The sequence below is a fragment of the Malus domestica genome, chromosome 03, assembly GCF_042453785.1.
Source record: "Malus domestica chromosome 03, GDT2T_hap1".
Lineage (NCBI taxonomy): Eukaryota > Viridiplantae > Streptophyta > Magnoliopsida > Rosales > Rosaceae > Malus > Malus domestica.
This window is the reverse complement of record NC_091663.1, coordinates 15,921,062-16,065,240: the sequence shown is the minus strand read 5'-3', so window position 1 is coordinate 16,065,240 and position 144,179 is coordinate 15,921,062. Positions and strand designations below refer to the sequence as shown.

The following is a 144,179-nucleotide window of genomic DNA, read 5'->3' as shown; positions in this document are numbered from 1 at the left end:
TCCAATTGTAGAGATCAAGTCGGAAGAACCTATCTTGAACTCCTTGTAGGACTACAAATTTCTGAAACAACTGCATTGCATGCCATGCCCTGTTGCTTAACAGAAAACTAAACTAACTCACTCCAAGAAATAGTACTGTAAATTGTCCATGAGACATCTCAACGCACAAAACGATCGAACGAAAAACAAGCTTGAGACAGACAATCCATATTCCATATATCCCATCAAGCGGGTTTTTCTAAGACAATACAAATCAGAAGATTCGAATCAAAATTCGTAAAAAATCCAAATTTTGATTTCTGGGTTTTCAATCTCCACTCAAAATTAAAAAAACCCCAGAGTTGAGTATTAACACTACAATGTGAATACCTTTCAATTCCCCATACAAAGGCTAAGCCGAAAAAAGTGATTAACCAGAGAAGAATTATACAGGAACTGCCTTCTATTTATACACCCGAAAGCTTAACAGAGACTCCAATGTATAAGGAAAACAAATATATCATCATCATGAGACCTGCTCCGTGTTCCTACCTCCATGATTATCTGCACTCGCCATAGAAAATTTGTAAATGGAAGAAATTATCAAAGCCCTTCCTACAGATAATGACCATTTTAGAGTGCAGCGACAAACCGATGAGTCAAAAGTAGTCCAAACAGATTCCAAAGATTCAAACCCATGAACAAAACGCATGAACAAAACCCATGAACAAAGAAATCAATACTCTGTACAAAACCCATGAACAAAACGCAAAACCCATTATCCAAAACACAACCAAAAATCTAATCTGCAGAAACGAAAAGTAATCGAAATGAAAGAAGAGGTGGAAGGAAATCGCAGCTTACCAGAGAGAGAGTGGTGGAGTTCAGTAAAGTTTTTGAGGGAAGAAGATGAGGGAGATAACCGGAGCTAGAAGGAAGGAGCACAGGCTGCACAGCGATCTCAGTCTCAGAGAGCAATGGCGTGTGAGGCAGCGAGAGAGGTGAGGAACGTGAGGGCTGACGGCTGAGGTCTTGAGGTTTTGAATTAGGGCTATTGAAATTACACAAAAATCCTTACAAACGGGTCTTAACGGGTGGCTAATGGGTTTCGCGGGTTCACCCAAATTGACCCGTTATGTAACGGGTGACTAACGGGTTGACCCGTTAACTACCCGACCCGTTAACCACCCACCCGAATACTAATTTTAACGGGTCGGGTCGGGTCGGGTTAACGGGTTGGGTTAAAAATGACAGGCCTAGCCCGTATACATCAGCCGCGTTTTTTATATTGGCTTGGCTCGACCTTCATCTCGCGTGTGACGCATGCAGCTAACAGAAAAGATATAAATGTGCGCCACGTGAAGCTAATGTCAGTGTGACGTCACCCTACCTTTGGGGTAGGCTTGTACCTGCGTTTAAAAAAGGAAAATAATATACGTGCTCTCTGTGAATGTAAATTTTTTCCTCCTTGATTTTGGACAAAATTGCACCTACAAAACATATAACACCTTAGGTCAAGGCCAAGAGCCTCACGTGCCCATGATGAATTGGGGAGGGGGGCGCTTTGGCCGAAGAACCTCTGATACCAAAGTTAGAATTTTGAGAGAAAAATATTTGGAGATTTAGAGAGTTTAGCAAGAGAATTGGAACTGAGTTTTGGAGAGAATGAGGTAGTATTTATAGGGGTGTGGCCAGCCCCTTTAGGAGGAGGAAGACCGGCAACTTGGTTGGTATTTTGGGTGAGGTTCATGATTTGTAGCTAATTAGGAATAATTGAATTATAAACCAATTAATTAGCTAATTAATATAATAAAAGATGAATGATTTGGGAGTTATCTTGTGGAGAGTAGGGGTGGGCACGGGCCGGGCCGGGCCCAAATTTGGAGGAACCGGACCTACCCATTTTAAAATGTAACGGGTCGGGGCGGGCCGGGTAGAGAGATTTTGAATTTAGGAACCATACCTAACCCGGCCTGTTTTAAACGGGCCGATTCGGGACGGGTCTACGGGTCCAATTACTTTTTTTTTTTTCTAGGTCTGACATTGGGCTGCTTTTTTTTGACATTGGGCTGCTTTTTTTTATTACCAACAACACATTCACATTTACAAGGCCAAATACAATAGGACAACGAAACCAAGCCCAGCATAAAAAACCCTAACACCTTCATCCTCCGCCACTGCTGCCATCAGAAGGACAACCAAACTCGAACCAGTGGCCTGAAATAAAGCCAAATCGAGCTCCCAAAGCGGATAAAAAGACGACTTCAACAAGTCCTGCAAGATCCTTCACAGCATGATTTTCCAAAATTCAGTAAAGCAAGTAAATTCTTATTCTTTCATTAAAAAAAAAACTCTTGACAAATCAAACCCACAAAGAATTGATACTTGGATGCTCAAAACCCTAACTGAGAATCAACAATTAGATAGCTAACTGAACAAAGCTGTTGCACACATAGCAATTCAAAGAAGAACCTCTACACACGTATTATACTTGATCCCCATCTAAAATCATTAAACCCAGATAGTAAAATAATCAGAATTCGCTAGAAAAACCCTAACCATTATCATATATGAGAAAAAGCAATAAAATTGAAATCCCAAATTAAAAAAATCGAAAAATAGTAGCTCGAAAATTCAATTTTTCATCTGGATACATGCAATTCAAATAAAAATTAAAACTCTCCATCTGGGTTCCTTTCAATTCTACCCAACAATACTGAAATGCGAAATTAGGCATACCTATTAGCTACTGTAGCTGCTGAACCGCTTCGATTATGGTGGTGTTTTCGACGGCGATGATGGGTGGTCACGATTGGGAGAAGAGTCAGGAGACGATGGCGATGGTGGTGTTGTGGGAGAGGAGATTGAGAATCTAGAGGGAGGACTCTAGGAGAGAGAGATCGAGAGGGAAGACTCTAGGAGAAAGAGATCGAGAGGGAAGACTCTCGGAGATAGAGATAGAAAGGGAGGACTCGGGAGAATCAACGAATCGAGAAGGAGGACTCTGGGAGAGAGAGATCGATAGGGAAGGCTCTGGGAGAGAAAGATCGAGAGGGATGACTTGGGAGAATCGACGAATGGAGAGGGAGGACTATGGGAGAGAGAGATTGATAGGGAAGACTGAAATAGAGAGAGAGATTGGCGGGGAGGGACTCGGGAGGACTCGGGAGAATCTTCCAGAAAGCTGAGATGTGTGTGCGTTTGTGAGATTTGAGTGTGTGTGAGAGAGAGATTTGAGAGTGTGTGAGGTTTGCAAACGGTTCGGGCCGGGGGCCCGCGACTTCAGAAAATTGGAATCGGCCCGCCCCTTTGTTTACTTGGACCCGCCCCGCCCCACCCTGTTTTGTATCTAAAAGAATACGGACCCGCCCCGTACCCACCCCGAACCGCCAATACTCGCCCCTACCCGTGGGTCCAGGGCCCGTTTGCCCACCCCTAGTGGAGAGGATTTGATGAGGATGAATGAAATAGGTTTTGGAATTGTTACCTATTTTGGGCACTTTTGACTTGGTTGATGGATGATTGCTCATTGTTCGCGCGTAGGAACCCGATGTGCCTCGAGGGTAATTTTGTCCTTTTTACCAAAAAATTCACATGTCGCCTTGTGATTATTTTTGGCTCCACAAATGCCCCCACACCTGTTGAGCTGCTCACAGAAAAGGGCAACAAGTGTAGAGATTTTCTTGCTTTAGGAAACTTAAGACTGCTTCCTATTTTGATGTAGATTCCCTCTTTAATAAGAAATTAGATCCTTCTAGGAAAGAGAAATAAATTTTTCTCAAAGCCTATTTAAATCCACCTCAAGTGGATTATTAAATCAACTTTGGAAAGCGATTTATTCTACCCTACCAGAGAGAGAAAGTTTAGAGGATATTTGTTCCCTCTCCTCTAACAATCTTCTACATCTTGCTTGTGCAAATGATCGTCTTTCGTTGTTTGCTTCGTCTTCTCCATGCCGCATCGAGGTAAGAAAAATTTAATTTTTCTCATATTCTTCTTGGATAGTTCTGTCGCGGGGCAGCTGTCGAGGTGGTGCAACATGTCAGCTAGCAAGGGCCAGGAGTCGGCTCGGCATGGACCGATGAGGTGTTGTGGCAGGGACCACTGCTTAGGCTGCATGGCTTGGCTAGAGCTAAGGGCAGCGGATTGAGGCATTAAGGCGCAGTGCTAGGCGAGCTGCATGGCTTATGTCCTTTGGGCTCTTGGGCCTGACACAAGCCAGGCCGGCGATTGAGAGAAATGGGGAGGTTGCGGGCCTCATGGGCTACTAGAATGCTGGGCATGCAAGCCTCTGCCTACTGGTCTGAGAGAAAAAATGAAGGAAAAGCCAGTATGGGTTGAGCTCCCATACTGAGTATCGTGAATAGAGTTGGTTACTTAGTTCTCTTTACCGGGACAAAGATGGGCTGCTCCCAAGAGATGAGGTAAAGAGGATCAAGGCGGATGCATTGGCTAGTTTGATCGCTATCATGGAGCTTATTATGAATGAAGGTGGAAAGAAGAGATCTTCCCCACCTGCTCAAGAGATGCCGGTTGAGAAAAAACTGAATACTTCATCCGCTGCTCGTGAGGGTCCACCTGCTGCCGAGAGGCCTATGATTGACATGACTTCTTTTAATAGGAAGGAAAATGAGGTTGCTTGATCTGAGCCTGTGGCGCCTGCCATGTCGGGAATGGCTAGTACTATTGTTGATAACATTGCTCAGAGTAAAGGTTCTGTCATGCCCCTAGTGCCGAAGTTGTACCAAGATGTCTGTTGGGAGCTAAGTCCGGTTTACCTTTGGAGAGGCTTACTATTATGAAGAGCGATAAGATGGACTATGCTGCTAAAGTGGAGCTAAGGCCAAGTCATTCTGCTACTGAGATTGATTCGCCTACTAGGAAAGATGAGACTGCTTGCGTGGACAGCTGTGAGAAATTCACTAAGCCTGCTTCTGGAGAGGCTGCTGAGATCTGTGCACTTTTGAAACCATATCATCTTGAAGACATGGATGCTTGTTTCTTTATTTCTCTGGAAAGCTTGCTTGTCTTTACTTTTAAGGCTTCTATTGGTGAAGTAGTAAGAAAAATTGGTGCCCAAGCTATAGTAGCCAAGGGTGAAGTGCCAGATGATGCCGCTGCTTAGAATGTCGCGGCTGTTGAAGGTGTGGCGACTGAGTAGTCATGGAGTGTCCAAGTTGCTGAAGAGTAGTCTTCTAGGTAGTCTTTAGGATTTTCTTTATGTTCCTTGTTGCTTTTTCTTTACTTGAACTCCTTCGGTCTTTGCTAGTCGCTTATCAATTTTGCTAGAAAATTTAATAAACTTGTTTAATTTGCTTTTCTCCATCTTCTCTTCTTTTGTTCATGCCCTAACCTTTAGACTTTATAGACCAGTGGCAGGCGTGCTACTTTTCTATAAGTACATAGGCCCGCGTAGCCTATGCAGCCGTAAGTGTTGGTGTAGAACTTTGCAAAGTTTTTAGCCATAGGGTTGGTAGCCAGATGCCTTACTTACAGAAGCAGACAAGTTCGCGTAACCACTAGGTTGTTAACCTTGGCTTTCTTCAATTCCGTAGGTTGCGTAGTAAGTATCACAACACTTTAGGACTTGGTGTAGGTTGTTCCGTGCTTGGCAGATGTGAAGCTTATCGACTACGTAGCATGTCGGTAGTGGATAAAGCTTCGTATATGCACGCTAGCTTATTTAACCTTTCACAAGAATGTGCGGTTATATAAGTCTAACGTGACTTTACTGCTCGAAGGGCAAGCTGTAGGCAGTCTTCCGAAAATCGTAGGCTACCTTAGTGCACTAGGTAGCAACTTTAGGGTTCCAAGGCAGTCGTCTGTAGGGCGTACTGCGTAATGTGCCCCTCTGTCTCTAAGGCCTAGTTCCGTGCAGATTAGGCCAAAAGACCCAAAATCCTTCAGCTAGCTAAGCCTTGAAAAAGGCCATTATGGCTACTTCTAGGAATCCTGGCGTAAGCCATCGTGCACCTAGTTATACCAGGGCAGCCCGACTCATCCACGTCTAGATATTCGGAGTGTAAGTTTATCCTCCCACCTTGGAGAGCAGACCCATGTAGGTTTCGGGGAATTGGTTTACCCTATCGCACTGGAAAGTAATTAGTTTATGCTCTGGCACTGGAAAACAGACACATGTGGGTGTCGAGGAATTAGTTTACCCTCTCGCATTGGAGAGCATGGTTGGTCCCTCGGGGGGTGCAATTCCTACGATGAGTCCCTAAGAAGGGCACAGTTTTCTTTTGAAGTGTAGGAGTGATCAGTTGTCATAAACATGCAACAAAGACAAGTTGCAGATTACTTCTGAATTCCTCATTGAAAAACTAGTGAAACGAATGAAAACTTAGCTATAAGGTAGGAACTGTATAACAACATGATTGTCCTCAGCTTGTGAGGTGGTGCCCGTCGAGCTGCTTGAGTCTTCGGGCTTTGATGTAGCGGGAGGTCACACATGGTACTTCCTTAGATTGTAGGCATTCCACTGCTCTTTGATCTTTTTGTCGTTTCATGGTGGCAAGGGTGTAATTACTCTTGCCGACTACTCTGCTGATCTTGAACGGACATTCCCAGATGAGATTCATCTTTTTGGAGCCTTCTCTGCAGGCAGTGGTGATGGCTTTTCTTAGGACTAGATCTTCAGGCTAAAACTGCAGGATCTTGGCCATTTTGTTGTAGCTGGAGAAGAGCTGCTACTTGTAGGCTACGATGCGGGTGATGGTCTGCTCGCGCTTCTCCTTTGCCAGAGCTAAGCTTGTGGCCATCTCCTTACTGTTTTGCTCAATGCTTGGTAGTAAAGTGGTGATACTTGGCTTGATGACATTGGGATGAATGATTGCTTCTGAGCCAAATGCCAAAGAGAAATGAGTCTCACCGGTTGCTTGTCTTTTGGTGGTGCGATATGCCTATAGATATCCGGGGAGTTCGTTTGGCCATTTTCCTTTTTTGTTGGTGAAGGGTTTCTTGAGGTAGTTGAGAATCATCTTGTTGGATGCTTTGGCCCGCTCATTGCCTTAAGGACATCTTGGCATGGACGTGTGCTGCTTGATGCTATATTTTTGGAAGAATTTCGCCAAATCTTTGCCCATGAATTACGGGCCACTATCGATGACGATGGATTGAGGGATGCCAAATTGGCAAATGATGTTCCTCTATATAAAGCACTCTATGTTCGTCTGAGTCGTGGTTGTCATGGGCTTTGCTTCTATCCATTTGGTGAAGTAATCGGTTGCCATAATCATCAAGCTTTTGCCCCCAATAGTGGGCGACATTGGCTTTACCAAATTGATTGCCCACTGCATGAACGGCTAATGACTCATTTGTGGGTGTAGCTCGTAGGCAGGTAGTGCTGGTACCGGCTTGTAACGTTGGCAGCGGTCACACTTTTGCACTAACTCCTTAGCGTCCTGGTGCATGGTAGGCCAGTAGCAGCCTACGTTTAAAACCTTCTGTGCTAAGGATTTACCTCTGAAGTGATTTCCACAAACGCCTTCGTGGATTGAGCTTAGAAATTTTAGGTCATCAAGAAGCGCTAGGCAGCAGAGATGTGGTCCAGTGTAGGATCTTTGGACGAGAATACCGTTCCACATGTAGTAGCATGCTGCCTTTATTTTGAGCTTTCTAGACTTCAACCTTTTTGTGGGGAATGTGTCATTGACCAGGTAGTCTATAATATAACTTTGCTAGTTTGGAGTTGTACTAAGCTGTGACACTTTGGCTGCTGGCTTCGTCTCTATGCTTGACTTGTCTAGATACTCCATCGGAATAGAGCGTGTAAGTTGGTGGTCGAGAACGGAGCCTAGGCCGGCTAATGTGTCCACGTGAGCATTGTCTGCCTGCAGAACTTGAGTGAGGGTGTAAGTATGAAACGCCTCAAGTATTTTGCCATCCAGGGCATTGTGAATACATGGTAGGGAGCTGTAGAGCTAGGGCCATGCTACACGCAGTAGGAGATGGTGTTTGACTACCGATATATGTTGCTTCTATGCAGAATCTTTTGGGGCAACGAGGATAAAACTTGATTCCGAGTGTGTCCTTCTAGTGTTTGTCTGTCCTTGGCACGCCTTTCGGCCAAGTTGTTACATTTGTCAGAAAATTTTTCATCCACCAGTGTCTGCGCTTTTATCGTCACGTGTCTGGATTAGGCGGAATAGTGCTTCATGAGGATAACTGCGTGCGTCTGAAGGTAAAACTTAAGCTTCCGAGTTGCAACAACTATCGCCAAAGTTAGCTTTTGAATTTCTAGTAGCATCGAGGAGAGCGTTTGAACTGTAGAATATAGATAATCGGGCCCCCAACTTTTCTCGTGTGATGGTAGAGCTTATTGTTGCTTCAGATATCGTCAAACATGCGAATAGGTCCTCCATTACTTCTGGTTTGGATAGTAGGAATGTGATGTCGGGTACTTCTTCAAGTCCTTGAATGTGCATCGGCGAGCCTTATCCCAAAGTGCATGCTTTTCTACCAAAGTGAAAGAGTCTACCTGAGTTAGATCTTCTTTCATGATTAATTTTTCGAACAGCGGGTGATCTGTTAGAAGTCTTTTTTGGAAGGCTACTCTAGCTATTGAGTTGTTGCATTTGACTTGAAGGAAATATTTGTGAAAACAAGTTCATTTGAGCAACATCTATAACATGCAATTAACAATTAAAGGCGGAATCATGCTTGTATGCACTACCCATGAAATTCAAGGCTTAGTGAGTGTGGTGAACCAAGACTCAACTCAAGAACAAAGTAAGTTGAGAAATATTATACCTTTGTTGATTCATCTTTGCATAAGCAAAAGCTAATCACCCAAGAGATAGGGCCTTCATTCCTTACTTCTTAGCTCCATGGATTTCTTGGATGAGGATGGTAGAATGGATTCTCCAAGTTCCCAAAATAAAGAACCTCTAAGTCTCCACACCAAGGAGAGACTAGAAGAAGAGATGAGTAACCTTGGAGGAGGGAAGATTGCTAGCTAATCTCCTCCATGGGGCCGGCATCGTAGAGAGGAAGGGAGAGACTTGTTTTATCCAATTTCCTCTAAAAGAACCCTTAATGAATTTTGGCTATAAGGTTCTTTATATAGTCACTTCACTCAAGTGACAAAAAGAACCAAAACCCTATTTCATCAATATGGCCGGCCTTCTATGGTCTTTGGGCTATTTGGGTTTTCTTGAATCTTTATTCATTAAGTTGTCATACAACTTAAGTCAATGGACTTGACATTCGAAGCCCATTGGGCCTTGAGGCCCAAAACTAAACCGAGGTCTAAAACGAACTTATTTGTTTGATTAATTAACATATTAATTAATCCTAGCCATAAGCAATTAAACCATTTAATTGTGCTTACTCAACTCCGTTGTTTCTTCAATCTCTACTTTACACGGTGTATGATCCTTTAGGTTCCTTTTAGCGAGGCAGTGGAAGATTGTTACTTTTAATGATCGATTGTGAATTGAAACAACATTTCAATTCTCCCTTTGATGAAGATTACCAGGGCTTCCACAAACCATGAGTGACACCTAGCAGTATGTCATGGCTACCCAAGCTAATAAGAGGAGGTGGAGAACCTATTCAATTTAGGATTACAAAGCAATATGGTCTTTCTCTAATACAATATTCTTGATCACATTGTTTGGTTTGATAGTTTATTCTTGTCTACTATCTAATGTGATTCTTTTACTTATATGATTACCTTGAATGTGATTTGGAATGACTTCTTAAATCTCATTCATACTCTGGCCAGAGATTCTTAATCATATCATAGAGTATTCTCCCTCAAATGGTTTGAAGGTTAGAGATCCCTTGTTGTGCATTCACTTGCCTCTATGGCCAAGTGGCTTAACCCCAACTATGTCGTGGACACCTTCTGACGGAGTGACTTTGATATAGTCAAAGATCAAGGACCTAACTATAAGACAACTATAATGCCTAAGGCCAAAAGACTACTTTGCATTACCCCAACCATGAGTTCTCATGTGACATAAGTATGAGAACTCCTTGTTGATCATGTTCAGTGGATTCATTCTCTATTGAGCACCTACATGCTTGTCTTGGTGTTAGTTACACCAATGACTCGAGACTAGTCACTCTCCCTAAGAGAAGACATAGCACGTACTGATCTTAGGATATGTATACGAAAGAGAATGGTCTCATGAATCTAACTTCTTTAGATCACATTCTCTGAATTGTATATTCCTTGGACTTATTGTTTAAGCATATAGCATTTATATGAGACGGCTTAAAACAATAATCTTTGCCCTTTATATTAAACTAGATTAGTTTAACATGTCAATTATCTGTAAAGTATCATCATATGATTGGTTTTAGGGCACATTTCCAACACGACTATCCTTGCCTTCTCTGCTTTAAACCTCTTTTCATAGTCACGAAGCGACTCCTTTAGGTTCTTTTTAACGTTGAATAAGTGGTTGGACTTTTTCTTGATCGAGTGATAGGATGAATATTCTTTGGTGAAAACCAAAGAAAGATCGTCGAAACTTTGAATGGATTATGGCAGCAGGGTGTAGAACCAATCTTGCGCCTCGTCTTGTAGAGTGGTGGCTAATATCTTACACATGATCATCGTTGTTTCGATAGAGGATCATTATGCCTCGGTAGTGCTTTAGGTGTCTCTTCGGGTCTTCATCTTCTTTGAAGGATATGAAATGTGGCATGCTGAACTTGCGTGCAGGCTATGCTTGCTCGATCTCGTCCGTGATGGGTGACCTACTTATGTTGGTCATGTCCTGTTGGTGACCTCGTTGCGTTGGAAATTGCGTAATCGCTTGGTCAACTATACTTCTTCCTGAATTTTCCTTTGTTAGGGTAGCGGAGCTCTCGGCTACCCCCAGTCGTGACCTGCTGGTTTTGGCTACTCTTCCATGTATTTGGCTCATTTATGTCGCGGTTGCGGTGCATGTGGTACCTTCTTAGCAAATGAGTGAATTTCTCATAGGCTGCTAATTGAACTTGAGCCGGATTGAGTGACTGCTTCTCTCCGTCCGTCGTGCTGCCTACTCTGACGTGAGGTGGAGAATGTTTCTTGCATGCTTAGCCACGAATGAACACTTTGCTTGGAAGGTTTCTCATGTTGACTATTAGAATGTGACCCTAATCGTGAATGTATGCTCATCTGTTGGCCTAGTCGAGAGTGCACGCTCATCCGCGTACTAAGACGGGAGTATACGCTATCTTGAGGGCCCAGTTGGGAGTGTACACTGCCCAAACGCTCGATTTGTGGCTGATCGAGTGGCTATTTACCGGGACACTGCTAAAAAGGTTCTTTATCTACCCTTGTTCTACTTCGAGACACCTCGTCTGGGGCATGTTGCATCTCAGTGTGCTGCAAGAGCTGGTTCACGAACGTCGTCTATTCTGCGAGGGCGCTCGTTAACTCTATGACTTGTTGAGACAAGTGTTGTTCTCCATTTGGGTTGGAAGAGCTTGGAATGAATGTATCTCCTTGAGCAGTGGAAGTGTGGTAGACTCTGGGCGTGAGATTTAAGTTGGGAAATGTTAAATCCGAAGAAAATATGGTGAAAATGCTCCCGGTTCGATCATCGGTCCGAAAATTTAGAGCTGGGACGATTGAACTAATCTTGGACCGATTTGGGCTGCTTGGAAGGCCACGAGAACAGGCTAGGCCGTAGGAGCAGTCTAGGCCACGAGAATGGGCTACTCGGCGTGTGGCGCACATAGGTGCGAGGCTAGGGCTCGGCTCGGCAACGCATTGGGCTCGCGAGCAGGCTGGGCCACAGGAGTGGGCTACTCGGCATGTAGCGCACGTGGATGTGAGGCTAGGGCTCAGCTTAGCAATGCGTTGGATTTGGACGGCATGGGCTAGTTTGCCTTGGGCTTAGAGTGACACAGCTTGGGCCGTGGCATTGGTGCCGTTGGCTTTGGATGGCACGACAAGCTTGGATGACACGGCTTGGGCCGTTGTGGTGGCGCCATGGACCCCACCGTGGGTGGCTGCCGTGGTGGCCACCGCTGTGGTTGCCATGGTTGAGGCTTGTGGTGGTGGTGCTTACTCAACTTATTGTCACGTTTAGCCTCGTGGATTGTCGTGGTCCCATCTCTTGAACATTGGAATTTTTGTTCGTTGAAGTTTCCAAATTTCTTGCCATTGTACTTTTCTTTTACGTTTTACCAAAGAATTTTCGCAAATAAAAAATTCTAAAAATAAGAACGTACGAAAAATCTACAAATGGACAAGAAAATAGAAAACCTTGGATGCGAGAGTCTTCTATGAGTGTGTGACTCAACTCTCAATGAAAGCACCAATATGTGGATGCAAATTTCATCCTCCTTGATCTTGGACAAAATTGCGCCTACAAAACAAATAACACCTTAGGTCAAGGCAAAGAGCCTCATGCCATTATTATGAATGGGGGGGACTTTGGCCTAAGAACCTCCGATGCCAAAGTTAGAATTTTGAGGGAAAAGTGTTTGGAAAATTTAGAGAGTTTAGCAAGAGAATTGGAATTGAATTTTGGAGAAAATGAGGTAGTATTTATAGAGGTGTGGCCGTCCCCTTAGGAGGAGGAGGACCGGCCACTTGGTTGGTATTTTGGGTGAGGTTCATGATTTGTAGCTAATTAGGAATAATTGAATAATAAATCAATTAATTAGCTAATTAATAGAATAATTTCCTAATTGATTAGCTAATTAATACAATAAAAGAGAAATGATTTGGGAGTTACCTTGTGGAGAGGATTTGATGAGGATGGATGAAATAGGTTTTGAATTGTTACCTATTTTAGGCACTTTTGAATTGGTTGATGTATGATTGCCCATTGCTTGCGCATAGGAATCCCGATGTGCCTCAAGGGTAATTTTGTCATTTTTACCAAAAAATTCACATGTCGCATTGTGATTATTTTTGGCTCCACTCTCTTTTAGCCTTTGACACACTCCTATCTAAGGGAAGCCTTTTTCTTTTTTTTTTCTTTTTTTTTTTGTAAAAATCACCTTTCTACAAAAATTGTTTAAAATGCTCATACTATTCAACTCTCTCTTTTAGCCTTTGACACATTCTTATCTGGAATTGGATCCGCTCCAGACCTTAGTGTTCGGAGCCTAGGGATCAATTCATCTGGGCCTCACAAATTCAATCCAACAGTCCCTGTTAACTCATTTTCCTTGTTCACCATACACACCAATCAACGGTCCAGATGATTAGATACCTAGGCTCTGGACACTAAGGCCCGAAGCGGATCCAATTCCCTTATATCTAAGGATGTGCAAGAAACTAATTTTTTTTTTGGTGGTAAAATCACCTTCCTACAAAAATTATTAAAATGCTCATACTATTCAACTTTCTTTTTCCTCAACCTCTTTATACATAGATTTTTTTTAAACTGTTGACCCTAAATACTACCAAACCTACGTGGCGAGTAGGCCAAGTAATTAATAAGCTAACTACGTCTTTCGGTTGTGTGCGGGGTGTGCCAACTCGTTGGCCGAGTTCGGCCAGGCAGTAAAATATGTTGATGTAGCGTCGGGCACGCTGCTGACTTCTTGTTCTTGCGAGTGCGGCCGAGGAAGGAACACATGTTGGCAATTGGGTTCTAGAGCCTGAAGACAAGGCTACTCATCTCTTCGAAGTTCACAAATCGTCGACGTCGAGTTCAATCTCGGTAATTATATTCATGAGAGTATAAGTACGCCGAACTGGCACCAAACTGTACAGACGCAAATACTCGAAAAAGATAAATGTCTTGATTGTAAAAGTGGTTTGGTTGTCGGAATGCCAAACTTTAAAATGTACTTGTGAATATCCAATAAAAAATATAACTCGACTTTCAATGTACCGAGCCTAGTAATCTAGTAACACCTTACTTCGCCGAGAAGGCTGATGAGATGACCTCTACCAACAAGGACTTGAAAATCCTTGTTGACCGAGACTTGGACAATAACTAGTCGATCTCGAAGCAGTGCTGTTTATCCAAACTGAAGGTGTTCCTCGGTCGGTTGATTCTACGGCTCCAATGTTGTTTATCCAAACTGAAGATGTCACTGGTTGCCTTCACAATGTTGTTTATCCAAAATGAAAATGTGTTGGTCAGAAGAAAAGGGGCGCAGGGCAATTTGTGTGTTGATTTGAAGGGGCTTTTCGCATTGCTGATGTTTCTGTATTTATAGAACATATTTACCTCGGCATGGCCTGATAATTTAATAGAGTTCATCTGCAACTCAAACTAGGGAAGCTGATCCGTGCCATAGTCTAAAGCCTATCCCCATATCCGAAACTTATCATGTCACTATAAATAAACAAGTTTATCTCCATGAACTCACTTCACCAATTGAATCCATCATGTATATTTCCCCTGATGAAGACCACGTGCATGCATGATGATTCCTTCACCAAATTAAACTCTAAAAAGTAATTCTAAATGATGAAATATAATCACCATATCTCAAGATAAAGCCAAATGCTACAACTCCATTCACTCCAACACGTCCATGAATTCCAAGCCAATTTGAATTGCACCACCCACTTCCATAATAGAGATAGGACTTAGGTTTTGATAATAACCAGCCACGTAAGAGATTGCATGCACCTGGGGCTTGATATGATGAGCCTATTCGAATGTCTTCATGCAATCTTTTGAAGACGGATCAGATCACCTTTTTCAAAACAACCAGCTGGATATACCTAATATTAGGTTTAGATATCCTAATATATATTAAGAGATATTTTTTTTTTGGTTAAACTGGAATTACACCAGGGCAAAGCCAAAATACACTAGAAAAACCCACACCAAGGACAAACAACGCTACAAACCATATAAACAACATACAACAGAGTGAATTAGGGCTAAAGACTGACACAGTCAACAACTACATGTCACCCTAATTCACTCCCACATCGACTCTAATTAATGTGGGCAAGGTAGACCATCTTTGTTTAGAGTATGTACAATCGAAGATGGGGGTCTTTCGACCCAAGTATAATTGCTCATCTCCGAGTTCTTCGCAGAAGCTAATCTGTGAGCCACCATATTGGCGGATCGAGGAACCAAGACCATCTACATTGTTGGAAAACCCCTTCAGCTGCATAGCTTTCCAAAGCACCAGAATTGCCTCCCACCTTCCCTGATAAATGGAATTGCATAAACTAGAAAGAACTTCCTTTGAATCTGATTCAATTATAACCTTCCCTAACTCCAAATGATTAGCAAGCTTGCACCCTTCCAAAATAGCTTTTACCTCAACTTCTTGCACTCCAATCTGCCGAAATACTTTGCTTTCTAGCAGCGATAAATCTGCCATTAGAGTCTCTAATCACTGTGGCCACATATCCCTTTTTCGTTGTCGAGATCTAACTTGCATAAACATTTACTTTGTACCATGAAAGGTTGGGTGGAGACCAAACCGAGATTGGTTAAGGATCTCTAATCAAATTTGCTTGATTACCTGAAGAAGTTCCCGATCCTACTGCAGCCATGTTCGACCTTTTGTTAGCCTCCATGAAAGCAATTAATTTTATGAATTACTTGCAAAGGCAACACAGTTTTCTGATTGAAAATAGCATTACATCTTTCCTTCCAAATATTCCAACAAGTGAAAGACATTTATGATAAAATTTGGTTCTTATCTAGCTTACTTCCCATATTACCATTAATTAAAGAATATAACCAAATTTCAAAAGTATCAATTTCATTTCGATTCACCTTGTAATTAAGTTGACTTCCAAACCAGACATGTTGAACCCATGGACACAACAAAAACAAATGCTCCACCGATTCCTCATCCTCATTACATACAGGACAAGTAGGAGAGACAGCAACATGTCTTTTAAAGAGATCCATCCTGGTTTCCAAAGCTCTATGAAGGATTCACCACATGAAAATTCTAATCTTTGGAGGGACCTCTAGCTTCCAAATACTCTTCCAAACTTGTTTGTTTATTAAAGCAAGTAAGATGATCTCCTATGCTGAATAGGAAGCTCCCTACTATGAATCTAATGATAACCAGACTTAATCGTATACTTACCCCTCTTCTCTAAAGGCTAAATGAATCTATCATCACAGGAAAGATCTCCAATTTGTACCTCTTTTATCTGTTCCATCTCCCATTGAGACACACAAGAACTAATGGGTTAGAGGTCCCATTCATGAGAAGATGGCCTATTTATGGAAGCAACATTCTGACTCTAGTTTATATTAGAAGACTCCGAAGGATAAGGATGTCCATTCGGTAAAGAAGGAGCCTAACAATCCACCCAAAGCCTTATATTTCTACCATTCATCACCTGTCACTAGCCTCATCTCAAAAGAATCTCTCCCTTCCAATAAACTTGCCAAAGCCCACAAGGCTCTACTCCTTTTTCTAGCCTCGAGAAATGAAGAATGGGGAAAATATCTTGCTTTCATAAATCTGACCCATAAAGAATCAGGCTCCATCAACATTCTCCAACACTGTTTTGCCAACAAAGCAACATTAAACTCTTGTAAGTTTCTGAATCCAAGCCTTCCATCTTGCTTCGGCAAGCCAATGACATCCCAACTAACCCAATGAATCCGCTTATCTACATTATTTTGTCCCACCAAAAACCCGCAATCAGAGAATCTAGTTCCTTAGAAAAATGTGTAAGAAATTTGAAAATATTCATTGGATAAATTGGAATAGCTTGAGCAACAACTTTAATTAGCACTTCTTTACCCGCGTGCAACAACAATTTTTGTTTCCATCCCTGAATCTTTCTCAATAATCGATCTTTAATATATCCCAAAGCTTGACATTTAGACCTACCCTAAATTGTTGGCAGACCCAGATAAGTACCAGGGTTATCAACAATGGGCATCCCAAGTATCCCACCCATCTCATCCATAACTGTCCTTATGGTATTTGAACTAAAATAAACACTTGATTTGTTAAGACTAATCTGCTGACCTGAGGCAGCACAATAAGATTTTAGGATCTGCACAATATTCCTGCAATTTTGTTGATTGGCCTGGAGAAAAGTCAAGGTATCATCCGCAAAGAACATATGCGAAATGCATGGACTATTTGAATTAATTTTAATTCCGCTAAGATAATTCAAATCCACCGCTCTTTGAATAAGCGAAGAAAGAACATCACTTACAAACAAAAATAGATAGGGTGAGAGAGGATCCCCTTGATAAAGTCCCTGAGATGTTAGAAGTTTCCTGCTAGTTTTGCCATTAATTAAAATAGAAAAGTCAACAGTCACCACACACTTCATGATTAAATTCACCCATCTCCGATCAAACCCCATTTTAATCATAACCTCCTCCAGGAAGTCCCACTCCACCAAATCATAAGCCTTATTCATATCCAACTTAATACCCAACTTAAATTTTCTTTTTGTTCTCCTAAGTTTCATGGAGTGGAAGATCTCATGGGCAATCAATATATTATCTTGAATTTGCTTGCCTGCTACAAAAGCATTCTGCATAGGAGAGATTAAATTTGGTAAGAGAGGTTTAAGACGATTAGCAAGGATTTTTTAGAGTACATTGTAAGAGAAGTTACACAAGCTAATAGGCCTAAATTGCATCACAGTCTCCGGGTTCGGCACCTTAGGGATGAGAACAATCTACGTAGAGTTTAACTTTTTAGGGCTAATCTCCCCATTCATAAAATCATTGGCAATTCCTCTAACCTCTTGCGATATCACATCCCAATAGCATTAATAAAATATCCCTTGAAAACCATCCGGCCTTGTTGCTTTCAAACTCCCCATTTGAAATATAGCATCTTCCACTTCACTATCACATATCAGCCTGGTAATGATATTATTCATCTCCGGAGTTACTTTTCGCTTAATGCAATCTAGAAGAGTTCCCCATTCCCTTGGACTGTCAGACATAAACAGAGCCTTATATTGCTCCTCAACAATTCTTCTTATTAGCTTGTCATTTTCTACCCACTGCCCATTTGCATCCATGAGCTTCATAATCTTTTTCTGCCTTCTTCGTAACAACATGGATTGGTGAAAGAAAGTTGTATTAGCATCCCCCTGCTGCAACCATTTGACCTTTGACCTTTGCTACCAATAAGCCTCATCCTACTCCCACAAACTATCAAGTTGTATGGAAACCTCCTGAATTTGTTCAACATTCTCCTTCCAGTTGACTTACAGCTCTTCCAATTGTCTCGTTAAGCTCTCTATATGCTCATTCCGTTGTCTAAACTTCCACTTACTTCATTCATTCAACTTGACCCTGCATAGATTAAGTTTCTTCCGCCATCTCAGTAACGAGTCACCCATACACTCTTCATCCCAACACTTTTTTATAATCTCTCTGCAACCCTCATCTTTCTTCCAAAATGCTTCAAATCTAAACAAACATTTACCCCGAACAACCGCAGGCTCATTGTTAACAATAAGTGGGCAATGATCAGATCCCATAACTAACCCATGTATAACTGAAGTGTTCGGCCATGACTCCTGCCATTTCACGTTGATGAGACATCAATCAATTCTTTCTTCCACCAATTGTCTAGCCTTTGTACCTTTCCATGTAAATTTTGGCCCCTTAAAGCCCAAATCAATCAATTTCGTTATGTTCATAAAACTTTGTAAATATGTAGGCCAATCAAGCCTAACTTCTTAGCCTCCCGATTTTTCATCCTCCCATAAGAATTCATTAAAGTCTCTACCACACATCCATGGTATATCACAAGGCCCAAAAATAGTTACCATCCACCTCCAAAAATCCTCATTTTCATCTCTATAAGGGGTTCCATAAATCCATGTAACTCTAAATTGACGTTGAGAGCCATCCATTCTGATATGTGAATCAATTACAGAGTTTGAAGAAAAAGGAATTTTAACCTCCATACCATTGTCCCACCAAAGGCTAATTCCGCCAATAGTACCGGCGGAACGTCAAAACTATTAGCATAGCTAAACCTCCGACACAATGCTGCAATTTTATGGTTGTTCAATTTGGTTTCAGAAAGAAAAACCATATTGTGTCAATGTCTACCAATAAGCCCTTGAAGAGCTCGAATTTCCGTGTCTGACCCTAGACCACGACAGTTCCACAGTAGATAAATCATGGCCCCTTGGCAGCTGATTGGGGCCAGCCGCCACAACCCGATTGTGAATTTGCCTCAGTCACCCTACCCGTATAATAAGCTTCATGAGCCAACTGAACCACTGGAACATCATGCAGTTTTCCTTCTTCCCATAACAACCTTTCTTGCTCCAATTGACGTCCCCTAGTTTTATACCTTCGAATTTTATGCCCTTCACTACACAGAAGACGAATTGCCTTCTCTTTTTTTTCCCTCATTCTCTTATAATTCGAGGCTCCTTCCAACTTGCCATCCGCACACCTTTTAAGTCCCATCAAGCAAAATAAATTTGCAGAAACATCTTGTTGACTTCTATCATGCATTTGAGGCCTAATAGCATTTGTACTAGTCACCATTTTAGGCTAAAAATTCAATGTTAAGTGAATAACATCCCCAACTTGCTCCCGGGTCCCACCATGCAGTTCATCAGTTGACAAAGAGTTGTTTCCCTTAACACCACCTAAAATGGTAAGCCTATTATTATTAGGTATCTCTTCAGGCACATCTTCAACAACCACATTACCCAATTGGTTAGGCTTTTGTCTAAGCCCAAAGAAAAACATAGTCAACCCAAATATATTCTCATCTCCTCCTAACACCTGGTGGGCTATGTGAGATGGGGTCTCGCCCATTATCTATTGCAACCTCTCCCTGTCACCGCCTCACCTCCTACTCCCCATCAAGACAGTGTTCTGCGTGCATCACCATCATTGCTGGGACCCACCGTTTAACTACTCTGGACTCCACCTCCTTCCTCCCGAGTGACATTCCATTACCTTTGCTGATCAACATACGAAGCCTCCTACTCATTCCATCGTGTCTTCTTTCCCCCTAAGAAAACACCAATTGTCTTGGACTTTCCTGAACGTCCTTGATAGCAGTAGTTCGTGCCCACTCCCTATAACTTGTAGCACCCCCTCTATTATATCCAAAAGAACACTCTGTATTGACATGTCTGATTCTACCACACCTGTAGCAGAAATCTTGCAACCTTTCATACCTGAATTCGACCCATGTCTCCTTGTTATTAGGCATGGGAAGCCAACAACCTGTTGCTAAAGGATTTCTAGTAGAAAACCTTTAGCATGAGATAAATCCTCCATCTCAATAAAATCTCCAATTTCCTAAGCCAGTCTTTTAACATTATTCTCCGTATGAAGGTATAATGGATCTCCTCTAATTTGTACCCAAAATGGCACAATCTCCAGCTAGACCTCCTCAAAAGCAAGTTTAGGTGGCCATCTTTTAACCACAAAGTGCTGCTTCATTACCGCCCATGGCACCTGCTCCAGAATCCTTCCTACAACTTCCTCCTCTTTGACAGTAATAATAAATGTATTATCTCTAACCCACTTGATTTGGATATCACCAAACTCCCTCCAGGATGACCTCAAAACATTCCTTATTCCCCACTTATTCAATGTTTTATCTGCCAAAACAGCCCTAATGAGGCGGATCCCACTTTCCATAGACATTAACTCCATAGACTCCTCTAAATGAATCACCATATCTTCAACCTCCCCTTGCACCATGCTATGGGAGATCCCTTTCAGCCAACTTACAGATTCCACACCCCCCAACAAAGTACCAGACGCTAACAACAGAGCACAGATCACACTGTAAATCTCCATCACCGAACCCCAGAATTACCTTGACTTGAGGATGAAGCAAATACACAGTAACTAGAGAAAACAAGATTGATTTAAAAACAAAGAGTCTTTCTATGCAGGTTTGTAAATACTCCTGATTTGTGAAAGCTCTTCCAACAGTACTATGGGTTGTTGGGTTCATTAATTCCCCACAGAAACCCCGGAAAGGGAAGGAGTCCGGATGACCCATATCTCCCATCAAGTACTCTCAAAAAGGGAAAAGCACCCAAAAGTAGATGGGACATAAGATAAAAGCAAGAAAGACCTTTAGAGATAAGACAAAAGAAAAAACTCAAGAAGGAAAAATGACAACCAGATGTACAAGAGACCAAAAGTAATGTAAAAACTAGTTGAAACTAGATCGGTATACAGTAAGAAAGTAGTTAAGAACTCTCACACCGGAGAGAAACACACTCACACCAGAGGACTCTCACACCGAAGATAAAGTTAAGAGATAATTTCATGATTAACATCACAATATTATTTCTCAATAATAATTGAAAATCATTTCAACCATTTTGTCATTCAACGATCTAAAGTTCTTCTCATTCAACGGCCTCGATTACTTGGGCTGATAATGTAAAATCAGGTCCAAACATTGCCCCCCCAGTTTTCTTGAGCATCGACCCATAAGCCGAATGATTAAGGAAATTAATTGATACAACGAGTTTCTCCAGTCAATCATAAGTACTGTTGATAATGTAAAATCGGGTCCAAACATTCCCCAAGTTTCTCCAGTCGATCATAAGTATATCGGCTCCAAGAAATATATCGAACCAGAATCACTGTCGAATGGGTTGATACCGTTGAGCTCGACTCATAATGCAACCAAATTAAAAAATGAATTAATATATAGAGTAACAGATGCTAGCCCATTGGCGGAGAATATCGCTTAGTTGAGTTCTCGGCTCGACAATGTGCATTCTCAGTATGGCGAGCACATCTTTTTTTCCTTTTGCTGCGAATCAGAATAATTTCAGAAGCTTCATCTACGATTAGAGCTTCAAACTACTGACTGTCATAACGAAACCTTCCTCACTGCCGAGCTTGACTCATAAAAATCATATGCAGACATTTTCTTCTTCTTGAAAGCTCAACATAGACTAAAACCTTATAATCCATTCCATGTTGTCGAAACTTAAGAAGAAATGAAACCGAGTCAAGAAGTTGAGAAAAATAGTTGCTTCTCTGTTCTCACTTGATTGATAACTTTTTACTTTTGTCCTTTCTAGGCCAAAGAAAAGAAAAAGTTGACAACCCCAAAAATTAATAAGGGGAGATGACTACCACCGAATAAAGAGTAATGTAATTATTTGTTCATAGGACCAAATAGTTGCAGAAAATATCCATATGCATGTCGGCAACCGAAATGGAACTAAAATGTTAGAAATGTGCCTTAAAACCAATCATATGATGATACTTTATGGACATTTCACATGCTAAACTAATCTAGTTTAATATAAAAGGCAAAGATTATTGTTTTAAGCCGTCTCATATAAATGTTATATGCTTAAACGATAAGTCCAAGGAATATGTAATTGGGAGAATGTGATCTAAAGAAGTTAGATTCATGAGACCATTCTCTATCGTATACATATCCTAAACGTTCCTAATCATAGGATTGCCAATTGGGCATTGACGGTCCGTTAAGATCAGTACGTGCTATGTTTTCTCTTAAGGAGAGTGATTGGTCTCGAGTCATTAGTGTGACTGACACCAAGACAAGCATGTAGGTGCTCAATAGAGAATGAGTCCACTGAACACGATCAACAAGGAGTTCTCATATTCATGTCATATGAGAACTCATGGTTGGGATAATGCAAAGTAGCCCTTTGACCTAAGGTATTATAGTTGTCTTATGGTTAGGTCCTTGATCTTTGACTATGTCAAAGTCACTCCGTCAGAGGGTGTCCACAACATAGTTAGGGTTAAGCCACTTAGCCATGAAGGCAAGTGAATGCGCAACAAGGGATCTCTAACCTTCAAACTGTTTAAGGGAAAATACTCTATGATATGATTAAGAATCTCTGGCCAGAGTATGAATGAGATTTAGAAAGTCGTTCCAAATCACATTCAAGGTAATCATATAAGTAAGATAATTACATTGGATAGTAGACATGAATAAACTATCAAACCAAACAATATGGTCAAGAGTATTGTATTAGAAAAAGACCATATTGCATTGTAATCCTAAATTGAATAGGTTCTCCACCTCTTCTGATTAGCTTGGGCAGCCATGATATACTGTTAGGTGTCACTCATGGTTTGTGGAAGCTCTAAAGATGAGTAATCACTAAAGGGAGAATTGAAAGTATGTTTCAATTCACATTCGATTTGAAGAGTTCTAATCACCCACTGCCTCGCTAAAATGAACCTAATGGATTGTACACCGAGTAAGGTAGAGATTAAAGAAACAATGGAGATGAGTAAGGATAATTAAATGGTTTAATTATTTATGGCTATGATTAATTAATATGTTAATTAATCAAACGAATATGTTCGTTATAGACCTCAAGTTAGTTTTGGGCCGCAAGGGATTTGAATGTCAAGCCTATTAACTCAAGTTGTATGCCAACTTGAAAACACAAAGGGCTTGAAAGCCCAATGAACCCTTAATGGCCGGCCATATAGAGAGGGATAGTGAACTTACCTTAATTGCAAGATTGCCACTCCATAGTGAGGTGTATAAAGGCAACTTTATAGCCATTTCATCCTTAGGGTTTCTTTTAGAGAAAAGATGAGAACACAAGCACCCTTGTCTCTCTAAGAGGCCGGCCACCCTAGGAACGTTTTACAAGCTTCTAAATCTTCCTAGGTCACTCATCTCCTCATTAATGCTCTCCTAGGTGTAGGGACTTAGAGGTTCCCTTCTTGGGAACTTGAAGAATCCATTCCACCATCCTCCTCCAAGAAATCCATGGAGCAAAGAAGTAAGGAATGAAGGCCCTATCTCTTGGGTGATTAGCCTTTGCTTATGCAAAGAGGAATCAACAAAGGTATAAGATTTCTCAACTCACTTTGTTTTGAGTTGAGTCTTGGTTCACCATAACTACTAGGCTTTGAATTTCATGAGTTAAGTTTTGTTTTTTACTGCATACAAGCATGATTCTGCCTTTTAATTGTTAATAGCATGCATAGATGTTGCTCAAATGAACTTGTTTTTACAAATATTTCCTTCATAAAGAACTTGGATTATCACCACAAAAGCAGCCTTAATGGGCAAAACGACTTCGCTGAATCTTTGGATGCCAAGATTTTGGCCCAAATAGCACCATGGTTCTCTCGGCCAATACAAATACCAAATGAAGCCCATCACTAAATCTTTGCATGCCATGATTTTGGCCGTGATTCCAATTCGGTGGGATTTGTCAAAAAGACTTCGCTGAATCTTTACGTGCCAAGATTTTGGCCCATATAGCATCATGGTTCTCTCGGCCAATACAAATACCAGATGAATTCCATCACTAAATCTTTGCATGCCATGATTTTGGCCAAGATTTCAATTCGGTGGGATTTGTCCTATTGCAAACGATTCTTTAATTGCATTTCTTTTGCCTACCATCGAATTAACCAGAAACCTCTTGAAAACTGAGCCTAGGAAATGTAATAAGATACTTTAAAAGTGAGTGGCCTAAAACTTCATGCCATCCCTTTCTTTTGTCTACCACATTTTGTCCCAAAACACGTGTGATGACAATGGGAGCTCCAATTGGGACTCCAATCCGGAGCAAGCATACTCAAAGAGCATGACTGTTTAAAGCAATGGAATGACGTACGCCATGCATCTCATTGAAGAGAAAATCTCATCGACTCGGTATGAATCGCTTAATTTTTCACCTGAGATGAACTTTCAAAACGACTCATTCGACTGCTGCTTCCTTAAGCTTCTTAGTGGAAATATACAAGACCGAGAAACAAACTATCGTCGAGCTCGACCAATAACCCTCGTTTATTGAGATCATGTCCCTGATATCTATCGAACCGTCATGACTTCCTGCTGTCCAAATAAAGTTTCTTGAGACTTAGAGACCAAAGCAAAAGAAACATTTGGAATAATCTTCTATAGCCAACTGAACATCACAAATTGTCCTCCTAACTTGGTGTAATGCAAAATTCCTCAAACCAAGTGTTAGTATGTAGTTACTAGTCTGAAACAAGCCTTCATGTTGACAATTCCACTAAAATGAATGAAATGTGACCTGAACCAAAACCAACCAATAAAATAAAATCCACCGAATGGCAACCCTCGCTGATTGCCAAGATTAGGCACGTGATGGCCTACCACAAATAGGTGGCCTATCACCTAATACCTCATGTTTTTCTTTTCTCCCTCTTTTGGTGTAGCTTAGCATATGGGGGACCACCATCACAAGAATTGACCATAACCTACCAAATGCCATTGCCTAGCTCCCACAGAGTGTTCTCCCTTCTCTTTGCTGCTATCCTTCACTGAGCAATAGGAGAAAGACTTCTTTTCCTTCAGTACTACATCAAGCATCAAGCCTCCACCGCTTAAATTTCACCGAGGAGCTTATTGAGAGAAAGCCTATAATGTCTACCCCGTATTTTCTTTACATTGGCTTGCATAGCCTTATGTTTAAGAAAATAATTTATTCATTATATGTATATTTTAGCAAAAGAAAAGAAAAATGGCTAAACCATAATTAGGAGGAGGCCAACCATGCTTTATTCCGAGCCGAGATCTTTTTATATCAAAATTCTCAAATTGATTTCGCTTTAGGCTGAATAAAGAATCATTTCCAAATATTTTTGACTTGGCAATTTTTTTTTATTCTCAACCGCCGAATGTGTTGAACAATTATTAAGCTCCCCAGGCAAAATAATTTCGCCAATTTCGGCTTTTAACTCGAACAACTTAGCCGAACGGGATTTCTCCATATCGGCTTTATCGCCAATAATCATATCGGTTGGCGTAGTTTCGACGTCTAAGACCATGTCTCCAATTACCATATCAATTGATGTGGTTTTATGGTCTAAAGTCGTGTATCAATCTTGTTCGTCATTGGAACACTCCTCTGACGAATCATTTTCTGAGTCGATTTTTGACGTAGAAACTTGAACTTTTTCTTCTAGACCTACCACACTTTTAGTCTCTACCGAAAAAACAAGTGGCCTAGGTTTTTCTTCGGCCGTCTTGACAATTTTCTTAGGCCGAATTTTGAATGTGGCCGGAGCGGCCTAACCTTTTGAACCAACCATTCTTCAAAAGGAATTGATTTGAACCTAAGACCAAAAGGCATTTTTTTATCGAGTCACTCATAAAATCGAGCTCTATCTTCATTTAACCATTGGTCTTGTAGGCTGTGATGAACTTTCACCTTTATCATTTGGCAGAAAGAATTTTGCCTTTCTTCATATGCTTTAAGGATCTGTTCCGTATCAAGTTGAATTAGGAATGCATCCAATCAGCTGAACGAAGCTGTATTTACATCTTGATATATCATGTGAACTTCGTAGTTTTAGCACTGGGTCCCACTGGGCGTGGCAAAATGTTGATCCTAAAAACTACCAAGCCTATGTCGCGCGCAGGCCGAGTAACTAATAAGCTAACTACGTCATTCAGTTGTGTGCGGGGTGTGCCAACTCGTCGGCTGAGCAGTAAAATATGTTGATGTAACGTCGGGCATGCTGTTGACTTCTTGATCTTATGACTGCTGCCAAGGAGACTTTTGGGTTCTAGAGCATAAAGACAAGGCTGCTAATCTCTTCGAAGTTCACAAATCGTCAGCACCAGGTTCAATCTCGGTAATTATATTTGTGAGAGTATAAGTACGTCAAACTAACACCAAATTGTACGGACACGAATACTCGAAAGAAATAAATGTCTTGATTGTAAAAGTGGTTTGGCCGTCAAAATGCCGAACTCTAAAATGTACTTGTGAATATTCAATCATAAAATAAAACTCAGTTTTCAATGTGCTGAGCCTAGTAACCTGGTAACACCTCACTTCGCCATGAAGGCTGATAAAATGACCTCTACCAACAAGGACTCAGACTGAGACTTGGATAATAACCAATCAGTCTCGAAGCAGTTTTGTTTATCCAAACTGAAGGTGCTCCTCGGTCGGCTGATTCTACGGCTCCAGTGATGTTTATCCAATTTGAAGATGTCACTGGTTGTTTATCTAAATTGAAGATGTGTTGGCGGGAAGAAAAGGGGAGAGGAAAAAATCTCAAGCTTGTTGAGAAGCTTTGCATAAGGCAATTTGTGTGTTGATTTGAAGGGGCTCTTCGCGTTGCTAATGTTTATATATTTATAGAACATATTTACCTCGGCACAGCCTAATAATTTTATAGAGTTCATCTGCAACTCAAACTAGCGAAGTTGATTCGTGCCATAGGCTAAGGCCTATCCCCCTATCCGAAACTTATCACATCACCATAAATAAACAAGTTTATCTCCATGAAATCACTTCACCAATCGAATCCATCGTGTATATTTCCCCTGACGAAGACCACGTGCATGCATGATGATTCCTTCACCAAATTAAACTCTAAAAAGTAATTCTAATTGATGAAATATAATCACCATATCTCAAGATAAAGCCTTGTGCTACAACCCCATTCACTCCAACACGTCCATGAATTCCAAGCCAATTTGAATTGCACCACCCACTTCCATATCAGAGATAGGACTTAGGTTTTGATAATAATTAGCCACATAGGAGATTGCATGCACCTGGTGCTTGATATGATGAGCCTATTTGAATGTCTTCATGCAATCCTTTGAAGACGGATCATATCATCTCTTTTCAAAACAACCAGCTAGATATACCTAATATTAGGTTTAGAGATCCTAATATATATTAAGAGATAATATCATGATTAAAATCACAATATTATTTCTCAATAATAATTGAAAATCATTTCAACCACTTTGTCATTCAATGGTCTAAAATTTTGCTCATTCAACGGCTTCGATTACTCGGGCCGATAGTGTAAAATCGGGTCCAAATAGAAATGTAAACATAGATTTATTCATGATAAAATATTCTTATTTCTCTCTCGAGAGATATATGACCTTACTACAAGTCTTATAAAAAGGCATATATATACACGAAATTGTAAATACAAGGGGTGATAGGAATTTTACCACACATGCAAAAGGGTTAAAAACTACTATAATACTTGCAAGAATGACAAGGTTATTGTAGTATAAACGGATCTCGCAAGGTTGTTCTCCACAAATATTATTAAATAAATCGAAGCAAATCAAATTCCAATTAATTGTTGTAAAGGAGAAAATTGAGGTGATTGATATTTATGACCTAATTTAATAAAACGAATTTAACTGATAAAAATAAGACAATCTGCAATATTAAAACTAAAAGGAAAAGAAAACAGTTTTGAAAAAATCAATTTAAGAAAGCACTAGGGATCCGCCATCACCTTAACAATCCTATATAGTTTCTCTTAATTACCTATGACTTGTACATGCATACTTCAAAGGTTAGGTTTTCCTAATATATGCCTACTTGGACCCCCAACATAGAGCGTATATCAAACATGCAATCCGTCTATGGTATTCAGATCAAATCTAAACATGCATAACTTATTAAGTTATGTGAAACCCTTTGAAAAACCGTGCAACCCTTAAGACGTGGTATTCATCCTAAGTGAACTTGCACATATTAATCACAAGAAGCCTTTGTCAATTTCAAGGACCGACCTCCGACCAAAATTGCATCAAATTACTTTTCTAAAAATCCTAATGGTGATCAAGCATCAAGACAATTAGATAGTTTAAATCAGTAATTAATAATTCGAAAACTTGTATACATATAATCATAAGCAAACTGAAGGGAAACTACATAATCTTGCTAAGGCTCGTGGCTTCACCCTAGCAAAAAGAGAATTAGTTACACATATTCATAATAAAAATCATAGGGTTCTTTATTGAAATAATAAAAGATCGAAAACACCTTGAATGGAAAAAGTCTGAAAATCACTACGCTTGGCCAATTTCCTCTCTTCAATAGCACAGGAAGAAGAAGAAAAAAAACCCCAGGAATAGAGCCGCCAAGCTTGTTTAACCTAAAAATTAAATCATCTCAATAAAAAGGTCTTCCAATCAAACTAGGAAACTAAATAACTAAAATAAAATAGGAAACATAACCCTAAATTAAATGGTAAAATTCGCTTAAAATCTGAACAGCCACGTTTTAGACCCTAGAACTACTCCAAAATTGGCCCAATATAGTTGGATTTAAGGTTTGGAATATTTTGAACATTTCTCCAAAAGGCCACGAACCCATCGGAGGTCATCTTGGGCTCAACAAAATGCAATTTAAGCCCAGAAACGTCATTTTCCAACGCTGCACACTGCTCCTTTATTCTGTCGTCAGAAAATACCATTTGGCAGAAAAAATCTCAAAATTTGACACGAACACGCCAAGAGACACATGAACGTCCTCCAATTTGGAATCACTCCAAAATTCGTCCGTTTAATCATGTTTTACTCCAGAGGAAGTCGGATGTCCTATATTGAAAATATAAATCAAAGTATCAAAATTCTACTAAAATGATTACCATAACATACTAAGAATAGGATAAAATATATATATGAAATTGACTCATCAAGGGGCGCATGGCTTTCCTATGTTTCCAACAACTTGCAAAAGAATGGCTTGAAAAAGTGGTAACCGGAAAAGCTTCGCTTGTACTGACCGAACAAAGATAGATTTTTCCCCCACAAAAGTCTCATCCTTACAACACTTCTTGTATGTTCAGAAAAAAGTTTTGCAGGAAAAAATTCTTGTATTAGCCAATTGTCGAAAATGATTTGCCCTGTAATTCATTACGGAAATGTTCTAGTGTGATACGTTGCTCAAATTTGAAAACTCGCACACCCTGGAGTTTATGCACATCTTCAAGCCTTCTCCGGTGTATGGAAGCCTTCCACTACCAATACGTCTGTTCATGTAATGCTGCAATGTTTCCTTCATACATATAAAGAGAATGGCCTTCCAGAAGAAAATATTGAAACGAAAAAGAAATTAAAAAAGAAATACTAGCATAACCAGTGGCGAAGCTAGGAATTATCGGGGAGGAGCGAAACCAACTACAGATTAAGAAATTCAGGAATTAAGTATACCATCAAATAGCATTTTACACATGCTCTGTGTCCGAGCAGATCATTTGACAAGAGGATCACTTGAAACTAGAGTTGTAATAACATCATTATTCTGTATAAGCTATGGAACAAAAGCCAAACTCTTGTTTCTCACAAATAATTATTTCATGTGTTGCATTATTATGCAGCTTCAAGTGCGAGATTGCCCATCAGTTTAACCAAGGGCACAGGACACTTTGTAACAATATCAAACCTAGATGGGGTGGAGGCTCGGCCAAACAGAGATAAGCTCAACAAAGCGAGCTCTCTTAGAGACAACCTTGACGATAAAAAGCCTTGCCAGTAATAAGGATCCAAGTCAAAGAAAGCGTCAAAGAAGCTTCTACTCCCATTCAGATCAAGCTTCAACAAAGTCTCCATACCAAATGAGTAAAAGTCCCTCGTGCATCTCCTCTCGATTGGCCACAAGCCATTCCACGCTCTATGATAAAGCGGTTGCCCTCGGATCATTCTGGTTGAGCCAAGGCACTCTGCAATGGCTTCAGCCAATACTGGGGCTAGAGCCATGGTCCGAGCCACCATGTACCCAGTCGAAGGGTGAACCACCCCAGAAGTCCCTCCAATTGCCATCACACGTTGGGGGATCCGAGGAAGCGGACCCCCCATTGGGATCAAACACTTCTCCTCTTCAATTACCCTCTTCACTCTAATCCCCAAATGCCTTAGCCTCGCAACCATTCGTTTCTTAATCTCCATATAAGACAACACCGGCCTACTAACAAGCGAAGTTTCTTCCAAAAACACCAAGTTCGAATCAAACGGCATTGCATACAAAAAAGTTGGAAATCTAGAATTACTAGTGCGCAAATAAGGCTCGTTTCCGAGATGGGAATCTCTCCAATCCATTAGAAGCATCTTATCCAAATCAAAGGGGTGTTCTTCCACTTCAGCCAAAATACCATGAGCAATCTGATATCCATGGTTCCTAGGCTTCTCATACTCTATGAAACTGCTTGCAAACCCACTAGCATCAACAATCAAGCTTGCCTTGAGCTCATTCCCATCATCACACAAAATCGAAGACTCAAACTCTTCGTGTTCAATTTTCCAAACCTTGGCCCTATGAAATTGAACCCCATTGGAGAGACACCTCTCCAGCAACAAAGTCTTGAGTTTCTTCCTACTGACTCTGCCATAAGGGCGGTCCAAAAACTTAATCTTACTATCATTCACATGAACCGAAGCCATAGGCCATATTTTGTCCAAGCAACTTTCAAGATTCAAGCTTTCAAATTCATCAACCCAAACTCCATAGTTATTTGGCCACATAGAGAGAGGAGAAGGATCAACGCAGCATACCTTAATGCCGTAGCGAGAAAGTTGCTCCGCAAGGCGAAGCCCGGCCGGGCCGGTCCCGATGATGATCACATCTAAGCGAGACCGGGTTGACGGGTCGAATTGATGGAGATCGAAGTGCAAAGACTCGGGTTTTGCCTCTGGTTTTAAGTCGAGAAAGTTGCCGAACTTGCTGCTGTGGATTTTGGAGAGAGATTTATTTGGAGATGGGTAATCGGTTCTGGAGAAATGATGAGGAAGGCTGGAGGAGTGGAAGAATTGGGAAGTTTTGGCGGCGGATGGTGGCGGTGGAAATGGCCGGAGGAGGGTGGCCATTAGAGCGAGGAATGAAGGTCAAAGGAAAGTGGAAAGTAGCGTTGTTATTAATAGAAGCGGAGCAAGAGCGAGAGAGAGAGAGACAGAAGGAATCTAATGTTTTACTGTCAAAACGATACCCTTTTTATTTTTATTTTGAATTTCGGTGGATTACCTAACTTTTTATTTGGAAAGAAAAATTGTAGCAATGATCTCTTAATTTCAATTAAAATAGAGCAATAGTCCGTCAATTAAAAATTTATGATTATTGGTCTCTTAACTCATCAAAACTTGCAGTTATGATCATTTTCATTAACTCCATTAGAATTCGATAAAAATGAGTTATGTTGGAACAACTATTGGTACAACTGGTTAATGTTGAGGGACCATTGTTGCAATTTTTCTCATTTTTTTTCTTCATATTTGCCCCTTGATTCAGCCTCACATGCGTGGCACGTAACTCATTTTGGAGAAAGTTCAAATGGAGCTGACGAAAAGGACCATAGTTGCATGTTTTGATGAGTTAAGGAACCAATAGTCATGGATTTTTAATTTTTAATTGAGAGACCATTACTTCAATTAGGTTAAAGTTCACCTACTATTTCTACAGTTTCCTCTTTTTATTTTGATGATGAAATAATTTCTTTATATTGTATTATTCTAAAACTCTAACACGAATGAAATCGTTGGCATTGAGTTTAGTATTGTAAGGGGAAATGATATACACACGCCATTTTTTAATCTTTAACACATATTTGTTTAATTATGTTTGTAATTTTTATTTGATTCATTCAATCCGATAATTAAAAATTAAAATGTGTATGAAAAGTTAAAAGGAATGTGTGAAAAATCACTTCCTATTGTAAAACAGGTAGGAAGAATAAACTAATCAAGTACATTGTATATACATGTAGGTATTAGAAGGTATAATCAAGTACTGCATCTTTAGCTCCTTTACGTGAGATAACTTATATTTGATTTTCGTAAATGATGACTTCGATTCCTAATTATTATAACTAGCATTTTTGCCCAATGCGACATTGAGTGAGGCACTTCTTATTCGAGGATCCAGAAATATGTCACCATTGTAAATTGGGTTCTTTTTTAAAATTTTTTTTTTTTATTATCACAATTGGTCCTTGACATTGGCTTAACTCATCATTTTGATCTCTCAATTTCAAAATTAATAAATTTATTCCCTGACATTTAATGCTGCACATCAATGTAATCCTTCCAATAATTTGTCAAACTCTTCGTTAAAAACGCACATGACGACCCATATGGCCTTTTGGAGGAGGGCTTTTTCGTCAAATCGCCCCACCCACTACTTAGCAATTGGGGATTTTGGCGAGGGAGATTCAATTATGCTTAGATTAGGATTCAAACTATGAAACTCGTGAAGAGTCATTAAACTTTGGTGGACCATGAGTAAATTTTGGTGAATTGTGAGCATGCAAGAGAAATTTTGCAAATCTAAAAAGCCTCCAAAATATAGTGAGTTTTATCGTCTTTCCATGATTTGCCTATACTTTTGATAGCCCGAACCCAAGCACCAATTTCAGTCACAATCTATACCTAAAATGTTCACGTCACTTGTAAAGAGAGGAATGTCGTGGAAGCCTTGAAGGATTTGGTGAAAATTTGGCAGCTTGGTTGTGTTTTGCACATCTTTGAAAAGTGGCCAAATATTTACGTTTTTTTGTTTTTGCATTCGAAACACATGTGATGTTTGTTGTTTTTGTTTTTGTTTTTTTAATAATATTTTTAACAAGCAATATTGTGATTAAGAGAGAGGAGGTGGACTTAGCCTCATAACGGGCTAGTAATAATATGGTTTAAGGTTCGCTTTTTACGATAATCGAATCTAGAACCTCTTACTTATAAGTGAAGAGGAATACCACTAAACTGTAGCATTAAATGGCGTTCTTATTTAATGCTTTTGGAATTGCATGGGCATGCAGTTGTGACCGATGGGATATTTCTTTTGTTATGGTAATGCTATTACAATGAGATATGCAAGTTAACAGATGTTTTTTTTAGAGAACTTTAACGAAAAACTTCCGGTACTATTTACTTTAACGAAAAACCATATTTTTACACTAAAAAGTCAATCTTGATACTATTCACTACCCTTTATTTTGTTCTTATCGTTAAAACTCAAAGTTTTCAAGCCATTTTCATTAGGTTTTTTTTTTTAATGTATTTGAACATGTGTCATTTTGTCAATTCGGTAGTGGTCAAAGTTATATAATCGGATTTTTTTTTATTTTTAAGGAAAACTAATGAAAATGATTGAAAACTTTGAGTTTTAACGATAAGGACAAAATAAAGGGTAAAGTGAATAGTATTAGGGTTGACTTTTTAGTGTTAAAATGTGATTTTTCGTTGAAGTGAACAGTACCGGGAGCTTTTCATTAAAGTTCCCCTTTTTTATGACTAGGTGTGTGGATAGGACTATAATTAACCAAACTTATTTTATTATTCAGGTTATTTTTCCAGTAAAATTAGCATTATGCAAAAAATCATTTACTAACTTGATTGGGTATTTTTTGTAGAGGAAATTATAACAATAGTTCCTTATGTTTAATCCAAATGAAGTAATGATTACTCAACTAAAAATCTATGACCATTGGTTCCTTAACTCATCAAAATATGTAGCTATGGTCGTTTTCATCAACCCTGCTACGACTTCCGTCAAAATGGTCACATGCAAGGCACATGAGACTTAATCAAGGGGTAAATAGGGAAAACCGATGAGAAAAACTATAGCAGTGGTTCCTCAACTATAATTCAATTGAAGAAATGGTCTCTTAACTTTAACCTAATTGAAGCGATGGTCCCTCAACCTTAACTCAATTGTAGCAATGGTCATTCGAAGATGACTCATTTTGACAGAATTATGACAAAGTTGATGAAAATTACTGTAACTGCACATGTTGATTAGTTAAGGGCAATGATCATGAATTTTTAATTGATGGAGTATTGCTCCAATTAAGTTTTTTTTAAGAACTATTGTTACAATTTTTTTTTTTGTAAGTGGGAAAAGGCCTTGCTTTAGCTTTTAGAAGGGAAACAATCACAAATGTTGTTGCCAAATTCAACAAAAAAGGGAAAAAAGTGGAGAGAAAAGGTGAAGCTAGTGAACTAAGTAGTGGTGGGGTGATTTGACAAAAATTATTTTCCATTAAAAGGTCACTAGGGACACAATGTGCGTTTTTTACGAGAAAAAATGTACTAGAAGAAGCTAGGCGCTAGTCGGGTGGCGGACTGAGCCTTAGCGCCAAGATGGTTAGACGGGGCCTGCTTAGACAGACTAGACGGATTTAAATAAATCTATTATATTTCATGTAAATAAGTGTCTGTTTATATATTTTATATATGATTTCATCATAAACTACAAAATAGAATGACATATACATTATGAAGTTTTGGAATATAATGAAAACATATGGAATAAGCATATAATGTGTGTTCATTTAAATAGGGGTGCTATTTTTTGCCAAATTACCATATCATACCAAAGTTAGGCCAAAAAATTTGTACCATTGGTAATGATACGGTAATGGTATTCAAAACCATTACCAATGGTATACGGTACTGTACCACTACTATTAATATTATATCATTTATTTATTCATTTATATATATATATAATTAGGTATTATTATCATTATATACGCACTTTATATTTTTTTTTCCTAGTCATTTATCCAATCATCTCACCCTCTAACCTCTACTTTCCCAATTAAAAAAACCTAAGCTTTCTTGCGCTGCGACTCTTTATCTTTTCACTCATCTAGCCATTGACTTCATCTATGTTGCTCCTGTTCCGACAACTCTCTCTCTCTCTCTCTTTGCAATCCATCTCATCTTCTCCTTCATCAAATTGGGATGTCTTTCTCCCTGGCTTTGTCTATCATGTTAATTTTTGTACAATTTTAAAGAATGTAGAGATGGAATTTAGAAATCTTTGTAATATTTTTTTTAGGGATGTTGGGTTCTTTCAGCAATTCTTCCATCTATTTACTTCTTGTTTCTTAAATGAATCTCTATAAATTTCTCATAATTAAATAAAAAAGTTTTAGAAACCCAAAGATAATGGTCAAAACACGTTTGGGCCTTGAATTGGGTTGAAAAAAAACAAAATCAAATTTTGGCCCAAAAGAATGACCCAAAACAAAGTGGTAATTACCAATATCATACGATGCCAACCGAACTATTTGGCATAACGAAATTCGGTATACAAAAAGTTTGGCACAGTAATGGTAATAGATTTTGTTATACCCAAAGTTTGGTATGGTAATTGGTGCATGGGTTTTGGTATGGTAATCATACCAATACCACCCCTTTAAGTACTCAGCAAGCATCTTACAATTTATTAAAAAAAAATGTAAAATGAAATTTATCTATTTTTTATTTGAATAAGTTGCAACCTAGACGAACGCCTTAGCAAGTCTAAGCGCATTTTCCTAATTTTCTAACGCCTGGGCATTAATCAAGATGGTGATCAGTCGCCTAACACCTAGATAGGGCCTAGATGGCACTAGACGGAGATTTTTAAAACAGTGCGAAAAATTAACCAATTATTAATGGAAGGACCACATTGACGTATAACATTGAATGTTAGAGACCAAATTTTTTAATTTTAAAACTGAGGGACCAAAATGATGAGTTAAGACAATATCACGGATTATTTGTGATAAAAACCATATAAATTCGTAAGGACCATCACGAAGGCCTATAGCCTCTGCTGCCAATGCGACATTTTTTCATGTACCTAGAATACAAACCGGCACACCACATTTCATAAAGTAGAAAAGAAATACATTTTTCAACATTCTTTTATTTGTATTATGAAACTTAGTGTACCAGTGTGATCAAGCTAACTAGAAAATCACTCGCCACTTTCGACCAAAGGAGAAAAGAATACGTGGGCCTGCTTATAAACAAAGTGCTGCATTGCGCAAGCATTAACAAAAAATGAAAACCGAAAACACCAAACAGCCCTCAGCTAGGTAGGTAGAAGTTTGTATGGCACAGCCACCAGTCATTTAATCCCTTGTAAATAAAATTTGTGCCAAACCAATGACCAAACAAATATTTAGGCATCTCAATGCAAACAACCTCCTACACGACTAACGAATCAGATGCTACATAGATAGGGATTATAATGCGTATTGAGGAAGCTTATCGACAGATATTGGAACCTCGTGGTGGTATATGCATTTTGCTACCATCTACAGCTAGAAATCGTCAAAAAGACCGTAACTAGTAGTAGTTAAGTTTTCACAATCAATGATAATTTACTAACCATAGTAAAAGGTCGTACCCAGTGCACAAGGCTCCCGCTTTACGCAGGGTCTGGGAGAGGTGAATGTCGGCTAGCCTTACCCCCATTTATGGAGAGGCTGCTCCCAAGTCTCGAACCCGAGATCTACCGTTCATGGACGAAGGCACTTGCCATCACACCAAGTGCGACCTCTAATTTACTAACCATAGTGTTTCAAAAAAATACAAAGATGATATGAAGCACTGCAAGAACTTGACAGACTTCCCGAAAAAATCTCAGCAATTCACTGGTACAATGCAAAGTATAATATATTTCACTTCCATATACACACAAAAAATTTGAACCATCAAGCACTGGAATCCCTTTCCGTATACATTGACTTGAATAATCTCAAAGTAATTGTTCCATACCTCAGCAGAAATTTGAGCAAGAATCGAATTAGTCAAGATCTGCATGAAGGTAGTGTGATGCCTCCACAACAAGCAGCTATTATGATGTACAGAAGCACGACAATCAAGCATGTCAACAGGGCCCTGTAAGGATTAGACAACCTTCAATGCACTGAACTGGGAATTGCGATACCAATCTAACAGAGCATGGAAACATGATATAATATCATGTAGTTTTTTGTATCTTTATAACATGGGAAATACAAAGGCTATACAGTTCAGCAAGGCAAAGCAGTTAGTGCTTATCACCCAGGGATTTTGGAGTTGATTATGAAATCAAAATATTAGATCTTGTTAATAAAGTCAATATCTTACTCATTGAAAAAAAAAATCCAGCAGCATTAAAAAACATTTGTAGTAGCGCAAAACTTAATGATTCCCGTGTTTATAAAAATCAAAACGTCATTTCAAGAAGGCAGTGGGCATAACAAACTACAGATTTATAATAAACTTGGAGCATGATATTGTCAACTTCGAAATTAAATTCATATGCATTGGGGGTAGGGATGGGCAAATACCTATTGCTTATGGGTAACCGTGGTTATCCGCCCATTTAAATTAAACAGTTATGGTTATGGGTAACCGTTTAGATAAATAAACGGTTATGGATATGACCGTTTACCCACGAAATTTAAATTGGCGGTTATGGGTATTAACCGCGGTTATAAACGGATAACCGTTTATCCATTTATTTTATATATGTAAAACTAACACAAACCATGTTCTCGATCCAATAATACTTAGCACCCAATAAATTAGCAAGGAATTCATCGGTCATTCTCTCAATAACACTACTACATGAATGATGATTCTCATCATCAAGGAATTCGCCAAATTAATTTAAATTCCTTGTGGGTAACCGTGAAATTGACAAAAATGCTTTGACAAAAATGTCTTCTAAACAATTTTTGTAATCCAATAACACTTAGCAAATATTATATTTACCTTCATTGGTAACAGTTAAAAATATCGTCCGTAAATAATTATTTTAATTATTGGGATGGTATAAGGACTTAAAAAATTAAAATACGAAAATGTATGATTAATGTACCTATAACGATGTTTAATTGTCAAAAAAAAAAAGAAAAATTATGACAATTTTTTTTTAATTTTCAAGTTATTAAAAAACATGTAGAACGGTGAAAAAGGGGTAATGGTAAAAAAAAAAAAAAGATAAACGGGTTAAAAAGGGTAAATGGGAATTAAATGGTTACAGTTAAATGGGTACGCAGTTATGGGTATGGGTATAACCGTTTAGGCAATTACGTAAACGGTTATGCGGGTATGAGCATAAACGGTTATGGGTAAATAACCGTGGTTACCCGCCTGCCATAACCGTTGTCCATACCTAATTGGGTGACAAGGATGAGCTCCCTAACTTTCAAACCCTAGCACTTGTTAAGCTTTCTTGATCATTAATTTATCAACAATGTGGCTTCAACTATTGTAGGAGTTATCTTGCTCTTCAAGGTTTTTGATTTCGGGCTCGTGATTGCAAATTGATACCACTATTACTGGCATACCTGCAATTAGCTTTCCGCTGTTTTGCCCCTGTAAAATTTTGACTTCTGCGTTTTCTTTCTCAATCAAATACTTATAAAAATTATTCAGAAAAGAGAAATTTCATGTTTGATTTTCTTTACTTAGTGTTGAATTCAGAGCTTTTCAAATGATCTTTTTGTTACCTCCTTCTTTCCTTATGGGTGTATGGGCTTTTATGTTTTCAGTGAATTCTTTCCAAAATATAAGTCTACAAGTCCCCATCATATCATATACGCATATCAAAATAACTTACAGGAGCTTGGCATTTTTCATCCACAGAGCTCGACGAAGGCGTTTAGACTGCTTCTTGAAGTGAAATGCACCATCTTGCATAGTTGCAGTTTTGTCAACAAGAAGATCGATACGGTCACCCCTATCCAATATCTTTTCTATGTTGTCCACCATTACAGTTCGTATCTAGATACCAGAAAGTGACCGTTAGAACAAAATAAGCATAAACTAGAATGGCATTGAAGAATGAAACATCAACCTAGCAATGAACAGAGTTTCGTTTAACTTTGAATGCTATAAATTAAATGCTTTGGTATTATATTTTGTGCAATGAGACAGCAAACTATCTGTGAATGTCTCGATAATTATTCGGTTGCAACACCAACTGACTTGCTTTCAAATAACAGATGTGTTCTCTTGAAACGCTCATTTTTCCCGAACCAATGTAACGGGCAAATTGCGAAACAACTAGAGTTAAAATAACCTAATGACCAAACTTCCAGAGAAGCACAACAAAATTACCTCACCAACTTCGCCTCTCACACGGTTGAGAGTATCGGCGCTAGGATTACTGGAGAAAAACTCCATTTGTTGATGCAACACCCTCGAAAATTCGTCGTTCATCGCATAAGCCGGAGCATAAGGGGCAACTCTGCCATAATTTTTCATGAACCTCATATGAATATCCTCCAAGTACGAAAAGGGTATTCTCCCTGGATCAACAGAAATTCACCAACACACTCACAACCCATAAAGCCCACACACACAGAAATGGAATTCCGATAGCGAAATTGAAGAATACAATTGAAGGAAATACGTTACGCACTGCCGAAGGTGTCGTTGGCCATACAGAGGAAAGTGAGGCCATCGGCTCTGAGTATGTGGAAGATGTATCGATCTTGAGAGAAGCAAACCCTAGCATCGGCCTCCGACGGAAGCTTTTCGCAGATCCGCCGAGCCACGGCCCCTGTGTTCCCTGTAACCGCGCTGAACTCAGCCAACACCACCGTGCCTCGAGCCACCACGGCGTAGAGTATCGCCATCGATGGTTCCGATCGTCGAGAGTTAGGGTTTGGGGCTCTGCAAGCTCTCTACTTCGATCGCGATCGAAGTCTCATGGAGCTGTTTGAATTCTGATTTACTAATTATTTTGTACCTTTTTTTATATTTTATTTTTCTGTATTGTAAGGAAAGGGGAAGGTGACGATTTTCGTTGTCACCGGCATAGTCTAAAATATCCATAATATCCTTATATTTTCCTTGAAATTTCTGTGTTTTTGGATTACCGATATTTTTTTGGACTACCGATATTTTCGATATCATTGATATTTTAGACCTTGCTATGTCACTCATGTATCTTACCATGCAATGTATAAAGTGTAAAATATTGTACTAATTCATTATACATAAATGATTATGGTGTGTTTAAATTTCTTTCATTAATTACTACATATTTTCTACACTCACAATATTTGCTAGCTCATTATATAATCAACTTAAATCAGTTATATCTATCATGCAATGCATTTCCTTCCAATTTTTTGTGATAAACTAATAGATATTTGACTAAATAAATATCCTGCAAAGTTTCAATAAAAATTTACAAGTTTTTCTTACAATTTCCGTGGTTTTTATTCAATTTTTATCGATATCGATAATATCCCGATATTTCCATCGAAATTTCCGTGTTTTTGAATTACCGATATTTCCGATATCATAAATATTTTATACCTTGGTCACCGGTGAGTCCAACTAGACATTGGGGTGTGTGATAAAATAACAAGGACATGGGAAAAATAGGAGGTGGATTGTCTGCCCTCTTTTTTTCACTGTTCCATCCCCTTCTATTTTGTGTGGTCACAGTTAAATCACGTCAACATTTTATATTCCTATTACTTTTTATTTTATTATTTTTATAATAAAAATATATAAAATGTTGACGTGAGTTAACCGTGATCACACAAACAGAAGGGGATAGGAAGAATATAGATATGGGAGGGCAAACAATCCACCTCCTACAAAATAATAGACCTTTATAAAAATCTTGGTGGAAATCTCATCCTAGTTGAAAAGAAAAAGGGCATTCCGCACATTTAGTTACAATGATAAACAAATTCCTTTATAAATGAATATCATAATTTGAACTATAAAAAAATACAAGGAATCGTACAAAAACTTGATCCTACGAGTGTTTCGAATTCTTTTCAATGTCCCCACTGGCGGAGCTACACCCACGGCTACAGTGGGCTGTAGCCTAGGGAGGATTTTAACAAACTGCTGGTATAATAGTTTATATATAAGTTTGTTGTTGCTTATTGTATGTATAATAGCCCACCCAAATCCTGCCAAAATTATTAGTTAATGTGTTTCTTAATTTATAAATAATACTTTTATTACCTTATATATTATTTTATTATTTTTAGGCTAAAAGTAAAAATGGTAAATTAATACATAATTAGGTTTCTCCAATTCCCCATGCTTTTTACCCTATTCGTTCAAAACAAAAAAATTAAACCCTCTACCCTAAGAAAAGAAAAACTATGAATCACCATCAAATTATTTTCTAATGAAATTCAACACTAGGTATGCTCTTCATGTCTTCATTTAACTTATTTCTTGATTCAATTGTTAGGTTAATTTTTTTTTAGTCCTTGAATTTGTCTATTATGGTTAAAGATTACGGGAATAGTCCATGTTTCATGGTTCTTGTATTTGTAACTAATAAAAAGGGCTCAACAACAATATCGATTCTAATAATAACAAAAGATTTCAATTTCATTCCATATATCTACGGCACGACTTGAATTGGTATCCCCTAACCTTTTTTTCTTTTGGGTACTTGTTATCAACAAAAGTGATAATATTTGTTCTCTTTCTATTGCTTTTTTGTATGCATGTTTTATTTGTGTAAAAATTAGTTGGAAAGTAATTAATAAACTTGTTTGGATCAGTACTTCATGTTCTTACTTTTATGTAGATTACTATATAATTTTATGTAGGCAAAAAAAAAAATATTCATAAGATTACATGCTAATAATTTTAGTTAGCCCACCCAAGAAAAATTTTCTGGCTCCACTATTGAATGTCCCTAGCAGTGTGTGTTTCTATTAGACTTGTAAATTGATTGAATTCAAAGCAAATTACTCTCAATTCATATTGGGATCCATTGAGAATTGAATTTTTTTATTTGAATTGTAGCTCGGATCACCGGATTCAAATTGTAGCTCGGATCACCGGATTCAACTTATCGATTCATATTTGATACGCATAAGGTCGGATTATTATCGCATTTATGTTTTTTTTTTAAGCTAAATCTCAATTTACTATCCTGATTTTTTTCTTACTTTCAACATTTCATACATGAAATATTTTTCATTCCAGTCTGTTATCTAAAGTCATAATTTTGGGACACTTTCATACATCCGTTAAATGTTCTGTTTGAACTTCCGTTAACTGATAACGTGGAGCCATGTGAACAATGACTGAGCATCAGGTGAACAATGATTGGGCGTCATGTGTCAATATGGGCCCACATGGATATTAAAAAAATTTAAAAATTAAAAAAAAACTTGTTCTTTTCCCCATCCCTCTTTGACTTCTTGATCTCTTCCACTCCTCGCTCTTCACCTCCCTAATCCACCTCATTCGTCTCCTCCACCCTCTTCACCTTCCCGACCCACCTTCTTACTTTCACCCTCCCCTTTATCGCATTCGTCTGTACCATCACAAGCCCTATTTACCTCTTGTGCACAGCTTTCACAACCGCTCGTTCACCGATGCTGACTTGTTCACCCCCAAAATCCCCACAACCTGCGTGGTGGTGTTGTTGGTCGCCATTAACCCAGGACATGAGTGAGAAAAAAAAAATAGGATGAAGTTGGTGGCTGGTTCTCGAGCTGCCAATCTCCTTGTTCACGTTTTTGAGTTCGCAAGGCCGCCAATCTCCTCGTTGGTGGTGAACTTAGCAGCACCGTCAAGGCCATCGATCTTCTCGTCGGGGACGAGAGACATATGGTTAGTGCGGATATAGGTGATGAAGATGAGGGGCTTGGATTTGGACGAGGTGAAATTGAGGGTCTGTATTTGGAGGTTTAGGGTTTGGGCGATGGCAGTGAAAAAGGTAACAAAGGTGGCGTAGTTTGGGTTGGGGTGGGTGCAGGTTGATCTGGGGAGAGAGAATAGAAGAAAGGTGAAGAGGGATGAGTACCTCACCAGACCTCCAAGATTCCTTTCACAAAACTCAACGAGTACCTCTCCAAACCTTCGTTGTTGTCCAAACCTTCGTTGTTGTCCAAACCTGTTGATAGTGATAGAGAAGACCTATACTTGTACTTGGCTATATTAGACTGTGCGATAAGTGCAACCCTCACCCAAGAAGACTCGAGGGAACAAAAGCCAGTATATTACTGTTGACCCTAGAAACTACCAAGCCTACGTGGCGCGCAGGCCGAGTAATCTATAAGCTAACTACGTCATTCGGTGAATGCGGGGCGTGCCAACTTGTCGGCCGAGCTCGGCCGAGGAGTAAATTTGTTGATGTTGCGTTGGGTGCGCGGCTGACTTCTGCGTCTTGCGATTGCAGCCGAGAAAGGAACACGTCTTGGCCTCTTGGGCTCTCGAACCTGAAGACAAGGTTACTATTCTTACAAAGTTCACGAGTCGTCGTCGTCGGATTCAATCACAGTGATGTTATTCGTCAGAGTAAACTCACGTCGAATCGACACCAGAGTGTAAGGGCACAAATACTCAAAGCAAATATAAGTTTTAATGGTGAACGTGGTTCGGCTGTCCGAATGCCGAACTTTAAATCCCACTTGGGAATATCCAATCATAAAATAACTCGGCGAGCAAAGCGCCGAGCTCGATATACCGTAACACCTCACTTTGCCAAGAAGGCTAATAAGATGACCTCAGTCAATAAGGATCCGGAAATCCTCCTCGACCGAGACTTGGGTAGGTAATCAACCGTTCTCGCCGCAGTGCTGTTGATGCCAACGGAAGATACTGCTAGATCGACTGATTCTACGGTGACAGAGCTATCTATGCCGACTTAAGATATCACCGGTTGCTTCCACAGTGCTGTTGATGCCAACGGAAGATGTGTCAGCGAAAAAGAAAGAAAAAATCTCAAGTTGTTGAGAGTTTGCGCAGGGCAGTTTTGTATTGATTTGCAGGGGGCTTGAATGATGCACAGCCTCTTCTATTTATAGCAACGGCTCCCCCCAAGGTTGAGTTAAAACCCTATTCAGACTAGGTCTTCTTCTCCTGATCATCACTAACTCGACCAATCCTATTTTCACTAGGATTGTGAACCTACTCCCTAGCCGAGTCGGATTCGCTTCTGGGTTATTAGTCCTGCTGAAACTCCTCATTGCACTAGGACTTCGACTTCTTGTGTTATGCCTAGCCGACCTAGGTTTGGATGCCCACGTACTGAACGATCCACAACACTCTTGTCGCAAGGCCTTCCGGGCCGAGAATGATTCTATACTCAGCCCAAACTATTATTTTGTGCCCAAACATTGCCCCCTCGCTTCTGAGGTCCTCGGCCTGAATTCGTTGGCTGAGTTTCGGCCTTGAAGAAGCGAATGTAATCCTCAGAACCCTAGTGCTCTATTTCCAAGGCGCATTTATTGAGCACGATTGCACGATCTTGATCCTGCTAACCAACTCGCCACGTGGCGTCTTCTAACACGGCCAATTCCTAATAATGACGTCTAAGGCGTGCGGCTACCTGAACCGTCATGCCATCATGACCTTATGGCTGAACATAGCCACTCTACCTCATTCCGCAAGCCGTTTGTCATCATGCAGACGTCGAAACATCTTTCGCCATTAAACTCACCATCACACGCAATCGTGCGCCCCCAAAACCTGAGACTCTCGGTCTTCTCAACTGCATTTCCTGAATGTTCATCATGATCAGTGATTCCTTTGGTCGATTTTGCCCTTTATTTTGAATTTCGAACGATTGCCCTTCCTTCCAAAATCCTATAAATACTGAAATCCCTCATTCATACTTTACGCTTTCAAAATCTCCCTGAAATTTCTTGCCTTTGTTCTCCAGCGCAGTTCTTTTTTCCCAAGTCTTCGTTCCTCAATCTTTAAACCCAGAAAATTCTTTTCTTGTCAAAACCATTCACCATGGCCTCCTTTATCTCCAAGCTTTCTAAGGAGTGTGACCAATGCCAGAAAATCATCGATCGGAGTTCAATCAAGACCATCCGATTTGAGAGTGACATGAGTACCTCTCACCAAATCTTGGGTCATCTCTTTAAGGCGGCGGTGCCACCAACCATCACCGGGCTCCTCCAGAAGCACTGCCTGTGATCCTTGCTGCAAGGATTTGAATGATCGAAGTAGGAGGTGGCAAGGCCTCAAGGCTCCTGGCCCTCGACCACTACAGCCTGGGCAGCCTGGGTTGTACGAATGGAAAGGCTTTTCGGCGAGCAATGGAAAGCCCTAGGTATTTATGATGCCATTCGCCTCTCGTCCATGGATATCATCCTGGACAAGGAGCTTCTCCTGGCGGCCTCATGTTTCTGGTGTTCGGCCACTAACACCATGGTTCTCCTTCTTGGCCCCATTGGCCCCACCATCCTCGACCTCACTGCCATCTTGGGGACTTCCCCAACTAGAATCCCAGTCGACGCTGCCCTCCCTGGGTACCCGTCGAACCTCAATTTGAAGGTGCTCTTCGACAAGCAGGCCCTTGAGACGCTGAGCGGTGATGGCCAAACACCCTCGAAGGAAGAGGTCCACAAGCTTCACAAGAACTTCTTCAACTACAACACCCTCTACCTCCATTTTGCCGGTCGAGGAGAGGAGGCTCTGCGAGAAGGGGAGCACGAAGCTTTCCTCTTCTATTGGTACAACAAATTTATTTGTTGTAGCAAATCTAACAAGTGTCTGGTCAAGAATATGCCAATGGCCGAAGCTTTAGCCAGTGGTCACACTTTGGCACTCAGCCCAGCCATTCTTGCACATCTCCTACGCTGCTTGGCCGAAGTCACTCTAGACAAGGTCGATCCGCAGCAGAATGGGCCCCTCTGGGTCTTCCAACTCTGGTTGCAGGTCTATTTTGCCCCTCTTCGGCCAACGATGGCCGATTTTTCGCCCAAGGAAGCGTTCGGCCCCCAACTGGCTCTTCGGCCAATCCCCCCACCAAGCTGAAGAAGTGTTCAGATACTTTTTCGCTCTCGACGACCTTTCTGATGATGAATTCTTGATCTGTCGTCGTCGAGAATACCCTTCGTCGATTAGACTTCCTACATCAACATGGGGCGCGGACGAAGAGGCCGACCTTCGTCAATCCTGAGGGTCCTTTGTGCTTGCCTGCGACCTTCCTCTAGGCTGTGAGGGCCGCCGAGCGAGTTGGGAAGTGTATCACCCAAACTTCCTCGCTCGGTAGCTTGGCTACCTCCAAGGTTGCCCGGTCCCCCTTCTCTCATCTCGGCCTTTCCTGAACCGTGGACGCGAAACTGGTTATTCCGAGAAGGAATGTAGCGACGCAAAAAATGAGTTCTAAGAGTGGTGCCAGAAATTCCACTTTCGACCGGCCACTCCAGAAACTCTTTGCACCGATACCTTCGGTGCCTGGTGGGAAGAATATACCCAACAGTTCTTTGGTGTCCCGGTAGAAACCGTTCTCGCCAAACTCTTCGGTGGTCGACCTAAGAAGGTTTCTGCCCCCCAAACCCAAGGTAATGGTTTATTTCTGCCTTTTTTTTTTCAATTTTGAACTACTGATCTGCTTTGCTGACCTGCTTTTGCTTCCTCAAGGAGCCGGTCCTTGAAAAAGGTGGAAGTGGTCGCTGCAGCTGCAGCTGAGAAAAAATCGGTCGCCTCGAAGAAGGCTAAAACCGCTGGGCCTGCCTTGCCGAGCAAACAGCCTTGTCAAGAGGCCGAGCCGACCATCGAACCCCCTCGGCCTGCCAAGCGGGTCAAAAAGTTGGCAAAGAAAGGAGCACGGGAGATCCACATCATTTCCAGTCATACTACGGAGGCGACGACTCCTAGTGTTTCCCCTTCTCTTACCGTCGGCCAGGTCGAGAAACAGCCAACTCCCACCGTAAAAACAGTCCAAGCACGGCCTATTTCTGAGGTCGGTGCACCAGTCGTAGCTCCATCGGTCGGGGATACGCCTGCCCTAGAAAAGGCAGTCTCTACGACCGAGAAGACTTCTCCCGTACCTCCAAAGCCTTCGATCGTCGTTTTGGAAGAGAGCGAAGGGAGCGACGAAGTTCCAGTGGCTAGTCGCCCTCATCCCCGCCGTCAACCTCTTCCTGGGTCTAAGGTGGCTATTTCAGTCGGCCCTTCCACGGTCGACCGTGGCTAACAACTGGCCGAGGAACCAGTAGCGGCGATCGAAACACCGGCTCCTCTACAGGACCAGGATGTCCATCCTGCGTCCGAAGCGGCTGTCCCAGTCGGCCCTTCCACGGTCGACCGTGGCAAACGATTGGCCGAGGAACCAGAGGCAACGGCGGAAACGCCCATTCATCCTCAAGACCAGGACCTTAACATTCCTTCGCAGGAAGTTACTTTGGCCTTCGTAAGTGCCTTCTATCGCCTTTCCTTGATTATTTTCCTGCCATAAAACTCTAAACCAGAAAAATACTGTCAGGTGCCTGCGTCCTCTTTTCATCGAAACTTCTATGCGCCGAAGGGCGTTATCTATATTACTTAGCCACCTCAGTGGCCATCGAACGTAGATAACCTCCATCGGCCGCGTGAACTGAGAAGCAGTCTAAGACACTGGGCTCGGCCATTGAGTTCTTTATGTTCGAGCAACGATCCTGGAGACATGGTTGAGGTCTCCTCTCGGCAGGTTAAAAGAAACGAAACCTTCTTGTTATCTTTTTTATGACTTCTTTTGAGCTTAACCTGATTTGTGTGTGCAGGCTTCGTGGGAGGTCGAATTCAAAGCTCTTTTGTCCAGCACCACCGGGGGGTCTGGTCCTTCGGCCGCCACAACCGATACTGTTGATTCAACTGTTCTGACTCGGCTGCAAGAAGTCTTGTCGCTTTCGGCGTCGCAAATCCTTGAGCGCAAGGGTCTTGATGTGCTGGGTGCGTGTCTGAATGACCTTGGAGCCGACGGTCAGCTGAGCGGCGAGGCTATCGTTCGGGCGTCAACCGCCTTGGAGTGGGTTCGAGAGACTTTCAGTATTTTTGAAAGTGCTCAAAGGGCCGAACAAGACCTGCAGGCTGCCATGGCCGTTCAAGATACTCTCCGTCCGAAGATTGACGCCCTAAAGGCTAAAGGAGAAGCCTTGGCCGACTTTGACCGTCAAATAGCCGAATTGGCGAAACGCCGATCGGCCATCGCTTCCGAGCTTGCCAAGGACTTCGAGTCGGGCGGCAAGGTTTGTTTGACCGAGTATGCGGCGAACACAAAACGGGTCGAGCGGTTGAAGCTGGACAAGAAGAATCGGCAAGCCGAGGTCATCATGGGCGAGGTGCGGTGGTTGGAGCTGAAGGCCCTGCTCGGCACTCTTCTACCTTCTTCACCTTAAATGTATTTGAATGTAAACCGATCGACTTACTCATTTTGTACATGCGTATCAATCTGAATGAACTGGTTTTCTATTCCCGCATTTCCCATGTGACCGGATAGTATTTCTTCAAAAACTTCCCATTGATTGGTAATCTGTGAACTACACCGGTCCGGTCTTTAAGATGATATGCTCCTTTACCGTATACTTTATGCACAACTAACGGGCCCTCCCAATTGGGCAACCATTTGCCGATTTCTAAGGTCTTTTAGTCCTACAGGTAACACCGTTTGCCAAACCAATTCACCCTTTTCAAATGCTTTCTGACGCACCTTTTGATTATAGGCTCGCTCGGCAATCCGTTTTTGTGCCACCAGTAAGTTATAAGCGTCAAGTCGCGCTTCTTCTAAATCTTCTAATTCCTGTCTCATGGACTGATTATATTCGGCGCTAAACAAACTACTTTGTTCAATTAATCGCAACGAATTTATGCTTAACTCGACTGGTAACATTGCATCGTGCCCGTAGGTTAATGCGTACGGGGTTGTCGCAGTCGCCGATCGGGGCGATGTTCGATATGCCCATAATGCCTCGTTCAACTTCAAATGCCACATGCCAGGCCTTTCTTTTATTATCTTTTCGAGGATGCCGATCAACACTTTATTACTTGCCTCGGCCTGCCCATTCGCTTGGGGATAATACGGTGTAGACTGTTCGAGCCGGATTTTCAAATTTGCCGTATACTCTTTAAACCTCTCGGCTGTGAAGATTGTTCCATTGTCAGTTATGTTCGTTTCTGGTACGCCAAATCTGGTCACAATGTGTTCCTCCACGAAGTCGCAAACTTCTTTAAACGTTAGCTCGACATATGATTTTGCTTCGACCCACTTAGTAAAGTAATCGGTTGCGACTATTATCCATGCGTGCTTGGCAGCTCCAGAGGATGGCGTGATTTTGCCGATTACGTCCATGGCCCATCCTCTAAACGGCCATGGTTTAATGACCGAATGCAACGATTCGGTCGGGACCCTTTGTATCGGCCTGTGGATTTGGCACTGTACGCATCCTCGTGCAAACTCAATACAATCCTTTAGTATTCTTGGCCAAAAATAACCGTGTCGTCGAAGTAGCCATCTCATTTTTTGTCCAGATTGATGAGCTCCGCAAACCCCTTCATGGACTTCTGTGATCGCCCGAGCACCCTCTTGGGGGCCGAGGCATAGCAGTAGCAATCCATCCTCCCCTTTTCGGTATAACTCGTTTTGGTACGTAACATAGTTCGTGGCGTGAACTCGTGTCTTGCGACTATGTTTTCCATTGGGATTGTCAAGGTATTGCATAATGGGTTTTCTCCAATCATCTGGTGTTGCCTCGACGGTACAAACCTCTACAGTGTCTTGTCGGTCTAGCAATGAAGGTAAAGACATGACTCGGGTGCGTATTACATCGTCGCGCCGGATGATTTGCTGGTTAACCAAGGCCGGGTATAGTTGTCGTAACACCGGTATTTCTCGGCCTAGCTTGCCCCCCAGGAGTTGTGCACCAGAGGCAATTTGAGCCAACTCGTCCGCGTCGGTATTATGGATCCGGGAAATATGTTCGAACGTAATACCGTCGAAGGACTCGGCCAAATAGTTGGCAACCATGTGGTAGGGTGCCAGGGTACAACTCATGCAGCGGAAAGACCCATTAAGTTGGTTAATCACAAGCTCAGAGTCGCTGAGGACGAGGGCACGAGTGGCCCGCAAGTCATGAAGGAGGCCAAGGCCGATGATAAGGGCTTCATATTCGGCCTGATTATTGGTACAGTCAAAATCCAACTTAAGCGAAAAATACCAACGATCGTGATTAGGAGATTGAATGACAACTCCAACGCCGGCCGAGGATGAAGTACTGAAACCGTCAAAATACATCGTCCAATAGTTGTCGCGTGTTTCAACCATGCCGATTTCGACATCGGTGTCCTCAAAACCATAGGGGGTGGGGTGGTGAGCAAGGAAATCGACCAATGCATGGCCTTTGACAGCTTTATGGGGCACATATTGCAAGCTAAGCTCGGACAACGCCATCGTCCACTTCCCAATTCTCCCTTTTACGATTGGCCGAGTAAGCATGTACCGGATAACGTCGGTCTGGGCAATGTTTACGATTGGCCGGGTAAGCATGTACCGGATAACGTCGGTCTGGGCAATGACTTGTGTAACCGACGGAAGCATGTAATGCCGGAGCTTGGAGGCAGCGAAGAACACGGCAAGACAGAGCTTCTCAATGGTGGAATATTTGATCTCCGGTTGATTAAGATTTCGACTGAGGTAGAAAATAGCCTGCTCTCGCCCGGCATCGTTATCTTGGGCAAGGAGGCAGCCGATGGACTCTTCAGCTGCCGAGATATATAGTTTGAGAGGTTTACCGCGCCGAGGTGGAACAAGGACAGGTGGTGTCGTGAGGGAGACTTTGATTTGTGTAAACGCCGCCTGATGCTCGTCCGTCCACGCAAATGTATCTGAGTCCTTAAGTTTCAAAAGCGTTGAAAACACTTTCATTTTCCCTGCCGAGTTAGCTATAAATCGACGGAGAAAATTTATCTTGCCGAGTAAGGACTGCAGCTGTTTCTTCGTAGTCGGGGGTGGAGCACTGATGATTGCACGTGCTTTATTTTCGTCCACTTCAATCCCACGGTGATGTACCAGGAAACCGAGAAAATTACCGGCCGACACACCTAATGCACATTTGGCAGGATTCATTTTGAGATTGTGTTGGCGCATACGAAGGAAAGCCTGCCGGAGATCATCCACATGAGTCCGCCGTTGCTTGGATTTAATTACAACATCGTCGATATAGACTTCGACGATGGTTCCAATTAAATCATGGAATATGGTGTTCATTGCCCGTTGGTATGTGGCGCCGGTATTTTTGAGGCCGAATGGCATAACAACCCATTCGTAAGTGCCGAGTGCCCCCGGGCAGCGGAAAGCGGTTTTGTGCACATCGGCTTCGGTAATGAAAATTTGGTTGTACCCGGCATGTCCATCCATAAAGGATAAGATCGCATGATTCATCGCAGCATCGATTAACAGATCTGAAATCGGCATTGTATACTCATCTTTGGGAGTTGCCAGATTCAGATTTCTGAAATCGATGCAGATGCGCAGTGCACCATTCTTTTTTAAGACAGGAACGATATTCGCCAACCATTCCACATATCGAGCTGTCCTAATGAACCCGACTTTCAAAAGTCGAACCAGTTCGTCCTTGATGCCGAGTTGCACTTTGGTCGAGAATCGACGAGATGGCTGCCGGAAAGGTTTACATCCGGGCTTAATACGTAATTCATGCTCGACAAGAGTACGATCTAAGCCGGGCATTTCATGGTAGCTCCAAGCAAAACAATCTTTGAACTCCGTAAGCAAGGCACGAAGTTCGTCCTTCATTTGTTGGGGAAGTAAAACACTAATAAACAAAGGTTGTGGGTCGTCGGCCGTCCCAACATTAATCTCTTCCAGGGGATCCTTAACTTGGGGCCGATGATCTTCGAGCTCTGCCGGGGCGGCTCGAACTTTGTCAAGAGATAAGACAGGACCATTATTTCCTTCGGCAAGGAACTCGACGAGGTTAACGCCTGAATTTGGTTGTTGAGATATAGTATACCAATGGGCCAACAGTCGTTCTATAGTAGATGAAACCGCGGCCCTACGTTCCTCCTGATCGGTGTCAAACATCGGCTTCGGGGAGAAAGTTGGCTAATCCGAGTCTCGTCGAATCCTGGTGGACAGTCTCGGCGCCAACCTCGATAGCTTTCTGAACAGAAATTCGAGTCGGCCGTTCTTCATCATTGAAGCCTTGCAAAGTAATGTAGCCGACGTGGTCATCATAATACCGTGCTTGGATCATGTTAGTTTCGAAGGGTTGGCTATCGGCCGGGTGAACAGTGACCGATTTGCCGTCCCAAAAAACGAGCACTTGATACAATGAGGAAGGAATACAACTGGTTTGGTGAATCCAGTCTCTATCGAGTAGTGCATTATACTCGGTCTTGGAATCAACCACGAAAAAGGCGGTCATGTGAGTACGACCGGCAATATTCACTGTTAACGGAAGTACACCTTTGGTTTGGGATTTGTCGCCGACGAAACTACTCATTGTGATCCCTGATGGAATAAGTTCGTCATTAGAGCGACGTAAGGCCTTCATGATGTTCATAGGCATGATATTGACGGTAGCTCCACAGTCGATAAAAACTTTAGAAACTGGATATCCCTCGATATGGGCCGTCACATACAATGGCTTTAAATGATGGAGGTTGGCCGATGGTAAGCGAGGAAACAATTCGGCCAAAGCTGCTTTGATATTGTCATCTTTTGTTGTAGAGTCAACTTCAGCAACAGATACAAAATCAACATGGCTGGCTTCCTCGGCGACTACATCACCATCGAGGAAATTCGGCTGAGCTGTGCTGGATTGAAAAGCAGCGGGTAACACATGGACCATACTGATTTCCATGTTATCCAAAACTGATGGGCCCATCGGGTTAGGATCCTCCTCGCTAGCCTCATCTCTCGTTTGGTCGGCGACTACGGCTTCCGTTGTTGTCAGAGTTGGACAAAGAGACTCTTCTGCTCATTCTTCAATGGTTTGATCCTGCGGTGCTGCTTCGACAGCTTATTGGTTCTGCGTGATTGCCTCAAATGAGGTTGAGGTCGACAATGTGCTTGGGGTCAAGATCCGAGCTTGCTCCTGGTAGTGTATCCGGGCATCCCTGGTGTCGAGATAAGCATCCAATCGCCCAACACGTGCTATTTCATCGGTCGTAAGGCCGAAGAGAGAAACAGCCGAAAATACTTCGAAGTGATATCGTAAATATTGAAGGTCCTCCATTGAGAAAGGAAGGTCGGCTGCATCGATATCAGTGTATGGGTCGACTTCAAATCCAAGGACACGAGCTTCTCGTATGTGCTGGAACCTTGCTTTTAATCTTGGGTCTGAGGTCTTCTGAATGATTCGCTCGGCATCAGGACAAGTCAGGACTAGATCAATTGTATCCTGACATGCCTTCGGCAAACCATACAGATCATTGGCCGAATGTTTTTTGTGGAATTCTCGCATGTATTCCAAAGCCTCCCCGAGGAATGGTGGGTGAAAATTTCGTCGAATTTTGATCAAAGGTTCGTGTATGGCCGGCAGGGCTAATTTGCTTTCGGCCTCTTGCCTGAAATGCTCGAGGCGTGCCTTCATCTCCCCTGGCCGAAGAAGAAGTTTGATCCGTTTATCAGCCTCTTCGAACATGGTTTCGACATCTCGGTTGACCAGCTGTTTCCCTTGAACCAACTCTGTCATAATAGCTGGAGGTGGTTGTTCATCATCAGTAACAATTGTGTCATTCGGCCGCCATTGAGGGACCGAAGTTCCTTGGGCCGCTTGTCGGCGAGCCATGCAATCTATCCTTTGGTGCCGGCGTTTCTGGGATTTGGACAGTGCGGTGTAGACGCCTTTCGAAGAATGATATGTATACCAACGTTAATCGCTAGGTTTGGGAGGTTTGAAAGTTTTTTGGCTCCGCGATGATTCTGAACTGCTAGAATTACGTTTATAGTAGTCCTCTTCATAAAATGAAGTATCAAAATCAAGGCGCCGCCTGACTGAGGGTGCCTCTTCCATCCTCACTTTAGGACCAAGCCTATCAAAAACCCCTTGATATTGGCCTACGTTGGCAACCTTTTGCTGGGTTGCGGCCGTAGGTCATTCCGTTATAAGCGAAAAGGGCTTCTCCTCTGGCTCACTGCCGACCTTTGCTCTACATTTACTGCACAAAACCGCTGTCCCACTGTCTTCATCGGTGGTATAATCCATCATAGGTTTGACAATAACGGGTCCCGTGAAAGCTGTAGGTGGTTTATTTGAACGAAAATCGGCCATGAAACGTGGCCGAGAATTCTGATTCCGAAAGCGTTGCGTCGCAACATCTTCGGCCTTCCCTTTCCCTTTGTCTTTAGGTAGGCACGCATCGACCATATTTACTGTTACCGTGGGGAACGGGTCAGTATCAACACTCATCTTCTTCTATGGAAATTTCAGTTTGCCATTATCAATCCAGCTTTGGACGTTGTCTCGAAACACGACGCAATTATTTGTCGTGTGTTTGCTTGAATTGTGGTATTTGCAATATATCTTTCCTTTAAGCTCTTCAGCCTTGGGAATGTTGTGCCGAGGCCGAAGTTTGATGATCCTTGCTGATAACAATTGATCAAAAATTACATCGGCCTTTGTAATATCAAAAGTATACACTTTCGACGGTTTCAGTGCTCCTTCAGTAGCCGAGCGAATTTTGACTTCCTTAGAGTCAACTTGGGTCAGTGCCTTGCAAACGTATGGCTTATCTATCACTATCTCAGCTGCATCCACACTAACGCATTCATCCTCGGTTGATGCATAATTGACAACAGGATTCTTGTAAATCGTTCCCCGAGATGGAGCTTTCGAAATCTTTTCCTCGCGGAGCAAATAATCATACTGCTCGACATGTTGGGCTAACTCGTACATATCCCGAAAGTTTGCCCCCAAGAACTTCTTTTTGTACTCGACGTCAAGACCGTTCAGAGCAAGTCTGACGAATTCAACTTCGGGGAGAGGTACTCGGCACCAATTCCTGGCTGATTTGAATCTAGTAAGATAATCCATTGGTGACTCGTCGGATGCCTGAGCCATCCTTGCTAGTGAGGACACTGACATTTCCATTCCCGGCCGATAAAACTGCTCATGAAATTTCTCGACCAACTCCTCCCAACTCTGGACGGAGTTCAGTGGGAGGTTAATATACCAAGTGAACGCTGAGCCGGTCAACGAAAAATTGAAAAGTCGTAGCTTGTGAAAGTCACTATTAACGTCTCCGCATTGTGCGGTGAAACGAGCTACATGTTCTAGCGAGGATAAGGATGATTCTCCGGCAAAAAGGCTAAAATCCGGGATCTTGAAACCTCTAGGGTATTCGACCTGTTCTACGTAAGCTGGATACGGGTGTATGAACTTAGGGAACTTCGGCCCTTTCTTCATGGCCGAATCGATCATCCGTTGAACTTCGGTCATATCGACGGGTGTTACTTCCACTCTCTGGTCGGATCCATCTGACCTACTATTCGACCCTCCTCCTCTTTCCAATTGAAGTGGCCTGAGCCGAGCAGGAATTGACTCGGCCGGTGCGCTTGATAACAGATTATTCCTAGGCGGCAAATGCTGGGCAAGATCGAAAGTTCTACCATCGCTGACCTTACTAACCAGTATTTCAAGTAATTTGGTTTGTGCTTCACTGGAGTTGCATATCACGTCATGGAGCTTATCGATTCCTCGACTCAATGTCTGTTCAACCGTCCGAGATTGCTTGTCAAGCCGTTTCCGAAGAAACGACCTTGTGGGTGGATCGAATCCTTCGCCACCATCTTCATCACAATCTTCTATTATTCCTTCATTGAGAACGCAAGTGTTCCTGTCGGGAATTTCAAGACTGCGAACCTGACTGTCGAGATTAACTTCCCTTTCTCGGCGAGTTACGCTCGTGGACTCAGGTGTCACGGCGCTGATGGGATTTTGCGCTTGTGGCACATGGTGCCCTATGTTCTGATTTGGTAGATCGGCTGTCGACTTTCCCATAGCTGTTTTCTTTTTTACCGATTGTGTTTCAATTGGCATGAACTTCGTAGTTTAGCACTGTGTCCCACCGGGCGTGCCAAAATGTTGACCCTAGAAACTACGAAGCCTACGTGGCGCGCAGGCCGAGTAATCTATAAGCTAACTACGTCATTCGGTGAATGCGGGGCGTGCCAACTCGTCGGCCGAGCTCGGCCGATGAGTAAATTTGTTGATGTTGCGTTGGGTGCGCGGCTGACTTCTGCGTCTTGCGATTGCGGCCGAGAAAGGAACACGTCTTGGCCTCTTGGGCTCTCGAACCTGAAGACAAGGTTACTATTCTTACGAAGTTCATGAGTCATCGTCGTCAGAGTAAACTCACGCCGAATCGACACCAGAGTGTAAAGGCACAAATACTCAAAGCAAATATAAGTTTTAATGGTGAACGTGGTTCGGCCGTCCGAATGCCGAACTCTAAATCCCACTTGGGAATATCCAATCATAAAATAACTCGGCGAGCAAAGCGCCGAGCTCGATATACCGTAACACCTCACTTCGCCGATAAGGCTAATGAGATGACCTCAGTCAATAAGGATCCGGAAATCCTCCTCGACCGAGACTTGGATAGGTAATCAACCGTTCTCGCCGCAGTGCTGTTGATGCCAACGAAAGATACTGCGAGATCGACTGATTCTACGGTGACAGAGCTATCTATGCCGACTTAAGATATCACCGGTTGCTTCCACAGTGCTGTTGATGCCAACGGAAGATGTGTCAGCGAAAAAGAAAGAAAAAAATCTCAAGTTGTTGAGAGTTTGCGCAGGGCAGTTTTGTATTGATTTGCAGGGGGCTTGAATGATGCACAGCCTCTTCTATTTCTAGCAACGGCTCCCCTCAAGGTTGAGTTAAAACCCTATTCGGACTAGGTCTTCTTCTCCTGATCAGCACCAACTCGACCAATCCTATTTTCACTAGGATTGTGAACCTAGTCCCTAACCGAGCCGGATTCGCTTCCGGGTTATTAGTCTTGCCGAGACTCCTCATTGCACTAGGACTTCGACTTCTTGCGTTATGCCTAGCCGACCTAGGTTTGGAGGCCCACGTACTGAACGATCCACGGCACTCTTGTCGCAAGGCCTTCCGGGCCGAGAATGATTCTATACTCGGCCCAAACTATTATTTTGGGCCCAAACAATTACATATAAAAAACTCTTCTTGAACCAGAGACAAGATATTAGAAAATGGAAAAACTTATCTTAGCGTTAGTAACGGCAACTACAATGCTTCGTCCATATTTCCAGTCATTCAAAGCAGTCTATAAGATGGAATACCCGCTGAGGTCTATCCTACACAGCCCTGATGCTTCATCCAGAGTCACAAAGTGGGATATTGAACTAGGGCAACATAAAATAATCTACCATCACATGACATCGATTAAAGCCCAAGACTTAGTGGACTTCATGGCAAAATTCACTCTTGCAGCGTAAAGCACCAAGGAGGAAACAAGTTCCCAAAGCCGCCCAAAAAACCCTTGCCTTTGGAAGCTTTATGTGGACGAGTCGTCTAACATCCATGGAGCCATCGTGGGAATAGTGCTGCAAACACCGGATGGGTTTATAATCAAACAAGCTCTGAAACTAGGATTTAAAGTAAGCAACAACGAAACGGACTACAAGGCCCTCATAGATGGACTCAGAGTCACGAAGGAACTCAAGGTAAAAGATTTGGTAATTCATTGTGAGTCGATGCTTATAGTTAATCAGGTCACATGAGACTATGCTGCTTATCACCATATCATGAGACTCTACCTAAACAAGGCTAAGACATTCATCGAGAAGTTCGAAAAGTATAAGATCACACAAATACCAAAATGAGAGAACATTCAAACATACGCACTTGCTAAATCAGCCCAAATGTGGATTACTCCCTTTAGCAAACAATTCCCTTCGAAGACCTAGAAATCCTTAGCGTTCACGAAGTGGAACCTAAGGTAGTCGTTGTCATCGATGCTCAAGAAAATTGGATGGATGAAATCATTGACTACATATAGGACGACAAATTGTTAGAGGATTGCAACCCGGCTAAGAAACTAATTCAGAAGGCATCAAGGTACATGGTAATCCGCAGAAAACTCTACCGTTGCTCATATTCCGGACCTTATAGCTTATGTGTCGTGCCAGAAGTTGACTTGCAAATTCTAAGCGATATCCACTTCGTGTTTTACAAAAATCACGTTGGAGGAAGATCGTTAGCCCAGAAAGTGATAATATTAGGCTACTATTGGCTTACCATGCGACAAGATGAAATCAGCTGTGCCCAAAGCTGTGACAACTGCCAAAGGTACGCTCTTATGAGCCATCAACACGCATAATAACTTAATACTCTAATACGTTCATGGCCCTTCATGTAATAGGGCATCAACTTGGTTTGACCCCTTAGGAAAGCCACAGGGAATAGGCAATACTTGATAGTGGCAACATACTACTTCTCTAAGTGGATATAAGCGAAGCCTCTAACAAAAATCATTGCCACAAGTGTGAAATTCTTTTATTGGAAAAACATTATTTGACGATTTGGAATTCCCTATACTATATTGATAGACAACGGACTATAGTTTACTAGTTCCAAAGTCACAGATACCAATTCGCAACCTTACTTCCACGCTCAGATATCCACAAGGAAACAGACAAACAGAAGCTTCAAACAAAACCATCTTGTAATGCTTGAAGAGTAGACTCGATGAAAAGAAAAGTAAATGGCCAAGAGAGCTATCGGAGTTCTGTGGACTATTGTATGACAGTCTAGAAAGCCACCAGGGAAACATTATTCTTTATGGCTTATGAAACCGAGGCTGTTATCCCAGTTCATGTCACAACTATGCCAAATTTGTATACTGAAAAATGGATAACCTTAGAGAATGTGAAGATCCTAAAGACAAATCTCTGCACTCGAGTTTGACTAGCAACTTACCAGCAACAAATCAGATTATATTACAACGAAGGCATCAAGCCCATGAGTCTGCAAGAAAGAGACTTAGTCCTAAGAAAGTTCTTCGAAAACACTAAAGTCTTAAGAGAAGGTAAACTTGGGGCAAACTGGGAAGGTCCATACAAGGTCGCAAGAGTACGAGGCAACAGAACCTACCACTTGGAGCACATGGATGGAACCCCAATCACTAAGAAGTGGAACATCACCAAGTTGAGGAAATACTATCCATAGATGCACTACACGTAATTTGATTCCCTCCCTAAGGTATGTAGGGGTCTGCTCCAGATTCAATAGCAACATTGTTGTCTGCCTGAAGACAAGTCTGTGGAGAACTCATCTCCCAATGCCCCACCATAGGCTTATTGTCAAAAGTGATCCTTGGTGTAATTTTTTACATCATATCATCTTTTCCTTAAAACAACACTAATGATTTGATTCTCCATCCCAAAGATATGTAAGCAATCATTTTCAGATTCAATCACCCCCATTGTCAATCAATTTTACTTTGATCATGAATAAAGAACATCTACACTGTTCTTTCTTTATTTTCTGATGATGCAATGAGTACCCTACTCGTTCAAAAACAAAGCCTAAACTTTGAAAATTTCGCATGAATGCAAGTCTAAAAAAGTTCAAAGTTACAATGTTAGATGAATCTCTTTTAGCCCAATTCGTTTGGAACTTAGCAACTTAGGAGACTCGAACCATAATAAACGCAGTAACAATTGGTAGGCAATAAGTGCAAGCACATGGCACCATGACCCGGAAGTCCAATGCACCATCCGGCCTCCAGAAAATTTATACAACCAACAATGTTGTGGGTTATTATATTCAAACCAGGGCTCTACGCCATTTGAGTGAATAGTTGAAAGGGTAATCCGAAACTCATTTGAGGATGGCTCTGAAATTCGACCCCGAGTACAACTACTTCTATCCTAAACTAGCATGCTAAGTTAAGCATGTTCTGCGACATCTTACATTTGCAGGTTCAAATGAGGTATCCGGACTAGGCAATCCCCAAGAGGAATTTTATTCCAATGGAGTTGACTCCAATACGCGAAAATGCCTTGGTTAGACTAGCTAGGGTAGTCTGATCGGAAAAATTAAGGTCCGACGCATAGGGTTTGATGAAAGGATTTAGAAACATTTATCGGATTGAGAAATTTTCATGAAGAAGATGTACAAGATCGGAAAGTCTTTACATAAACAGATGTTTCTTATCAAAGTTGCAAAGAAGATCAAACTAGTACAATAGTTTGGGGGAGACAAGCCCTCACCCCTAGCGAAAGGAAAAATCCAGAGTCGAAATGAAATGTTGAACTAGAATCGTTGATTCAAGAGAGAATACCACCTTCAAGACAGTGGCAAGCTACGCTCATATTGCTGCATACCACGCACAACACTACATTGAGGGCGAGTACTCAGATGGAGATCCGCCACCGCCTCCATCCACAAGTAGAGGAAATGGAAAGAAACAGAGATGAAGATTTCACAAGAACATCCCATCGTCCTGAAGAAGCCGGACACCAGTACATCTTCTACACAAGGTGTCTGGCGAGAAAAAGGTTGGTGATGGGGAATTTTCATGAGTGCCGCATGGGTGAGTGTTTGAACAAAGGCCATCCCCACCATCGTCAACAAGCATTAGATGAGGAAGAAAACGGTGACGAAAGACCATTCAAGGGATCTTCACACTTTTTGCATATCCTACCGTTCTAGAAAGCACACATGGTGAGCTTTATAAAGGAATGAATATTATAGGATGAGTTGCAAGAAGTGTGGAAAATTATAGAGCAAGTTGCAGGAAGTAAGGAGACATTTTTTTAGAATGTGTAGGGATTTACAATAGGCAACACAATTTTCTAGGATCGAAGTTTTCGTCAGCGAAGGACTCAAAAGAAGATTAGGATTAAGCAAAGGAAAAGCAGGCATCATAGTGAAACTTGGGAAGGATTGAAAAAAATTGTGATTTGAGAAAGCCATTGAAAGGCAAATTACCAAAAGATCTCATTGTTAAAGATGAAGAGTCGTGCACCTTAGGATCAACACGTACAAAGATAGAAGTTAATTAATAAAACGCGTGGAAGAAGCGGGCGCACAAAACGTAGGCGTTTGTCATCATTGTAGTTGATTTTTTCATGATTTTGAAGATTGCATGATGGAAATCGAAGCGACTCGACTTCCCCACTTTAATGACAACTTACTCGCTCGCAAAGCATTTAAAGATTAAACGGTACGTAATTCAACTTACTTCGAAAGACATGGTCTTTGGGTGACAATCTGTCAAGGGGAATATGTTGCCTCTCAAACGGATAGTTAGGGGTAATTGTGGGACCATGATTTTCTAGAACTAGAGTAAGGCTTATCCAAATGCTCCTACACCCAGCCTCTCCCCTTCTTTCTTTCTCTAAGATTGATTTATTATCTGTGGAATTTGAGCAAACTCCATTATGTGGGTTTGATTTGGGTGCGTCAGACTAATTAATTTCTTTTCTACATATGTTTCATAGGCAACTTTTGAGTTTTAGAGAGGAGAGAGAGAGAGTCCAAAAGTCAAAGTGGATCAAATATTGAATTTTAGGGAGTAAGGTTACGACTTTTCAGCTTTAGGAGGTAAAGTGAGATCAAAATTGAGTTCCAAGGGGCATAGCTAAAAATAAGCATATGATAGTCCAATTTTACCAATCTACATTAGCAATTTTAATAGATATTTGATAGAAGACACGGAAAATGGTAAGGTGGAAGAATTTTGAGTTTTAGGGAATAAATAGGTGACTTTTGAGTTATAGGAGGCAAAATGGAATCAAGATTTAGATCAAAAGAGTGTGGCTAAACATAGGCCATCGAACAATGAGAAGTTGAAAAATGCTAATGTTTTGATCACTGTAATAGACTGTTAATTTAGCCTTCTCAAACAATATATATGTAAACAGCATTCAAAATAGTCATCTCACCATAAATATGTTATATATGTAAATAGTATCATCTTAAACGATTTTAAAATTGGAGCACGGCCGTTTCCAAAAAAATAAAAAATAAAAAATCGGAGCACGGCCAAAATTGACTAGTATAATCTAATGTTAATACCGAAATGTGTTGGAGCGGTGCCAGCGCAACTCTGTTTGATTTGTTTATTGACATTGTTTTCATTTTCTTTCGATTTCAAAGACTTTCTTTTTCTTGGTCAACTGATAATTCATTCATAAAAAAATGAGATTACAATAGAAAAAAGCTTTTTAATTCAATATAACCCAATTTTTAATAAGAACAAAAAACATGTGGTCTTCTCCAAAGTCAAATATCAGCCTTAAAAAATTAACTCCAACACTCTGCTTGTATTATCCATTTTACATCGCCTCAAATTTAACTTTATTTTACATGAATTTGAATGGTTTACTTTCTTCTAATTTTTCACTCTCCTCTCTCTCTTATACTTGACAATGGAGTAGTAAAAGAAAGCTTACATTTTACTGCATCTAAATTAAGATATACTATGCCTTGCTTCCTCTAATAGCTTAGCTTGATGCCTAATCCAACTGCTGCATGTTTAAAATTTGACTGTGGGCTGCTTCTTAGAGGAAATTTAGTTGTTCCCATTCCCATAAAGGTTCTTCAAAACCTTCATTAATCTCCCAATTACTACTATTAATCCCTGCTGACGTCTCCGGGAGATCACCAAGCTCTCCGGAATGTGAATAAGTTTCGTCTGATGAGCTTGCTTTGTCCACCATTGTTGTCTTCAAAGTAGAAGTACTTGCTTCTGTAGAGTTACTAAACTTTTGTTGTGCCTCTACTGGCTCCAATGGCCGTCTGTCAAATGCTCGAGCACTCCCAGATACAACGTACACTCGACACAAACTGAATTCATCCCTCAACTACAGTGAAAAAAGATAAATTTATTAAACGTAATGGCTTCTGATGATAATTTTGAACCGGGACCTCGAGTGCAGAAGTGAATGCTTATAACCAACTGAACTATAGCGGGTTGTCAATACAATTATTATATATACATACCTTGGGTGTACTAGTGCTAGCACTAGCACTAGCACTAGTGTTAGTTGAGTTGTCTACTTCAATGGCTCTATACACATTCATCTTCCATTTGGTTTTTCTTCCAGTTGGAGCTTTGTCTTTATAGAAAACCATGGTTTTCTTCACTCCAATCACCTTGTTATCTGAGGAGTAAACATAGCCAGGTGACCCGGTGGCCTTCCAGTACCCAGAGGCAGTAGTCCTGTTGGGCCTCCCTCCTTGAGCTTCTCGTCGTTGCCTCGGTGTAAAGAAAAACCATTGCTCTCTGTCTCCATTGCACAACTCCCCCGAAAACTCTGCGACATGTATAGAACAACCTTATTTGCACAAGCAGAAGTACATGGTGTAACTGAACTAGCTAACATTATAAGTACGTCATATTGGATTGGATTTCGTATGTTAGAATCTACAGATTAAATGGAAGAGAGAGTGTACTTGGAAGGTCCCATGGCTCTTTGCTGTAAACGTCTATAACCGGGATTACGCGACGAGTATCTACTTGCTTCCCTTCGAGCTTGTTGTGCAGGTAGAAGGAGACCAGTTCTTCTTCTGTTGGGTAGAAGCGATAACCTGGTGGTAGCTCCTCCATGTTTTTTGTGTTGTTTCTGTACGTGTATATTTGAGTTTGGTATCTCTGTGTTTGGTAAGGAAGCTATTTATATAGATGGAGAAGTACAAATAGAAAACTATGGGGAGAAAGAGATTCCGAGTTAAATTGGAAAAATGGGGAGATTTGGGTTTTGGTTGAAACTTCCACGCGTTTGTTTTTTTTTTCCACATGTTTATTCCATTATATATAATGCAGACATGATCACTCGTCTAATTAAACCTCCTTTTGAACAAGTCAGCTAAGCTATTCGCTTTCTTGCCACTCCAATCTCTATCTCTAATGTGAAAAGAAAACACTCGTACAGGTCCAATTCTCTTGTGGGTTTGTGGTCCATATGACATAACGTTTCCAACATGATCCCACCAATTTTAATATCAATTGCAATTTGTAGAATGGAAGTTAATCTTGACATCCGTGGTTTTATGGAAACAAATAGGTGACCTGAGTTTTAGTGGAGTTATTCAAAATTTTCTTTAATATTATGTATCACTGAATGATATGTAGCATTGAACGCACACTTGAATTAATCATCAAATAATATAATCATGGTTCTATTATCTAAGTTTAGATTTACTCTCCTCTTCTATCTTGATGAAAAAGAGAAAATCTAACCTCTAATTGAGACAAGGAGGTAGACAAAATTGAAAATTATTATCGAAATAATTAATTATTAAAAAGTCATTTACAATATTTCTCTCCACTTATTAGTAGACGGTCTTAGGTTTAATTTCTGTAAATGACCAGGTTGATATTAAATTATTATGGCTAACTAATCCTATAATTCAGCTCATATCCCTATTTTTTAATGTATTTATATCGTTATATTAATTTAATATATTGAACTTAAATTTAAAATTGTCTTAACTTATTTACATATAAATAAGAAAACATTAAACTTGTAGTTGATGAGATTCTCTCTCTCTCTCTCTCTCTCTCTCTCTCTCTCTCTCTCTCTCTCTCTCTCTCTCTCTCTCTCTCTCTCTCTCTCTCTCTCTCTCTCTCTCTCTCTCTCTCTCTCTCTCTCTCTCTCTCTCTCTATAACTTTAATTTTCTCCTGCGACTTTCTCTGTTGTATCTCTCTGTCTCTCTACTCTTATTATTTATTCTTAACAAGTTATAGGCACGATGAAACTTTTGATTTCAACATCATAATAAAGCGACAAGATAATGATATGATTACTGCAAAAAAATTTACATGTTATACAAGAGCATGATTGTATATCACTAGTACAAAAAACTACTTGCGCGACAAAGAAAATTCCGTCGCGCAATGTGACCTTGCACAATGATGAATAGACCATCGTCGCACAAGGGTAGTGAACTTTGCGTGACGAAGGACTTAGTTGTGCAAGTCACGCAAAACCTTTTGCATGTCTACATTAAACATGTTCGTCCGTAAAGCCAACAAAAAAAACGCGGTTTTTTTTTTTGCGGGAAAGCAAACGCGCGACGAATATTTTCCTGCTACATCTTTGCACAACAAAGGATTCGTTGTGCAAAGCTTTTTGTGACTTTGCGAGACAAATGCTTCGTCATGCAAAGCTCGTTCATATCTTGGGCAGAACATTCAACACTTTGGAAACCAAGGAACACTTAAGCGACAAAGGCTTCGTCGAGCAAGTTACAATCAGTTTTCAGTCAGAGCATGTGAATCAACAGAAACTGAAACTATTTAGTGAGGCCTTTGTGCGACAAACCCTTCGTCGTGCAAAGGCCCCATCCTTCCTATATATATGGGCTTCTCCTCTCATTTTTTTTTTCACAATTATGTTCTCCTTATTCTTCAGAATCCTGTTCATGCTAAGATGGAGGATAAAAACAAGGATGATAACGTGACTGACGCTGACCCGAATAATTTGATGCATCATTTTCAGTTCGCGCATGCGATTGCTATAGCCATGTGGAACAATTGTCCTACTGCGGAGTGGTGTTCTTGGAAAGATGTGCCGGAGAATGTGAAGAAGGCGGTGATGGATGAATTATTAGTAAGTATACTGTTGATGGATCAATAATTAATTTTGTGTTATATGTTAGAATTAATTATTTGCATATATGTGTAATAGTGTAAGTATATTTTTGATGATGATATGAACAAACAGTTGATGAAGTTGATGGAGGATGCGTTAGAGGGAGGTTACAATAGGTGGCGTTATGAAATCCAACGGAATGGAGGACCATCGAAATAGTAGTTTTAAATTTATGTTTTGTAAATTTAAGGTACTTTTTATAAGTTACGTATTTTGACTTAATTATGTTTTAAATCATGTTTGGTTATTTAAATAATTGAATGGAGTAAAATATCAATTTATTTAAGGTATTAATTGAATGGAATATAATATAATTTATTTAAGGTATTAATGATTTAGTGTATTAAGTGAATGGAATATAATATCAATTTATTTAAGGTATTAATTATTTAATGTATTAATTGAATGAAATATAATATCAATTTATTTAAGGTATTAATCATTTAATGTATTAATTGAATGGAATATAATATCAATTTATTTAAGGTAGTAATTATTTTTAGAATACATATTATAACTTAAAATTTGTTGGTAATTATAAAGTTTACGTAAACATAGATATCTATGTTTACGTAAATTTTATAATTACAATATGTTCGTCACAAAAACCTTTGCGTGACAAATATGTTGCTGTACAAACTCTTGCGCGACAAAGGTTTCATCGCGCAAGGGCAATAGGTTATTGGTCAACGTATTTGGTGCATCTGAATCGGAGAAATAAATACTGTATTTACTGCATGTGTTTGCGCAACAAACTTTTCATCACGCAAAGTCCCTAACCTTCCTATAAATATGTGCTTTTGCTGTCCTTATTCTTCACAATTCGTTCCAAAAACGCTTTGCAATTTTGACGATTATAATTAGTTCGTTCTTTGAGTGTTGGTATGATGGCTGACAAAGATGCACGTTCCCCAAAGGTAACAGATGGAGAAGGTTCTGGAAAAAGTTTGCGTTGAAATTTTTGCATTTTGTATGAAGTTTTTATTTAACTTTAGTATTATGAAATTATTTTTTGTTGATAGACAAGAAGAAAAGAGCTACGGTACGGGTTCGACACAGATATGGGAAGAGCCGTTACTGAATCACTGCAGACGAAATAATAAGGGTTGTGAAGTCAGATAAGCTTGCCAGCTTTTCGTCCGACGTAGGAGCAATGGTGCGTACCAAATGTGCTGCAGATTGAGAGTCTTGGAGAGCCATCCCTAAGGAGCTGAAGATGCACATGATTGATGAGTTGGCTGTATGTGCTAATTTCATTAGTTAAATAATAAGTATGTTTATTAAATATAATATACTAGTGAGATTTTAATTTATTAATTTTTGCATGACAGGCCAATTGGGACATTGACAAAAGTGACCCAAATCTAATGAAGGTTACAGACAATGTGTTCAAGTCAAGATTCCAGTAGTGGAAGTTTGATAATGAACTCACTGAAGCACTACAACAAGAACAAGAAGTACCGGCGGATGGGTAGAATAGGATTTCTTATTTTAATATTATTACTTATTTAATAATTATAAATGAATTTTAAGTTTTTTTAGTATGAATATTTTTTTAAATATGTACTTGATGTTTATTATGAATGAAATTAAATATGCACAAATGGAATTATTAATTAAATATCCACAAATGGAATTATTTATTAAATATGTATGTGGTTTGAAAAAATTTGAAGAGTTAATGGAAAGTCAAAGGCACGTAAAAAGTTGAAGGCCATCCCCCCCCCCCCCCCAAAAAAAGAAATTGTAGTCCAATGGCGCCAAAAATGTTGAAGCCCAAGACTTTGCGCTACGATGGTTGCGTCGCGCAAAAGTTCTTCACTTTACTGAACTTAACCAGATTGCAAGAAGGCAGAAGCTGCAAAACATTTGCAGCAGCTGCCTTCCCCTGGTGCAATTTCCAACAATTTGAGGTATCATTTTTCTTAACTAAGTTATCTAAATTAATTTCCAATCATTTAAATTGTGTTGTATGTAGTTTATAGGTATTGTGAGTTTATGTATTTGTATGCAACCATTTTTGTATGGATGTACAAAAATGGTTTGTAATGTTCAAATGAGCTTAGTTTCTCATTTGAGAATTAGTTGGATTTTGTGAATGGATGCAAAAGCATGACTGTGGTCCAATTAACTCTTGAATTGTCTCAAATTTTTTGACTGTTTGAGATTGCACATTTACATGTCATAGTTTACGTTTCACGCATTAGAATTTGAGCATGGGATATGTGGTAGAATCTCTTTGCGTTCTTCGGGTGCTTTGTATTTTTTGTATCTACGTTGTGCACTTGAAGAACTGCAGGGAGATGTTGCCGAATTTTTCACACGCTCGAACTCTAATGTGTTGGAACTGTAAATTACAGCATGTAATTATGCATTCTCGAATGAGATAGGACCCATACCGGAGGCATAAGGTGGCATGTCATAATTGAAGTTGTTATAACGCTTGTAAATTGTTTTTTGTTCGCAGGTGAAATGGACAAACAGTGGATACATAATACTAACAGATGTGCTGATGAATATTTGGATGGAATAAATCTGTTCATCGATTTTGCAATTGCAAACAACTGCGATTCAACTCATATTCAGTGTCCTTGTAGAAAGTGTAACAACTTAATGATTCATTTTGAAATTGTTCGATACCATTTAGTGAGAAATCGGATGATGGAAGCCTATACTATGTGGAATCATCATGGAGAACAAATACAATAAGCTTCATCCTCCGACACTACCCAAGCAGTGGATACAATTGACGCTGTTGTGGATCCAAATGATCAAATTATGGACATTATCAATGATGCTTTTCCAACCGCTAGTTCGAATACGAATGTGGAAGTAGAAGATGGTGTCCCTCCCACTATGGATAGTGAAGCATTCGAAAAATACGAAAAACTATTAAAAAGTGCCAAGCAAGAATTATACCCCAGTTGCGAAGGATTTTCGATGCTCACAACCATTGTTGAGTTGATGCATGGAAAAACAAAGTTTCGTATGTCGAATCAGTGTTTTGATTACTTTTTGGGGGTTTTCAAGAGGATGCTTCCAAATGACAATTGCCTTCCTAAAGATCATAAAAGTGCAAAGAAGGTGCTTAGTGGTCTTGGATTGGGATATGAAAAAAATTCACGCGTGTAAAAATAATTGCATTTTGTTCTACAAAGAGAATAAAGCGTTGGATAAATGCCCTATATGTAATGAGTTGAGGTTTAAAATGACATCTCAGAATAGAAGACCGAAGATTCCACAAAAAGTTATGCGTTATCTACCATTATAGCCCAGGTTGCAGCGATTGTATATGTCGACGCACACTGCAAGCGGCATGAGGTGGCACAAGGACAGACGGGTGTATGATGATGTTATGAGACATCATGTAGATGGAGAGGCCTGAAAAGAGTTTGATTGGCTGTACCCCGAATTTTCACATGAACCCCCGAACGTTAGATTGAGACTTGCGACAAACGGGTTTAATCCGTTTGGGGTTCTAAACCAATACCACAACACTTGGCCAATTTTTGCAATTCCGTATAATTTGCCACCTTGGAAGTGCATGAAAAAAGAATTTACGATGATGACGTTATTAATAACCGAAGATTCGGGCACGTTTGTTAATGTATATTTACAACTGTTGATCGATGAACTAAAAGAATTATTGGAAACCAATGTTCCCACGTACGATAAATCTACTGGGAAGATGTTCACTTTAAGAGCAGCTGTGATGTCGACTATAAACAATTTTTCTGCGTACGCTATGATGTCTGGGTGGAGCACTAAGAGCTACTATGCATGCTTAGTTTGCAAAGAGGACACGTCGTCTAGTTGGCACTTGAGAAAAGTTTGTTACTTAGGGCATCGTAGGTGGTTGCCGTGGGACCACGAGTGGCGTCAGAATGAGACAGCCTTCTTCAACGGCAAAGAGACCCAGAAAATGGTCCCGTGATGAAATTTTGGCTTAGGTGAATTGGTTGGATTTTGCTCCATTGGGCAAGTCCGTAAATAGGACAAGACCAGACACATATCTAAACTAGACACACAAGATGTGGTTGTTCGAGCTCTCGTACTGGTCCAAATTAAAATTGAGACACAACATCAATGTAATGCATGTTGAGAAAAATGTGTTTGATATACTGGTCGAAACTATACGGGACATCGAGGGAAAAACAAAGGACACAATAAAAGTTTGGATTGATTTGGAAAAAATGGGCATTAAGCCAGGTTTATGGATGACGAGGGACGGAGACATAGCCAAAAAGAAGCTCGCATCGTTTTCAGTGAAGCTGGATAAGAGGAAATAGTTTTTGCAATTTCTATCTTCTGTAAAGTTTCCATATGGGTATGCTTCAAACATCGGCCGTTGCACAAACGTGGATGGAGGCAAATTTTATGGCCTCAAGAGTCATGATTGTCATGTCATACTTCAATGCCTTCTCTTAGTGGGAATTAAACACCTCTTGCCTGAAGACGTGGTGAAGCCGAATATGTTGTTGTCGAGATATTTTTCTCAATTAGCTGCAAAAACTTTGTGGAAGTCTTATGTTAAACAGTTGCGCAACAATATTATTAAAGTGCTATGCAAGTTTGAACAAATATTTCCTCCGGCTTTCTTCACAAGCATGATCCACTTGATGATTCACTTGTCGGATGAGGCATTTCTAGCCAGACTCGTCAACTATCGATGAATGTATCCGATTGAGAGGTATATAATCACCATAAATACTTTAGTTCGTAATGTATGTATAAATACACTAATTTTATACGATAATTTCTATATTGATGCAGACTATTGGGTCAATTTTTTCACTAATTGACGAGACAATTACGTACCTAGATGAGCATGAAGAGTTGATAAAGTGGGAACATCCTTCACATTTATATGCCATAAAGCATCGTGAATTTTTTTCTCTATGGTTTCGTGAAAATGTATGTTGTTCCTGTTTGGGTTTTTTGCATAATTTTAAATGTTAAACTAAAACGACATCTTTTTCTCTTTTATTTAGGTGAAGAAATTGAAGGAAATTAATTCGCCTGCTTACAATGAAGAATTGTACAACTTGGCGATTGGGCCCCTAAGCGTAGAATTGTACTCTGGTTGTCATGTAAATGGCATCAAGTTTTTGGCAGATGATCGCGATGACAAGATTTGTACACAAAATAGTGGGGTACATGTACCGGGTGCGAGCGACATTGCAGATATTGATTTCTATGGAAAACTCACAAGTGTTGTGCAATTGCTTTACAAAGACCGGTGTCAAGTTATCCTCTTTAAGTGTTGCTAGTTTGATACAAATCCATGTCGGGTTGGAGGTGTTAAGCGAGACGATGGTTTGCTATCGGTCAACACTAACAAAAGTTTGTGATGTATATTAATAAAAAATTGTGATGTATATTAATTAAATGTATTGAATGGTATTTAAAAATGTTGTATACAAACAAAAGTTTCCTTTACAATTTGTAACAAAATTAAATTAAAAAAAAATTATTTTTTATTTAAACCAAAAAATAAATTAAATTTACAGTTATGCACGACAACATTTTATAAGTAGTTGTCGCGCAAATATTAAAAAATTCAAATTTTTTTTTAAAAAACTAGTTGCGCGACGAATGTTAAAACATCTTTGTCGTGCAAACATGTAAAAATTTGATTTTTTTTCCCAAAATTGGGTGCGTTTGTAGGTTGGCACCTTCAATTCATTTCGCGCAAATATTTGTCTCAGACTCAAGCTCATCTCTCTTGTTTGTAATTCGAACTCCTCTCAGACCCAACCTCCTATTTCTCTCTCTCCATTCAGTTAACCTCCTCTCTCCCTCTCTCGCACTCCCTCGGTTTCTCTGTCTTTCTGTCACTCTCCAATTCGAAACCACAACACTCTGACACCACACCGCACACAAATTTCCTAGGTAAGGACCCAGTCTCCCTTAATTCATCTCCTTAATTCAATTATTTGTAAGTGCAATTTTCTGAATTTTGATCTTCGGTTGTTTTATATACAACATTTAGGGAAGCTTGGAATTAGGAACCTAGGTTAGGGATTTAGGGTTGGAATTGGGAAGCCTGGGTTAGGAATTTAGGGTTGGAATTAGGAATCCTGGGTTAGGGATTTAGGGTTGGAATTGGGAATCATAGTTGCTCACGGTGTAGTGTTTTGAATTAGGGTTCGAATTATAGATTTACAAGTTGGGGAGTTTTTTTTATTTTTTTTATTTAGGGTTTTGAATTATGAGAAATTAGTAGGGAAGGGAATTTAGATGTCCAATCATTGTTGATATAGCCCTGTGTTGGATTGGTGAATGTTCTTAATTTTTATTTTTATTTTTATAACAAGCTAACAACTAATATTGCTCTTTTTATGTTGGATTGTTGAATTGTACTATATATAGCCCTGTGTTGTCATTGTCCTGCGAAAATTAAACTGAATTTGGTTGTGTTCAATTCCCCAATATAGTTGATAAAAGTCCAGGGAATTTCCTAACGGTTCAAATTATTCCTACCATTCGTTGTATATATACTACTACTGTTTTCACGAAACATTCAACCCTGTGTAAAAGCACAAATGAGGCAGATTTGAATTGTTTAGCTAAGAAGGAAAAAGAAAGTAGTTTAGTTCATAGATGATAACCTCTACAATACCACTTTAGATGTAAGTATTGCTTAACATATACATATGTGTGTGTGTGTGTGTGTGTGTGAGTATTGCTTAACATAGACATATATATATATATATATATATATATATTTCTATGTATAAGTATTGCTTAACATATACATATATATATATATATGTGTGTGTGTGTAAGTATGATTAGGACAATGTAGAAAAACATGAACAAAGCTCTCACTCACTTCCTCACAATGTCAATGCTTGTTTGTCATTTTCCAGTCATATTTAGCAAGGACCTGTAAAAATTGCCTAGATGTAATTTACGTATCAATCATTTTCAGGTAGCAGTTACCTTGATAAAACAATAAAAGGTTTTATCTTCCCCCTCCCACAATCTCCAAGCTAATACATATTATGTAGCTGTCAATAGTGGAAACTTTTCTATTGTCCTACCAACTTCAATGCCATTGTTTTTGTCCATCTGTAACTGCTCATGCTGAATCAGCATATTGTCCCATTGCTTTATGTAATCATTGTCCATGTACAAGTCTCTCAGCTTCTCAGGAGAGCAATTCTTAATAGCATCACACTCAAGTATGTCAAAGGACCATCCTGAATGCAAGAAAAAAGATACATAAAATTGGGTTGGGATTTAGGGATTTAGGGCAACAACGAGGATTCTTTGGTCTTGGGGAAATAAAGCAAGGTCTATGAAACAGGGGCCATTTCTATATTCAGTCATCTAAGCAACTTTTGAGGAGTGCAAGCAAACTTTTCTCTGAATCAAGAATAGAAGAACCTTTAGATAATTCTGTGTTTGATTCTCCATTTGTCTATAGGCTGATTGTGAAATGACATCCCTTTCATGCATGAGTTTTTTGCTTTATTTTTTTATGATATGTGACATGCATTACAAAGTAAGCCTTCATATTGGAACCTATTATGTGAAATGCTTTGGTATTTGTACAAGTCAGAAAATAAAATGGAGCTTCTATCACTCTTTGGATACATAAACCATCTATTGTGATGTTTTTGTGCCTGAAAGATCGAATAACTTATAATTAGTGGCTTCAAGCGTTGAATAAATCATGGTTTGTGGTTTTTTGGGTTTTATTGTGTTGTTTTCATTCACCTTATATATGTGAAATGCAATGCATATAATAATTTGATTATTTAAACAGATTCATGATTATTTTTATAGATGTCAAACTTAATATCAAACAAGCATGCATCTAGTAAGGTCAGTGAGACACCTTCTCAAGCAGGTAATGTTGTTGGCACCTCCACACCCGATTTGGACACGATGGGTGTCCTTCCGGTTGCGCCATTGGGGCCAACAGTGTTTACGGTTGCTGCGTCATCGACTTCTTCGGTGACGCATCCTGTCCTAAGTGCTCGACAGACTCATCGACGGTCTCAGACTTCTGAGGAGGCTCAGCCATCTGGTGACACTTCCTTTGTCCATGGAGAGGCGTCCTAGATAGGTAAGCTTGCTCCTTCCCTCTTTCTCTTATTCTTCTGGTGTATATTACTGTAGATAGCTTATATGCAAACATATTTAAATTCCTCTACACTGTCGTTTTCTGTGGGATTGGACCTGTGTATATAGATGTCCATTAGCTCATATGAGCGATAAAATTAACAGCATCAAGCCCTGACTGAATGCCACAGGTCTCATACACATATTTAATCCCAGACAGGTCGTTTCTACATTTTTTATTACCACAATAAGTCTTTAACTTTATTTCTTTGAGTTACCTTTGTAGTTTGGTGTAATGTTGAGTTTAAATCATCATTGACATAATCTTAAGCTAATATTTGTTTTACACCCTTAAACAACCTTTTTATTCTATTTATTTCTCTTAATCTCACACCTCGAGTTTTGGGGTGTGACAATTTTGCTCTTAGCAACTAGAGGCACAAAGTGCTAATTTATTGCATTATTAATTGCAGATAATCAAACTTCCACTTAAAAGGTGGATATTCAAAATCCCACCATTTCCCTTCAAGTATAGAATGTGAACTTATCTTGTGTAATTAAAATGTGAACCATAATATAATTAAGGAATTTTATCCTCTCTAATAATTGAGCAACAACGTTAAAAATATTTGATGCAAATCGAACTGATTTTTTAATTTATGCAGAGAATAACATGTATGCTAGCTAGTTATTTTGAATTGTGATTTTGACCTATATTATTGATTGTTAAGTAGCACTGAGAAGTCATATCAACAAGTTGTAAATTTTGTTTTAACGTCCCCAGTTGGTATAAACTATTTGAATTGTTGGATTGGTGTGTTGTTTATGTTGTTATATTGTGTGTAGGTTTTAGGAAATGTTATAGTTTTAGGGGAGGTTATGCCGAATTTTCGATAGAAAATAGAAATCGTCTAATGTTTACTTTGTTTATTTGGTAGGTAAAAAAAATTAGGGGCCCTTGCAGACTAAAAATGACGTCTCATACCACTCGCACCACAACCCAGAAGATCACCATTACATGTGATCCTCGACATCGTGCGGTTCCAACAAAGGAGCAGCACAGTCAGTTGGCCACCGACGTTGGGTGTGTTATCATGAACCATTGTCCCCTCAGGTGGGAATCATGGAGAGCTGTGCCATAAGAAACCAAGGACACCGTGCTTTATGAATTATTGGTAAGTATTTTCAATCTCAAATACTACATTTTTATTAAAGTATACAAATATTATAAATTTTAACTACTATTTATTTGTTGAGTTTTGCACCATCACTATGAGCTCTCCAACCTCGATTCCAACCATATGGAGTACATCAACAACCTTTGCTCCAATAGGTTCACTCAATGGAAGAGTGACCTCCACAAGCATTTATGACCTATATGACAGTCCGGAGGTTTCTCTAGAAGTTGGGTGCCCTATGGAGTTGTTGGACTGTCAGGATGAATGGGAGTGGCTCTGCGGCCATTTTCAAGACGAGAAATACTTGGTACGTATAATTTATATTTCAATAATATATTAATTAAAAAATTTACAATTTAAAATAAACATTTCATTTTTTTTCTTCATTCATTTGTTATAAATATCTAAACTAATACGTTTTTTTAATTCAACAGAAAAAAGTGAAGGCAAACTCGATCAATCAGTCGAAGAAGAAACTTTTTCACCGATCCAGGTCACACGCTTCTCTTACAGGTTGGAGGAGCGACGTAAGGTAACTGTATATTTATTTGAAGTTTTCAATCTTTTTACTTTTTATTACACAATTGGTAATCTATGTTAACACTTTCTAAAATTTTTCAAGGGGGTCAAAATTTCCTGAAATTGACATGTTCAAGGAGGTGTACGTTCGGCCCGGGGATGAGCTGACGGAGCAGCTTCATGTAAGTTCTTTCACATTTATAATATTCAATTTGTATTAATATTAATTACATTTACATTCAAATTAATTTTTTTTTTTCATTTTTCTAGTCCACCATGGTGGAGAAGGGCCAGACAATTCTGGAGGAGGTGGCTTCCCAGCTTCCCCTAGAGACCCTAATCGAGGAGGTGTTTCCCCATGAGGATGCTGGGTTTCAGATCATGACCGACACACTTAATCAGACCCTCGGTCGTCAGCGTAGGAAAGTTCATCGGTGGCTTGGGAAAGCCCGCCTTCAGGACCTATCTGCCTCATCCTCCAGGCAGAGAACTGAATGGATCAATACGCTGACATCTGAAGTGGTGGGCTTGAAAGAGCAGATTGCGGCCCAAAACAATTTCATGAACCAAATATGTTATGCATTTCAAATCTTTGGCATTCAATTCCCCGACATTGAACTACCTCCAGAAACGACCTCCCAGCCCCCCGCCGCAGCAACTACATCATCTCAGCCCCCCATCGCAGCAGCTACGACTTCTCAGCCCCTTGACACAACAACAACACCACTAGCCGGCGATTGTGATGTCGAGGACTTCTTTTTTTGGTTTTGTTTTAAATTGTTTTAGAATTTGAAAATACTTTTTTCCATTGTATGTACATTTACAATAATTTTTCAATTCAATATTCTTCTTTACATTTTCTATTTTTATTTTCATTAAATTCACTTTTACATAAACGAAAAAATAAATTATTTATAAATCAAATTTACAAATAATTTTAAAATTTAACTGTGACAGCCTCTATATCTGTTGCACAAAATTTTGAGGGTCGAATGGCAAAGTCCGTTGCGCAATACTTTGAGGGTTGAACTCATGTCATCGTCGTGCAAGAGTTTGTGGGTCGAAACCCAATTTCGTCACTCAGTATGCGCAACGACCACGACTTCCGTCGTGCAATATGCATTTCGCGCGACGATGGAGTTTCCTCCGTCGCGCAATGCTTGACGTAACGAGCTTTGCGCGACGGAGTCTTCGCCGCCCAATGTTTCCGACGACGGTTTTTCATTTTGTGCGATAGTTTTCCCTTCGTCGCCCAAGATGTTATTCCTATTAGTGTATGCTTGAACTACAACAACATTCTTATAAGTTTCTCAAACAGGCTTATCGGATGGGGTACTTTTTTTTTTCTTAACAATAAAGAGTTAATCAACATGTTCTTGAAGTGTTTTTTTTAATAATTCTTTTATCTAAAATATGTAGTTGTAATAGTATTTTTCCTAATTCAAAGAAGCAACAAAAGGGAAAAAAGAACAAAGGGGCATAGTTCATGTAAAAGAGTTCAGAATTTTCTTTATTGAAGCAGCGTATCTTGAGGAGGAACTACATATGGAACAACTGAAACGTGTTATTTCTAAAGGTGAGGAGCATATGGTATGTAAACTTCAACTTTTCATTTATGGCCTCAAACTAGCATCTCAAAGTTGGAATATGAGATTTTTGACAAAGTCATATGGCAATATGATTCGAACAGAATTCAGTAAAAGAGTTCAGAATTTTCTTTATTGAAGCAGCGTATCTTGAGGAGGAACTACATATAGAACAACTGAAACGTGTTATTTCTACAGGTGAGGAGCATATGGTATGCAAACTTCAACTTTTCATTTATGGCCTCAAACTAGCATCTCAAAGTTGGAATATGAGATTTTTGACAAAGTCATATGGGAATATGATTTCGAACAGAATTCAGACGAACTATGCGTTTACAAGAAACAAATTGCGGACACAATCACTTTCCTGCTGTTATATTTTGGCGACATATTTTTGATAGAAAGAATAAAGCTGTTCTTATAGAAGTAAAAAGCTTGTCAAAATATGTTCTCCATGATGAACATGGGAAGGGCCTTGTATATTCTTGGACTGTACAAGTTCAATTACATAGATAAGATGCTAAAACTGTTTAGCATGCAAGATTCGAAAATGTGCTTCCTTCCTCTTCGATATAGTATCTTTCTCACCAAGGACATCGGTCCTAAGACACCATGTGCGAAACTACTTGAGATGACAAAATCATCACAAGCAGGTTGTGTGATATCTTATGTATCACTACTACAAAAAACACTTTGCGCGACGAAATAAGATTTGTTGCGCAAAGTAATATTTCGTCGCTCAAAACCTTGGGTGACGAAATTTTTGTCGCGCATGGATAATTTGATCACTATTTTTAATAACCAAATATGTCTCGGGATACTAAACTTAGCTAGAACTATTTTATTTTTTTTAGTTTTACATATATTAAAATAAATGGTTAAATGGGTACCCATTTATAACCGCGAGTAATACTCATAACCACTCATTTAAATTTCACGGGTAAAGGTTATACCCATAACTGGTTATTTATCTAAACGATTATCCATAACCGTAACCATCAAATTTAAATGGGTGAATAACGACTGTTACCTATAACCAATGGGTATTTGCCCATCCCTAAGTGTGTCGCCCAATATTATTGTTTCAAGTGGATGATCTTGCTAGCACAATTGAATTCCTCACTCCACCATCTGTTGTTGGTGTATCAATGTAGATATTCTTAGAGGCTCGGGGAGCTTTCTGGTGATCAATCATGAAGAGGAAGACATGTAATTCATTTGCTAACGTTCTTCATGTAATAGTTCCTATGCTACTTTTTGACAAGTTTAGAAATACGATCCGTTGAGGATTCACTATGTAAGTTTCTATCATCATTAAAAAACAAATAAAATTGATAATTTCTGGTATCAAAATTGAGATCCCTCCCTTGAAGTTTGATTGTACATTGTAATTGTAAACACATGCACACATACTATCAACCCCTTCATAAGAGTAAGGGTTGGTTTGGTATTGCTGTGCTATGAAAAAAAGTTGTTGTGAGAATAAGCGGCTGTGGAATAAATCAGCAGAGTGTTTGGTAAACTTTTTTGTAAAAGTGCTTTTGGAAAAAAAAAAAAAAGTCTGATAGTGGATCTTTTCATTAAAGGAGCATTGTAGCTCTATGTGCTTTGAAAAAAAAAACCAGTTTTCCAAAGCTGCAAATAGCAGTTTCAGCTTTTTCCTTTGATTTCAACTTATTCTCACAGCAGCTTCCAAAATAAGCCCTTTTTTTTTAGTTTACCAAACACCTAAAACTCTCACAGCTTTTTTTCATGGGTACTTTTTGTTTAAGCACCTACTCCCAAACCACCCCTAATTCCTTTGGATGAATAGTACAAAGGGCTTGTTAGATCTCTATGTAAGGCTCATTCTTTAAGAAACAACAAAATTTAAAATCTTTTAATTATTTGACTATCACCATGAGCATTTCATTGTTTTTTAGAAACACATCATGTTTGTTTATTATGGTGTTATATATAGTTAGATAATAATTCTTGATTTATAATCATGTTTGAAGTGAGATCAGATCAGAGACAAAAAAAAAAAAAAACTCATTTTGATTTAAGAATTTTAAAAGACAATTATCAATTTACCAGTAAGAATTGGAAGGCCCTAACTGTCAGGTAATCAACCACACGATTGACTACACGATAAGTACACGGAAAACTTTCTTTAATAAGTACACGGAAAACTTTCTTTAAACTATTGACTACACGATAAGTACACGGAAAACTTTCTTTAAACTATTGACTGCACGATAAGTACCCAAACTGTCATGTATCCAAGACTTAGTCTTGTAGGTCACTGAAGGGGACATAAATCTAAAACGGGAACTTAACAGTGTAGTATCTTGTATTCCATTAAATCCAATATTTGCACGCGTGAATCGTGACTTGGGAAACAATTCTTTCGTTTACCTCTTCAACCCGCGTTCAAGTTTTATGGTCGCCCAACTTGCATGCATGGGGTCTTCTGGCCTTGTCTAATATTCGTCCGTTATGTGTCCCAAAAGTTAAAACGGATGAAGGACAAATCACAAATATTGAGGGCCTCAAAGACTGCCTTTGACACTGCAACGTCATGGTGGGGGTGATTATGAAGACAAACATCATTGTGTTTTGGATATTCTACATTCTATATGGATAATTCTAAAATGAACTACCAAGTTTTTGAATTTTAGTTCCGCAGCTACATCAACATAAACCTTAAAAAATGTCGTAACAAAGGCTTCCGCTTTACGCAGGGTCTGGAAGAGGTGAATGTCGGCTAGCCTTACCCCCATTTATGGAGAGGCTGCTCCCAAGTCTCGAACTCGAGACCTACCGCTCATAGGCGAAGGCACTTGTCATCGCACCAAATGTGACCTCTACATCAACATAAACCTTACGTAAAGAAAATTATTTGGTCATATTATTGTTAAAGTGGGGAAGAAAAATAATAAAAGTTAGGGAATAGTACAAACAGAGCCTTTACGGGTGTGCGTAAATGCTATCTAAACTAAAACTATTTTAAATTTATCTCCTAAACTCATGCTTTAGAATAAACTAGAAAATGTGATCGTGCTTTGTTGCGGGCGTTGAATGTATTATCCACGACAGGCATGAATAATTTCCGCACAAAGTAACTAAAAAAGACAGTGTAGTGCTTAAGAACCAATGAAGTGAAACTTTGCATTTTATGCATGGATATGCATGCTATAAGAAACCATTCATTTGTAGATCATAATCATTATTATACTCATCGTTTCAAGTAATCAGCCTACTACATGGGGAAACACAAAAAGGGGAAAGTAGAAAAAATAGAAGGCATAATACTTGTGCATATGGCAGGAAAAGTTAGTTTTTGAAAAAATTGCTAAACTGTTTTACAAATTCAATCGTTAAACGTTATACTATGACCTAAGATAAACATAAAGTATATAGTCCGTCTACAAATCAAAACGAAGTGCTATGAAAGGAAAATGATTAAGACATTGAAAATACAAAATTGGATTGGGCAACCATATCTTTCATTGGTAACTAAACGAATAATTTAGAATGGTACAAACCCGATTGTAGCTCATCTAACTCCTCTCTCATCCACAACTCTGTATTTGAAAGGCTGAGTAGCTAAGTTTGGATAAGTCGTCAAATAATTACTATATGAAGATTGAGAATAACCTCCATTCACTTTGCACAAAATTCTATAGAAAAGAGGACAAATTAAAATATTTAAAATAAGTATTACGATGCAAACATTTTTAAGATAAATTAAGCAGAAAAATGAAACGATTCCGACAACAATACAAAAGGAAAAAAAATTAAAGAAAAGTTACACTTATATTTCAAATTAGTGAATAATTAACCAGTCAATCAGTCTCAATGATATAGCAATACCAGAGACATCATACAGAAATTCAGGTAAACCTCGTAAACTCTCAACTCCTCAACTCCACTCTCCCACCACTGTTTCTAATTCACCTCTCCTTCGAGCTTTTATATTACAAATTTATACATAGCAAATTGAACTGTCCATTTCGATTCATACATACATAGGTAGAAAAGCAAAAACTAAAGTCCCACCACATAAAATAATCAGTAACCAAACAAAGAAAATTTCTTGGAGACCAGAACCCACCACATAAAATAATCAGTAACCAAACAAAGAAAATTTCTTGGAGACCAGAACAAACCTAATTGAATTTTCATGCGAGCGATTGTGATTGAAAATAAAAACGTATATTTAATTGCCCAAAATTTAAGCTTTACATTCATAAAGGAATAGATTTGAAGGAGGTCAACAATGTAATCCATTGATAACTCATATAGTCCATTTATAACTTCATATTTCTTGAATCAATTCTTACATACAATTAACAATATAGGTTGGATATTTATATGCATAAGCCATCAAACTACCTATCAGCACCCCCAAAAGAAACCCTTATGATGCCATTAAGAAGCTTAAACCTGAATCAAATGTCACTGTTTGACAAAAATAAACTCAATATTTACTAAATGAATGTAGACATTGTATTGCATAATATGCCTACTTCATATAATTGCTAATATAAGGAACAATTCCTTATCCAAGTGTCTGATGCATCAAGAAAGGCCAAAGACAATTGCAAGAGTAAAAAGGTGAAATGAATGGCAGTGGTTCAGGTGAAGATTATTGTAAGGTGCAAGGACTCAAGCATACAGGTCAATTTAGAGGTCACGTATAAAGTAAATCATGCGCTCGGGCACTCGTTAAAACGACATGAAGTGGCATCTCACTGTATTTAGGAGTTTTCTATGATGAACAATCGGGCGCAGAGATCAAAGCAGCAACGATTTCTGGAAGCTGCAAAAAAGGCCTACCAATGCAATTGTCACATGCAAAGATTGCCTCTACAGTGAAAGTTCGATCGTGGAAGGTTCAAATTTGAAGGTAAGGATTACAATTTGAAGCTCACAGTGAGAGAGAGCTTTTCATTGATTAAGTGATGGAGAAGACACATCAAACCTCAAATTTCGCTAAAACCCGGGAAAAGACACATCAACTGAAGGTATTCCAACACATCCTTGGCAGGCTGTGGATTTTCTTTTTCCTCTGCCTCATAACCTTGCATGCCAAAACAACCAAGCCCAACAAATTAACGAACTAATTTTTCGAAATCAATAATAGCATACATATTAACTCCGCCTATGTATCTTACATTGCCGGTCCCAAGCCCGGATAAAGGAGGAGGGGGAGAGCGTCAGGTAGTCGACAGCCGGCACTCCATGATCACGTCGAATCCTTATGAAAATGAATCCAGAACGAAATCGCGCTAAAGCTAGGGCGTCACCCGTAAGTGGCGCGCTGTGTGGCCCGAGCACAGTGATAAGTGAGCAAGGGTCGCTGTATCTCCATCGGCACCCGGATGCAGTGTTAAATGAGCAAGGGGGCCATAGAAACTTCTTTTCGAACGACTCCACTCAAAGTTGTTTGGGAGCATATGCTCCTATCAACTTTACACGGGACACACAAAAGAAGTACTTTGATCCTATTAGACGGGGGAGGGTGAAGAAGCTAGGACAGAAGGGTAGAGTTCAAGAGAGCAAAATACGTTTAGGAACGTGGAATATAGGAACCTTAACGGGAAAATCTATGGAAGTAGTGGAAGTTATGGTGAGGAGAAGGATAAATATTATGTGCCTACAAGAAACTAAGTGGGTTGGTCGTAAGGCGAAGGATCTAGAAAACTCAGGGTTTAAACTTTGGTATTCGGGCACAAATAGAACGAGAAACGGTGTTGGCATCATCGTGGACAAGACCTTGACACAAGATGTTGTAGATGTCAAGAGGGTAGGAGATAGAATCATGGCAATCAAGATGGTAATAGGACAAGAACTTATCAATGTGATTAGTGCGTACGCACCTCAAGTAGGGTTGGATACGAGTTCGAAGGAGAAATTTTGGGAAGACCTTGGAGACTTGGTGCAAGGAATTGCTCAGACGGAGAAGTTATTTATAGGAGGAGATTTAAATGGACACGTGGGCAAGGAGACAGGCAACTATGAAGGTTTTCATGGTGCCATGGTTTTGGGGAGAGAAACGAGGATGGGGAAGCTATCTTGGATTTTGCAATGGCATATGATCTCTTCTTAGCTAACACTTTCTTTAAGAAGAGAGAAGAACATGTGATCACCTACAAGAGTGGGTCGTCAAAAACACAAATAGATTTTCTTCTAATGAGGAAAGGGGATCGTATAACTTGTAAGGATTGCAAAGTTATACCAGGAGAGAGCGTGGCTAATCAACATCGCTTGTTGGTGATGGATGTACATATCAAAAGAGTAAGACAAAAGAACAAGACTTGGAAGTGCCCAAGGACTAGATGGTGGAATCTAAAAGAAGAAAAACAAGCCATTTTCAAAGAGAAGGTAATCACCCAATGTGTGTGGAATAGAGAGGGGGAAGCTAGCCAAATGTGGGATTCCATGGCTAGTTGTATCCGAAAAGTAGCAAAAGAGGTATTAGGAGAGTCCAAGGGCTTTGCCCCACACCAAAAGGAATCTTGGTGGTGGAATGAGGAGGTACAAACAAAGGTGAAGGCTAAGAAGGAATGTTGTAAAGCCTTATACAAGGAGAGGACCGATGAAAATGGTGAAAGATATAGAAAAGCGAAGCAAGAGGCGAAGAAAGCTGTCAGAGAAGCTAAGTTAGCGGCTTACGACGATATGTATAAACGACTAGATACCAAAGAAGGAGAGTTGGATATCTATAAACTAGCTAAAGCAAGGGAAAAGAAGACAAGAGACCTAAACCAAGTGAGGTGCATCAAGGATGAGGATGGAAAGGTTCTTGCTACAGAGAACGCGGTTAAAGACAGATGGAGAGGTTATTTTCATAATCTTTTCAATGAAGGACATGAAAGAAGTGCTTCTTTAGGGGAGTTGAGTAACTCAGAAGAGTGTAGAAACTACTCTTTTTATCGTCGAATCCGGAAGGAAGAAGTGGTTGTAGCTTTGAAGAAGATGAAGCATAGAAAAGCAATAGGCCCAGACGATATACCAATCGAAGTGTGGAAAGTTTTGGGAGAGACAGGTATAACATGGCTCACTGACCTTTTCAATAGGATTTTGAAAACGAAGAAGATGCCAAATGAGTGGCGAACGAGCACTTTGGTACCTATCTACAAGAATAAGGGCGACGTACAAAATTGCATGAACTATAGGGGTATTAAGTTAATGAGTCATACAATGAAGCTCTGGGAGAGAGTCATTGAGCATAGAGTGAGGCAAGAGACACGGGTTTCGGACAACCAATTCGGGTTCATGCCAGGACGCTCAACCATGGAGGCAATCTATCTCTTACGAAGATTGATGGAAAGATATAGAGATGGGAAAAAGGATTTACACATGGTCTTTATAGATTTGGAAAAAGCGTATGATAGGGTCCCAAGAGACATTCTTTGGAGGATTTTAGAGAAGAAAGGAGTACGAGTAGCATATATCCAAGCTATAAAGGATATGTATGAAGGAGCAAAGACTGCCGTAAGAACTCATGAAGGACAAACCGAAAGCTTTCCCATAATTGTAGGATTACATCAAGGCTCATCCTTAAGTCCTTACCTTTTTGCGTTGGTAATGGATGAGTTAACAGGACATATTCAAGATGATATTCCTTAGTGTATGCTTTTCGCAGACGATATAGTGTTGATAGATGAAACTCAGGAAGGGGTAAATGCAAAGCTTAACCTTTGGAGAGAAGTGTTGGAATCTAAAGGTCTTCGCCTAAGCCGATCAAAGACAGAATATATGGAGTGCAAGTTCAGTGCAAATGGAGGCCAAAACGAGTTAGGGGTGAGGATCGGAGATCAAGAAATACCAAAGAGCGATCGTTTTCGTTACCTAGGATCTATCTTGCAAAAGAACGGAGAATTAGATGGAGATCTCAACCATAGAATACAAGCTGGATGGATGAAGTGGAAGAGTGCATCCGGCGTGTTGTGTGACCGCCGTATGCCATTGAAGCTCAAGGGAAAATTTTATAGGACGGCAATAAGGCCGGCGATGCTGTATGGCACAGAATGTTGGGCGGTGAAGCATCAACACGTACACAAAATGGGTGTAGCGGAGATGAGGATGCTTCGTTGGATGTGTGGGCACACGAGAAAGGATAAGATTAGGAATGAGGATATCCGGGGTAAAGTAGGAGTAGCCGAAATTGAAGGAAAGATGAGAGAAAATCGGTTACGGTGGTTTGGACATGTGCAAAGAAGGCCTACTGACGCTCCGATTAGAAGATGCGAATATGGGACAGAGGTTCAGGGCCGAAGGGGTAGAGGAAGACCTAGGAAAACTTTGGAAGAGACTCTAAGAAAAGACTTAGAGTACTTGGATCTAACAAAGGACATGACACAGGACCGAGCACAATGGCGTTCTAAGATTCATATAGCCGATCCCACTCAGTGACTTGGATTTTCCAAGTCTCCAACCGAGAAGTTTTCCTCACTCGAGAAATTAAGGGAACACTGCCCCAACCTACATGCTCCACTCAGAAAGCTTCAACATACAAGCTTCAACAAAAGAAAATTCAAAGAACTTAGCGAAGAAGGCTTTGGTGTATTTAACACAATACGTTTAAATGAAGGAAAGCTTATTTATTGATATCCCCGATAAGCTACAAATATGTACATATACATGAGTCAAAATAAACAAACTAGAAGGAGTCTTCACAAAGGTTGCTTAGGAGAAGTCTCAACAGTCGGTAGAGCCCCAGAAAGAGAAGGCACCGGAGGGGGATCATTCGGAGCCCCAGTACTGGACAGAACCCTAGAAGGAGGAGGCATCAGAGGTTGATCATTTGGAGCTTCATTACGCGGTACAGCCCCAGAAGACGAAGGCAATAAATGCCTTTGGAACAAACCCACAAATCTCTGATGATCAAGTAAAACCTGACCATCAGTTTCCTTCATCTGGTCAAGCTTCCTCTTCATGTTTGTAGCATAGTCATGTGCGAGCCGGTGCAACTGTTTATTCTCATGCTTGAGCCCTCTAATCTCCTGTTTCAGACTCATCACTTCAGCCGCCAATGATTCAACTTGGCGGGTTCGAGCAAATAGGCATTGGGCCATATTAGACACAGAACCTGCACACTGAACACTGAGAGCCAGCGAATCCTTAACAGCTAACTCATCAGACCGTTTGGAAAGTAATCTGTTATCTTTGGGAGTGAGAAGGTTCCTGGCCACCACCGCAGCGGTCATATCATTCTTCATCACGGAATCCCCAACGGTAAGAGGACCAGTAGGGGAGACGAAGGATGGGCGCCATATGTTGTCTGGAGAAGGCGGGGCTGCCTCTTCAACAAGGTTCAAGTCAAAACGACGGTCGGAGGGGCCAGACATTTTCAAAGGTGTTGAAGAGAGAAGAGGTCGGACAAATCAAGATCTTAGAAGTGCAAGAATGAAGCTTCTACTGATGGAGATTCAAGTGTGCTTTGGAACTTAATGCCAGCCCCTATAAAAATCTGCACTCGACGAAGCTTCAGAAATCGAAGAGGCGCCTACTCAGAAATCGAAGAGGCGTTTGCTTTCTTAAAAGCTGGGCTGCTTAGAGAGGCGCTCGCTTTCTCAAAAGCTGGGCTCCTCAGAGAACATGAGGGCCGATCTCAGAAATCGAAGAGGCACCTACTTTTCCAGCCTTGTCAGCACCTGTCACACGCACACTCAGCTTTGCAGAAATTATGGGCATTCTGTCGAAGACTTCTGGAGAAGTAGAAAACACATGAATCTTACTGTTCAATCACCCACTTCCCACACGCAACAATAGCTCATTGGTACCACAGATAACTTTGCCAAAGTTCTCTACCAATGTTGAGCACGTGAAACTTGCAGCTCCCACTACATCGCTCTGACCAAGAAGGGTAAAAGAATAGCAAAGAAACAGCACTAACAAAGTTTAGACCCATAAATTTTGAAGGTCTAGCTACCATATTATTACCCACAAGGGTAAAGGAACAGTACCACTGCTGGATAATTAGAAAGTCCCTGTGTGTCAACCTCTGTGCTTCGTGGCAAGGTAGACTAGCAAACATGCCCAACCTTTACTCACATTCGAGAAAACACTCCCAATCATATTGCTTGCTCCAAAACCGAAGAGGCACCGTCCTCCGAATCTCGAGAGCCAGACTCCCAACATGACTACTTTCTCAAAAATCGAAGAGAGGGTAAAGGAATAGTACCATTGCTGGATAATTGGAAAGTCCCTGTGTGTCAACCTCTGTGCTTCGTGGCAAGGTAGACTAGCAAACATGCCCAACCTTTACTCACATTCGAGAAAACACTCCCAACAAGATTGATTGCTCCAAAATCGAAAAGGCACCGCCCTCCGAATCTCGAGAGCCAGACTCCCAACATGATTACTTTCTCAAAAATCAAAGAGACACCGCTCCCCGAATCTCGAGAGCCAGACCCCCAGCATGATTGCTTTCTCAAAAATCGAAGAGGCATCGTTCTCCGAATCAATCGAAGAGGCGCTCGCTTTCTCAAAAGCTGGGCTGCTCAGAGACCACGAGGGCCGATCTCAGAAATCGAATAGGCCCTTACTTTTCTAGCCTTGTCAGCACCTGTCACATGCACACTCAGCTTTGCGGAAATTATGGGCATTTTGTCGAAGACTTCTGGTGAAGTAGAAAGCACATAAATCTTACTGTTCAACCACCCACTTCCCACACGCAACAATAGCTCATGGGTACCACAGATAACTTTGCCAAAGTTCTCTGCCAAAGTTGAGCACGTGAAGCTTGCAGCTCCCACTACATCGCTCTGACCAAAAAAGGTAAAAGAATAGCAACGAAACAGCACTAACAAAGTTTAGACACATAAATTTTGAAGGTCTAGCTACCATATTATTACCCACAAGGGTAAAGGAACAGTACCACTGCTGGATAATTGGAAAGTCCCTGTGTGTCAACCTATGTGCTTCGTGGCAAGGTAGACTAGCAAACATGCCCAACCTTTACTCACATTCGAGAAAACACTCCCAACAAGATTGCTTGCTCCAAAATCGAAGAGGCACCGTCCTCCAAATCTCGAGAGCCAGACTTCCAACGTGACTACTTTCTCAAAATCGAAGAGAGGGTAAAGGAACAGTACCATTGCTGGATAATTGGAAAGTCCCTGTGTGTCAACCTCTGTGCTTCGTGGCATGGTAGACTAGCAAACATGCCCAACCTTTACTCACATTCGAAAAAACACTCCCAACAAGATTGCTTGCTCCAAAATCGAAGAGGCACCGCCTTCCGAATCTCGAGAGCCAGACTCCCAACATGATTACTCTCTCAAAAATCAAAGAGACACTGCTCTCCGAATCTCGAGAGCCAGACCCCCAGCATGATTGCTTTCTCAAAAATCGAAGAGGCATCGTTCTCCGAATCTCGAGAGTCAGATACCACAGACCACTTTTTCAAAGTGCTCTGACAGAGTTAAAACATGTGAAGCTGGTAGCTCCCACTACCGTGCTATGACCAAGCAGGGTAAAGGAATAGCATTACTACTTGTTGTTAGGGAGACTCCTATATATGTTGACCTCCATCCCCAACGGACAGGCAGACCTGCAAAAATGCTCAACCCTTCCTCATATCTGAGAGGGCACTCCCAACGAAGCCTTTCGAAATATTCAGCTTTCTTTCCCCCCGATAATACCTCTGCAAACAAGCTATACTAGAGCAAGAATATCTCATATCATCAGGGTTAAAAGCAAGAGTATCCCATATCATGCTTTTTCCCTGTCTTTTCATTTGGCCTTGTTCTTACCTGCAAGACAAGGAGAAAGAGAGCAATCAGTCAGCACTTGGAATCAAGCTTCCAGCCAGGAACTGACTGCCTGGAACCCCTTACCTGATTACTTACCTGGCATTGCTCTCGAGTACTCATCTTCAACATCTTATGCTTCCAGGGAAGATACCGCATTTGCTTGAGGAACAGCTAGGGCAAGTGCGAAGGATACAAGGAAGCATGTGGAGACAAACGTAACAGCACACGTGCCGATACATCCATTATTCTGTCAAAAGCAAAAGTATCCCATATCAGCAGGGTCGAACGTACTCTAGATTTGATAGACTTGTTTTGACCCTCAAATTCTTCAGTCGGCCTTATACTCTGGAGGAAACCAGAAAACCCTCCAGCTCAGTTCAAGAATAAGCCTGTGGAAAGTTACTTCTTCAAAAGCAAAAGTATCCTATATCATCTCTTCTCATTTTTCTTCTCTTTATCCTTCATGCTGCTGCAAGATGGGGAGAAGGTGAACAAGCAGCCGGAGCTCTGATTGCTTACCTTGTCTGTCACCTCTTTCAACAGATCCCCTAGCTCGACGACTTGGGGGACTCCTACTACATGGTTTGTATCGCGCTTGACCAAGCCTGAAACTACAAGTAAGCTTCAAGTGAAATTGATACATTACCTTGTGCATCTCCACCAGTTAAAGATACCACCCCCTGGATGGAGGAAGAGTACTTCCAAAGAAGATGCCACATCTACCTATGAGACAGATAAGGCAAGTCAAGACGATACCACACTCCGATACTTAGAAGTTTCGTGATTACGAGATCATTCTCCCACAATATTTCCTAATGTCATTTGTGCTAAATCATTCACTTGTACTCACTAAAGGAAAGCTTGAACCTATGTACTTGTGTAAACCCTTCACAATTAATGAGAACTCCTCTAGTCCGTGGACGTAGCCAATATGGGTGAACCACGTACATCTTGTGTTTGCTTTCCTATCTCTATCCATTTATATACTTATCCACACTAATGACCGGAGCAATCTAGCGAAGATCATAAAAAGCGACCGTTTTCGCTACCTAGGATCTATCTTGCAAGAGAACGGAGAATTAGAAGGAGATCTCAACCATAGAATACGAGCTAGATGGATGAAGTGTAAGAGTGCATCTGGCGTGTTGTGTGACCGTCGTAGGCCACTGAAGCTCAAGGGAAAATTTTATAGGACAGCAATAAGGCCAGCGATGTTGTATGGCACAGAATGTTGGGCGGTGAAGCATCAACACGTACACAAAATAGGTGTAGCGGAGAGGAGGATGCTTCGTGGGATGTGTGGGCACACGAGAAATGATAAAATTGGGAATGAGGATATCCGAGGTAAAGTAGGAGTAGCCGAAATTGAAGGAAAGATGAGAGAAAATCGGTTCCGGTGATTTGGACATGTGCAAAGAAGGCCTACTGACGCTCCGGTTCGAAGATGTGACTATGGGACAGAGGTTCAGGGCCGAAGGGGTAAAGGAAGACCTAGGAAAACTTTGGAAGAGACTCTAAGAAAAGACTTAGAGTACTTGGATCTAACGGAGGACATGACACAAAACCGAGCGCAATGGCGTTCTAGGATTCATATAGCCGACCCCACTTAGTGGGAAAAGGCTTTGTTGTTGTTGTTGTTGTAATAATAGCATACATATTATCAAATTATCAATCAATAATTCATATATAATTAAGGGTCAAACAAATACATGGAAGACTGAAAATTTACTCACACATCTAATATATCCTTGCATTTTCATTTGAATTCAGAGTACATGGAAATCACATCAATGAATCAAAGCCCTAAATTTTTATCATCCTGAACTGCAAAAATATGTAAAATTTAAAAAATTTTGTTGCATCAAAATAATTACAAATTAAACCCCCTATTCTCTTTAGCCGATAATCAAAATCAAACGTAAATTACTCACCTAAAAGCCTTTTTCCAACGAAAATGCGGAAGGCAAGCCTGAGTCCTTAATAATCCAAAATCACATCAAACGGAGGAAAATGACATATCAGAATCAAATACTCATATACTAATAGAAAATTTTAAATAAAGAAAACCAAGAGCCAGATACAATTTTGATACAAGGAAAGCAAAGTTAGAATACCAAGAGCTAGATTATGCTATTAAATCAGAGAAAACTGAGATGCAATGGAATATATACAAATCTAATCCAAGAATGCAAACCAAAACCCTTACTCTTTGAGAGAAACCACCAAATTCAACATTCAAATATGGATGCAATATAGAAAAAATAAAACAGGAAAATGGGAAAATTGATATTTCTAAAGCATATATATCTCACTTGACTGCCAAAGAGTACAAAACACAGTACAAACTAAGCATTGCTCAAGAAGTACCAACAATTCTCCGCAACAAAAGTTCAGGAGTCTAGGAAGGGACTTCGTTGTGGCTTCTTTGGATACACATAAGATGACCCTCTAGCAGTGTTCTGAGGTACTTTCTCATCCAGACTAAATCTCCTAGATCGACCATTGGCATTACCGTTTGCTTCAGAAACTGCAGGAAGTAAGCTCTTCCTACATCCAATGTTGGAAGACTGGCTCTTGTTGGTATCTGCATCAATTGCACTGAACTCGTCAAGGCCAAAATAAAGCAGTGCAATGCTGTCAAATAACAGCCAAGTACAGCAAAGCAGGATTATCACAATGAAGTGCCAACTTAATTAATCGTAGTAGGAATGCGTGTTTAGACTACATATTAGTCAAGATACTTGACACTGATTTTTTATAAGCTTTCGGTAGACTGACAAAGTAAGAACTATAAGACAGTGCAATTTTTGGTAAAACAGTTGTTGGCAGCGTCAAAATATGCATGTGGTGCCTCCTTTCCAATCAAATGGAGCATGATAGCTGTAGTAACTTGTCAAAAATAACTCAGATGGTACCACCATTCCAACCAACAGACTGAATGGGGCAGGATTGTGAGAGTATGATTAAGTGATTGATAACTTGAAGGATTGGCTTGATTAAAATGTTCAATTTGCCAAGAATAAAAAAGGTTCATGTACTCAGAAGTATAAGTGATAAAAGATGCACTCTATTCCTGTCGGACCTGAAGGAAAATTACCCGTACAATACTGAGGAATGGGAAAATAACTTAGGACCAGTACTTTACCAAGTAAACAATTGTTAACAGTTGCACATCCTACTAAACTAAGAAATATAAGGGGAACATCTACCAAAGGCATCCTACACGACAACTGATATAAGAAAACATGCAACCAGTATGCGTCCAACAGGATCATGGCCTTTTGTTGTCATGATGGAGAAATGCTCAAGGTTAGAGAGCACATGCTTACAAATTTATAAACTAAACTAAACACCATTTATAAGTTTGCACGCCCCACCACTTTTCTATATATGACAAAAATTAAGAGTTTTCCAAACTAAAGCATGAAACTAGATTCACCAGAGAACTGGAAATTGCACATGAACAAAATAATATACATCATGCCATTTGTGATTTTGAAAGAAAAAAAATATACCTTCTTCAAGTCTGCTTTAGGAGGTGGAGGCTCCTGATAGAAGATTGGCATTGGAGCTGTTTTAAAAGTCAGTTTCTTCCTGAACATCCTAATCTCAGCTTCCAGAGTTTCCTGTAAAGGAACAGACAACATTCATAATAAGAACGTGCTTACACACACAGGCTTCAGTTGACCACCATTGATTGAATACCACCTCATACTTGGCTTGCAAATTATTCTTCTCCATCTACTTTGCATGTATCTTTTCCTCCAGTTTAGTATAGAACTGCCCAAGGTAATTGTAAACGTTACTTCAATAACAGAGTTAGCACACAGCAAAGGAAAAATCAGAAAGATGCAAATGCAGAAACAACCACCCAAAAATTCAATATCCATTTTCCCCTCTGGTGCTATTTTAAGAAAACTATCATCTCCCTCAACAGATTAATGCATGAGATAATTTAAAAAAATAAAATAACTTTCACCATTAACTATGAATATCCTCATAGGGTAATGATTCTCAAATTAATCCCTACCTACCTCCCATCCAGAATTAAACTTAGTTTTCCAAAAACAAATTATACTGATTGATTAGTATTTAGGAGCAGTATGTGCATATGCAATAACACACTCATTATTTGTGAGTTTTATGTAAATGATCCATTAATTTTCTATCTTAACAGTTAAAACGTAAGAAAAGCTAAAATATATTTACACAGATTGATCAAATTGCTTAGTCTAATTCCCAAACTATGTAAAGTACAACACGGTCATCTTTACACAATTATCATGGAACAAACCACAACCAAATTGGTGGATTTTAATTTAAAAATATGGTAAAAATTACTCTAAGTATGGACATTGCATTAAACAAAAAAAAGCAAAAAGAATGGATCATTTACCGTCCAGTTGATATTGGACTCTCTCATTACATTATTAAGGCCTTCTTCATACTGCAGAGATAATAAACAAAGCTTAAGTCAACTAAACTTGAGGCAAAATAAGAAATAAATCATAATTATAAAAATAAAAAATAAAAAAACTAAAACGGTCGATAAAAATTTGATCAAAGTGAACAGAAGATGATCTTACAATGCCATACCCTATGATCAATGATAATTTGATACATTGCTTCATGTAGAAATTCCTCAGCCATCTACTGAAGACTGAATCTGTGAAAAAATAAGCTGCAGAAGAATAGTAAACGGAGCATAAGTTGAAAAAGAAAACTTGGTTGCATATTTCCAGACTGTTAAAGTAAACTCATAATCTGGGAGTCTGCAAATGAACTGACTTTTCTCAATTGATTGAAGGCATAGTCTAGGATAGTAGACAGTCTGCATTGATATCATAATCAGACTACAAATTCAAATTCAAAACACAAAAGCCAAATTAAACACAGAATTCAGAATTCACAATGCAAAATGATGCTTTCCAAAACCGATGTGTTATAACCCCATAATATTGACATATAATCTGTATTTGTGTGTAATCACAACATACCAAAAAGAGTAAATTCTAAAGAAAATCTCCACAAACATATCCAAGAAAAGCTGGTTTTTTTTTTCTTCTGAATTTCCTTCCTCAGTTATTTTTATTATTAATTCAATAGAAAACAAATCTTCTCTAAAAGAAAAGAAGGTGGACAGTGCAGTGGATAAGATATCAACTCGGCTAAGAAAACTATAATTGAATTCACTTACCGAGTCCATCAACTGATATCGTGAAACAACTTATCCATGAGTTCTAAAGAAATTGACGCCCGTAATGATGCCCAGAAGTGTACCTGATGCAGAATAGACCAGGCTTGAAAAATCAGAAACCCGATCAGTTTCTTATTTTTTAAGATGTAAAAGAATTCACATGTTTATAAATATTGTTGTATGAAAAATAAACATGTTCAAAATATAATTAATGGGATTAAAAACTAATGAATGATACTAATATGGCAGACTCAGATCTCAAAGCTTGTGATTTTAATGAAAAATTAAGCTGGTTCACTATCTGTTTAGGGAGCAGTCCAACTCATAGAGTTTGCTAACAAACAGTGCCTAACATTTTGGTAAATTATAGAAACACAGAAGAAACAAAGCCCAAACAATACAAGACAACTTCTTTCTTCAACCCGAAAACAATCAGAATAAACTTATTTTATATACAATGCAAGCCAAAAGAAGCAAAACCCTCAGTTAAAATCAACTTAACTTGCCGAAAAGAGAAGTACCTTCTTCATCCGGGTTTTGATTTCGGATTTCCGGGATTTGTTGTAAATCCTCCTCTTTTCGGCCTGCCGAGCTCTCTTCACAGCAGAGTCGGGCTTCTTCACAGCCATATACCCTGAAAATAGTCAAGAACCTGCACCAACAATTAAAAACAGACAAACACAACATGATTGAAGAACACAGATCGGAATTAGAAACGAACTAATTTTGGGAAAACCGTATAGAAGTTACCTGATGCACTGCCGCTTCCACACTGCCTTTGCCGGAATCATAGCAAAAAAATTCGGAAAGTGTACTGCTGAGAAAAGGGAGGGATGGGAGGATTTGATGGACGGTTACACAGAGAGAGTCGGGGGAGGAAAAGAAAAGGTGATGGAAACCGACGGAATTTCATTTGGTTGACGCGTGGGCGCCCTTCCACTGTGCAAAGCAGTGGCAATTTCGTAAACAAATTGAAATTTCCAATTTGAACGGCAGGGGCAGCGAAGAGGCGGTGGTAATTTTGTAAATAACTCAAAATCCACCCAATCTGTTCAGAGACAAAATTACCCTCCTAACTTTTAATATTTACCCTCCAACTCAGTCTCAGATTTGATGGCAATGATGTAAATAAAGCAAAATCGAGTGGCAAAGATTTGACTGTAGTTAATTCCTCCTCAACTTTAGAATAGATAACTAGCAATGGTGCCGATGCGATGTTGCGGACGTAAAATTTAAACACCTCATAAAACCCATGAAATTTTTTCTGTTTAACCAACAGTCTCTCAGCCAAACACATTTTATATTGAAGCTGAACCAAACATAACAAAACTGATAAGGCGGAAGGTAACAGAATTTATATGAATTTAATTATTTGCTGAAAAAGACAACCAAACATAAAAAATAGTTTTAAGGATGCAAACGGTCATTAAACTAAAGAATTAATAGGCGTGAAAGGCTTCATGCCCACAAACTAATCTTCAGTCTTGCAGAAAATGATATGCTGACTACAAATTCCTATACCATTAAAAAATATTAATAATTCCATCATTATCACTGTTCAAACTATATAATATGTGCAAGTTTATGCTACAACGGTAGAATTAGATGGTTGTATGAATGCATCTTTGTTCTTTCATTTTTAATATGTTTGGATTTGACTGAGGAGGTCGCACTTTTATACACATAAAATGGATGACAAAGCATCATTGTAAATATTCACAAACTCAACCATAGGATCCCTCATACATAATCATGTTATTTTAATACAAAAGTTTTTAGGAATCAAAGTTTATTAAAACATATTTTTGACGAAATACACTTAATATAGCATGACACAACAAAGAAGGTATAAATATCCTAATGAAACAGCTATTTATTCCGAATAGGTATTTTTATGGGCTATCACAATTTTGTTCAAAAGCAAAGTTTTTTGCTGGGTTCAATGCTTATCAATCACTTTTACTACTTATTAATTCTACAAAGCATGAATATCCTCGCATGAATTCGAATTAAAAGACAGTTGACAAAATTCAGTACCTAGAACACTTGTGATTCCCCAACATCTACAAATGCACATATTTTCCAACATATCTATGCAACACACAAAATTCGAAACTAAATTCATAGCAAACAAAAAAAAAACATTTAAAAGCAAATCATATTGATAATGTCAACCCAAAATAGCAAAGAAGAGTAATATTGGGAAGTATTGACCACTACCTCAGACGGATACCCGTTTTCGATATTCCTTTGGTTGTTTATAAACCCTTTGATGCGTGCACACAGATGGCACCCACAGTCTCAAGGGTGATGCGACCACAATTGCTTCTGTTTCTGGGTTTCAAGCCACGACACCTCCGTTTCTAGATGCTTCGTATGCCTTAGTTTCTCTCCTTATATCTCAAAGCTAGTTACCTATTTGTTAAATGCTGCAAAACCAAAAAATTGGAAAAGCACAATCTGTCACCCATCATATAACAGCCAGAAAAACAACGCTAAAATTTCCTACAAAGACAAAAAGAAATCAACAAAATTTAGCCAATTCTAATTTTAGCAAAGGGAAAGAAACCTAAAAACAATAGAAAGGAAACCTCAAAATCCAAGTAAAACGAAGAACAAAAATCACAAATCACATGACCAAAATTAATAAAACAATACATAAAATAAAAAAACCAACATGCATAAACACAAAAATAATCAGTGAAAGTAAGGAAGTTGATAACTTCCAAATTTGGCGAGGCTCAAACCTTAACCTGCTTGCAAGATCAGATATGGCGGTGGAGGAAGATGAGAGGAACAACAGAAGCAAATTTGGTAAAATTGTATTATATTTTTCTAACCCTTCGAAGTGAGAGAATATATGGCTTTATAGGTAGCCAAATACACATGTGAAACCTACCACAAGGCAATACAAAACAGAAATTGTGAACAAACTTTCCCTACAGAATTACAAATAGCAAAATAACCCTTCAACCTAACTCACTTATTACATTTAGTCTCATTTCCTGATACTTATGATCGAAGTAATCACAAGATCATAACAATGCCTTCCCCTTCAGAACAACCTTGTCCTCAAGGTTACACTGTAAAATTTGGAAATCATTTTTGGAACTCGTCAAAGTCTTCCCAAGTCGCATCAACAACTTCATTTCCATTCCATTGCACTAGAAGTTGAACCCCTGCTGTATTCCCCTTTTTGTACATCTTTCTAGACATAATTGCTGCAGGTTTTTCCTGAGCCAGGCCATCCTTAGTCACCATAGGTAGTTCAATATGTGGAATCACATTATCTCCGAGCTGTTTTTTAAGATAGCTAACATGAAACACCGGATGAATTTTTGACCCTTCAGGTAGCTACAATTTGTATGCCACTGCACCAATCTTCTCAAGGATTGCATAAGGACCATAAAATTGTGGTTGCAGCTTTTGATAGCTATGGTTCACCAAAGATTGCAACTGATAGGGCACCAACTTCAAGTAAATCATATCTCCAACATCAAATTGTCTCTCGGTCCTCTTTTTGTCCGCCTGCACTTTCATTCGATTTTGAGCTAGTTGCAGGTTACTTTTCAACACAGCTAGTAAGCCATCTTTTTCAATCATACTCTGTTCCACAGAAGCCACTTTGGTAGAACCAATCTCATGTGGAGCAATGTGAGGTGGGGGATAACCATATACCAATTCAAAAGGGGTGTACCTCGAAGAGGTGTGGTAAGCAGTGTTAAAACACCACTCTGCCCATGGCAACCACTGAACCCACTTCTTGGGTTGCCCTACAACAAAACACCTGAGATATGTCTCCAAACATCGATTCATCAGCTCAGTCTATCCATTAGTTTGGGGATGATAACCTGAACTCATACAAAGCTTAGAACCTTGGAGTTTGAAGAACTCTTTCCAAAATCCACTTATAAACACTAGATCCCTATCACTCATAATGGAAGTAGGCATACCATGCAATCAGAAAACATGTTCTATGAATAGTTGAGCAACTGTAGATGCATTGTAGGGATGAGCAAGTGTAATAAAGTGGCTATAGTTGGAGAGCCTGTCCAAAATGATCATGATAATTGATTTGCCCTTGCAATTAGGTATTCCCACTATAAAATCCATACTAATACCAAACCAAACCCTTTGTGGTAAAGGTAAGAGTTGTAGCAATCCAGGTGGTGTAATGGTCTCAAACTTATTTTGTTGGCATATGGCACACTCAGCCACAAACTTCCTTATATCCCTTTTCATCCCTTGCCAATAAAATTCCCTTTTGATCCTCTGATAAGTTTTAGTCACACCTTGGTGACTTGCTATTGGAGTGCAATGGTGTTCCTCCATAAGTTTGGTTCTCCACAGGGAATTTGGGCTAATTACTATCCAATTCTTATAGCATAAAAAGCCATTATCAACAGAATATTTTGCTAAGGCAGAGTTGGTAGTGTTCTTGAATTTGTATGCAGTGACCTCCTTGATCTTGTCCACAATACAAGCATCACTCTCATTATATCTCCTTAATTCATCCATCCACATAACCAAAATTAATAAAACAATACATAAAATAAAAAAACCAACATGCATAAACACAAAAATAATCAATGAAAGCAAGGAAGTTGATAACATCCGGCGAGGCTCAGACCTTAACCTGCTTGCAAGATCAGATATGGCGGTGGAGGAAGATGAGAGGAACAACAAAAGCAAATTTGGTAAAATTGTATCATATTTTTCTAACAAGTGAGAGAATATATGGCTTTATAAGTAGCCAAATACACATGTGAAACCTGCCACAAGGCAATATAAAACAGAAATTGTGAACAAACTTTCCCTACAGAATTACAAATAGCAAAATAACCCTTCAACCTAACTCACTTATTATATTTAGTCCCATTTCCTGATACTTGTGATCGAAGTAATCACAAGATCATAACAATGCCTTCCCTTTCAGAACAACCTTGTCCTCAAGGTTACACTGTAGAATCTGGAAATCGTTTCTGGAACTCGTCAAAGTCTTCCCAAGTCGCATCAACAGCTTCATTTCCATTCCATTGCATTAGAAGTTGAACCCTTGCTGTATTCCCCTTTTTGTACATCTTTCTAGACAGAATTGCTACAGGTATTTCCTGAGCCAGGCCATCCTTAGTCACCATAGGTAGTTCAATATGTGGAATCACATTATCTCTGAGCTGTTTTTTAAGACAGCTAACATGAAACATCAGATGAATTTTTTACCCTTCAGGTAGCTGCAATTTGTATGCCACTGCACCAATCTTCTCAAGGATTGCATAAGGACCATAAAATTGTGGTTGCAGCTTTTGATAGCTATGGTTCACCAAAGATTGCAACTGATAGGGCACCAACTTCAAGTAAATCATATCTCCAACATCAAATTGTCTCTCGGTCATCTTTTTATCTACATGCACTTTCATTCGATTTTGAGCTAGTTGCAGGTTACTTTTCAACACAACTAGTAAGCCATCTCTTTTAATCATACTTTGTTCCACAGAAGCCACTTTGGTAGAACCAATCTCATATGGAACAATGTGAGGTGGGGGATAACCATATACCAATTCAAAAGGGGTGTACCTCGAAGAGGTGTGGTAAGCAGTGTTAAAACACCACTCTGCCCATGGCAACCACTGAACCCACTTCTTGGGCTGCTCTCCAACAAAATACTTGAGATATGTCTCCAAACATCGATTCATCACCTCAGTCTATCCATCAGTTTGGGGATGATAACCTGAGCTCATACAAAGCTTAGAACCTTGGAGTTTGAAGAACACTTTCCAAAATCCACTTATAAACACTAGATCCCTATCACTCACAATGGAAGTAGGCATACCATGCAATCGGAAAACATGTTCTATGAATAGTTAAGTAACTGTAGATGCATTGTAGGGATTGAAGGAAATTTTGTGAAAAACATGTTCATTTAAGCAACATCTATAGCATGCAATTAACAAATTAAAGGCGGAATCATGCTTGTATGCACTTAAAAACAAAACATTACCCATGAAATTCAAAACCTAGTAGATTGGTGAACCTTGACTCAACTTAAAACAACATTTGTTAGTTGAGAAATTATACCTTTGTAGATTCCTCTTTGCATAAGCAAAGGCTAATCACCCAAAGAGAGGGCCTTCATTCCTTGCATCTTAGATCTATAGATTTAGATGGATGAAATGGTTCTCCAAGTTTCCAAAATTGAGAACCTCTAAGTCTCTTCACCAAGGTTAGATTGGAGAAGAAAATGAGTGACCTTGGAGTAGTAGGATTGCTAGCTAAACTCTCAAAGGAGGCCGACCACTTTAGAGAGAAAAGAGAGCTTATGTTCTCATCCTTTCCCCAAAAGAAAACCCTAAATGAATTTTGGCTATAAAGTCATATTTATACCTTAATTCATTGGAGTGGCAAACTTGTAAATAAGTCCAAAACTCACTCCATCTCTAAATGGCCGGCCTTAGGGTATTATTGGGCTAATTGGGCCTTTGTGAATCATTATTCATTAAGTTGTCATACAACTTAATTCAATGGGCTTGACGTTCGAAGCCCATTGGGCCTTAAGGTCCAAAACTATCCCGAGGTCTTTAACGAACTTATTCGTTTGATTAATTAACATATTAATTAATCCTTGCCATAAATAATTAAACCATTTAATTATTCTTACTCATCTCCATTGTTTCTTCAATCTCCACCTTACACGGTGTACGATCCATTAGGTTCCTTTTAGCGAGGCAGTGGGCAATTAAAACCATTTCAAATCGATTGTGATTTGAAACTTACTTTCAATTCTCCCTTTAGTGATTATACACGTTTAGGGCTTCCACAAACCATGAGTGACACCTAGCAGCATATTATGGTTACCCAAGCTAATCAGAAGAGGTGGAGAACCTATTCAGTTTGGGATTATGATCACTTATATATTTCATGCATTTATACCATCCATTTCTAAAGTCTTTGTGATGTTTTTGTGTTAAAATTGTGGCATTTTACCTTACCTTGTGTTAATGTGCAGTTAAATTTGTTTTAGGATCAATTTCAAGAAAAAATAAGAGTAACAGAAAATAAATGGGACGGAAAGGAAAGCACGGCATGAATAAACAAAGGGAAATGTGAATTTGATGGGAGACACGGCATAAAGAATAAGAATAGGAGGAAGTGGAGTGCAGTGCAGAAAGAGGAAGAAAAAGAAAATAAAATAATGACAGAGGCAGAAGGCAGCAAACGGGACAGAGGATAGGGAGTGCACTGGCGGGATAAAAGAAAAGAAAAATAGAAGAATAAGAGGGAGTGGAGAGACAAGTGCGGGACGGACAGCAGTGCGCAGAGAAAGAAGAATAAGAAAATAAAGAAGTGGGAAGACAGAGAGGAGTGGAAGAAAAAGAATAATAAGATAGGAGTGCATGACACGGGGACAGAGGCAGAAAACGGAAATAAGAAGAAGCCAGAGAAGCAGGAAGGGAGAGGTGAGAAATAGAGAAGCACAGAAAACTGTGCGGAAGAACTGACAGACCGACAGAAACAAGCAGAGAACTGTGCGGAAAGTGAGAAGGGGAAACTGACTAGCAGGCACAGAAGCAGAGATTGGCAGGCGAGAGGGAGAGGAGACTGACGGGGAGAGCGGGAATAAAACAGAAAAGAAAAGAAAAAAGAAGACAGAGGGCAGACAAGCAGAAACACGGCAGAGAGCAGAGGCTTCACTTTATATTTCTTGGTTTTATCTTCTCAAACCCATGTTTTACTTTTGGTTTAATTTGAGAATAATGTGTAACTAATTTTTAGTAGTTAGGGGCTGTTTTGAAGCCCCGAATATGATTGCAAGTTTGTTGTGATATTTTGTTTGAATGACTTTTATGAAAGGATGAAAATTGTTTCACTACTTATGTCATTGATAAATTCTTTATGTGTTTCTATGGATGCATACATAGTGAGCATATCTAGGATTTTAATGCTATGAATATATGTTTACCTGCCCTTGTTGAATGAGGACCTACATATGTTCTAGAGTAGCACTTGTTAATTGTGGTTAACATGTGAACCGATTTCTAGGATAAGTAAGACAACGCCAGTACTTACGATGCCTTGTGATGACTCAAACTCTTTTTATTCTTAATGATTTCTACTTGTTAAATCTATGAACACGCCATTCTAGATTGCATGTTAGGGACTAAGTTAAGTTGAAAACGCCATTCTCTTAACATACTACGTAAGAAAGAGTAATAAGTTGTGTTCTAACATTGAGCCAACTTGAGCATCTTCATCCGGAAATAAAAGGAATTTGAATGAAACATAACATGTTTGCATGATTATTTGGTGGTGGATAACAATTCCCCTAACTCGTTTTCTTAACTTGTGAATTAAAATCTATTGGTATTATTTAAAACTTGTTGAGGTCCTATTTTGTCCGATTTAATTTAAATAGCTAATCAACTCCAAAAATCCCAACAATTTGTGTGAGCATAGCTTGGTGTGTCTAGTTTATGTGTATAAAAGTTCGTTGCATGTGGATAAGTGTAAGTTAGTCTAATAATTATTGTTCGGTGGCTGGTCAGTGGAGACAGCCACCCTGTTTTTGTAACATTTTAAGTATTTGGATAAAACAATCTTCTGCAGGAAAAACCCTTATTTTAATATGCTACAATCGACAAATTTTAGTGTTAATAAGGAAAATTAATAGGATATTTGTGTGCTACTTTGTGGTGTGCTTTTATACCTACCAAATTTTGGCGCCGTGTCGCCGGGGATTGTTATTTCTAAATTACTTATTTTTCTATTGTTTTCTTTTCTTATCCAATTAGTGTTTTTGTTTCTATGTCAGGTACTCTTTGTAGTACATGCATACTCGAAAGTCTAAGAGCATTGATCTAGCTTCCTACGATCTAGAGATTGAACGAACATTTCGAAAGCTTCAGAGAAAAATCAAGCAAAAGTGTGCATCGGTGTCTTTACCACCATCTTCTCCAGCACATTTAAGTTCGGAAGATGAGGAGGAAACACAAGAAGGCATGGTTGATAACCGTACATTGAGGGAGTTGGCAATGCCAAATACGGATCAATAACCATTGTGCATCACATATCCAAATGCAGGAGGAGGATTTGAGCTTAAGTCCGGCATGATTCAGTACTTGCCTAAGTTCCATGGCTTCTCAACAGAGGATGCCAACAAGCATCTCATGGAGTTTCACGTGGTATGCTCAGGAATGAGACCAGCAAATGTGGATGAGGAGCAAGTCAAGTTGAGGGTATTCCCATTTACATTAGAAGCCAAGGCAAATGAGTGGCTTTATAATTTACCTTCGGGATCAATGAACACATGGAACCAGGTGAAGCACGCATTTTTGGAGCAATATTTTCCGGCCACAAAAGCTGCAAGCATAAGGAAGGACATATGTGCAATCCGACAACAACATGGAGAGCCCTTTGGAGATTATTATGAGCGGTTCACACATTTGGTTGCATCTTGTCCTAATCATCAAATTTCAGAGCATTTACTAATACAATACTTTTATGAGGGATTGTATGGTACTGATCGTGTAATGCTTGATGCAGCAAGTGGTGGAGCATTCATGGACAAGACGCCTACTAATGCTAAGGCATTATTAAAGAACATTGCTGGCAATACACGACAATTTGGAGGGAGAGATGAGCTACCTTTTAAGAAAGTTAACGAGGTAAGTGCTAATTCTAGTATTGAATTACAATTAGCTAACTTGACTAATCTTGTGCAACAGGTTATTGTGGCTCCAAAACAGGTGTGTGGTGTATGTTCAATGATGGGACATGCCACAGACATGTGCCCTTCGTCGATGGATCAAGGTGGTCTTGAGCAAGCTAATGCATTAGGAGGATTTCAAGGGCAACAAAGGCAAAAGTATGATCCCTATTCCAACAACTATAATGCAGGATGGCGCGATCATCCACACTTAAAGTGGAACAATCAAGACAATGGACAACAATCTGTTCCCAACAACTATAATCGTCGGCCTGGCTTCTTTCAAGCAAGACCGCAGGCACCATTTCAGCCTCAACAACAACAAGCTCCAAGTAAGTCTCTTGAGGATTTAATTGCTTCTTTAGCTAACTCTACTCAATCTCATCAACAGAAAACAGACAAAGCAATTGAAAACCTTGAGCGCCAAATGAGTCAGTTAGCAAGTTTGATGGGGCAACAACACCAACCAGGAAGGTTGCCTAGCCAAACCGTGGTGAATCTAAATACAGAGCAGATGAATGTTGTGACTTTAAGGAGTGGAAAAGAAGTTTTTGAGCAAGATGAGGCTTCAACAGAAACTGAAAAGTCTCCTAAAGATACAGAATTAAATAAAAAAGATTCTGATAAGGTAAGTAAAGAAGTTCAAAATTCATTTAACTCATGTGTCCCTATTCCTTTTCCTCGTAGGTTTATGAAGTCTAAGAAAGAGCAAACTGATAAGGAAATCTTGGATACTTTCCGGAAAGTCCAAGTGAACTTACCTCTTTTAGATGCCATAAAACAAGTGCCCAAGTATGCAAAGTTCCTTAAAGAGCTTTGTACGAACAAGAGGAGATTCAATGATCAAGAAACTGTGGCATTAAGCGAGGAAGTATCAGCTGTTTTGCAGAGAAAGCTGCCACCGAAGTTGAAAGATGCCGGTAGCTTTACCATTCCATGTGTAATTGGAGGCAAAGAGTTTGGGAGAGCATTGTGTGATTTGGGGGCATCCATCAATCTGATGCCATATTCAGTGTATGAATCATTAAACCTTGGAGATTTGAAGGAAACAAAGGTAGTAATCCAGTTGGCAGATCGTTCAAATAGATATCCCAAAGGCCTATTGGAGGATGTACTTGTGCAAGTGAATGAGCTCATTTTTCCCGCTGACTTTTTTGTTCTTGAGATGGAACATGATCCTATGCCTACTGCACTTCCTCTTATATTGGGAAGACCATTCCTTAGAATAGCACGGACGAAGATTGATGTCTACGATGGTACCTTAACCATGGAAATTGAGGGGGAAAGCGTCAAGTTCAGAATCTTCGATGCTATGAGGTATCCTAGTGAATTAGAATCTTGTTTGTCTATTGATGTGTTTGACTATTTTGTGCAAGATTGTTTTAATGAAGGTGTGGGACAAGATAATTTAGAGAAGGCATTAGTGCATAGCATTACACATGGAAATTTTAATTATTCAGAGCACATTGAAGAAGAATTAATCCAAACAGTGGCCTCTCTTGAGTCTCTTTCACCAATTCGTGGTAAGTGTTCTTCCTATTTTATTTCTCTTCCTACTTCTAACGAAAAAACTCTTCCTTCTGTGATTCAGGCACCCAAATTGGAGCTTAAACCAATTCCTGAACATTTGAAGTATGCATTTTTGGGAGAGGATGAAACATTACCAGTCATCATATCGTCACAACTTTCAACAGAAGAGGGGGAGAAACTGATCCGGGTACTAAAGGATCACAAAACTGCCATAGCTTGGAGCATTGCAGATATCAAAGGTATAAATCCAGCTACATGCATGCATAGGATTCTGTTGGAGGAAGGTGCAAAACCAACAAGGGAAGCTTAACGCCGTTTAAACCCACTCATGATGGAAGTCGTAAAAAAAGAGGTTATCAAACTTCTTGATGTTGGCATCATATATCCTATTTCGGATAGCAAGTGGGTAAGCCCTATTCAAGTAGTCCCTAAACGATCTGGAGTCACAGTTGTTAAGAATGAAGCTAATGAGCTAATGCCTACACGTGTGCAAAATAGTTGGAGAGTCTGTACAGACTATCGAAAGATAAATAGCACCACACGCAAGGATCACTTTCCACTCCCATTCATTGATCAAATGTTAGAAAGGCTAACTGGTCATTCTCATTATTGTTTTCTTGATGGCTATTCTGGGTATAATCAAATTGCAGTTGCTCCGGAGGATCAAGAAAAGACGACTTTCACATGTCCATTTGGCACATTTGCATACCGGAGGATGCCGTTTGGACTGTGCAACGCCCCTGCCACATTTCAGAGGTGTATGGTAAGTATCTTTTCTGATATGATTGAGAATATAATTGAAGTGTTCATGGATGATTTTTCAGTTTATGGTGATTCTTTTGATACATGTCTACATAATCTGTCCCTAGTTTTAAAACGTTGTCAAGAAACTAATCTAGTGTTAAATTGGGAAAAATGCCATTTCATGGTTTCGCATGGATTAGTTCTAGGGCATATCATATCTGAAAAGGGAATTGAAGTTGATAAATCTAAAGTAGAACTTGTTAGTTCTTTACCCATCCCTACTACTGTCAGGGAGATTCGTTCTTTTCTTGGACATGCAGGTTTTTACCGTAGGTTTATGAAGGACTTCTCAATGATTTCTAGACCCCTGTGTCGTTTACTTCAAAAGGATGTAACATTTGATATGAATGAAGAGTGTGTGGTAGCATTCAATAAGCTTAAGGAGTTGTTATCCACGGCTCCTGTAATCATGCCACTAGATTGGAGTTTACCTTTTGAGTTAATGTGCGATGCTTCAAACTATGCTGTTGGTGCAGTTCTAGGGCAGCGTGTCAACAAATTGCCACATGTCATCTATTATGCATCTCGAACACTCAATGATGCACAATTGAATTATTCAACAACAGAGAAGGAGCTTCTAGCTGTTGTATTTGCTTTAGAAAAATTTAGATCTTATCTGATTGGGACTAAAGTTATTGTGTTTTCTGACCATGCAGCTTTGAAGTATCTACTCACAAAAAAAGATGCAAAAACCACGACTCATTCGATGGATACTTCTGCTTCAAGAGTTTGACTTGGAGATCAAGGATAAGAAATGGAGTGAGAATGTTGTAGCAAATCATCTTAGCCGACTTGTGCATTCAAACACAGAGGAAGATCTCATCCCTTTACGTGAAAGTTTTCCAGATGAGCAACTGTTTTCATTAAAAATTACTGACCCTTGGTATGCAGATATTATCAATTATAAGGTCATAAAAAAGATTCCGGATGATTTTACACGTGCTCCAAAAGATAAGCTTGTCAAAACCGCCAAATACTACGAGTGGGATGATCCTTATTTGTGGAAATATTGCACTGATCAATTGATTAGAAGGTGTGTCCCCGAATCTGAGTTTAAATCTATTCTAACGTTTTGTCATTCTTATGCATGTGGTGGCCATTTTGGAGCAAAGAGGACAGCCCTGAAGGTGTTAGAGAGTGGTTTTTATTGGCCTAGTTTGTTTAAGGATGCGTACGAGTTTTGTGCAACATGTGATCGTTGTCAACGAACAGGTAACTTGGGCCCAAGAAATCAAATGCCACAAACCCCTATTTTGGTTGTTGAGATCTTTGATGTGTGGGGCATTGATTTCATGGGACCATTTCCATCTTCAAATGGTTTTCTTTACATTTTATTGGCTGTGGATTATGTTTCTAAATGGGTGGAAGCAAAAGCCACCAAAACTAATGATTCAAAAGTTGTTTCAGATTTTATTAAGAGTAACATCTTTGCAAGATTTGGAATACCTAGAGCAATCATTAGCGATGGAGGGAGTCATTTTTGCAATCGAACATTTGAAGCGTTGCTTAGGAAGTACAATGTCACACATAAGGTGTCTACACCTTATCATCCGCAAACTAGCGGTCAAGCAGAAGTATCAAATCGTGAGGTGAAGCAAATTTTGGAGAAAACTGTCAGTCCTAGTAGGAAGGATTGGAGCATGCGCTTGAACGATGCATTGTGGGCTTATAGGACTGCCTATAAGACTCCTATTGGAATGTCCCCATTTCGGTTAATTTATGGGAAACCATGCCGTCTTCCAGTGGAGTTAGAGCACAAAGCTTATTGGGCAATCAAAGCCTACAACATGGACATGAGTGTTGCCGGAAAGCAAAGGAAGCTTCAATTAAATGAGTTAGACGAAATCCGGAATGATGCATACGAGTCTAGTCGAATATACAAGGAGAAATCAAAGGCATTTCATGACAAGATGATCTTAAGGAAGAGCTTTGTCATTGGACAGAAAGTTCTTCTATTTAATTCTCGCCTTCGGTTATTTCCAGGTAAGCTTCGTTCTCGATGGGTTGGTCCATTTGTTATAACAAATATTTTTCCTCATGGTGCAGTGGAAATCCAAAGTGCAAAGACCGGATACGTGTTCAAAGTGAATGGGCATAGACTCAAGCCATATTACGAGTCTTTTGCGGAGCATGATGTGGAGGTTGTACCTCTCCAAGAACCAGTTCCCTTTGGATGATTACTCTTGGTACCGTCTGGCTGCGGACGTAAAAGCAAGCGCTTATTGGGAGGCAACCCAATATTTCTATTCATTGCCTTTTTCTGTCATTTTCAATTTTCTTGTGTGCTAAACTGAATTATTTCTTTTCTTTGTATTTGGGTTATGTCCACCCTTGGAGTTGATTGCAGAATTATAGTTTGGGGGTCATTATTTGATTTCACTGCAAATTGTGGAAGTTTTTAGTCCAAATGCCGGATCACTTCAAGTATCACTTTCCATTCGAAGTTCACTTCCATGCCATGGAACCTAGGGGAGTGTGACTGAAGGCATCGTCCGGCTGCAAGACGTTAAAGAAAGCGCTTCTTGGGAGGCAACCCAAGCTTTCTATCTTTCATCTTTATTTTGAATAATTTTAAATTTTCTTGTTCTGTTTTTCTCTTGTTTTCTGGTTTTTGTGTTTAAGTCCTACTTGTGTTCCTTTATGCAGGTAATGATTTTGCAATCTCTGCCACAACTTCTTGCAAGGTAGTTTTACATTCATAAAAACGAAAGGAACATTAAGCATATAAATACAAGAGGGAGCCTTCACAAAGGCTGCTTAGGAGAAGTTTCAGCAGTCGGCGGAGCTTCAGTAGTCGGCGGAGTCCCAGAAGGAGGAGGCATCAGAGGTTGATCATTTGGAGCATCACTACGCGGTACAGTCCCAAAAGACGAAGGCAAATGCTGTTGGAACAAACCCACAAACCGCTGATGATCAAGTAAAATCTGACCATCAGATTCCTGCATCTGGTCAATTTTCCTCTTCATGTTTGTGGCATAGTTGTGTGCGAGCTTGTGTAACTGTTTATTCTCATGCTTGAGCCCTCTAATCTCCTGCTTAAGACTCATCACTTCCGCCGCCAATGATTCAACTTGACTGGTTCGGGCAAATAGGCGTTGGGCCATGTTGGACATAAAACCTGCACACTGCACACTAAGAGCCAGAGATTCCTTAACAGCTAACTCATCAGACCGTTTGGCAAAAAGTCTGTTATCTTTGGGAGTGACAAGGTTCCTGGCCACCACCGCAGCTGTCATATCATTCTTCATCGTCGAATCCCCAACAGTAAGAGGACCAGTAGGGGATATGAAGGATGGGCGCCATATGTTGCCTGGAGAAGGCGGAGCTGCCTCTTCACCAAGGTTCAAGTCAAAACGACGGTCGGAAGGGCTAGACATTTTTCAGAGGTGTTAAAGAAAGAAGAGGTCGGACAAGTCAAGATCGTAGAAATGCAAAGAGGGAGTTTTTACAGGCAGAAATTCAAGTGTGCTTTGAACGTCCTGCATACCTCTATAAAAAGCAGCACGCGATGGGATTTCAGAGATCGAAGAGGCGAGCTCAGAAATCGAAGAGGCCAACTAAAAAAATCAAAGAGGCGCTAGCTTTCTCAAAAGCTGAGCTTGCTCGGAAACCACGGCAAATCTTCTTTTCCAGATTTGTCTGCACTTGTCACATGCAACCTCTGCACTCGACGGAGCTCAGATTTCGAAGAGGCAATTCCAGATATCGGAGCTTTACGAAAATCACGGCCAGTTTGTCGAAGCGCCGATTCCAACCGTCTGCTTTTCCAGACGTGTCAACATCTGTCACATGCAGAGTCTGCTTTGCGGAAATTACGGGGCAATTTGTCGATGATCTCTGGTAAAGTAGAGAACACGTGAAGTTTACTGTTCCATCATCTAATGCTTGCCGACAAGAGTAAAAGAACAGTACCGGTTATTATTTCCTATAAATGTCGACCTTCACCCTCCATGGCAAGGAAGACATACATAACCTTCCATCATCTCCGAGAATGCCTTTCCAACAAACCCTCTCGAGTCACTCCGTGTTCCTTATTCCTTGGGGTACCTCTGCAATCAACCCATCCAAAGCAAAAGTATTTCATATCATGAAGGTTGAAAGCAAGAGTATCTCATATCATGCTTTCTCCCTGTCCTTCTCCTTGTCGTTGTTTTAGGACAAAGAGAAAGAGAGCAATCAGCCAGCACTTGGTATCAATCTTCTGATCTGGAGCCAACTGCCTGGAACCCCTTCCTGATTGCTTACCTAGCCTTGCTCTCGAGTACTCATCTTCATCATCTTGTGCTTCCTCTTCGTCTACCACATCTGCCTGGGGGACAGATAAGGGAAGTAAAAATGATACCTCGAAGCATGTGGAGACAATTCAGCTAGGGACAAGGAGAAAGAAAGCAAGAGGTGGGTACTTGGAAAGATTGAAGAAAGAAACAGACCAATACCTCTACCTCGTGCCTGCCCGCCGTGCAGAAGAAACAAGCAGAGAAGAATGCAGACTGCACAATCAAATCAACCCAGCAGAAGGAGTCTGATTTGAAACCAAGGAACTCTGATATTCCTCGCTCAGGATTCCAAACCAGTTCGAGATTCGCCTACACAAATTGGTGTGTTCTTTCCTTTTCTTTATGTCTTTATTTCATTTTATATTTCTTTCCTTCCATTTTTATGTCTTATTGGTCAAAAATTCCTTTCATTATCATTGGGGACAATGCTATAATTAAGTTTGGGGGTGGAAATATATTTCGTTAGTCGTTAGTTTATTTTTCTATTAAAAAAAAAAAAGTTTTTGCATTTTTATTGTTGTTTGTAGCTACTTCTCAATTCAATGATGAGATTTGATTTTAATTTCCTTCTTACTTTTAAGAAAGTCTAAGTTCTTTTCGTTGTCTTTGTGTTAACTGTGATTTCCAGAAATCAACTTGAAAAATAAATGTGCCTAGTCTTGTCAATGTGAAACTTGAGCATGATTTAGCGTTTCATATGTGAATCATGTGAGATTATGTAAACCTTGTGAGTTTTTGAGCCTATACATGATTGAACCATTATGCATCAATCTCATTCCTTCTTGTGCGTGTGATCTCACTGTAGATGTATCTCTAGAACTTGCTTTATACTACTCGATTCATTAATCAATTCATGTAATAACTTGGAAGTGATATAGGTCATCTTTTGATCGTTTGAGCCTTTCATGCCTACCTTATATGCTATGTTTATCCTTAGTAGCCCATTGAGCCTTTAACTAAGCCATTTCTTTGTTAACCACATCTCTTTACCTTGCTCCAATATTGGAGTTGAGCCCATACACAAAAATCGATTCCTTATTGTTTTGAGAAAGTATTACATGGGTTGTGCTTTTGGGGGTTTCATTTATGTAGAAAGATGGATGAAGCATGTGTATTACAATGAAATGTGAATTTGATGGGTGATGTAGCTTTTGCAGATTTGTTCCTTTCATATAAAAAAAAAAAAGAAAAAAAGAAAAAAGAAAAAAAAAACGAAATATATGAAAATTGGAGAGTGTTGATTTGTTGAAAATGTGTTGGTAGAGTATAAATTTCCTTTTGAAGTTAAATTTGGGGAGTAACAGGTGCTCGAGGTTTTATTATTTTTCTTTCAATTTGAGGTGGTGTGATATTGAGGTGTTGGAAAACTACCAAAGTGTACTTTCTCAAAATTTTGATTTCCATATCCTTTCTTTCATTAGCCTATCACCTTTAGCCCCATTACAACCGTAATAAAGTCCTATTGATCCAAGGTATTACTTAAATATTGATAAGCGAGTTAGGTGGACAAGCAATCATATGGCGGCATGTACAATGAGATCACTTGAGTGAAACACATTAACCAAAACTTATGAGTGAATGAGCGTATGTCTTGTGAGAAACTCACATGTTTGCATATGATGATTTAAAGGAGCTTGGAATTGCATTGACATGGCTAACTCACACATGGCTTTTCAACGTTTTGTTTGAAGCAAATTTGGTTAACTATTGGATGATGTTTTGAGCTCTTGTTACTTACTTCTTGGCAGTGTATTTCATGGTTGGAACTTATATATGAAATCGAATTTAGAAGTTGGCTACTAAGTTGTTGAGTCTAGTTTTAGTTGAGTGGTTTTGTTTTGTGTTTTGTTTTGCTAGAGGACTAGCAAAAATGTAAGTTTGGGGGTATTTGATCACTCATATATTTCATGCATTTATACCATCAATTTCTAAAGTCTTTGTGATGTTGTGTGTTAAAATTGTGGCATTTTACCTTACCTTGTGTTAATGTGCAGTTAAATTTGTTTTAGGATCAATTTCAAGTAAAAAATAAGAGCAACATAAAATAAATGGGACGGAAAGGAAAGCACGGCATGAATAAACAAAGGGAAATGTGAATTTGATGGGAAACACGGCATAAAGAATAAGAATTGGAGGAAGTGGAGTGCAGTGCAGAAAGAGGAAGAAAAAGAAAATAAAATAATGACAGAGGCAGAAGGCAGCAAACGGGACAGAGGATAGGGAGTGCATTGGCGGGATAAAAGAAAAGAAAAATAGAAGAATAAGAGGGAGTGGAGAGACAAGTGTGGGACAGACAGCAGTGCGCAGAGAAAGAAGAATAAGAAAATAAGGAAGTGGGAAGACAGAGAGGAGTGGAAGAAAAAGAATAATAAGATAGGAGTGCATGACACGGGGACAGAGGCAGAAAACGGAAATAAGAAGAAGCCAGAGAAGCAGGAAGGGAGAGGTGAGAAATAGAGAAGCACAGAAAACTATGCGGAAGAACTGACAGACCGACAGAAACAAGCAGAGAACTGTGCGGAAAGTGAGAAGGGGAAACTGACTAGCAGGCACAGAAGCAGAGATTGGCAGGCGAGAGGGAGAGGAGACTGACGGGGAGAGCGGGAATAAAATAGAAAAGAAAAAAAAAAGAAGACAGAGGGCAGACAAGCAGAAACACGGCAGAGAGCAGAGGCTTCACTCTATATTTCTTGGTTTTATCTTCTCAAACCCATGTTTTACTTTTGGTTTAATTTGAGAATAATCTGTAACTAATTTTTAGTAGTTAGGGGCTGTTTTGAAGCCCCGAATATGATTGCAAGTTTGTTGTGATATTTTGTTTGAATGACTTTTATGAAAGGATGAAAATTGTTTCACTACTTATGTCATTGATAAATTCTTTATGTGTTTCTATGGATGCATACATAGTGAGCATATCTAGGATTTTAATGCTATGAATATATGTTTACCTGCCTTTGTTGAATGAGGACCTACATATGTTCTAGAGTAGCACTTGTTAATTGTGGTTAACATGTGAACCGATTTCTAGGATAAGTAAGACAACGCCAGTACTTACGATGCCTTGTGATGACTCAAAATCTTTTTATTCTTAATGATTTCTACTTGTTAAATCTATGAACACGCCATTCTAGATTGCATGTTAGGGACTAAGTTAAGTTGAAAACGCCATTCTCTTAACATACTACGTAAGAAAGAGTAATAAGTTGTGTTCTAACATTGAGCCAACTTGAGCATCTTCATCCGGAAATAAAAGGAATTTGAATGAAACATAACATGTTTGCATGATTATTTGGTGGTGGATAACAATTCCCCTAACTCGTTTTCTTAACTTGTGAATTAAAATCTATTGGTATTATTTAAAACTTGTTGAGGTCCTGTTTTGTCCGATTTAATTTAAATAGCCAATCAACTCCAAAAATCCCAAAAATTTGTGTGAGCATATCTTGGTGTGTCTAGTTTATGTGTATAAAATTTCGTTGCATTTGGATAAGTGTAAGTTAGTCTAATAATTATTGTTCGGTGGCTGGTCAGTGGAGACAGCCACCCTGTTTTTGTAACATTTTAAGTATTTGGATAAAACAATCTTCTGCGGGAAAAACCCTTATTTTCATATGCTACAATCGAAAAATTTTAGTGTTAATAAGGAAAATTAATAGGATATTTGTGTGCTACTTTGTGGTGTGCTTTTATACCTACCAGATTACAAATGCAATACGGTCTTTTTCTAATACAATACTCTTGACCACATTGTTTGGTTTGATAGTTTATTCATGTCTACTATCCAATGTGATTTGTGTGCTTATATGATTACCTTGAATGTGATTTGGAACGACTTCCTAAATCTCATTCATACTCTGGCTAAAGATTCTTAATCATATCATAGAGTATTCTCCCCCAAACGGTTTGAAGGTTAGAGATCCCTTGTTGCGCATTCACTTGCCTCCATGGCTAAGTGGCTTAACCCCGACGATGCCGTGGACACCCTCCTGATGGAGTGACTTTAACATAATCAAAGATCAATGACTTAACCACAAGACAACTATGATGCCTCAGGTCAAAGGACTACTTTGCATTATCCCAACCATGAGTTCTCATGTGACATGAGTATGAGAACTCCTTGTTGATCGTGTTCAGTGGACTCATTCATTATTGAGCACCTATATGCTTGTCTTGATATCACACACACCAATGACTCGAGACTAGTCACTCTCCCTGATAGAAGACACAGCACGTACTGATCTTAACGGATTGTCAATGCCCAATTGGCAATCCTATGATCAGGAACGTTTAGGATATGTCTACGAAAGAATGGTCTCATGAATCTAACTTCTTTAGATCGCATTCTCCCAATCACATATTCCTTGGACTTATCGTTTAAGCGTATAACATTTATATGAGACGGCTCAAACAATAATCTTTGCCCTTGATATTAAACTAGATTAGTTTAACATGTGAAATGTCCGTAAAGTATCATTATATGATTGGTTTTAGGGCACATTTCCAACAGGGATGAGCAAGTGTAATAAAGTGGCTATACTTGGAGAGCCTATCCACAATGATCATGATAACTTATTTGCCCTTGCAATTAGGTAGTCCCACTATAAAATCCATACTAATATCAAACCAAACCCTTTGTGGTAAAGGTAAGGGTTGTAGCAATCCAGGTGGTGTAATGGTCTCAAACTTATTTTGTTGGCATATGGCACACTTAGCCACAAACTTCCTTATATCCCCTTTTATCCCTTGCCAATAAAATCCCATTTTGATTCTCTAATAAGTTTTAGTTACACCTTGGTGACCTGCTATTGGAGTGCAATGGTGTTCCTCCATAAGCTTGGTTCTCCACAGGGAATTTGGGCTAATTACTATCCTCTTCTTATAGCATAAAAAGCCATTATCAACAGAATATTTCGCTAAGGCAGAGTTTGTAGTGTCCTTGAATTTGTCTGCAGTGACCTCCTTGATCTTGTCCACAATACAAGCATCACTCTCATTATATCTTCTTAATTCATCCATCCACCCAAAGTAAGGGTAAGAGATGGCAGTTAATACCATAGTGTCCTCAGGAACAATATCATGATGATTTGGAATTCAAGATAAAGAATCTGCAACGGTGTTTTCATTTCCACTTCTGTATTGGATCTCATAATTAAAACTGAGGAGTTTAGATACCCATTTTTGCTGGAATTGAGTGTTGGTTCTCTGCCCCAAAAAGTACTTCAAACTACTATGGTCAGTTTTTATAATGAAGTGCCTCCCTTGCAAATAATTTTTCCATTTCCTTACTGCATGAACTATGGCAATAAGCTTCATTTCATAAGTGGAAAGTGCCTGATTCTTAGGCTTAAGTGCTTGACTAAAGAATGCAAATGGCTTTCGATTTTGTTGCAAAATAGCCCCTATACCATTTCCAGATGCATCATATTCTACTACAAAAGTTTGAGTAAAATCTGGAAGTGCTAAGACCTGTGGTGAAGACATAATTCTTTTGAGTTGTTCAAAGGCTTCAGTAGACGAATTATTCCAATCAAAACCATCTTTTTTAGTCAGATTGTACAAGGGTTGGCAGACCTTTTCATAGTTGGGAATGAATTTTCGATAATACCTAGTAAGCCCAAAAAAACCCCCTTAACTCCTTTACATTTCTTGGTTGAGATCATTCCTAGATTGCTCTGAGCTTAGATGGATCAGCAGCCACCCCCTCCTTAGATACTATATGTGCAAGGTACTCCACACTACTTTGACCAAATGAGCACTTAGACTTCTTAAGATACAACTGATTCTGGTGCAGGACTTTGAATATTTCCCTTAAATGTGTCAAATGTTACCGCCAAGATGTGCTATAGATGAGTATATCATCAAAGAAAACAAGCACAAACTTCCTAAGGAATGGTTTAAACAAGTCATTCATCAAGTTCTAAAAGATTGTTGGCGCATTAGTAAGATAAAAGGGCATCACTAAAAACTCATAGTGACTCTCATGAGTTCTAAAGGTTGTCTTTCCCACATCCTCAGGTTTCATTAATATCTGATGGTACCCCGACCTCAAATCGAGCTTAGAAAAATAATTGGAACCATGCCATTCATCCAACAGATCATCAATGAGAGAGATAGGGTACTTTTCCTTGATTGTGAGAGCATTCAATTCCCTATAATCAATGCATATTCTCCAAGTGTCGTCTTTCTTCTTGACTAATAGTACGGAGAAAGAAAAGGGACTATGGCTTACCCTTATAAATCCTGCATCCAAAAGTTCCTTCACAGCTTTCTCAATCTCCGTTTTTTTAAATGGGACCATAATGATAGGGTCTTAAGTTAAGAGGTTTAACCCCATGGGCTAAGGAAATAGAATGATCATGGGTTCTCGAAGGTGGCAGCTTGGTAGGTACCACAAAGATGTTTTCAAACTCTCTCAACAGTCCTTGTAACTCCAGCAATTGGTGAGAATTAAGATTACTGACCTCCAACTTATTATTCTCCAATGAATAAAGGCATATACTAAGATTAGAACTGTGAAACTCCTTGTCTATGTGCTGCAAGGATAGTTCCTGAATGAATGGAACCTATGGAGGACTATGAATCAACTTGAATTTCTGATCGCCCTTGGAAAACTCTATAGTTAATGACTGAAAGTCCCATAAAATCGGGCTCATTGAAAAGAGCCATTGTACACCCAACACTGCATCACATCCACCTAATGGCAAAGCATAAAGGTCCACCGTACACTCATAACCCCCCCCCAACGACAGAGGCATAACCTTACAACATCCCGAACTACGCACTTGTCCCCCATCTGCAATCATGACTTCAAAAGGCTTTGTGAACTGAGCATGATAACCCTATTGTTTTATGAGCTTGGAGTCCACGAAATTGTGAGTACTCCCTGAATCTAATAATATCTTAATATAATGACCTTGCAACAGACCGTCCATTTTCATTATTTGTAGTGTTTAGCTCGCAGTGGTACCATAAAAGGCACACTCACTAAGTGCCATATGATGCAACTCAGGAGCCTCTACCTGTTCTTCAGTAAGAACATCAACTTATCCATCCAGTAAATCCAGCATCATAAGCTGTTTTAAACCACATTTGTGACCCGTGGTCCATTTATCCTGGTAGAACCAACACTCCCCTCGCTCCCTCTTTCTTCGAACTTCTTCAGGGGTCAATTTTTTTTACTGCCAAATTACCTGTTCTAAGGGGTAGTGTGAGGAGTAACAGGGGAAGGTACCAACTGATTTTTCAACACAGAAGAGGATTTAGCCTGACTATTCTTAAACTCATTTAGTTTGGTATCTAATTGGACAGCAATTGCAATTGCATCATGCACAGTAGTTGATTTCAATAATTTGACATCAAATTTAAGCTCTCATTTCAAACCTAATAGGAAACAACTGTTAAGCAACACAAGACTAATATCAAGAGTACGATTAGCCAAACGCCTAAATTCAAAGATGTAATCCTTCAAAGTACCTGTATGGTGTAATTTAAAGAGTGTTTCAGCGGTGTCCTCAAACTCAAGTGGTCCAAACTCTAGGCACAGGGCTTGAGTGAACTCCTCCCATGTTGGCGTGGTATGCAAACAATCTCTCCGTTTAAACCATTGCAAAACCTCCCCATCGAAATGGAAGGAAGCAGTAAACACACGATGAGCAGCCGGAGTGTTGTAAAAGGAGTAGAACTGCTTGGCTTTGTAGATCCAAGCGAGCGAATCCTCACCGTCAACAAAACAAGGAAGCTCCATGCGTTGGACCCATGGCGATCGTGGCGGTTGAACATCGCCAACATGAATCGGACCCGGATGACGTGGATCTGGTGCAGCGACACGATGATCAGAGCAGTCAGTAACCCCGGGACCCAAAAGGTCACTGCCGCTCGGTCGAAATTGCAGCTCGCGACGGAATTGCTTAAAGTAGAGTATCCACCACCGCATTATCAACCAAGGAAGGAAGTGAAGCCAAGGAAGCCATAAAGGTATGGAGGGAAGTGACGGAATTCTTGAGCGCAGCAACATGGCCATCCATTGCAGAGAGACGAGTAGTGGTAGTAGCACAGGGGCATACACGGAAGGGAACCAGGACCGGAGGCTGATACCAATGATAACACCCAAATCCGATGAGGTCAGACCTTAACCTGCTTGTAAGATCAGATATGGATATGAAGGAAGATGAGAGGAACAACAGAAGCAAATTTGGTAAAATTGTATTATATTTTTCTAACCTTTCGAAGTGAGAGAATATATGGCTTTATAGGTAGCCAAATACATATGTGAAACCTGCCACAAGGCAATACAAAACAGAAATTATAAACAAACTTTCCCTACAGAATTACAAATAGCAAAATAACCCTTCAACCTAACTCACTTATTACATTTAGTCCCATTTCTTGATACTTGTGATCGTAGTAATCACAAGATCATAATCGAAATCCATTTTTAAAGGGGTTCTTTTCATTCTGAACCTTGAGAACTGGATTTTCTGAACACCAATGTGAGGAGCAAAACGAAGCAAAAAAAAATTGAGCCCATCAGCGAGAGGATGACAAAAATTAAGAGGATGCAGTCGAAATAGAGGCTTGATCGACAATGGTTTTCATGGTCTGATAGGTGCGCAGCCAACCAAAATCCGTGAGATACCAGCGAGAGAATGCGAGAGTTCGAGAATGGTGGAAGAGAGATCAGTGAGAGCAACGGAAACGAACAAAAACCTTAGAACATACAACCGAAATAGAGAGTGGGTCGATGGTGAATGTGTGGATGAAAAGGACAGAACAGTCATTTGACTGCACAATGAAGGTAACAGCAAGGAAAACAGAGGAAAAAACGAGGGGCAAAATGGTCCACCCACTGGTCATCCACAGTACCCACCCTGTTTGAGTTTTAATATATATGATGATGTGCCCCCTCTATTATTATTTTATGTTTTATGAAAACTTCATCAAAACATATTTTTTGCAACGCAAGTGAGCAATTTTCCAAAGGTAATTTTTTTCGGTTGAAGACCCATAAATAAGTGAAGCTAAGAATATGATTGACTAAAGTTTTCTGCTTCTTTGATGACAATTCATAGTTAAAGTAATTTTTACACCAAGTCATCTACAGGTCTTGAAGTGGTGAAAATATGCATGGAAAAGTGTTCAGGTGTTAAAAAAACGATAGAGTTTTGTTTGAATTTCTAATTGAAGTGTATCCTAGGTGGTAAATTGACAAGATTTCTAGTTTGGTTCCTATTTATACACACATCTATTAATGTTGTGAGAGTTGGTGCAATATTTCGTTCTTTTATGATTTTTCTTCCATAGATATGCGCAAAGATCAAAGAAAAATTCTATGTCGCTGGCCTATGCTTTGGCTTTGGGTTGGTATCAATCTTCTTGAAAATCATTCTTGGTCTCTTCCCCCTCATTTTCAGCTTACTTTGTTTGGTGTAGAATTGTCAACGTGAAACGTTTTAGTCGTTGTGATAGGCGTCGTCTTTTAGTCCACATACACAGTAAACACAAGGTTAGGATTCAGTTATCACTGTTGATATAGGTAGGGGCTAAGCTACAGAGGCGCAAAGAGGGGTGGCCGCTCTCCCCTCACCGAAAATGAAGCCTAGGAGCGATCACCCACCATTTCTCTCACCAGAAACGAAACTCTGTTTTCTGTTCCTATTGTGCACGCGTTGCGCAAGGCAGTTTTGTTTATGAAAAACCCAAGCCAAAATCGTGTGTTTTGGACCTAGAGAAAGAAATAAAACCCTTAAGTGGAATGGTGCATTTTTGCTTCACTTAAAAAAAGAACAAATCTCAGAGAAAGCCAAAGAGAGAGCGAGAGGGAGAGAGAGAGGCAGGGAGAGAGAGCTAGCAACTCCCTTCCTTTGCTTTTTTTTTTGGTGGTGCATCTTTACTCTTATCCAACTTTGCTAACATCAATGAGGAATGGGAATGATGAGGAAAAGGTCAATGGCAATGTCGATGTTAATGTACGGGCATAGCTATAGCCATATGGTGGAGGAGAACATGGCTATGATGAAGAATTCTTTGCATAGTTTAAGCATCATCTTTTCTATTACAGTGTGCAGATAAAAAAAATATTATCATGTTGAAATTCCTATATTACGATTTGATTGTGATTTTGTAGTTTTTGAGATATATCTTTACTTAAAGCTAGCAATGACCTTTGGATTGTTACGGGGGACTTGAACAATCTTCTAAGCCTGAGTGAAGGTTGCATGATTGAATTTGGGAATTTTTATTCTTAAGCTGGATTATTCTCCATGCCCACAAGGTGTTTGACGAAACGCCCCACATAACTGTCTCTATTTGGAATGACAAGCTCATGAGCTATTGTAGAGAGTATTGATGGGAAAATACCTTGCGTCTCTTCCATATCATGATACATGAGCCATGAAGCACCGATGAAAAGCCTAATAATTTCGCCATTCCCATTGCTTTGAAGGCGTATGCAAGGTTAATGACACTCGCATATGGGAAAATAATACATGGGTTTGTGAAAGAAGCATAACAAGGTTGCATTGAATATGTTTATGGGTTCTGCGTTGGTTGAATTGCATTCTAAATCTAGAGACATGAACAAGGTTATGGAAGTGTTTGATGAGTTTGTGTAGCTGAATGTGTTTTTGTGGAGTGCGACAAAAAAAGAGCTAGAAACTTCTACCCTTTTAAACTTCACCCTTCTTCTCGACAAATCACGATTTCACAACTGGATATAAGGTTAAACCATAACAACAATATGGGTTTCTTGGATTGGGCCTCGTTGGAAACTCTCAGCTCATTTGATTCATTTCCGGCACCAAGTCTTGAAAAACTTAAAAAAAATTAGCACATTTTAGGAAGTATCCAGTTGAATCAATGACTCCGATTTAGCAAGGATTGAATAATTATGACATTTTAACTTTCCTAAGTGAAGCATGGCATGTAAGCTAAATGTTCACTAGCATGTGAGAGAAAACTTGTGTTTGCTTGCATGGTTTAAGAATAGCTAATCTAGGGTTCTTAATACTCTGATAATATTTTTGGTGACTAAGGAACACTTAAGGAAATCATTAGAATGTAAGGAAATGTTCTTCCTCAAGAATAGGGGTTTCCTACACTCAGAGAAAGCTTGCCCTGCTTGGTGCATTCTTGTCTTAGTTTTCCTTTTCCTTTGTTCCTCCTCCTTCATCATGTGGACTTTTCCTAACTTATAGGTGTAGGGATTCTCTTAAGTTCTTGGTAAGGAATCATTTGGTTTCCTTCCTTCTTCCTGTTTTTGCTAAGTATTCTCTTCTCATTTCTATGGCTGCAACTATAGAGTCCATCTTTAGTATAACATTGAAGAATGTTACTAGTTTCGTGAAGCCTCAGTTAAGCACACTACCCAGAGTGTCCTCTTCCAGCACCAGTTTCCACATACTCATTTTTGGCAACTTTCCTCCTTATTTTTCTGTGTAAGCTTAGAAGGGAAAAGTTCATTCTCTATCTTTTAATGAGGTGCGTGGCTATATGTTGAACATGATCTTGTTATGATTTAGGTAGCTCAGCTTTGGGTTTTGGTTGCTTCCTAAGTGTCCTATTAGTATGTAAATGAAAGGGAAAAAGAAAGTTTGGTCTTTTTCCCTCAAACTTTCTTACGTGAGACAAAAAATCATGGGATTGAACTTTTGATACTCCCAAGCTGCTTAAAGTCTTCCACAACCATGGTTCCATGTAGGCCTAGTAAACTTCCATAACCATTCACAACACAATCCACTTTGCAAGCCTCGGTATGTGGCCTAGGCCCACTTTAGCATTTAACATGGTTGACGAGATTTATGTATAAGGTTAATGTCATAACATGGCTTGGCATGATAAATATGCATGAATTTGCATGGGCTGGGCATGATTATACAAACGTCTAAGTTATAAATTATTATTTAATTGTTATGCCGTGATCGTAAATTCACAAGGTTTGCTTTTTTTACGTTGATTTGCCATTTTCCTTGCCTTCTCTAATGTTCCGCCCTTTGTAAATTTCAACTAGGGCACGATAGTGAAGCAACTTGTGATAGGTTGAGGGGAAGGCTTCCATGCTGTGCAACCAATTTTATCCGAGAATGGCATTGTAAGGAGTTAAGCAGTCCATAACATGGAAAGTCACCAGGCGGTTGTACGATTTTGCCTGAACTGCCAGTTCCATCGTTCGTAGGGTTTGGACTAGGGCCCCATAGAAGGTTTGGAGAGTAGGCCTCTTTTTGTTGATGTTGTTGATGATGTTTATATTTTGGCTTCACCTTTAAAGATGACACTTACTTCTATTTTGTTATCTATCGAAACTCAGCTAAGCATAGCATTAATGATATGTAGATTGATGACAAGAGCGTCGTCGCGAGGAGAGTGAATAGCCTCTAAATCACAGTCGGAGAACATCAGGATGTTAAGGTTGATGGGTAGTGGTTTGTTGATTGGAGTTGGCGCTCAAGACTCCCTACAGGTTGCTTTCTTTATCTTTTGCATCATTCGTAAGTGTTCTTGTTTGATTATGGAAAATGGCTTTGTTCTTTAGCATTCAATCGGGTGAAGGTCTTAAGCTTTTCAATGCTTCATGCGTCACATTTTAAGAATAGTTCGTTGGGGTTATGTGTTTAGGCTCAGATCAATGGTTTTTATTGAGGTCTGAGTAGGCGCCGTCTAGACTGTTGGCTCATTGGAACACGGGATGACATCTTCGAGGGTGGTCACTCATATCTTAAGGTCAGCGAGTCTAGCATGTTCTCTACCTTTTGATTTTCTTCGAGATCCTTTATAGATACATGTATCTGTAACATGTTTTCCCATAATATTCTTGTCGTGTGGGGATATGGCATAGTCGCAGCTCGATAGGTTGATAAGGGCCTCTATAGGGGTAGAGTGATCATTGTCCCGTAATATTCTTCTAGCATCTCAATGGTGAAGACTTTGTTGCCAAATCTAGAATCTAGGTCCATGATGCTTCCATCTTCATCTTCCCATCCTTAGGCTTAGGGTCATGGTGTGTCATAGCTTTGGGGTTTGGGGTGCTTGCTCTAGTAGGTTTTTTCCATGCATGTTCTTAGAAGATTCCCAAATAGCTTTTGGCGGCTTAGGATTGTTCTTCCATGGGTGATATGCGTCATCATCATCAGAGCACGTTATCACTGCCACTACTTCCTTCTTTCTACACTTCGTTAAAGGGTTAGTAACAATGACTTGCTTCTTACAAGGCAACTTTAGTGTTCTTTCGTTGATTTTTTCATAGAGAATCCTTCTCAAAGTTTGACAAGCAACATAAGGATGTCCCACATATTGATGGTAGCGGCAGTACCTTTGGATCTTTCCTATCTTCTCTAGAATGATCCTTGGAGGGTCTTGGTTGCTTAATGATTCCATCTACGAACATGGTATTGAGGATGACATGAAACTCTTTATTGCTACATGACAGTGGCAGGTTAGTTTCTCAGTTTCCGTTCATTTCCTTTCTCTTTCCTGGATTGTAGTCAGGCTTGTCATCAAAGGTTAACGATTGATGAGTTTCCTTCTTTTCAGTCTCCCAAGACCTTCCAATAATTGGTTTACCGACATAATGGTCTTTCTAACTACTCAAGAGCTTTGAGAATTGGCTTATGCCAATATTCTCGAGATATACCCTGTAGGTTAGGACAATGTTACAACAACAACAACAACAACAAAGCCTTTTCCCACTAAGTGGGGTCGGCTATATGAATCCTAGAACGCCATTGCGCTCGGTTTTGTGTCATGTCCTCCGTTAGATCCAAGTACTCTAAGTCTTTTCTTAGGGTCTCTTCCAAAGTTTCCTAGGTCTTCCTCTACCCCTTCGGCCCTGAACCTCTATCTCGTAGTCACATTTTCGAACCGGAGCGTCAGTAGGCCTTCTTTGCACATGTCCAAACCACCGGAACCGATTTTCTCTCATATTTCCTTCAATTTTGGCTACTCCTACTTTACCTCGGATAACCTCATTCCCAATCTTATCCTTTCTCATGTGCCCATACATCCCACGAAGCATCCTCATCTCCACTACACCCATTTTGTGTACGTTGATGCTTCACTGCCCAATATTCTGTGCCATACAACATCGCTGGCCTTATTGCCGTCCTATAAAATTTTCCCTTGAACTTCAGTGGCCTACGACGGTCACACAACACGCCGGATGCACTCTTACACTTCATCCATCCAGCTTGTATTCTATGGTTGAGATCTCCATCTAATTCTCCGTTCTCTTGCAAGATAGATCCTAGGTAGCGAAAACGGTCACTTTTTGTGATCTTCGCTAGATTGCTCCGGTCATTAGTGTGGATAAGTATATAAATGGATAGAGATAGGAAAGCAAACACAAGATGTACGTGGTTCACCCAGATTGGCTACGTCCACGGAATAGAGGAGTTCTCATTAATTGTGAAGGGTTTACACAAAAGCAAACACAAGATGTACGTGGTTCACCCAGATTGGCTACGTCCCACGGAATAGAGGAGTTCTCATTAATTGTGAAGGGTTTACACAAGTACATAGGTTCAAGCTCTCCTTTAGTGAGTATAAGTGAATGATTTAGTACAAATGACATTAGGAAATATTGTGGGAGAATGATCTCGTAGCCACGAAACTTCTAAGTACCGGAGTGTGGTATCGTCTTGACTTGCCTTATCTGTCTCATAGGCAGATGTGACATCTTCTCTGGAAGTACTCTTCCTCCATCCAGGGGTGGTATCTGTAACTGGTGGAGATGCACAAGGTAATGTATCAATTTCACTTGAAGCTTACTTGTAGTTTCATGCTTGGTCAAGCGCGATACAAACCATGTAGTAGGAGTCCCCCAAGTCGCCGAGCTAGGGGATCTGCTGAAAGAAGTGACAGACAAGGTAAACAATCAGAGCTCCGGCTGATTGTTCACATTCTCCCTATCTTGCAGGCAGCATGAAGGATAAAGAGAAGAAAAATGAGGAGAGATGATATGGGATACTTTTGCTTTTGAAGAAGTAACTTTCCACAGGCTTATTCTTGAACTGGGCTGGAGGGTTTTCTGGTTTCCTCCAGAGTATAAGGCCGACTGAAGAATTTGAGGGTCAAAACAAGTCCATCAAATCTAGAGTACGTTCGACCCTGCTGATATGGGATACTTTTGCTTTTGACAGAGTAGTGGATGTATCGGCACGTGTGCTGTTACGCTTGTCTCCACATGCTTCCTTGTATCCTTCTCACTTGCCCTATTTGTTACTCAGGCAGATGCGGTATCTTCCCTGGAAGCATAAGATGTTGAAGATGAGTACTCGAGAGCAATGCCAGGTAAGTAATCAGGTAAGGGGTTCCAGGCAGTCAGTTCCTGGCTGGAAGCTTGATTCCAAGTGCTGACTGATTGCTCTCTTTCTCCTTGTCTTGCAGGTAAGAACAAGGCCAAAGGAAAAGGCAGGGAAAAAGCATGATATGGGATACTCTTGCTTTTAACCCTGATGATATGAGATATTCTTGCTCTAGTATAGCTTGTTTACAGAGGTATTATCGGGGGGAAAGAAAGCTGAATATTTCGAAAGGCTTCGTTGGGAGTGCCCTCTCAGATAAGAGAAAGGGTTGAGCATTTTTGCAGGTCTGCCTGTCCGTTAGGGATGGAGGTCGACATATATAGGAGTCTCCCTAACATCAAGTAATAATGCTATTCCTTTACCCTGCTTGGTTATAGCACGGTAGTGGGAGCTGCCAGCTTCACATGTTTTAACCCTGTCAGAGCACTTTGAAAAAGTGGTCTGTGGTATCTAGAAAGCTGATGTTGCGTGTGAATATTACAGACAAGCTTTATCCAAGGAGATCCAGCTCTTGAAGTTGGGAAAGTGGTGCCTCTTCGATTTTCGAACAAGCAATCCTGTCGGGGATCTGGCTCTCGAGATTCGGAGAACGATGCCTCTTTGATTTTTGAGAAAGCAATCCTGCTGGGGGGTCTGGCTCTCGAGATTCGGAAAGCGGCGTCTCTTCGATTTTTGAGAAAGTAATCATGTTGGGAGTCTGGCTCTCGAGATTCGGAGGGCGGTGCCTCTTCGATTTTGGAGCAAGCAATCTTGTTGGGAGTGTTTTCTCGAATGTAAGTAAAGGTTGGACGTGTTTGCAAGTCTACCTTGCCACGAAGCACAGAGGTTGACACATAGGGACTTTCCAATTATCCAGCAGTGGTACTGTTCCTTTACCCTCTCTTCGATTTTTGAGAAAGTAATCATGTTGGGAGTCTGGCTCTCGAGATTCGGAGGGTAGTGCCTCTTCGATTTTGGAGCAAGCAATCTTGTTGGGAGTGTTTTCTCGAATGTGAGTAAAGGTTGGGCATGTTTGCTAGTCTATCTTGCCACGAAGCACAAAGGTTGACACACAGGGACTTTCCAATTATCCAGCAGTGGTACTGTTCCTTTACCCTCTCTTCGATTTTTGAGAAACTAATCATGTTGGGAGTCTGGCTCTCGAGATTCGGAGGGCGGTGCCTCTTCGATTTTGGAGCAAGCAATCTTGTTGGGAGTGTTTTCTCAAATGTGAGTACAGGTTGGGCATGTTTGCTAGTCTACCTTGCCACGAAGCACAGAGGTTGACACCCCGGGACTTTCCAATTATCCAGCAGTGGTACTGTTCCTTTACCCTTGTGGGTAATAATATGGTAGCTAGACCTTCAAAATTTATGTGTTTAAACTTTGTTAGTGTTGTTTCTTTGCAATTCTTTTACCCTTCTTGGTCAGAGCGATGTAGTGGGAGCTGCAAGCTTCACATGTCTCAACTTTGTCAGAGAACTTTGGCAAAGTTATCTGTGGTACCCATGAGCTACTGTCGCGTGTGGGAAGTGGGTGATTGAACAGTACGATTCATGTGCTTTCTACTTCGTCAGAAATCTTCGACAGAATGCCCATAATTTCCGCAAAGCTGAGTGTGCGTGTGACAGGTGCTGACAAGGCTGAAAAAGTAGGTGCCTCTTCGATTTCTGAGATCGGCCCTCGTGGTCTCTGAGCATCCCAGCTTTTGAGAAAGCAAGCCTCTTCGATTTCTGAGATCGGCCTTCGTGGTCTTTGAGCAGCCCAGCTTTTGAGAAAGCAAACGCCTCTTCGATTTCTGAGATCGACCCTCGTGGTCTCTGAGCAGCCCAGCTTTTGAGAAAGCAAACGCTTCTTCGATTTCTGAGCAGGCGCCTCTTCGATTTCTGAAGCTTAGTCGAGTGCAGATTTTTATAGGGGCTGCCATTAAGTTCCAAAGCACACTTGAATATCCACCAGTAGAAGCTCCACTCTTGCACTTCTAAGATCTTGATTTGTCCGACCTCTTCTCTCTTCAACACCTTTGAAAATGTCTGGCCCCTCCGACAGTCGTTTTGACTTGAACCTTGTTGAAGAGGCAGCCTCGCCTTCTCCAGACAACATATGGCGCCCATCCTTCGTCTCCCCTACTGGTCCTCTTACCGTTGGGGATTCCGTGATGAAGAATGATATGACCGCTGCGGTAGTGGCCAGGAACCTTCTCACTCCCAAAGATAACAGACTACTTTCCAAACGGTCTGATGAGTTGGCTGTTAAGGATTCTCTGGCTCTCAGTGTTCAGTGTGCAGGTTCTGTGTCTAATATGGCCCAACGCCTATTTGCTCGAACCCGCCAAGTTGAATCATTGGCGGCTGAAGTGATGAGTCTCAAACAGGAGATTAGAGGGCTCAAGCATGAGAATAAACAGTTGCACCGGCTCGCACATGACTATGCTACAAACATGAAGAGGAAGCTTGACCAGATGAAGGAATCTGATGGTCAGGTTTTACTTGATCATCAGAGATTTGTGGGTTTGTTCCAAAGGCATTTATTGCCTTCGTCTTCTGGGGCTGTACCGCGTAATGAAGCTCCAAATGATCAACCTCTGATGCCTCCTCCTTCTAGGGTTTTGTCCAGTACTGAGGCTCCTCCTCCGGTGCCTTCTCTTTCTGGGGCTCTACCGCTTGCTGAGACTTCTCCTAAGCAACCTTTGTGAAGGCTCCCTCTTGTTTGTTTATTTTGACTCAAGTATATGTACATATTTGTAACTTATCGGGGATATCAATAAATAAGCTTTCCTTCATTTCAACGTATTGTGTTAAATACACCAAAGCCTTCTTCGCTAAGTTCTTTGAATTTTCTTTTGTTGAAGCTTGTATGTTGAAGCTTTGTGAGTGGAGCATATAGGTTGAGGTAGTGTTCCCTTAATTTCCCGAGTGAGGAAAACTTCTTGGTTGGAGACTTGGAAAATCCAAGTCACTGAGTGGGATCGGCTATATGAATCTTAGAATGCCATTGTGTTCTGTCCTGTGTCATGTCCTCCGTTAGATCCAAGTACTCTAAGTCTTTTCTTAGGGTCTCTTCCAAAGTTTTCCTAGGTCTTCCTCTGCCCCTTCGGCCCTGAACCTCTGTCCCATAGTCGCATCTTCTAATCGGAGCGTCAGTAGGCCTTCTTTGCACATGTCCAAACCACCGTAACCGATTTTCTCTCATCTTTCCTTCAATTTCGGCTACTCCTACTTTACCCCGGATATCCTCATTCCTAATCTTATCCTTTCTCGTGTGCCCACACATCCAACGAAGCATCCTCATCTCCGCTACACCCATTTTGTGTACGTGTTGATGCTTCACCGCCCAACATTCTGTGCCATACAGCATCGCCGGCCTTATTGCCGTCCTATAAAATTTTCCCTTGAGCTTCAGTGGCATACGGCGGTCACACAACACGCCGGATGCACTCTTCCACTTCATCCATCCAGCTTGTATTCTATGGTTGAGATCTCCATCTAATTCTCCGTTCTTTTGCAAGATAGATCCTAGGTAACGAAAACGGTCGCTCTTTGGTATTTCTTGATCTCCGATCCTCACCCCTAACTCATTTTGGCCTCCATTTGCACTGAACTTGCACTCCATATATTCTGTCTTTGATCGGCTTAGGCGAAGACCTTTAGATTCCAACACTTCTCTCCAAAGGTTAAGCTTTGCATTTACCCCTTCCTGAGTTTCATCTATCAACACTATGCAAATTTTCATAAGGGTTCCTCATCTTTTGCATTGTAGCAATCAAGGGCAAGGTCCTAGAAGTGGCAGACAAAACTTACAGGGTTTTCCCTATGTTTTTGGCATGTGTTGTTGAATTGGGTTGTATTAACCCTATGTTCATGCTGGAAATATTTTTTACAGAACTTGCTTGCCAAGTCTTCCCAAGCTTGAATAGAACATGGTGCAAGTATTGTGTACCAAGTGAGGGCCCAATCAGTAACCCTCATTAACAACTCCTTAATACAGAGGTTATGGTCGCTGACATAGGAACCTAGAGCATTGATGAAGCAGCTTATCTGCTCTATTAGGTTACCTTTCCTTCATCAAAGAGAAGGAAGTTAGGAGTTTCGTAGTTTTTAGGATATGGCTTGTGAAAGAGACTGATTGGGTATGGCAATTGAGGAACATACTTCTAGTCTTTAGAGCTCTTATGTAGATCCTTTTTCAAGCATGGTAATGATATCTTTATGGGTTACGAAGGATGGTCCCTTCTCAGAACCCTTTATGGTAGCATAGAATGATTCCTTCAGGGTTCTGTGCGCAGCCATTTTAGTTCATCTTCTCGCTTGGTTTTGAGATTGAATTCTTCAATTCTTTTATAGATACAATGATCTCTTTTTAGGCTTCTCCCAAAGCATGAATGGCAACAATGGTGTCTGACATGACATACTCTTCCAAGTTCTCTTGGCTTTCATGACACTACTTTTGATGCTGAGATTCATTCAGCCTAGAAGCAGCCTCACATGCTTCCTCCGAGTTCTCTTGGCTTTCTTGGTGGTTGTTTTTTTTGGATCTTGAAGCCATTGAATTAGAGTTATGCCAGGTCTTTTTGTACTCTACAATGCCAAGTGGAAGATTACGCCATGTATTCTTTATATATATGTGGTTATTAAAACCATTGAATTAGAGTTATGCTAGGTATTCTTTACATATATGTGGTTGTTGGATGTGTATTTGGAAGATTACGTATACGATGCAGATGCAGTATGTGATCACTTTTGCTGATACTTGAAGGCTCTTTATTTTCCACACTATATTTAATATATCGATTTTAATTATATTTGTTGATATGCTTTGAACTAGACTTGGCATTTATGTCGTGTTTTTTAGTTTCGTGTCCTTTTTGTGTCATACCCGATATCTTAATCGGTCATGTCAAGTAACACCCTTTAAAATGATTGGGTAATATGACTGACCCAAACTCGACCCGTTAATATTACCAAGTAATATGACCGTCTCCTTACCTGTTAAAGAAAATATATTTTAAACCAATAAATAATCAAATAAAAACATAATACTATATTAGTATACACATACCACATTGTCTCATAAATATTACTTCAAAACCTAGAAACACATTTGTCTTTCAAGTATTACGTACTCCAAAATAAGTTCCTATGGAAAAACATTAGTATTCACACTTGTAAATAAATTAATATAATATTTTTAATGTGTTTGATATTTTTAAATTACTTTGATATTTTTATTTTTTTTACTGTTTTTATATTGTTTTAATCTCACTTTTAAGAGGATAAAACATTTATAAGTATGATAATATAAGAGAGAGAAAAAAACTTTGTTAGGTCGTTGACTCTAAAGTTGAAAGTCTATCTTTTTGCCTATACTAACACTATACTAGTTGATTTGAATTTTGGACAACAAGTCTAGTAAAATTTAGCCCAAAAATGATAATAAGAAACTCTTATAATAAAAATAAATAAATAAATAAAACTTGAATTTTTTTTAACTTATATAGAATGAATAATACAATAATACACATTTAACCCACATGTCGTTTTTGTGTCGTATTAACAAGTCGTGTAAGAAATTACCAGGTCTACTTTGAAGTTATACTCATTAGCATTAAGTTTTGTCTTAATTTTGTGATGTAGCTTCTCCTAATAAATCAGGGACTCTTGTATCGTTCAGACCATATTAATTAACGTCTAATCAGATTTGCTTGTTGCAATTCTTTTTATTAAGCAATTCGTGTCAAAGTAATTCCGCCATTAGCAACTTGTGTGCAGTGTGATTCGGTTGCTTTTGGTTGAGAGATCCTCATTTTCATTAATTTTATTCTTCGTTTTAATCATAATATATCAAATACATAAATATGGTTGTCAAAATGGAAGGTTAGATAAGGACTTGTCTTATCTTGGTAAATACTGTCCATAATGGGTCAATTTCCTACATTTGATTGAGAAATTTGGAAAAATAATCATAGCATGCAACCTATGTATAATTATAGCTACCCTTATAAGGTATATATAATAATTATAACCACAAGTTGATATGAAAGTAATAGTATACTTAAAATGAGGCTGTCTCATTAAAATGAAAATGAGGATGCCTCCCTCTACATCTCCAAGCCCATCTCCTTTGCAAGAAAAATAAAGATTAATTATGCTGCTCTTCTTTGGCATTGTCATTTTTCTCCTCTTCTTGGTTGTATATTGCTACATCACGAACCTCATGAAAAAGAGCTGTGAGCTGCTTAAGGGGATGATTGGATTGCTAATGGAGTGTGTTTTACTACATTTGCAAAGATAGAGATTAATCTCAAATTGACACTCAATTCCTCATTTTAATTTTGCTTTTTGGTTCTTCTAGGAACAATATAATATATTAGTACTTTTACATTAATTGTTTATTATAAGTATCATAAACTTAAAAGTGTGGTTATAATTCTATAATGGTGTTCAAATGTTGGGTTTTTTTTTTTTTTTAAATTTTTGCATTTGGTTTGTGGTTCTCACATATAATCTAAAAAATTATATAACCCTATTCGACAGAAAAATAATAACAAAGCCCAAAAAATATTAAGAAAATTAAGAACTAAAGATAAAATCTTCCATCCATTTCTTTGTTATAGTGCAAGATGATAAACTTCAAGCAATCCAGAGTCCATAGTACATGATTGCATAAAGACAACAATTAAAATATGAAAATGATCGTATTCTCCGAAACCTAGTTAGGTTTTAACAATTGATGAAATGAAATCAACTGCCTAAAATGCTCCCAAGCCTTCTCCCACACAATGCCCTCATAATCACTGGTGGGCGTGGCAACAGCGGGATCAACTACCGACTCATTCTTGGCAGAAATGACTAGCCGGTAGTTGATGCCTGCCACTACCTGGCTGTCACCCTGGACTACGCTCTCAAACGCCAACTTGTTCTGTCCTTGGGCATGCTTGTTGTACTCCAACACCGCAAACTCTGCGATCTCTTTCACATGAAGGTCGCTGATGTTCTTTATGGGCTGCCAACCGCCCCGTGGGTGCACATCAGCAGCCACCAGAGGAAGGAGGACGAAGGCGAGGATGAGTAGGCAGTAAGGGCGCATTGTGACTGTTGATTTCTTTAATTTGTTGAAGTATATTAGACTGACTCCACGAATGACAGGCGATGACAGCTGAGCTGCATTGGGGGATGGCAAGATAATATAAGTGTGGCGGTTGGACGATGGACGTGCATAACGGGCAGGAAACTAAGGGGTTTGGCGTATATGGAAGGTTAGATATTGACTTGCGTTATCCTCGATATTACTGTCCATATTGGGTCATTCGGGGATTTGATTATTGAAAAAAAAGATTTACTATTATTATGGGAGAGACGGAGTTAGAAATTATTACAAGAATTTAAGGGAGATATGAGTTTCGAATCTGGAACACACATGAGTATAACCCGACATCTTATCTACTACGATATTTGGCTACATGCAGGGTCATTCAAGATTTATTTCGCAATTGCTTTCTTGATATATTTACGACATGATCTAATTACTAATTATTTTGATATTTGATTACTAATTTTAATATAAAATTTGTTGCAGTCATACTTAGAACAGGAATGTGATTGTGTAAATAATAGTGTATCTAGAGATATCTTTGAATATTCCCTTTAGTAGTTAATATCCTATTAGAGTTGTATTCCTAAAAGGGTAAGGATTTAACCTATCCTACTACTATAAATAAAGGCACAATAGGGTGATACAACACACACCTCACAATTCAATCTCTCTCTTCTCTCTTATTGCCGCCGGCCTCCCCCTCTCTATTCCCTTAGAACAATTCAGTCAAATAGGCCTACAACACGTTATCAAAACACTCTTTCCAGAAGCTAAGGAATTGAAGGATCGTAGGAGGAGGCTATCTTCTACAAAATTCAAAGGCATTTATTTGTTTTCTGCCAATCAGGTATGCTTAAATAAAGTAAGATATTTGAAACGTCCACGAAGCATGAAAACATTTCTCATAATGCATGAACCCCCTATATTTATATTTGCCTTCTGATATATATATTGTATATGATTCATATATTTGTCAATATATACGTTTCATGCATTACGCAATGATTTTGCTATGTGAAATTTGTGAGTCAAAGCATATAGATAAATTAGAAGCAATTAAGGGTTTTTCAAACCCTAAAGATGTCGAAAAAAAAAAATTAAATATGGGAATTACGCGGCACGACCACCACAACTAGCCTGTAATATGACCCGTTTGTCATTATTTTGCTTCCACAATCGACCCCATTTGGTCCCAATCTATTGAATTAATTAAAAGTGACATGTAGTCCATTAATCTGATAATTAATCCAAAATTATTGACCTGAAGATCACTTTCGGACATTAACGATTCGATAATTTATTTTTCTACTTTGAACCGTTGACATCCTGTCATAGTCCCGAAGCTCTCACACTTGATTTCCCAAAGCAACTCAAATCTATTACACTTCAATCAACATATTGTAATCTATGTTCTTGCAAGAACCTCTTCTTTATGAACTAATCGTTCATAAAACTAAATTGAACCCGTATTTTCATATTTAGTGCCTTTGAAACCCGAAGTTTTCATTCAAAATTTACCACATGAAACCTGTAGCTTTCATGCTTAAATTAAATCAATACATGTCTATAAAACCCGAATGCTCTACAATGTATGTCTATGGATTACCATATGACTAACCATGTTTTGTTGTACCCTCCATTTTAGGGACATGTCAAACTTGAACAAGCTCGATTTTGCCACTCTGGAAGTCTCTAGAAGAAACTACTTGAAGTGGGTTCAAGACGTGAAGCTCCATCTTACTGCAAAAGGTATTAGAGCTACCATTGAGGCACATATCGACGACAAACCCATCAATGAAGATTAGAAAGCTACTGCAATGATCTTCATTCAAAGACACATCCATGATGCACTGCAGACCAAGTACCTTGCTGAGGAGGACCCACAAACCCTCTGGCTTGCTCTGGCCGATTGTTTCGATCACCTGAAAAACATTTACTTGCCTGAAGCAAGACACGATTGGCAGCATCTATGCTTCCAAGACTTTAAGTTTGTGAATGAATACAACTTTGAAATTTGTGGACTTAACAGAAGCAGATTTATTGGAGAAAACCTATTCGACCTTCCATGCCACCAATATTGTCCTGCAACAATAATATAGGGCATAGAAGTTCACCAAATTTTTGGATTTGATCTCTTTTTTACTTATCGCTAAAAACCAGAACCAGCTTTCGATGAAAAATCAACAAGCTCAACCCACTAGCTCGAATGTCGCACCTGAAGCGCATGCGACCAATTTTAGCAGCCACTAACAACGAAAAAAAATCATTGTGGACATAGTAATGGGTGGCAAACCCAACCACATAGAGCCAAGGCCCACCTAAGGGAGGAAATTTGACCCAGAAACGTCAACCCCTTGCCGTTAAGACCCCAAACTTCAAGAACAAGGGAACAACTACCACTCAATCGGCTTCCATTAAAATGGACATGTGCTACCGCTGTGGATCAAAGGATCATTTGTTACCCGTATACAGAGCTACCCCCAAGGCTATTACCAAGTATCATTCCCGTCATAAGTCAGACTTTACCCATGTGGAACATCCCGAAGATTCTATTACATCCATGGAGATATCAGATTTTCAAGAGGCATCAGCTTCTATGGAGAATAAGTTTTATTCTTCTAAACATGTTTTTAGGGTGTTTTTACCTCTAGTGGCAAGACCCTATCCCTCCACCAATTTTTAGGTTTATGGTTTAATTTTTGGACAATTTTTCTAAGTATTTGGAATAGTTTGTTTGGTTTTGGTTTGTTTTGAATTATGGATAATTATTTTATGGATATTATTTCTTGAACTGATTAATTGAATGAATGGAATTATATTTATGCATGTGACCAATTCAATCAATTTATTTCTAGGTATGTTTAGTGGGGAAGTTAGTTGTTTGGCTGATAGTGCTACTACGCACACCATATTGTGTGAGCGACACTATTTTACTAACTTCGTACCTAAGAAAGTACTTTTAATAACCCTCTCAGGCTCATCCAACCTGATTGAAGGATACGGAAAGGCGCATATAATGTTGTCTAATGGCACTGTCTTAACCATTAAAGAGGCACTTTATTCTCCATGTTCTGGAAGAGCGTTGCTGAGTTTTAGAGATATTCGAGATAATCAATATCATATTAAAACCACTGAAGATAATAGATCTGAATTTTTTTGTATCACTTCTTACGAGTATGGTCAGAAGCGTATTCATGAAAAGTTGGAATGTTTCCCTAGTGGGTTGTATATCACAATCATTGGCGGCATAGAAGCCCACCATGTGGTCGACCTTGTGCCTCAGTTCCAGAACACTTTGCTGCTTTGGCATGATCGTATGGGACATCCCGAACGTGACATGATGCGCTGTATCCTCAAATCATCACATGGGCATCATTTACCTCCCTACATTGGATTCCTGCCATGCAAAGCTTGTTCTTTAGGGAAGTTGAATACTCAACCCTCAATTACAAAGATTATTCACAACCCTCCTAAGTTTCTTCAGAGGATTCAAGGGGATATGTGTGGATCTATCAACTAACATGCGGACCATTTAGATACTTTATGGTGTTGGTTGATGCATCGACACGTTGATCATATATCTTCTTATTGTCCACACGCAATGCTGCATTTGTGAAACTCCTAGCACAAATTATTAAGCTAAGGGCTCACCACCCTGATTATCCGATCAAGTTAATTCGACTGGATAACGCTGGAGAGTTTACGTCATAGACTTTTGATGATTATTGCATGTTAGTTGGGATTGAAGTCGAACATCATGTACCCCATGTTCACACCCAAAATGGCCTGGCAAAAGCTTTCATAAAGCGCTTTTAATTGATAGCTTGGACTTTGGTTATGCAAACCAAATTGCCGGTACATGCCTGGGGCTGTGCAATATTTCATGCAGCTATGTTGGTCTATCTGAGGCCCACCGCTACCTAACCTCATTCACCGTTATAGTTGGTTACTGGATACAAGCCTGACGTCTCTCATTTACGTGTGTTTGGGTGCGTAGTTTATGTGTCAATAGTGTCATCACCTCAAAGAAAAATGGTAATCTATGTCGGTTATGATTTGCCATCAATGTATTTGCTATTTAGAGCCTTTGACAGAAGATCTCTTTACCGTATGTTTTGCAGATTGTCACTTTGATGAGACAGTCTTCCTGTCATTAGGGGGAGATAAGCATGCTAACGTTCCTGGAGAACGTCACGAATTGTCGTGGTATGCTCCCACTATGTCTCATTTAAATCCTTGCACTGCCAGTTTGAAACTGAGGTGTGACGAATTATAGATCTTCAGAGCATTGCTCAAAGCATGCTGGATGCTTTTACTGATCTAGCTAAGGTGACAAGATCACATATACCCACTGCAAACGCACCTGCAAGGATAGACATACCTCGAGTACGCCATAATACCGCCTGAGAAGGCTGAACCGTCCCTGAAGGTGGGGAGGCCGCACCTTCTATGTTGCCCGGTACATAGGCGGCTAGTCAATTATCTGCTATTACCTTAAAGTGTGGTAGACCGCTTGGTTCAAATGATTCATAACCCCGGAAGAGGAAAACAGCATAAACTAGTGACCTTAGTCTGAATCCATTATTGTTCACTCATCTATTCCAACATATGAGTTATTCTAGATTACAGTGATGTCTTAGATGAGACAGCATGACCTTCCGAGAATCGTGAGATTTCGGTCTACTACGTAGTATTGGATGAGGTTTGGAATTGGAATGAGATGATCGTTGACGATGCATTTACGTACATAGTAGCTACTAACATCATGCTTAGCAATGATATTGAACCACATTTCGTTGATGAATGCTGACGTAGAACGGATTGGTCAAACTGAAAACAAGCAATCCAGGTCGAACTCGATTCCCCTGCAAAACATAAGGTGTTTGGACCTATAACTCCTACCCTACCACATTTGAAGCCTATGGGGTGCAAGTGGGATTTCGTGAGGAAACGTAATGAGAAGAATGAAATAATGTGATACAAAGCAAGCTTCGTAGCGCAAGGCTTCTCTCAGCGCCCTGGGATTGATTACGAGGAGACATATTCCATCGTAATGGACGTCATAACATTCCACTACCTTATCAGTTTGGTAGTTTTCAAAAAACTGAATATGCAGCTTATGAACGTGGTAACTGTGTATCTCTATGGGTATCTAGATACGAAAATCTACATGAAAGTTACAGAAGGACTTCCATTTACTGGTTCAAATAGTTCTAGACCACAGAACACTTTCTCTATTAGATTGAGGAGATCACTCTACGAATTGAAACAATCCAGGCAGGTATGGTATAACCGTCTTAGTGAATATTTGACAAGTCAGGGTTATGTGAACAATGAATTATGCCCATACGTGTTCATAAAGAAGTCACATTCCGGATTTGTGATCGTTGCAATTTATGTCGACGACATGAACCTCATCGGAACTCCAGCAGAGCTTGAGGAAAATTCCATTCACTTGAAATCAGAATTTGAGATGAAAAATCTTGGGAAAACTCGATATTGTCTTGGCCTAGAGATCGAGCATTGTTCGAATGAATCCTAGTACATCAATCGAACTACACCCAAAAGGTGTTGTGACGTCTTAATGAGGATAAAGTGAAGCCTTTGAGTACTCCTATGGTCGTTTGGACTCTAGATGCTAAACGAGACCCCTTCCGTCCTAAGGAGGATGGGGAAGAGATTTTGGAGCCTAATGTTTCATAACTAAATGCAATTGAGGCTTTATTGTACATGGCTCAATGCACTATACCCAAAATCTCCTTCGCTGTTAATCTTTTGGCTAGATACATCAATGCGCCCACACACTGGAATGGTGTTAAAGACATTTTCTGCTACCTCAAGGGTATGACGAATTTGGGCTTGTTCCACATGCACGAATCCTTGAGAGGAGTCACTGCTTCTTTCGGTTCTCGATTGATTATTGCCTTGTTAGTTACATAGATGCTGGATATTTGTCTGACCCACATAAGGTACGTTCTCAAACGGGCTATTTCTTTACCGTTGGAGACACCGCTATATTTTGGATGTCTACCAAGCAAACACTAGTTGCAGTTTCTTCGAACCATGTTGAGATCTTTGCCCTGCATGAAGCATCGTGTGAGTGCTTTTGGTTAAGAGTAGTCATGGAACACATTCAAAGCACTAGTGGTCTTACTTTTATCGTTGACCTTCCTACGATGATCTTTGAGGAAAATGCATGATGTATCAAACAGTTAAAGAAGGGATACATCAAGGGAGACAACACCAAGCACATAGCGTCGAAGTTATTTTATTCTCACCAGCAACAACAACATCAGAACATTGAAGTCAAGCAAATCCATTCTCAGGACAACCTGGCCGATCTCTTTACCAAGTCATTACCCAAGTCTACTTTTCAGAATCTCGTCCAAAGAATCGATATGCGTAAATTATTTGAGTTGAATTGCTAGTAGTTCTCTTATTTGGAAGTTATGTCTAACTCAGGGGGAGTATCCTGAAGCTTACTACTCAATCTTATAATACTATTTTTCCTACAATTAGGAGCATTTTTCCCATTGGATTTTTGCTACCTAACGAGGTTTTGATGAGGCACTCATCCTGGGATGATCATACTTCATTGAGTTCATTACTTTCGTCCCGTTTGACGTTTGTTTTAGACATTGTGCATACTTCTCACTTTTCTCCTTAGTTTATGGATTTTCACATGCTTTAGGTTTTACCATAGCGAGGTTTTGTGAGTTTTACGACTAATGCATACTTTCTTTAAATTTGAGACTCGCATTCACCCGTTGTGTCACCGACTTCATCAACTATTCTACCTTATCTGCTGAAGATCTAATGCGATGTTTTGTTTGAGTATTTACACACTTAAAGGGGAGTGTTGATGTGTATTTAAACTAACCTAAATAATAGATTAATTTAAATCAAATTAAACTCGCAAGCGCACAAATCAATTGTAGTAATATATGCAAATACGAGGTCGATCCCACATGGATTGCTTTAGCACCAATTTAAGCGATTAATCACGCTAGACTTAATTAAACAAACAAATGATAGATTGAATTCAATTACTGAGTAATCAATTAAGACTAAAATTAACAAGAAAAATAAAAGACAATTAATTAAAATAAACACACGACACAAGAAAACCTAAGGTTATGAATTCACCAATAACAATCCTATTTACTTTTCCTAGAGCCAACTACTATTCAATTATAATGCCAATGTTAAAGGTTGTTCTTTCTAAGGTATGAATTAATCCATGGTCAGGCATCAACTCTTGTATCTCTACATGATAATTATATCCTATTGGTTAGGCATACAATTAAACACATAAAACCCATTAAGTGTAAAAGAATCATGTCAACCAAGTAGGACTAGCTTGATATTGGTCATCCTCACTAGTTTGTCTGCTCTTCTTAATCTTAGTTCCAATAAACCTAATTGATTGGTCATCCTCATAGATTTACCTAAATATCTAGATGCAAAATTCTTAAAGGTGATCAGTCATTAGAAATCCGAATCTAGAATAAAATACCCACAAAAATTAAGAATATAACATGGCATATAATCAGATAATAATTAACAAAGTACTTTACAAATATTCATGTCATGGCTTCATCATAAACCTTAGAAAATAACTTAGTTACACATAGAAAAAATAAAAGAAAAAACTCGGAGTGCATGGCAAAGCACGTCCCTAAGCTCTTCTTCACAAATTGTGGAGATGGTGAATGGTATAGTGGTGTGGGTGATATGGGTTATGCGGGGTATGTAGAGAGAGCTTAATGTTAGCCTTATGAGGTTATACAATTAAAACACAAACGAATGAGTTATTTGACCTGAGCATGAAGAGATAGCCATTGGAGATCAAACAGAGAAGATGAGGGATACGGCAACACCAGGATCTTCTTTAAACTCCTAGCCAGATACAACTACTTTATGGGAAGCATTATGTTGTATGTTCTAAGGCTTATAGGGACCGGTGTTTTATATAGGCTAAAAGCTAGGGTTTCCATCCATAAAGGAAACCTAAACTTTACTTTTTTAGCTTCCAAGTCAAGTATCATAATCATATTCAATTAAGGATTCCATCAATCCTATTTCCAATATAAGACACCTTATATAGGATTGATATCTTTAAGAGATCAAATCACAATCAACATTATTCTCCAATATTACATTCCTATTACATGTAGTAGACCACTTAACGGTTGTTTTATATTGGATAAATCCAACATTCTCCCACTTGGTCTACAAAATTTAATATTCATGTTTATACTTGAGATTAGAGATTAATGTCACTTTAGTGGCCATGTAACAGTGATTACATCTCATTCTTAATGCAGCTTCTGTCAAATGCATTTCTTAACATGGAACTAACAAGGTTTTAGGATTGACACAACCCAGAACCTTCATAATCACACATGCTAAGATCCTCATTCACATGAAACACAAATTATGATCAAGAGATGAAACTTTAAATTAACCAAAATGTCTTATTTTATATTATCTCAGGTCCACCTTATTGTAACTCATACGTTACACTTTAAGCTTCTTCGAAACCTTAAATCTGCCAATGCAGATATCCTTCATCTAATGAAACCACCATAACCTGCAGGTATGAACACATCTCCAAAACAATCATGCATCACTTTCATTAGATCAATAACAATACAAACAATGTTTGTAGCCAACGGACATAACTAAAAATACCAAATAGGCACATGTCCAAGTAAAATATCCCAAAAACTTCATAAAACAAATTAATTCAACACTTGTGAGCAAGATGAATTACTATGTTTTTGACACTGATCTATGCACCATACCAGTTACTTTCTTAATGATTTCCAACACCTGCGGGCAAGATGGAAATCCTAACAACTGAGGTAGCGCACAAACCATGCCATGACATTTAATATGTAATTTGATAACAACTTGATATCTGATATATATTTCATCAAATGATTGACTAGCACACAAAAAATGTGACTTAATGAATCCAACTGGAGATTAATATGAATACATGAATTCTATACATACTTTATAAGTCATCTGCAAATGTAAGGCATTACTAACACGAAACTTAATTTCCCACTGATCTGCAATATCGTTACTTAATTTGCAAATCAATACTTAAATCATACTTTTGAATATATGCCTTTGGGAATAGCCTTACTTAGTCAATGAATGCATATTACCTCAATGAAAGGTACAACTAAGCATGAAAGCATTCCTTGCTGTTTACCAAAAAAACGTGCATCCAACAACCATCTTATATGTATTAATAAGTCCACATTTATTCTAAGTCCTTATGAGCCCCAAAACAAATGATCAACCGAGAAATCCAAATGATTGCAAGTAACAGAAAAATCTACACATATACCAAGTATCTATTCGTGCAACTTAAACATATTATAGACATTCGAGTAACACAAATTCATGGGAGATAGAATAACGCTTTAATAGATTCATGCAAGCCCACTTAATGCTCGAAATTTTATAACAACTCCCACTAAATTTGCAAAGTTTATACTTGCAAATAAGTTAATGAGTATGAAGTCCAATTTTCGTTCACTAATTCTCCCACTTGGGCAAACACTCCTTCAAAGATGTACCTAAATAAAACTGCTTTATATTTTGGACATAATAAAATAGACATTACAACTAACATAAAGTTGTCAAACAGAATTTCAGCAACGAGTTACACTTACTTTAGAATTAATCATAATTAATTTATAAGCTTGATTGCTACCAAATTTATATTAATCAAAACAGACATACTAATCTTCATAAAATAAAAATATAGAGCCGTTTTGGGTCAAAATAGTAGTCTAAAGTCACGTCTCAAAAAGACCAACACAATCTGCCGGTAAAACTGTCTATACGAGTATGGATTACTAGTAAATTCACCATAATTAACATACATGGCAGAAAATTACGAAAATTTGCAGACATATAGTAGACATTTATATGTTGAATATATCCAAAATTCAGGTCATTTGGTGACCATTAGACGTGTCATTCACCCGATTTAAATCAAGACACTCAATCTGCCAGAAACAATTATATGCATCTATCATGAATTTAAGCATCCATAACAAATTCAATTTCATATCATTTCAATTTTGATGTCCAAAGGAAACTTTAGTAGTCAAATTTCATCCTTTAAACTAACATCATAGTTCAAATTGAAAAGATTTACAAGCATAAGATTTAAATAATGTGTACCTTAGCAATCCTTGATTAACCTTCATGGGTCCAATACTTTGCATCAAGAAGTCTCATGAAGAGACACAAAATACGTCATGATGCAACCGATTTCCATGCCTTCAAACCACAACCTTTTATGGGGCTCATTGTGGAAATATTTGTCACTAATGGCATGGAACTTTATCCCAATAAACTTCATGAAACTAAATTAATTTACACATGTAGGCAAGAAAATTAACTAGTTTCTAGTACTAGATTTTATGTCACAAAAGTACGTTCATAAAAAACTTCAACACTTGTAGGCAAGATGAAGATTTTCACAACTTCGATGAAATAAAACCCATACTATGCCATCTTAATTAAACTAAAAGAACTAATCCACACCTGTAGGTAAGAAGATAATCCCTATTATTCTAATTAAGATGCAAAGTTGACCGAAGTAACTCAAAAACATAGTCCCATCATCAACTAAGGCATTGTGTCTTGCTTAGTTGAAAAGGCATTGGTCAACTCCGCCCTGAAACAATACAAGAAGTCACATGGATTAATTAACTGTAAGTGACAAAATTATGATAACCAGATTCGAACTTCGAGTCTTGCCAACAAATGGCACTAATTCCTTCATGACTCCCTTTGACATTAAATTAATCTCAAAAACCTAACAGCATACTTGATTAATCACATATAGAACAAGTTTCATTCCACCACAAGAATGTCAATACTTATCATTATGGAGTCAATTACTTAAAAACTAAATTGCTCAAATGTTTTCTTAAGTTAAACATGTTCCTTTCCTTTTTATATATTTCTTTCCATAGTACAAAACTACTAAACATAGCATTAAAATCATGCATTAGCTTTGTAAATACCAAATTAAATAAAAGGAACAACCAAAATTATTTTCTTCCATAGAAAACATCTCCAATATGTGCCGTACATTAGCCTTGAAAAGTTTCTTTTCTTCTCCCCTTATGACACATAAAAATTTACTAATCAAAGCACTGTTTAAATTCTTAAGGCATAGGAAAAACCACAAACAATAATACATGTTTGAAATTCATGCTTATCAATTAAGCCACATACTTTGAATGGATTACATACCTCATGCCTTCATATGTTCACCACTTCTTTGTAAACATATATATAATCACATGACCAACCAAAATTCTCATATAAGAATAGATATAAAATACAAATGAGAATTGTCCCATAATTACTACAAACCTTATTCATTTGTATAATACCCTTGTTCTTGTCACTAGATGCTTTCTGTCATTCTCAGTCAATCCACAAATTATGCATCAATTTTAACAGTTAACTAGT

At 39.6% G+C, this 144,179-nt stretch overlaps 6 protein-coding genes across 24 annotated transcripts in view; all 6 read right to left on the bottom strand.

Moving 5' to 3' along the window:
• Positions 1-985, bottom strand: part of LOC139194452 (zinc finger BED domain-containing protein DAYSLEEPER-like) — a 4,307-nt gene extending 3,322 nt beyond the window's left edge. Inside the window, exon 1 of the mRNA XM_070819057.1 lies at positions 844-985. The gene's annotated coding sequence lies outside the window, so the exon portion shown is untranslated. The remainder of the gene's footprint in view (positions 1-843) is intronic.
• Positions 986-29,752: 28,767 nt separating this feature from the next.
• LOC103424693 (capsanthin/capsorubin synthase, chromoplastic-like) lies at positions 29,753-31,526 on the bottom strand. The gene has a single exon (XM_008362793.4). It carries the CDS (start codon positions 31,426-31,428, stop codon positions 29,938-29,940), a length of 1,491 nt encoding a protein of 496 aa, XP_008361015.3. The 5' UTR covers positions 31,429-31,526; the 3' UTR covers positions 29,753-29,937.
• A 5,382-nt stretch (positions 31,527-36,908) lies between these two features.
• On the bottom strand, positions 36,909-40,077 carry LOC139194451 (vesicle-associated membrane protein 714-like). Its single transcript, XM_070819053.1, has 4 exons — positions 39,746-40,077; positions 39,442-39,632; positions 38,942-39,105; positions 36,909-37,230 (listed from the first exon to the last, which is right to left on the bottom strand). The coding sequence occupies exons 1-4, from the start codon at positions 39,960-39,962 to the stop codon at positions 37,140-37,142; spliced, it is 663 nt and encodes a 220-aa protein (XP_070675154.1). The 5' UTR covers positions 39,963-40,077; the 3' UTR covers positions 36,909-37,139.
• Positions 40,078-62,336: 22,259 nt separating this feature from the next.
• LOC103424912 (NAC domain-containing protein 90-like) lies at positions 62,337-63,858 on the bottom strand. Its single transcript, XM_017328376.3, has 3 exons — positions 63,489-63,858; positions 63,036-63,349; positions 62,337-62,896 (listed from the first exon to the last, which is right to left on the bottom strand). The coding sequence occupies exons 1-3, from the start codon at positions 63,640-63,642 to the stop codon at positions 62,594-62,596; spliced, it is 771 nt and encodes a 256-aa protein (XP_017183865.3). The 5' UTR covers positions 63,643-63,858; the 3' UTR covers positions 62,337-62,593.
• Positions 63,859-81,492: 17,634 nt separating this feature from the next.
• On the bottom strand, positions 81,493-94,925 carry LOC103441143 (protein WVD2-like 5). 19 transcript variants are annotated; one of them, XM_070819050.1, is made up of 12 exons: positions 94,741-94,925; positions 94,512-94,642; positions 93,991-94,073; positions 93,561-93,624; positions 93,380-93,477; positions 93,190-93,240; positions 92,509-92,573; positions 92,309-92,419; positions 91,106-91,377; positions 90,725-90,769; positions 90,527-90,617; positions 81,647-82,111 (listed from the first exon to the last, which is right to left on the bottom strand). In XM_070819050.1, the coding sequence occupies exons 3-7, from the start codon at positions 93,997-93,999 to the stop codon at positions 92,535-92,537; spliced, it is 261 nt and encodes an 86-aa protein (XP_070675151.1). In that variant the 5' UTR covers positions 94,000-94,073; positions 94,512-94,642; positions 94,741-94,925; the 3' UTR covers positions 81,647-82,111; positions 90,527-90,617; positions 90,725-90,769; positions 91,106-91,377; positions 92,309-92,419; positions 92,509-92,534. The 19 variants fall into 19 exon arrangements, with proteins under 19 accessions (XP_070675139.1, XP_070675144.1, XP_070675142.1 ...); XM_070819039.1 differs by having other exon boundaries at positions 92,502-92,573; positions 93,390-93,624; XM_070819048.1 differs by lacking the exon at positions 90,527-90,617 and having other exon boundaries at positions 92,502-92,573.
• Positions 94,926-132,150: 37,225 nt separating this feature from the next.
• LOC103405351 (cysteine proteinase inhibitor 1-like) lies at positions 132,151-132,738 on the bottom strand. The gene has a single exon (XM_008344338.4). The coding sequence runs from the start codon at positions 132,657-132,659 to the stop codon at positions 132,282-132,284; it is 378 nt and encodes a 125-aa protein (XP_008342560.1). The 5' UTR covers positions 132,660-132,738; the 3' UTR covers positions 132,151-132,281.
• Positions 132,739-144,179: the final 11,441 nt, after the last annotated feature.

What these genes read in the sequence shown, in the direction of transcription:
- LOC103405351 (XM_008344338.4), bottom strand. Translation starts at nt 132,659, where the DNA reads ATGCGCCCTTACTGCCTACTCATCCTCGCCTTCGTCCTCCTTCCTCTG.
- LOC103424693 (XM_008362793.4), bottom strand. Translation starts at nt 31,428, where the DNA reads ATGGCCACCCTCCTCCGGCCATTTCCACCGCCACCATCCGCCGCCAAA.
- LOC103424912 (XM_017328376.3), bottom strand. Translation starts at nt 63,642, where the DNA reads ATGGAGGAGCTACCACCAGGTTATCGCTTCTACCCAACAGAAGAAGAA. An exon ending in AGAGCCATGGGACCTTCCAA is followed by an intron (nt 63,350 to 63,488) that starts GTACACTCTCTC and finishes TACATGTCGCAG; the next exon opens with AGTTTTCGGGGGAGTTGTGC. An exon ending in CTAGCACTAGTACACCCAAG is followed by an intron (nt 62,897 to 63,035) that starts GTATGTATATAT and finishes TTTTCACTGTAG; the next exon opens with TTGAGGGATGAATTCAGTTT.
- LOC139194451 (XM_070819053.1), bottom strand. Translation starts at nt 39,962, where the DNA reads ATGGCGATACTCTACGCCGTGGTGGCTCGAGGCACGGTGGTGTTGGCT. An exon ending in GGCCAACGACACCTTCGGCA is followed by an intron (nt 39,633 to 39,745) that starts GTGCGTAACGTA and finishes CTGTTGATCCAG; the next exon opens with GGAGAATACCCTTTTCGTAC. An exon ending in ATGAAAAATGCCAAGCTCCT is followed by an intron (nt 37,231 to 38,941) that starts GTAAGTTATTTT and finishes TAATCCTTACAG; the next exon opens with GGCCCTGTTGACATGCTTGA.
- LOC103441143 (XM_070819043.1), bottom strand. Translation starts at nt 92,534, where the DNA reads ATGGAGAAGAATAATTTGCAAGCCAAGTATGAG. An exon ending in ATTTGCAAGCCAAGTATGAG is followed by an intron (nt 92,420 to 92,501) that starts GTGGTATTCAAT and finishes GTTCCTTTACAG; the next exon opens with GAAACTCTGGAAGCTGAGAT. An exon ending in CTAAAGCAGACTTGAAGAAG is followed by an intron (nt 91,378 to 92,308) that starts GTATATTTTTTT and finishes CAATTGATGCAG; the next exon opens with ATACCAACAAGAGCCAGTCT.